The 121,896-nt window shown below is 45.9% G+C and overlaps 3 protein-coding genes across 6 annotated transcripts; all 3 read right to left on the bottom strand.

The window, feature by feature from the left end:
• Positions 1-1,464: 1,464 nt before the first annotated feature.
• On the bottom strand, positions 1,465-19,076 carry CD59 (CD59 molecule (CD59 blood group)). Its single transcript, XM_084894608.1, has 4 exons — positions 18,971-19,076; positions 13,348-13,426; positions 8,805-8,906; positions 1,465-3,111 (listed from the first exon to the last, which is right to left on the bottom strand). The coding sequence occupies exons 2-4, from the start codon at positions 13,412-13,414 to the stop codon at positions 2,915-2,917; spliced, it is 366 nt and encodes a 121-aa protein (XP_084750734.1). The 5' UTR covers positions 13,415-13,426; positions 18,971-19,076; the 3' UTR covers positions 1,465-2,914.
• A 3,274-nt stretch (positions 19,077-22,350) lies between these two features.
• FBXO3 (F-box protein 3) lies at positions 22,351-56,109 on the bottom strand. The gene is made up of 11 exons (XM_084894574.1): positions 55,945-56,109; positions 51,722-51,811; positions 48,662-48,825; positions 40,974-41,088; positions 39,214-39,418; positions 37,706-37,751; positions 34,130-34,214; positions 33,193-33,315; positions 30,839-30,954; positions 29,422-29,612; positions 22,351-23,523 (listed from the first exon to the last, which is right to left on the bottom strand). The coding sequence occupies exons 1-11, from the start codon at positions 56,046-56,048 to the stop codon at positions 23,356-23,358; spliced, it is 1,407 nt and encodes a 468-aa protein (XP_084750700.1). The 5' UTR covers positions 56,049-56,109; the 3' UTR covers positions 22,351-23,355.
• Positions 56,110-72,805: 16,696 nt separating this feature from the next.
• LMO2 (LIM domain only 2) lies at positions 72,806-98,057 on the bottom strand. Of its 4 annotated transcripts, none has more exons than XM_084894595.1 (5): positions 97,841-98,057; positions 96,307-96,402; positions 84,215-84,440; positions 79,213-79,428; positions 72,806-74,455 (listed from the first exon to the last, which is right to left on the bottom strand). In XM_084894595.1, the coding sequence occupies exons 3-5, from the start codon at positions 84,253-84,255 to the stop codon at positions 74,236-74,238; spliced, it is 477 nt and encodes a 158-aa protein (XP_084750721.1). In that variant the 5' UTR covers positions 84,256-84,440; positions 96,307-96,402; positions 97,841-98,057; the 3' UTR covers positions 72,806-74,235. The 4 variants fall into 4 exon arrangements, with proteins under 4 accessions (XP_084750721.1, XP_084750723.1, XP_084750722.1 ...); XM_084894597.1 differs by having other exon boundaries at positions 96,307-96,370; XM_084894596.1 differs by lacking the exon at positions 97,841-98,057 and having other exon boundaries at positions 96,307-96,430.
• Positions 98,058-121,896: the final 23,839 nt, after the last annotated feature.

The raw sequence follows: 121,896 nt of genomic DNA, 5'->3' as shown, positions 1-121,896 counted from the left end.
AAGCCAAGGCCCATTATGGCAGGCGCCATTGTTACAACTGATGATGACACAGAAGGCCAGAGGGGGGGCGGTAGCATGCACAAGGCCTCGGAGCTCCTCAGTGAGAGGCAAGACAAAGGGCCTTAACAACTGAGCTGCGAATGCACTGCCATTAAGTACAGGTCTATTGCAGGGAGATCTTACTGTAAACCAAAATTTTAAAAAAATCTCAAAGCTGCTTTATTCACAATGTATATATGTTATTTCCATTCCAATCATTAGTGTCAACTTCTTCCCATAGCTCAGGGGAAAGCGCGGCTTAGTTAGCATTTCTCAGTTAGCTCTTCTAGTACCGTATTTCCCCGAAAAAAAGACATCCGCTGAAAATAAGACCTAGTGCAACTTTGGGAGAAAAAAATTAATATAAGACACTGTCTTATTTTCGGGGAAACAGGATAGTTACCTTGGTCGGTGATGTTTAGTTAGAACGAACAGAAATTTTATCAAACCTGTCCGAGCAACACACATCTGAGGGAGCTGTGACATGGAGACCTCACTCACTCCATGGGCAGGTGCCCAGGCAGTGTTGCCAGTCAGTAAAATAAGTAGAGAATGACTTGTGAACACTTTGATGGTTTTGGGTAGAGGCAATACCATTCAGTTACAGAGCGACAGGAAGTCATTTACATAGCGCTTCAAACAGTGGCTGGCACATAGTCAGCCCTCAAGCTGTGACCACGGCATTCCCCGTGGAAGAATTTAGTGCCAGGTCCCCTTTTAGCTAGCTACACTAGTCGAGTTAATGAATGTTGATTTTCAGTAATGTTGATTTTCAGTTCTGGCCATAGCACCCTATCACACCAACACGTTCAAGGGCCACCCCATCAGTATTCAAGGTCGGTTGATGTTGACCTATCTGTACAAGACCCCGCCGGACCACGCGGAGCGAGTTGGGCCGGCGTGAGCACTAGCTGAAGTTATAGGCCCAACACACTGGGGTTGGCTAATTTGCATGAGGCCAATAGCGAGGATGGGAATGGCAGCATGCCTAGGAAAGCCTGTCACAGAAAAGCTCCCCACTCCACAATCCCAGAACCTTGACCCCCAGTTCAGTGCACCCACCCTCTGCAGGATGCATGCTGTTTCTCTCCCCCCGTCCCCCCAATCCCAGAGGCTCTGGACCCAGGCTCATCCTGCCCTACAATGGACCCACATAGACAGCCACCTGGAAGTACTGTGGTCATTTATTTTACTCCAAAATAATGTAAGCGTGCACAAACAGGAAGCTTTAGTTTAGACAAAGACAAGTTTTATGGCGGATAATCCTATACGCCAGTGGCTGTGGCAGGGCCAGTCCTTCCTCGGGCAGAAGCGGTCCTGTTAAGGAAAGAGTCACAACGACCACTTTGTCTTGGGTCAGGATGGCAGAGGATGTCAGCAAAAGCACGGCGCCAACAGGGAACAGAGCACAGGGAACGCCAGGTCTGGGTGAGGAAGTCTTTATTTGTCTATGGCATCCACAGGAGACAACTGGCACCGCCCGCACTCTCTGCTGGCATCGGGCACGCTGCCCTCCTTTCGGGCCCAATGACCACACGCATGCATTTGATTACATTTTATTTTCAAAAAGGCATCATTTGTTCCACTTTATCTCGCAGATGACATAATCAAGGCCTTTTTTTTTTTTTTATGTTAATCAAGAAATCTCGCTTTCATTGGCAAGTCAGGCCATGGTGTTAAAAGCAGACAAGGTTATAAGAATATAAACGTTATTAAGTCTATCAGATCTTGAGAATTATTCACCAGAATCCACACGTACAAAAAAAGGCAAGACTTTGCCCTCCTGAAAAGAGGTCTCGCGCGCGCGCGCTCTCTTTAGGAAACTGGTAGAGCTTCTCAAAGTCTTGACATTTGTGAGGAAGCTGACGGCCCTTACAAATGAGCATCGCATGGTCTGTGCCAGGGCAGCTAGGAGTCAACAGGCTTGACGTCAACAGGCAGAACATTCCTGTGGGCCTGTTCGTGATGACACCTTCCCGTTGCATTCTTACAGTCCACGTCCACATGCGGGTATTCCCACTGATAATACTCAAAGTAAGCACACAATACTGTAAATCCCTTGTAGCAAAGCATATCCGAATATTTAGTCTTGAACTACGTGGCAAAGCGAAAATATCCATCATTCCAATGAAAGGGGGGAGGGGAATCGTTTTAAACACACCATTCGTTGAGCTTTTAAGTTGTTTTCAGGAAAAGACAGCAAAGCCCGTACAAAATTTAGGGAAAAAGAATTCAGATTTCAGCCACTGGTACTTCTCCTAAAGGCAGACCTGGGGCCTTAGTGCCCTGCCACCTGGAAAGCCTATCTCCTCCGTCTCAAGACACTTTCCAGTTGAGAATACAAGCAGTCATTCCAGTCGCTCTGCATGTAGACTCTCCTTGCCCCTGACAGCCCACATCTGGAACATGCATCATGCCTACGTGGCCACACACGGGCCATGAAAGGAGGGGGTGAGAGCATTCTGTGAAAGAGATTGGTGAAAAGAACCCCTCTGCTCCAAACCATGCCCCACCCCCACCCCCAACAAAAGCACTGGTCATACCGGTAACTACATCCAAGGAATACGCGGGGAAATAAATGCCAACTACAGAGAGTCTAGTCAAGCTATTACTGCAAAGTGCAAAGGAAGCAGCACGCAACTAACCCAGCTAACGTGGCACGGGCTTCCATCCTAAGCTTCCTCTCTGCAAACAGGACTGATTTTCCAGTTCTGTCTCTCTCTCTCCTCCTCCCCTCTCTCTTATCCAAGTTGCTCAAGCTAGTTTTGGTCTTTCCCAACAGGATCCAGTAAGAAAATAGGAAGCTTTTGCGGCTGCACAGGGAATAAGGAATACACAGAAGCAGGGAGTGAGGAGAATGTCTCCTGGTATTGACTTAGAAAAGTCTCCAGAGTGCCGTGAGCAGCGAAGAAACCAGCAGAGTGATAGTCCCTGTTATGCTCGTCCCACCACTTTTGTTACATAGGTCCTTCTTGCAGCATTCATATTGCAGAGTCTTCTCTCCTAAGTTTTTTGAGAGGTATTCGTAGTTGCAGTTATTGAAACTCCAACACTGGTAGTGTGTCTGCTTCTCTGTGGGAGAAACACACAAGAGGGTGAGCAAATAAGTGGGTCAAGTTCCATACCTGCCTTTGAGCTCTAGGTTCTACTCCTGGGACCTGACCTTGTGGCAGCAGAGACATAGGGGCAGGAATGGGCATCCCAGCTGGATTGCAAAGGGGAACAGTTAAGTAAGGGAGGATACAGCTCTCAATGGAACTTTCCCATAAAACCAAAGTCTCATCAGAGCCAGTAAGATTGTGTGTGGAGGGGAGGCAACAGGCAATCATACCAATGTTCTAAGAGACTTACCCAGATTTTTAAACACATGCCCACAACATGATCCAGCAACTCCACTTCTACATTTTACTCTATGACATTACTTATAAAAAAGGTTAAGATATATGCCGCCCCCCCCCCAATGGTCATTGCAGTACTATCTGTAAGTGCAATCCTCCTATATAATGAAAGCCTAATATGCTAAGTGTGCAGTTGGCCGTTGAACAAATCAAAGTGTAATATGCTAATGATGTGCTAAGGCACTCAACTGCTCGCTATGATGTACACTGACCACCAGGGGGTAGACGCTCCAACCGGTAGGTTAGCTTGCTGCTGGGGTCCGGCTGATCAGTACTGAGCAAGAAGGGCCAGACATGCCCTGGAGCACCCCCATGGCCCCTTCCCGGCTGGCCAACCTCCCGCATCTCTCCCTGGCTTCAATTGTGCACCAGTGGGGTCCCTTGGCCTGGCCTGTGCCCTCTCATAATCTGGGACCCCTCGGGGGATGTTAGAGAGCCAGTTTGGGCCCGATCTCACAGGGAGAGCACTGCTCGGCCAGAAGCCAGGCCGGGCTCATGGCTGGCAAGCACAGTGGTGGTGATGGGAGGCTCTCCCGCCTCTGCAGCAGCGCTAAGGATGTTGCCCTGGGGAGTGGCAACAGTTGGACATCCCCTGAGGGCTCCCACACTGTAAGAGGATGCAGGCCAGGCTGAAGGACCCTCTGCCCCCACCCCCTGTGCATGAATTTTGTACACTGGGCCTCTAGTAAACTATAAAACCAGCCCATTAATAAAAGAAGTGTCTGAAGGAATTACTGAAGAGCTCTATACAATAATATTCATATGGATAGTAAAGACATACGCCTGTAGGTGTTGATGTGGAAGAGCCTGAGTTTTAAAAACATGCAGGGAAATAGATAAATTGGACTTCATCAAAATTAAGAATGTTTATGCTTCAAAGAACACTATCAAGAAATACACAAAAGAGGGTAAAAGGTATGCAAATCATATTTGACATAAAAGGCTAGTCAGAATATATAAAACACAACTCAACAATAAAAATACAAATAACCCAATTAAATAATGGGCAAAGGATGTGGATATTTCTCTAAAGAAGATATACAAATGGCCAATAAATGCATGAAAAGATGCTTAGTATCATTAGTCATCAGGAAAATACAAATCAAAACTACAATGAGAAATTCCAGTCTCGATGGTGGAGCAGATAAATGCTGTGCTTGCTTTTCCCATGAACACAACAAAATTATCCCTATATTAAAGAAAAAACACTCTGGAGAACTATCTGTAGACCAGTGAATGGAGCTCCTGTAACTAAGGATATAAAGAAGCAGCCACGCTGAGACTGATAGGAGGGCAGAGATGAGAAACAGGCTGGTCTCACACCCACATGCCCCAGTGCTCGGAAGGTATCTTGGCTGCAGAGGTACCCCAAGAGGGGTAAGGGGTCCCAGCCCCACACCAGGTCCCCCAGCCTGGAGCCCCAGTGCTCGGAAGAGGAATCTCCACAACATCTGGCTGTAAAGATCAGTGGGGATTCCACCTGGTGAGATGGAGGGCTGCTGGCAACCCAGGCACCCTCTTAAAGGGCCCACACACAGAGTCATTCACTCATAAACATTCGCCCTAAGCTACAGCAAAGAGCCAGCAGCTCAAATGGCATCAGGGCACACAGAGGGAACAACTGAATTGTGTGGGTTCAAGACGGGCAGGAGGGACAGCTGCCAGTGTTCCTGTGTTGGGCACTCTCCCCACAGTCTGCAGAGGGGCAGGCAGGTGCCAAGTCCTGATAAACTCCCCTTGCCCCACCCTGGTGACACAATGAACTACACCCCACCAACTCCCTCCCGGCTGTTCTTCACAGGCGGCTTAACACCTCTGAGAGGCCCACAGTGAAGTGGGAGCAAGTGTAGCAGAGGCTGGCAGAGTGTTCCCACGGCTCTACATGCTTGGGTCATAGGCATTTAAGTGCATGCTTCTAACACTGTGCTACAGGACGCTGTTGACTAGGACAAGTTACTGCTGTATGTAACAGCACTCAGGCATTGGAACTGGGAACCCAATAAAGCTAAGAGCATTTTAATTAGGGAAGCCTAACAGCTTGGGGAGAAGAGAGTAATGTGTTAATCATGGCTACCGAGGAACCACTTACTGAGTGTCCTGCAGTGAGCCAAGCACTTTACTTGAATTATCTAATTTGCATAATAACCTGGGGAGAGTTCGTCTCTCACCAGAGCCACTATCAGAATCATCCAAATAAAAGTGGACTGTATCCAGGTCACTGGGATGGTAGAGGTTTTCTCGTTCTGCTCGGCACTCCTTCCCCACTCTCTGAAGATCTGGCTTGAGCCTACCTTCACCGAGCAACAGCGCACAACCGTCCTAGTGCGGGCCATGCCGGCAATGATCACTTGACACTGTCATCAGACACTTCTGCCAGGCTCCAAGTACACGGTCTACACTCCCAGGACCCGGCCAGGATGCCAGAAATGGTGTTTCAGGGAACACCAAACACCAGCCTCTCTTCTTCTTCTTCTTCTTTTTTATTAATATATTTTATTGATTTTTTTACAGAGAGGAAGGGAGAGAGAGCGAGCTAGAAACGTCGATGAGAGAGAAACATCGACCAGCTGCCTCTTGCACACCCCCTACCGGGGATGTGCCCGCAACCAATGTACGTGCCCCTGACCAGAATCAAACCCAGGATCTTTCAGTCCGCAAACCGACGCTCTACCACTGAGCCAAACTGGTTTCGGCCGGCCTCTCTTCTGGACAGAATTGGCACAGTGCTATGATACCCACTCTCTCCTCTAAGCTTCACTGGCCTCAGGAGACAGGCATTCCCATTTACAGCTGGGGGTGGGGTGGGGTGGGGTGGCTAGAGTAATTGAATGCCTTCTTAATGCAGTGCCTGGCCTCTGGCTCGTGTTTATGACAGTGCACCATGCCTCTCCCAGGCTGATGTCTCCAGAGCAGGAGGGGGATTTGGATGCTCTGTTAGTGTCTGCCTTACGTTAAGGTCAGAACATAACTATTCTAGCTTAAGGAAGGGGACTTACGTTCACGGGAAGGAAAAAAAATTAAGATTCACATCATCCTTCTTAAAAAATAGATTCATCCTTGAGTTTTAGATTCACAGCAAAACGGAGCAGAAAGTACAGAGTTTCCATGGAGCTCCCTGCCACCCCCACCCAAACACCATCCCACCCGATGGACCTCCCACACCAAAGTGGTACGTTTTTTTCCACCTGATGAACCTACAGGGACTCCTCATTATCACCCAGAGGTCATAGTTTACACTTGGGTTCACTCTGGGCTTTGGGCTTTGTACATTCTAAGGCGTTTTGCAAATGTGTGACATGTATCTACCATTATAGTATCAGTTTCATGGCCCTAAAAATTCTGTGCTCTACTTCATCGCCCCTCCCCTTTTTCAGCTGGCCCCTGGCAACCACTGACTTTCTATTGTCCCTTAGTTTTACCTTCTCTAAAATGTCCTATTGGAATGATGTAGGAGGTAGCCTTTTCAGGCTGGCTTCTTTCACTTAGGAAAATACTAGTATATTTCCGTTCCCTTCATGCCTTTTGTGGCCTGATCACTCATTTCTTTTTAGTCTGCTAGTCTGGATGTGCCCGTTTGTTTATTCATTCACCTACTGAAGGCCATCTTGGTTGCTCCAAGTTTAGGCACTTCTAAATAAAACTTGCCAACATCTGTATGCAGGTCAAGGTGGGCATATATGCTTTCAACTCGTTTGGGTAAATGTTGAGGGACACAGTGTTTGACTCATATGGCGACAGTATGTTTAGTTTCTTGAAGAAACTACCGAACGGTCTGCACCATGTTCCATTTTCACCAGCAAAAGATGGGAGACCTATTGTTCCACATCTTTGCCAGCGTTTGGTGAAGTCAGGGTTCTGGACCGTGGCCTTTCTAGGAAGTGTGCCTCACTGTTCACAGCAAGCGTTTTTAAAGCTTACCAAGTCATTCTCAGGTGAGTAAGATCAGAGGGTCCCTGTACAGCCTGGTGACTCTAGTTAATAATACTGTATTGTATACTTGAAGTTTGTTAAGAGAACAGACCTTCAGTGTTCTCCCTCACACACAAAAAGGTAACTGTGGGATCATGGATGTGTTAGTTAGATTGATTGTGGTCACCATTTCATAATTTTATGTACATCAAATCAGCACCTTGTACACCTTAAATATACCCAATTTTTACTTTAATAAAGTTGGGGGGAAATTAAAATATAAGCCTAATAATTGAGGTAAGAAACAATGGGATTTGAGAGCTGGAAAAAAATATTTTGGCTCTAGTTTACTTCCCTCTTCCCGGCTCCTCCCCACCTCTACCATCACACACACACCTTTTATAAATAACAGAGAGGCAGAAAGAACCTATTGGTGGCAGGTTAAGAAAGAACCAGGCCAGGACCGGTTTGGCTCAGTGGATAGAGCGTTGGCCTGCGGACTGAAGGGTCCCGAGTTCGATTCCGGTCAAGGGCATGTACCTTGGTTGCGGGCACATCCCCAGTGGGGAGTGTGCAAGAGGCAGTTGGTCGATGTTTCTCTCTCATCAACGTTTCTAACTCTGTCCCTCTCAATTCCTCTCTATGTAAAATCAATAAAATATATTTTTAAAAAAAGAAAAAAAAGAAAGAACCAGGTCTCTGTGTTCATATACAACTGGTGCACGTTACCTAACTAAGGAGACCCAGACACAGCCATTCCTCGCCAGTATCATTTCCACACATAGATTCAACCCAGAACCACGTCCACCAAGAACGGACGAGGGCGCGCTGTGGCTGGTTTCTTTCCTCTGCCCACCACTTCCTAGATCCTATTCTAATAGGAGTTATGGAGAAAGAGATTCGAGAGCCTGACCACTATGGGAAATGCAGTCTTAGCAGTCCCCACCCCCATTTCCCTCTGAGGCCACAAACCTTGGGTGGCACCTGCCTTTGTCACACTCAGGAACTCTTTTCCCCTTTCCCATTTCTGACACAGCTAATAAACTGGCCTCTGCCGTAATCTTATCACCTTTCTTCATCTCTGCATTCCTACCCTGACACACGGGAGGCTCTTAAAAGACGGGGAGGCAGCCAGCATTGCCGTTAAGAGAATAAGCATTGGAATAGATGGACTCCCACAGTCAAATCCTGAGTTGGTTACCTGTCCTTAGTCTGTTGCTTCATCTGAGCCTCTGTTTCCTCATTTGTCAACTGAGAATAAAAAACATCACCCTGAGTGGTAGGTGAGAAGCATTCAATTAAAAACACAGAAGTGCTTAGTGCTACAGGTAGCTGATGCTATGAAAGGGTACCTGTTACTTGTTGGATGCAAGTCTAATGAAGGTAGAGTGGCCCAGTATTTTCTCCAGGTTTCCATCATCCCATTACCCTGAGGAGGGGGGGTGGGGAGGCTCTTACCGGCTTTGACATAGAGACATGCATCAAGGTTAATGGAGCAGTTGGTGATGGTATCGCACGCACCCCCTGGGTTGAGACAGTTGTAGCACCGCAGGCCATGACCTAGAATCGGGAAGAGAAGCCATCAGCATCTGGTAGGCCAGCACCGACTGCCACAGGAAGCTCACCTTCCTGGCTGCCACAGGAAGCCCACCCTCTTGGCTGCCACAGGAAGCCCACCCTCCTGGCTGCCACAGGAAGCCCACCCTCGCCATGACAACGGGGCAGAGGGCAACATGCTTGCTTTCCCACACACACCTGCAGCAGGCAGATGTCTCTAAGCTCAGACTGTCAGAGTAGGCAGAAAGGAAGATCTGAGCTGGGAGGGGCTGGGAGAGGCAGCTGGCCTCTGAGCGGCCCTCTGAGCTCTAAGCGGGGGCTTAGAGGAAGTGTGAGATGCGACAAACTGAACATAGACAAGGGAGGCAGCAAGCCCCTCTGTGAGCTGGAAAGATTCAGAGCTCCCCTCCCCCCCATGATGGGAGCTGAACCGTGGCTTAGACCTAGATCAGAGGCGGGAGCATCTGGCCTGCGCACCGAGAGGCACGAGAAATCGTGTGGTCTGGCCCTGCCAAGGCCACCACAGGCGAGACTCAAAATTCAATACATCTAGGAGCTTCTTTCATGGCAACATACATGTACATTAAGTGACTTATATGAAGCAAACGATGTTATAAATAGCAAGATGGCCCTTGTCATAAAAAAGGTCCCCACCTCCGACTTAGATGAAGGAGCCTTACAGCTTAATTTTTTATTTATTTAATTTTTTTTTTTTTTTGAGATATGAGGAAGGGTGTGATTAGCTCCTTGCCTAGTGTCATGCCAATCTTGGGGTATAAATCTTCTAAACACCCAAATATCAGGGGCACTCAGTTTGGTCTCAGCCAGCTAACCTGCCTGCTCAGGTCCTGAGTGTATCGCTTTCCTACAAATAAAAATCCTCGTCTGCTTTTGCTGTTGTCTCTTGTTTGAATTTATTCCCATAAGCAAGACAAGAACTGGGGGTGCAGAGTACTGTCTCAAGCCAGGGATCCCCTTGTCCCCTGCTGACAAAACTATTACAATTCCAGCAGCAGTTTTTGGATCCTGATGCAAGCGCAAAGGGAATTTCCCTATTTAAAAATCCATATAACTGTTCTAATTAAGCATTTCAACTGCAAGTTGAATAGGCTAATGAAATTTTATAAATGCATCCGCAGCAACTAATGTGCTCTATGAAATCACATTTCCCGTGATTAATAACCAGTGCTTGGTGGTAGCTACCTGTGTGAAAAGACATTTTTGAAGATGAACCACGGAACATCTCATTACAGATCAGCACTAACAGATGAATACTTGCCACCAACTGGATGAGAGGGAGCACTAATTTCTGAAACCCAAGCCAGCAAAATGTCATTCTCTTAAAAAGAATCCCTTTCTTCCCATTAGCAGATCTGTATTACCAATAACTGTCCTAAATGATAGCATTTCAAATTTTGTCAACTGAAAATCTGTATTAATTTGTTTCCTCTCGTGATTTCTATAAAAGCCGACACAATAGCCATGAATTTGCCTGTTGGCCTGCAAAACCTCACCCTTGGCTCTCTGACCTCTCAGAGATGGTGACCTCTCGGCCAGGAGCCCTCCCTGAAGCTGCTCCCTGCTCAGCAGCTGGCCCGTCGCCAGCAGCACACATGATCACACATGATGGAGGGAGAGATAGCACCTCAGACCCAGGGAGGTGGGCCACCCAGGCGTCAGCAGTGACGCCGAACACGAGGACCGGCTCCATCGGACACAAACTGCCGCTGGTTCTCTGACTGTGACAATCCCTTCTGCGCCTGCTCCTGTTCTGAGGGTTCCTCTTTGCAGCTACACTTCAGGCTTTGCTGGGTTATTTCTCCTTCTCCGCTTTATCTCAACGGTGACAAGAAAAAGACAGTTGCCAAAACTGGTTTGGCTCAATGGATAGAGTGTCGGCTTGGGGACTGAAGGGATCCGGGTTCGATTCCTGTAAAGGGCATGTACCTTGGTTGCGGGCACATCCCCAGTAGGGGTGTGCAAGAGGCAGCTGATCGATGACTCTCTCTCATCGATGTTTCTATCTATCTCTCTCCCTTCCTCTCTGTACAAAATCAATAAAATATATTTAAAAAAAAAAAAAAAAGAAAGAAAGAAAGAAAAAGAAAAAGACAGTTGCTATTTCACATCTGTCACGGGGAGAGGCTGAGAAGAGTTGCAAGAGGACGCTCCGGATTCACCCGGCCACACCCTTTCTAATTAGAGATGATGACCGTCTTCCTCCCACCGGCCCTCTGCCAGGCCTGGGCAGGGCTCCATTAGGCCACCCCACTGCCCCTCCCGGGACGTGTTTGTCTGCCTGCGTGAGGGGGGCCGCCCTGAGAAGGGACGAGAGGCAGTTTTTCTCTTCTCTGCTCCCGATGTGTGCACACGCAGGAGCGGGAAGACTGGAAGCGGAGGGATTGTGCCGGCCTGGCTCTTTGGTTGCCCATGGCCTCGAATTTCCTCCCGGCTGGAGCTGAGTTCATTTGCCTTCTTGACCGTCCTGAGTCAGAGTCTGGAACTTCGGTGGGGCAGACTGTTCAGAGCTCACACGTCGGTTCAGTGTTCACACATCTGGCACCTGCGTGTGAAGCTGTCTCCACAGAACTGTTCTGAGAGGTGGGCTCAGTGATCTCCATCACCTTTTTTTTTTTTTTCAAGAGGAAGCTAAGACTAAGGCGCTAACCGACTTGCCCCAGTTCCCACAGCTACTAAGTGAGAGAGCGGGCCTCAAACCAGGGCTGCCCGCTCTGACACCGCAGCTTGGTCTAACATCGTCCTGAGTGGGGAAGGGAGGAAAACGGCACAGATTATGGGGGAGACCCAGGTCAGGGACCAGCAATAAGTCAGCGGTCGACTGTTTTGATCTTTTCACGGCTAAGCCTGGATAGAAGGATCTGCTCCAGAGGCTGACTCTTGGACGAGAGGCTGTCACAGGACAGCTGATGGCCTCAGACCCAGGCCTGTGCCATCAACAGAGTTTGGAAACGGGCATGACCAGGTGATTCTAACTCTGGAACACACACTGGCTAGAAGCATGCAGACAGGAATGTATTACATCTCCTCTGGCTAGAATCAGCAGAGGGGGGAGGGGAGGAGGGAGATGGGTCATCACTTCTCTTCCCCCCCACCCTCACCCCCCGCTTTGTCACACCCCACCCCACCCCACCCCGAAAGGGAGAGCATATTCAAATGTGTCCTTGGGCTGGTTTCTTCTTTGCTTCAGCTTCAAACTATAAAATGGGTTTAACAACACTAACCTCTCCCGGGATGGCTGGAGGGATGCAATGAGAGCGGGCCTGGCACGGTCCCCACTACCTAACAGGCATCCACTATATGGTGGCCACTTAAGCGACCGATATGTGAGACACGCTCCAGCATGCAGATACCTTTCTTCTTTAGCTCCCTGCACTGCTATTTCCTTCTCTGTCCCCTCCCCCCACAAAACAGGCGGTGCCACTATGACACAGGCAGAAAGTGGAAAACTTGATCCTTATGATGAAGCAGAGCAAGTCACACTGGTGTTTCCAGTGTTACAGGAGCTAAGACTCAGAAACACAGGAATACCTCCAGGAGCCGGGGAGGGGGGCAGGGCGGGGAAGGAATTAAGAGCAGATAGTCTGCCAAAACCGGTTTGGCTCAGTGGATAGAGCGTCAGCCTGCGGACTGAAAGGTCCCAGGTTCGATTCCGGTCAAAGGCATGTTCCTTGGTTGCGGGCACATCCCCAGTGGGGGGTGTGCAGGAGGCAGCTGATCGATGATTCTCTCTCATCAATGTTTCTAACTCTCTACCTCTCTCTCCCTTCATCTCTGTAAAAAATCAATAAAATATATATTTTTTAAAAAGAGCAGATGGTCTTGGTGCCTAGCTGTTTGGGTTCAAATTCGGGCTGTGCCACTTTACAAGCTGTTTCATCTCTCAGGGCCCCCATCTTGTCAACTGTCCTGGTAAAATGGCGATAAAAGCAGTACCTACCCCACAGGGCGGACGTGCGGGTTGAATAAGTGAATGCCTATGAAGTGTTCAGAACAGCGATGGGCACATAGATGCTGGAAGCGTTAGTGGACACTATGAGCACCGTCCTCTTCATGGCGCATAAAGGCCGGGGCAGGAGGACAGAGCACAGCCTGCTAACGATGGGTCCGCTGGTGTCCCAGCAGCTTTGTGGGGAGAGGGTGGAACTTAAGCTGCTGAGTGTGTGTGTCCCCCCCCCCCCCCCCCCCCGCCCCTTCCCCGCCCCACAGCAGCTCTGTAACCCAGAACGGCCGTAACCCGGGAAGGTGCCCGCGGCGGGCAGGCCTGTAACCCAGGACGGAGCTGGCACCCGCGCTGGGCCTGTAACACGGGAAGGCACAGCCACGGAAGCCAGGCGGGGGCCGCTGGCACCCGCTCAGTCTTCTGAGGCCCAAGAAAGAGGAAGTGCCCAGGTGGTCGAGATCCATGTCCCTCGGGACCACTCACCTGAATCACAGAGGACGGAAAGGATGATCAGGAGCCCGAGCAGGGTGAAGCCTCCTTTGCTCCCCATTTTCTACTGAATCTGGAAGGAAGACACACAAAGAACGGTCACGAACCAGCAAATGACCGACTGCTGACTGGTTATCGCAGAAGCCAGGAATTAGAGGGTCCGGGGGGCGGCGGCGGGGGGGAGGAGGTAGGAGGAAGGCGGGAGAGGAGAGGGGCTTCAGGAAACACGGGGAAGGAGCTAGCAGGCCAAGAAAACAGGAAATCTCCCAGGTGGGGTGCCACGAACCAAAGGATGCTCTCAGATGGGGCAGCACTTGGTCCCCCCTCCTGCTTCCTGAAGAAACGCTGTGGATCCCGGTGAGGGGGCAGCCGGGGGGAGTCACAGCACGCAGGGCCCAGAGCCAGGACCTCCCGGGCCCCAGCCCATCTCTAACGTCCAATAGCTTCGCACCTTTTCTCCACGCAGTGGGGCCAGCACTGTTTTCCCCATAAAGCTCGTTCAGTCAACTGAGACTGTGAGGAAAGGACTTAAGGCAGCAGCGGCGATGCCTGCTCTGCTGTCACTGCACCCAGTGCTGTCGGCTGCGCCGGAGCCCAGTGAAGGCCATTCTCCAGGCCGTGCCACTAAGAAGGGCATCCGAGCAAAAGAGGGGCTCTGGAGGGCACCAACCTGTATCCGGGAGCAGAACAGGAGGCAACAGCTGCTCCCGCTCCCCTCTTTCGCAAATATAATGGGAACACCTCCCTGCTCGCTCTGGGGAAGTGCATGGAGTTCAGGACTGAGAAATGCTCACCTGTCCGAACTCAGACAACAGACTCAGAGGCATAAAGTGTGGTGAAAATGAGACCTTCAATGCATCTTGCAAGATTGGGTGTCTCGTTGACCAGGCACCCCCGGAGCCGATCATAGGAATTTATCCCTAGTGTGTGAGTCCCTCCCCCGGTTCCTCATTGGCTGAGGACTATAGGGTTAACAGTTCCCCAGCCCTCCCATACCTCGCCTAGGTCTGTCTCCTGTTGGGTTATTTAAAGAAATGAGTTGTCTTTTCTTGTCATCTCCACCTCCCTTTGTCTACTGGTGACGGGCAGATCTCCCTGGGAAATGTGCTGCTGGTCACATACTTAGCCTTTGTTCATATGCTCTTTCCCATCTTTCCTAATCCTGTTTGCCCTGGGAAAATTCAGTAACCCACTGGCAACATGCTGCTGGTATTCTGCACACAAGGCTGACTCTGCTGAAGACAGAACACAGAGCTTATCTCCTCCTCAGGTAACTCTGATGGCTGGTCCGCACTACACTCATGCCTACATGGGCAGCAGTGGGCACCAGGGGAGAGGAGGAAGGGCTGAATGCCTAAAACCCTCTTTTGTCTGCTAAGGAAGTGAAGACACAGAGGTTTTTAATTGTCTGCAGACAAAAAGGGGGACCACATGCTAAACCCACAAGCTTGGGGGAGGCCAGCAAGGCAGGCCCTACAAAGTCAGAAACGGAAGTAACCACACAGGAGGGTCTGAACATAAAAATTCCTAACTCAAAGCAGGTCATGGCAGATAGCCACATCATAGGCCTACAGCTTTCTTGATAAAGGTTAGTCTTTCTGCCGAAACCGGTTTGGCTCAGTGGTAGAGCATCGGTCTGGGGACTGAAAGGTCCCAGGTTCGATTCCGGTCAAGGGCATGTACGTTGGTTGCGGGCACATCCCCAGTAGGGGGTGTGCAAGAGGCAGCTGGTTGATATTTCTCTTTCATCGACATTTCTAGCTCTCTATCTCTCTCCCTCTCTGTAAAAAATCAATAAAATATATTAAAAAAAAAAAAAAAAAAAAGGTTAGTCTTTCCCTTAAGGGAATCTATCTTGTTTTTTGTTGTTGTTGTGTGTGTGTTTTGGGTTTTTTTTGTGTGTGTGTGTTTTTCTGTTTTTTGTATCAAACATAACACAGCCTTGGAATTTCAGAGTATTCTCCTTTGCCAGACCCTTAGGGCACACCCACCACACCAGAGCATGAAGCCATAGAACCACCTCATTGTTATTTTGTTCCCTGAAAACCATCTCTATGTGCTGTGTTAATTATTAACCATCCTCAACCCACCAATGTAAATCAGCTTTGCTTTCTCTCACCTCCCTAATCTACCATCAACGAATCTCATGGATTCCACCCTATGTCACCTCCTTGGATTCTAATGTATAAAATAAGCTGGGTGACTATATTTAAGAGGAAGAGGAAGGCAGCAATCTCAGAGATATTGGAAAACAGAAGAGGCAAGAGCTTCAGAGTGAGATTGATTTCACCTACTACTGAACTTTAAGAAGAGGAAGGGGGCCACAGCTGAGGCAATAGAAGCCTACAGAAGCTAAGAACTGTCCTCAACTGACACTCAGCCAGGAAATGGGACCTCAGTCCTCCAACCACAAGGACTGTAATTGTGCTAACTAGATTTTCCCACAAAGCCTCCAGAAAGGAACACAGCCCTGCCAACACCTCGACTTGAACCTATTGAGGCTCTTATTTATGAAACTGTTAAGCTGCTAAGTTTGAAATGATTTGTTTCAGCCTCAAAGCTGGTACACGGCAGACCACCATTTAAGACCAGGTGTGAGTGCTTCACCAGTTACTCTCTAGTGGGGAGACTTCTTGTGAATTCAGCTTCCAAAATAAATTTGCTAAACTAAGATCACCAGGGAAGAGATTCACAGATGCCCATGAGCCTGGTCGGCAAACTGCGGCTCAGGAGCCACATGCGGCTCTTTGGCCCCTTGAGTGTGCCTCTTCCACAAAATACCACGGCCTGGGCAAGTCTGAAGAAGTGGTGTTAGAAATTTAAGTTTAAAAATTTTGGCTCTTAAGAGGAATTTCAATAGTTGTCCTGTTATATTTGGCTCTGTTGACTAATGAGTTTGCCGACCACTGCCCAAGATTATAGTCACTGATCCTGGGAGCCTGGGGCCTCAAACGCTGATAAACTTTAAGACTAGAGGAGTCCTCAAAGATAAAACCCAAAGTTCTTGCTTTACAGTTCACTAAGGGAGGCCCTGGGGGATGAAGTTACCTGTCCCAAGGCCACAGATCAGTTGCAAAGCCAGAGTTGGGTGGATCACACACTTCTGTTCACCACAGCCTGGCAACTCACAACTTGCTTGTTAACATTACCTGGTGACTAGCAGTGTCAAGGGCTCGGAGGTTTGCCACCGCCTCGGTAGGGAGAGACAAACAAAAAGCCACATCACAATGAACAGCCCCTCCCACTTTGAGGTCCTGCTGCCAATCAACCACCCCAGACCTCCCTGAACTACACAAGCCTGAAGCTTCTCAGAAATGTGTTCCAGGACTTTCCAGAAGGCCTCTTGTTACAGAGTCTACTCATGGCCCTGCTCTTGGAGGTTCAGGGGTCTTCAAACTACGGCCCGCGGGCCACATGCGGCCCGCAGAGGAGTCTGATCTGGCCCGCCAGGTTTTTTGGGCAGAGAGCGCAACCAAGGTGTTACAGTAGGGATGAGTAGTTCATATAGTCCGGCCCTCCAGCTCTCTGAGGGACCGTGATCTGGTCCCCACTTTAAAAAGTTTGAGGACCCCTGTGTAACTGCAGCACCAGCTACTTAGTGAAGATATTTCTCAGAGTCAACCATTTAATGAAGATATTTCACAAAGCTATTGGGGGCGGGGGGAGGAGGAAGCAGGCAAAAAACTTCTTCGTTAGAAAAACTGAGGTTCAAGAGCTGGCCCAGAATTTTTAATGGGATCCTTTTAAGAGGTTGTACCTGGAGCTGTTACAGATGAATCCCATAGATAACCACGGTCCTCTCCCTGGAGCTGTTACAGATGAATCCCATAGATAACCACGGTCCTCTCCTAAAACCCATTCTCTTTGGGCTTTTATCTTCCAAGTCACTAGGCCTCGTGGGATGTTTTCGTACAAGAAAGTTAAGCCATCTCCTGTTTCTACTTTGAAAATACAGAAGCCACGAATCTCAAGCATGTTTGCTCCACAGTAAGACAACTTCCTATCTGCTTTTGGGGGGGGGGTGTGTGTCATAAATTTCCCCACATTTTGTGAAACACTGCCACCTCCCTGCTAACGTTCGGAGCTCCCGTGTGCCTGCCTTGGAGAACTGGGCGTCCGCTGTCCCCCGCGGGGAACATGAGTACCTGAACTTGTACCAGCCACATTTGGCCATTTCCGTGGATGATCTCATTTAGTCCTTGTAACACAGAATAAAGTAAGCGCTATGGTTTTACTGGTAAGAAAGTGACAGTAAGTAGTCCACTCAGGATTATCCAACCAGTGAACAGCAGGGCCCAGGGGGAGGCTTGCATGTGTACAAGAGTTTTGAAATACATTTTAATATAATAGTAAACACACACACACACACACACACACACACACACGGAAATCTAAGTCTTGGAGTTTCTTTTTTCCCCAATAAAAAAATTGAAGGACACCTTAACTTTCCTAGGTTTTAAAGGTCTTGATCAGTTGGTTAAAGCGTTGGCATAGGCCAAGGTTGAGGGTTGATTCTCATTCAGGGCACATATAAGAATCAAACAAAGAATCTCTAAGTGGAAGAACAAATGGATGTTTCCCAAAGAATGAATTAAATTTTTTTTTTTCTTAAAGGTCTTCATCTAGCCCTAGGCCTGGCCATGGACCTTTTCTGAACCTGGGCCTGGAGCCGGGGCCGTGGACTGGCCAGGGGGCCGGAGCCGCAGCGGAAAGACCAGCAGCCGCCAACCCCTGCGCAGAGCGGGCCGGCGCCCGGGGCGGGGCGGGGCGGGGCCGGCAGGGGAGCCATAGTTTTTCCATCAAAAAGGTTCCTACGTGTCAGAGAAATGGATTAAGTGAGTGGGCACATTTTCCAGGGTCCTTAAAGGGCCTGCTTCTCCTTAAAAACCATTCAAGTTACGATGTGACGTTTCTTTAAAAGTCGGCTGTCAGATCCTATTTAGAGCGCAGCCCAAGCCGGCCCGGGAAAACAAAACCTCCATCGGAACAGTGTCAACAATAAAAATAACGTTAAACACACACACACCAAAAAAACACAACAACAACAAAAAAGAAAACAAAGCAGAACTTCACACCAAACTTGGACCTAAAATGCCTGGTTTCCAGCACTGCCCGGTGCATTCAAGTTCAGCATGTGGACCTGTCCGTTAGGAGCAGGTCTGTGACCCTTCAGGGATGGCGTTAACCTCCTTTCAAGGCGCAATTTCTTTGGCCTAAACGGCAAGGGCTTCCCTTCCCTTCCGTGGTCAGGGTCCAGGAAAATATTCCCGAGGGAATGGAGTGCACGGCCCGCGGAATCTGGGGTATTTGGGAAAGAGTGCCCGCGCTCCCCTCTTTCTTTGTTGTAAACAGGGAAAGCCGGGGTTTTTCCGTTAAAGCGTGCAGCCGGGCGCCTCCGTGAAGGGCAGGACAGGGCCTCGGAGGACACCCGGTCCCGGGGTTTGGGGAAAAGCTGGGGCCGTCTCCACGGCGCGGAGACCCGCGCAAGGGGACAGGGTTCGGGCCGGGGAGGCAGGGCCCGCTTGGGGCAGGAGGCGATCGGGGCCCAGCTGCCCCGGGGCGCACGTGCCTGCCGAGCTCCCCGCGCGGTTCGGTTCGGTCCACCGCCAGGCCTTACCTTGTAGCGCACGCAGGATCCCGCTTCCAGCGCTGCGGAGTCCGTGCAAGTGGGCCGCCTTTATGCTGGGCGCTCGCGGACTCCGCCTCCTCGCGCTGGCCCCGCCCCACCCGGCCCTGGCCCCGCCCCGGCCCGGCTCTGGCCCCGCCCTGCGCGCCCCAGTCCTGGAATCCAGATTACCAACCAGACAAGCCAAGGCCGCAGGCTCCAGGGCAGCCACTGGCCTCAAGACCCAAGGCCCGGGCTAGATTAAGATAAAACTCTGGCCGAAACCGGTTTGGCTCTGTGGATGGAGAGTCAGCCTTCGGGCTGAAAGGTCCCAGATTCAATTCCAGTCAAGGGCATGTACCTTGGTTGTGGGCACATACCCAGTGGGAGATGTGCAGGAGGCAGCTGATCAATGTTTCTAGCTTTCTATCCCTCTCCCTTCCTCTCTATAAAATATATATATATATATATATATATATATATATATATATATATATATATATATATATAATTTTTTTTTTTTTAAAGATAAAACTCTGTTACTGGCTTACATGCTTACATTGGCCCTGGCTGGTGTGGCTTGGTGGTTGAGCCTCGACCTCTGAACCAGGTCAGGGATGGATTCTGGTCAGGGCATGGGCCAGGTTTACGGCTCGATCTCCAACAGGGGACATGCAGGAGGCAGCCCATCAATGATTCTCTCTCCTCAATGATGTTTTTCTCTCTATCTCCCTCTCCCTTCCTCTCTGAAATCAAAATAATAGAGTGTCACGGGTGTGTGTGTTGGGGGAGGGGGAGGTGGATAACAAAAGATCATTGACCTGTCAGGGGACTGAGGATCAGGGTAAGTAAATATTGCATCTCATGGCTGCTTATGCTGAGTCAGGAGGATAAGGCCACGGTAAAATTCAAGCCAGGAAAATCATAATTGATCGGGACGTGTTCCTCCTGCCAGGATCTTCTGATGGCTTCCCGACATCAGGAAATGAGCTTCATTTGGCAGGTCTTAAATCAGCTGAGCATGCATTTCCAGTGAGAGCTTGTTTACAAAGCTCTTCAGATGCATTCTCTCATATGCATTTCATTAGCTGTTACCTCTTTGAAACTCGGGATTCTGAGATGCCAAGCTCTCCTGGTTTTGTTTCCAGTTCCTCGTCTTTTTAGTCTGCGATTCTTTCCCACCACCCACACATAATCTAATCTCAGTGCCCAGGATGGATGGGACTGAGAATCATTGCTGATATGTGCTCCCTGGGAGACTCTAGTGCAGTGTTTCCCAAACTTCTCTCATGATGAGAATCACCTGGTGGAGTTGTTAAAACAGATTCCTGAATCCCAACTAAGAAGTGCTAAACTAGAATTTTTGGGAACATATAGGTAAAATTGTATACTTAACTAGTGCTCTAAGACAGATGTTATATACAGAGCACTAAGTTAGGTATGCAATTTTACCTATATGTTCTCAAAAATTCTAGTTTAGCACTTCTTAGTTGGGATTCAGGAATCTGTGGTTTAACAACTCCACCAGGTGATTCTCATCATGAGAGAAGTTTGGGAAACACTGCTCTAGTGCTTCCACTTTGTTTGCAGATGGTTTGCTATTATTTATTCTCCAGCCCTGACCACTCTCTCAATCTTCATATTCATACCCAGCTGACCACTGGACATCTCCACCTACATGTGGCACAGCCATCTTGAACTCAAACGTGTCCAAATCTGAACTCATTTCCAATGTTCGGCTGTTCTCTGTCCCCCAACCCCCAGTAGATGAAGCCAGAAAGCTGGGAATCAATTTTGATTTCTCCTACTCCCTCGCATCTAATCAACTGGAGTTTCACCATTTAGTTATCTCAGTTTCACAGCCTCTTCACTGCTCCTGCACTGCCCTAAGTCAGACAGACCTTCAGCAGGTTGAACTCGGGCCATTACAATTAGGTCTCCATGCTGCCTGTTCGTTCCTGCATCCCCCGTCCCTTCTCTAGCCATCGTGCTGAAGGCCTGCTGCTTTACCTCTCTAGTCTTATGTTTGATATTAAAAAAAAAAAAATCTTATCATCCTTCCTGGAACACAATACAATCGCAGCTTCTGTTTTGCAACCATGAGGTGACCTTCAAGATTAATTTTGTGCCAAGAATGACAGAACAGAAAAATGGAAGGGATCTGGAATGTTGGCACCATTAGGCCACCATATCAGCCCTGGATTGTTATCTCTGACTTGTCACAAGAGGATAAAAAACTCTAAGCTGTTAATGCTGTTAGGTACCCATTTCACCCTGATGCTTGAAGCGTTACACAAATGAATAGGTGTCCTCAAGCGAACTCAGAGCCAGAGATAAAGATGGCTTACATCAAAAGTGACCAACGATTAGATCCATTTATGTGTGAAGACATCTTTTTGCCAATGAAACAAAAAAGCTGAGCTTGTTATTAGTACCTTAGTATGAACTAGAGGTCACTCATTCAGCTAAGAGAATGTGAATTTGACGAGAGGATAAGCAAGCCTAGAGCATTCTGAGAAGCAAGGATTGGTGGAGTTGCATCGAGAATGCTCTGGGAATTGAGAGAAAGGAGAGATCATGCAGAAAAAGGAAACACATATGGCAAGGGCGGGGTGGGGGGGCAGCTCTAACTCCCAACGTTAACTAGTTTTAAATTCTTGCTTTAGCGGGAAAATTTAAAAATACCATGTGATCTCACTTGTATGTGGAACCTCATGAACAAAATGAACTCACAAACAAAATAGAAAGAGACATGGCTACATGAAGCAGACTGACAGCTGTCCGAGGGGTGGTGGTGAGGGGACTGGATGAAAGAAGGTAAAGGGATTAGCCAGAGAACATTCATGCTTATCCCAGAGACACAATTGTGTGGTGATGGCCAGAGGGAATGGGGGGCTGGGGGTTGGGTGGAAGTGGGCAAGAAGAGGGGGGTGGGAGGATAGACGTCTGTGATAGAGTCAACAATAAAAATAAAATTTAAAAAATCAGTGGGTTGGTTAAAAAGAAGAGATAGACATAATAGAAGGATTTAGCAACCAGATAATACTAAACAAAAAAATAATAATAATAAGCAGGAAAAACTACTCACTCCATTGCAGAACCTTCTGACATGTGCCAATATGAAAGGTAAGTTTGTTTCATGGTCTCTGATGGCAGCTGCTTTACCCTGTCTACACACCTCCCTCTTCCTACAGTTTTCTCCACAAAAGAGATGGTCCTGGGAAAAATAGAAAGTGGGGCACCTGACAGGGTAAAGCCAGGAAGTGACTTTGAATGGACCTCTAGCGACAGGCCATCAGTTTCCATCTCCTCTTCCATCTTACGAACAAAAGCTACTAATATTAGTTTATGGAAAATATGCAATTATACAAAATACAGCAGCAGAACCAACATTTGTTTTCAAAATGTGAGTTTTTGACACTTGGAGAACTTCATTCCAAACTTCCAATTATATAATTACAAAACAAAAAATTCATGTTTCAGAAAAACATACTTAATCTCAACATAAAATTCATGGCATTTATCACAAAGTTAGACAGTCAACTGTATAAAGGAGAAACAAAACAGAAGCAGTATTTACAAATGTAGACTACATGAGACATTGTGAAGAAGTTTCTGTTAATAAACACAATACATAGTTTTACAATCTACCTTTCAAAAATGATGCATCTGTGAACAATACGATCAAAGTAATATTAATGTTGATGACTTTAAATTAAATTCTAGGTTGCGGTGTTGAAGGTTTTAAGTTCAAGGGTGAGAGAGTTGAAGACTAAATTCAAAGTCAAGGTTATAGTGATAAAGACTTTAAATTCAAGGTTATAGCAATAAAAATTTTAGATTCAAGGGCAGATTGTCTAAGAAAGGACAAAACAACCAGCATTCAAGCTATCTAGTCAATTAGTTCCTTGTGAGTACAAAATATATAGGAACCACTAAATGGATTAGCCTAATTACAAATTATGTTCATTTCTAAATAACTCACAACTGCAAGAAATCGTTTCACAGAATTTTTCAGTCACAGTTTCTATCCTTGGGTAGGTATTTCTGCTAGATTTAAATCTTCAAAAACAATTCCTTCCCGCTTCCGCATTTTTAGAAGTATAAAATATGTTTCAACAAAGAGAGAGCCATTCCTTAGCTAGAGAACTATTCCCCCACTGACTTCTAGAAGAGAGAGAGAGAGAAAGATTTCACTTCCTCCTCTACCCCCAAAGTATAAAGTAAACCCAAACAATCCAATTCCTAATGAATCAGCTGCATAGAACCCAGGGCCTGGAACAATATTTCATGCTAGTTTTCTTGCTATACGCTGAGGACAATTTAGTTACGTACATTATTGAGAAATCTGTTTGACAGGCTGGATGCATTCCAGCGCTCCCATTGGCGGAGTTTTGCTAAAAGAGGCGGGAGTAGCGGCGTCTGCGAATGGGGACATCAAACAGCCTCCTGGGCCTGGCCTCCGTGTCATCCTCATCAGATTCCTCCATCTCTGTCAAGACATTTTCGTCTTCCTCCTCTTCTTCTGCATCTTCCATCTCTTCATACTCGTCAGGACTCAATTCCTTGAAAGAGAAAACAGTCTTTTGATAAGAACTTCCATCATTTTTCTATACTTATTTAATGCAAGTATCTCCTTTATCTAGACTGGATAACCAGACATGCCACATATGAATTTTTATCGGCTTGAACAGCACGTTTCCATAATGCACATACGGATTCCAGTGTATATCCTATTACATGTTTTAAAGTGCTCAATGTGGTTTTCATGGTAGATATATTTCATTAATATAGTACTTATTTTTACATGGTCATTGTTATTCAGATACAATGTAGCAAACAGACCACTCCTGGCTACTCAAAATAAAGTTCTACTGGATTTATCATAGTAGTGATTTCAGTAACAGTTTTTAATCTGTATGCTTACAGAAAGGATGTGAAAAAATGAACAAGGTATGACATGACCTCTACTGGTACTTTTTATGTACTGTCAACAAGAGGTGTGTGATTTCTATTGAGTTCCTACCCTAAAGACACATCATTTCCATTCAACCACCCATTGGTAGCTTCTACTTTTATATGAATTTGTCAGAGGCTCTCAGCATAGGGCGATGGTGACGTTAACTAGGCAATATCTGAATATCACCTGCAAACTTCCTCTTAAGCAGTGCCTCCTCAATCAATAATGACTTATTCTGCTGTCAACTTTCTCTCACACGTTTGCAGACCCAATGAGAGGAGCTGCTATATCGAACAGAATTCTCAACAGCAAGGAGAGCCTCGTTGGTAATGTGAGAAAGGCTGGGGAACTTCGGATGTGGGGCCAGTGACAGTCCTTCCACCAAGGCTTTTATGACATTTCATGATGCAGCACCCTCTCTACCCTTCTGATCTCAGCCCCGTCCACTCTGGATTCCCTTCCCTCCACTACACTGGCCTCCTGGCAGTTCTTCAAACACACCAGACACATCCGTGGTTCGGGATTCTGCACTTGCTGTTCTTTAGCTTGGAACCCCCTTCACCCATACATCCAAGAGCTCCTTCTACTGCTTTCCAGCCTCAAGTGTCACAGAAGCCTTTCTTGACACATCTGTATGTTATACAACTCAACGGGACACCCCTGATCCCCTTTATTCTGATTACTCTCCAGTGCACATGTTACTACTTGACCTAAGTACATGTGTTCATTTGCTAACCTTTGTCTATTCTAACTGGAATGTGAATTCCAAGGCAGAGATTTTTTTTAACCAGCACCTGGTAGGTACTCAGTAAATATTGGTTGAGTGAACGAATTCATTAATGTGGGAGAAATGTATTGTCTTTTAGGATTTGTCCAAGGAATAGTCACTGGAATTTATTATAACACAAACAACAACAATCAAAGATATGTAAATATGATATGAGATAATCGATTACTTTAATCTCTGGATTTTTTTTTTAATCTAGGGAATGAAGACTTTGAAATCCAATAGCAGGTACAAAAGAGACTTGAGAAGAGGGGGAAAAAGGGACTAGGGGAGGAGGAAAGAATTAAAAAGTTATGAAACAATAAATTCAGGTAGTATGGTTATTACCTTAATGAAGAAGAAAACAAAAACGGTTGAAGAAATCAATGTGGCTAAAGAAGAAGAATGCTGATGATCACAAATAAAATTGTATATACACAAACAGCAGATGGAGAGAGGAATGGCACAGACAAAAAAGGAAATAAATCAGCATTAGGCACCTCTAAAGTATCTAAAGACAAACAACAAACCACCTAGACCAGGAAAAGACCAACTAAAAGTATATGTTAAAGTGGCATTCAGAGTATAAAGCAAAAGAAAGGAGTAAGTCCCCCAATTAGTCATATTGTTAAAGGACCCAAAGGAGAACAATTCAATTTCCATATCTAGAAAACTAATATTTGCCCTGGCTGGTGTGATCAGTTGGCTAGTGTCATCCTGTACACCAAAAGGTTGGGGTTTGACTTCTGGTCAGGGCACATGCCAGGTTGTGGGCTCAATCTCTAGTAGGGAGTATGTAGGAGGCAGCCATTCAATGTTTTGCTCTCATATCGATATTTCTCTCTCTCTCTAAAAGTCAAAATCATATTTTAAAAAAGAAAATGAATATTTAAACAGGAAAGGTAAACACAAGTAAACCGCCCCCCCACACACATTGCCTCTTCATGTTGATTAGAAAATAAGTCCAGAATTTTCATTCCTTTTTATTGTTTTCTCATCCCTGATAGAAAAAACAAACAAACATTTTCCTTAAGGCAGGTAAAGATTATATACTATTATTTGTCATTGGAAAGACACTAGAACTCTAAATAAGTAAGAACATAGTTAAGAGAGGGTTGAACATGTAATGAGTTTATTATTGTAATTTTAAATTATAAATTTAAAAATTGTAAACTTTAAAAAAGGAGTGAGTAAATATTATAAAACTTCTCAGTTTTCATTTCTAACATAAATATCAATATAACCCACATAAGCAAGAGTTCTTTGGAGTCCTCACAACTTTCTTTTAATTATAGATGACATACAATATTATATTAGCTTCCGGTATACAACAATGTGATTAGACATTATATATATATACACACACATTATGAAGTGACCACCACAGTGAGTCTATTAACCATTTGTCATCATACATAGTTATTACAATATTATTGATTATATTCTCTATGCTGCACTTGTGACATATTTTATAACTGGCAGTTTGTACTTCTTAATCACTTCACCTTTTTGCTCATTCTTCCACCCCTCACCCCTCTGACTTGTGTATCTATGAGTTTGTGTTTAGTTTTATTTGTTCATTTGTTTTGTTTTTAGATTCTACATATAAGTGGAATTATATGGCATTTGTCTTTCTGTGTCTGACTTATTTCACTTAGCATAATACCCTCTAGGTACATCCATGTTGTTGCAAATGGCAAGGTTCCATTCTTTGTTATTGCTGAGTAATCCTATATAATAAATGGCTAATGTGCAAAAAAACCAAATGGCAGAATGAACAGTTGCTATGATGCACACTGACCATCAATGCAGGAGCTATCCCCTGGTGGTCAGTGTGCTCCCATAAGGGGAGCAGCACTCAGCCAGAAGCCGGCTCATGGCTGGTGAGCACAGAGGCACCTCTGTGGCTGCACTAAAGATGTCCAGCTGATGACTTAGGCCCACTCCGAAGTGGACCTAAGTCATCAGTCAGACATCCCTTAAGGATTCCCGGACTACGAGAGGGCGCAGGCTGGGCTGAGGGACACCACCCCTCCCTTAGTGCATAAATTTTGTGCACTGGACCTCTAGAATGTGTGTGTGTGTGTGTGTGTGTGTGTGTGTGTGTGTACACACACATATTCTTTATCTGTTCGTCTATGGTTGGACACCTAGATTGCTTTCATAGCTTAGTTATTATAAATAACATTGTAAAGAACATACAGGTGCATATATATTTTTTTAATTAGTGTCTTTTATTTTTTTGGGAATTGCTAGGTCATATTGTATAGTTCCGTTTTTAATTTTTTGAGGATTCTCCAATAACTTTTCAAAGCTTAAGGGGGTCATGAGACTGAAAAGTTTGAAATGACTGTCCTTAAGTAAAGACTACTTTATACTCACCCTAACAAACATTTTAAAAAGCCTCAACAGGATCAAGTTGACCCAATAATAGCTACCTGTCTCAATAAATCTCAGCACTCTACATTTTATGTAAGGAACAGTAGCAACTTTAGGACAGGAGCATTTTCAGAGATAGATAAAAGATTTTATAACAATAAAATAAGCACTTCATTAAAAAGATGGCACAATCCTAAGTATATTTGCACATAATTGTAGAGCTTCAAAATACATGAAGCAAACCTGATAGAATTAAAGAGAAGTAGACAAAACTTAATTATAATTGGAAATCACAACAATCATCTCTCAGAGAATAAAGACAAAAAAAAAATCAGTAAATATATAAAAGACTTGAAAAACAATCAACCAGTTCAATTGTCATTTATAGAATAATATTCCCCCAAATAACAGAATATACATTCTTTTCAAATACACAAGTATTTACCAAGATAGACCATAATTCTGGGCCATAAAACAATTACACACCATGAGTTCTGTAAACATAACAAAATTAGAAATCAACAACCCAAAGATAACTGGAAAATCTCCAAATGTTTGGAAATTAACACATTTCTAGAAAAATCATTGATCAAAACTAAATTATAAGAAAATCTGAGAATATTTGAACCAAATGTTAATGAAAACATAACGTCAGAATTTATGAAGAGTAGCTAAAACAATGCTTACAGAGAAGGTCTAAAATCAATAATTTAAACTTCTATCTTAAGAAGCTGGGGAGGGGGGGGAAATCAATGAAAATAGAAATGAGTAAACAATAGAGAAAATCAATGAAGTAAAAAATTGTTCCTTTAAGTGATCAATAAAAGTGATAACCCCCTAGCTAACCTGATGAATAAATGATATAAATTACCAATATGAAGAACAAAAGAGGACATATGACTATAGTTTTTGCAGCCATTAAAAGAATTATCAATATTGTAGGTAACTTTATGCTAATTAATTCAGCATTTAGACAAAATGGACAAATTCCTTAAAAGACACAAATTAGCCAAAGTAGACAAGAAACAGAAAATATGAATATTAAAGAAATTCATATTTTAAAACTTTTGCACAAAGCAAATTCCAGCCCCAGATGACTTCACCGATAAATCATATAAAACATTTAAGGATAATAACAACCTCATACAGAACTTGGGCTGGTCCAAATGGAAGACTGCCATCAGCAGCAAACGCCTAGTACTGGAAATAAACAGTAGAAAGCACGCCTCCACTGGATGGGAGGCTCAACTTCACTTCCAAACCCAGCCTCTAGACTGTTTCCACAGACATGACACAGGTATCATGGCCTAAGTCTCATCATCATCCTTCTTTCTATAAATTGGAGCTGTGAATGTGTCAACTCTGGGTCAGCTTCATAGCATGTCCATCTTCTCAGACTTAGGTTAGCGCCTCCCCTCAGGGTCATCCCTGAGGGTTTTGGTGAGCATTTGATGCCTACAACTCAATTATATTCTGGGTATATAATTCACATTTTATCCCTATCATATAACTAGAGCCTCATAATTGTCTGTAATCATTTTGTAGCCTGTAAGCTTGGGGTTACTGCTAAACCTGCTTGAAGGTAACCCTAAAAATGAGATTTAAAAAATATACCTAGCTGACTTAGGAAATGATCCCAAAGAGAGACTACTAAAAGTACAAGTCTACCCATTAAATCCTTTGTAATAATTTCTATAGGATATTTGTATTATTTTACAAAATGGGAGTTTTAGCAAAAACACTGTAAGAAAATTGTTTTCCCTGTCTTAATGAAATAAAAGAAAGCAGATGTTAACTAGTCTAGTGTGTTTCCCATTAGGTAACAGACATTTAAAACGAATAATTACTCTACAGAATACTAATGGTAGACTCATGTCATTATACATCTGTCCAAACCCACAGAACATACAACAGTAAGAGTGAGCCCTAATGTAACTTGTGGACTTCGGGTGATAATGATGTGTCAGTGTACGTTCCATAGTGTGACACTGGCACCGCTCTGGTGGGAAATATGGTGTGGGGAGAGGGGGTATGTGGGAAATTTCTGTATCTTCTGCTCAATGTTTCTGTGAATCTAAAACTGCTCTAAAAAATAAAGCTATTAAAAACAAACTAATAAACAAAACCAGGTAACAGCAGAGTTTCTCTGACTGAAGAGTACAGAGCCTCGCTTCCTTCTGGTCTGCCTCCCCCCACATGTTCACATGTCTCCCCCACCCCAAGGTACTTCCCTCAAAATTCCTAGGGTTCTCTGGAACACAATTTATAAACTATTTGTCTGGCTAATCAACAAAGACCTTCTGTGGAGTCAATTCTAAAAAGTTACGTAAATCAGCACCAGAGGAAAATTTAACCTACCAATCGAGCTATAGACACCCTGAATGTCGGACATGCCATATGGAACCGGGGAATGGCGACATTAAAGATCTTGTCTTTAAAGTAAAGGAAGTGGAAAGTGTAATATCCTTCCATATATCCCGATGTTGTAGAGAACGTGGTACAGCTTGTGTATTCATATACCCGACCGGGGCTGATGATCGGAAATTCACCTGCAGAGAAAGTAGTAACCATTAATTAAAGCATAAAATCCAGTTCTCCGTCACAGCAAATGAGATATGTCCTCCGTGGGAGTGTGTAAAGTATGTTAAAGTAAATGCACAATTCCAAACAAAATCTAAAAGGAAACACAACAAAATGTTAATAGTGATGGTATGACGAGTGTTTTGGCTTTTTATGTAATCCCTCTAATTCTCTATAGCGGCGTGTGGGCGGGGTGGGGGAATTCTAGGAGAATAAAGCAAAATAAGAAAGGAATAGTTTCTTTTTCAAAATTCTTTGAAACGTTTTAGACACCATCTTTAAGATATGGGTAATAAGTGTCACAGACACTAGTTTAAACAGTGATAAGGATAATCTAAATGTTTAAAAGTAGCAACAGGCTAAAACATCAAATTCTGAGCATGCAGCTTAAGCATTTAGCCCAGACAAACTGGCAGTCACAAAGGAGAGTTCTTACTCGAAGGGACCAAATTATTGAAAAAGAAATACAGCTTTAATACAATTGTTTAGCACTAGATCCCCCAAACAATTCAGGAAAAATTCCTTAAACAAACATGCAGAACATGGCTTTATTCATGTCAATAAAATAGAATAACTTTAATCTAAACTGAATTTGGTACATGCTTAGGTCCGATATCAGAAGTGCACAGCTTAAATAATGTTATTTTTCTGAAGCACAATACAAAATCTGAAGAATCTAAAGGTTCAGAAACTTAAGATAATTATAATGTCAATGGAAATCAAGCTAGAGATGATTGAAATCCACAAACAAAAAAAAAGCTGTTATTAATTTTAACATTTCTCCCCTAAATTTCAAAAGATGACAAATATAAAATTTATTTTCTCTTTCTGCTCTCTGCCTACAGAATATTACAATGAATAATTATTCAGAGGGAAAGAAAAGAACTTAAGAAGGAAAAGCAAGGAACCCAGGTGATTCACAGAATGTCAACTCAATCCCTTGCAATAATTTTAGAAAAGTTCTGTTTAAGATTCTAAACTGATAGAATAATAACATTTATACGTTATATTTATGAAGCAAGGTATTGTAGTTAGGAGAAGCCCAGAATCTATGACACCTTTCATGCTGTAAACACAGCTATCAAAAAGATGCAGTCATATCCATATCCACCAACTATATCATGCATTTCTAAGCTGCGCTCTCCAAAAGGTCTTAGATGCTACTAATATATAAACCAAATCCTGAGTTACATACCAACTACTCCAGGTCCCTGAACTTCTTCTACATCACCTTTAGCATTCGTTATTCTCCAATAGCGACTGTCCAACTGACAAGCCTTCTCAGGAAGTGCATCCTTTGACATTTCAATCCTGGAGAAGGAAATGGGGTGGTAGAGACACAAATCAGGCCTTTTTTTTTGTTTGTTTCTTTTGCTTAAGAGCTACATCCTTTGGGTTAAGAACATAAAGGGAATTTCCAAAATTGCAAAATCTTCGTTCACCATCTATTTCCGGAAGTTCTCAAAGCTATCGGCCTGATTAGCTAACTCTCTCATGGGAATGCTCTCATGCAACTCCCGCATCTGATTTCAGTGAGGATCAACAATAGAAAGGGCGACATAAAAATTCACAAACCCCGTGCTTACAACACTCTTGTTCAAATAAAGATCAGTATGGGAAACACTTTCTAGAATACAGGGCCATGAAAAACTTCCGTTCTAAGAAAATGACAGGCTTTTATTCACTACAGGGCTATGCGGCCCATTTCCCTTTCTCCATTAGCTTCTACAAAGCTCAGAGCGAAATGTCACTGCTCAGTTACTAGCATCACCTTGACCCTGCTTCCCAATACTACCCGTGCTTCCCCGAAAATAAGACATCCTCCGAAAATAAGACCTAGGCATGGAAAGAGAAGACATCCCCTGAAAATAAGACCTAGTGCAACTTGGGGAGAAAAAATTAATATGAGACACTGTCTTCTTTTCGGGGACACAGGGTAGTATCTCTCCCTTCCTCCGGGAATCTGCTGCCTCTTGTTTTCATTTTGAGTACCCTATCAGAATATATATCATTAATTAAGCATGTCTCAGTCCTAGGCAAGATCTAAATTAAACAACAAACATCTGTGCATGTGTAACTAGACACGTCAAAGGCTACATACAATACTAAAATTCTACGATGCTCCTGGGAAGTATACATCCCCCTATATAACATCATAAAGTATATAAAATATATCTAAAGACAAAGTATCCGTAGTCCCTTCGATCAATGAGTTGTCTTCATGTCACGGCAGAGAATACTTCTAATTAAAGTGAATTTAATATTTTTTATTTCACCAAATCCAGGGCTTAACACCCTGTTTGATATCCAGGCAGCACTCAATAAGTATATACTAGACTTTTAATTGAATAGACACAGACCAGGTTAAATATAAAAAGCATGGTATTACCTTGGGCAATTTGATAGCTTTCCAAAAACATTACAAAACTCTAATTCTGACCTTTCCATATGATTACAACTTAGTGGCCCACCTTGAAAAGTGCCTGGCACGATATTTGTATTTACGAGGAACAACTTAGGGGTTAATATAAACTCAAGGTATTTTATAAACTATATTGTACTCACTCTTCCCATAAACAGCCTGAAGTGACCTTTGAAAATGGTTAATTATTCACTTGACCCAGAAAACCCCACAAAATCATGCAAATCAAGAGGTTAAAATTTTCGTATTCATTTTAACAATACTCGTGAAACTGCTCATGCCACCAACGGCACGCATATCTTAAAAGCCACCAACTATCTGAAGAATGTCGCTTTACAGAAGCAGTGTGCGCCATTCCGTCATTACAATGGTGGGGTTGGGAGGTGTGCCCAGGCCAAACAGTGGGGCTGGACACAGGGTCCATGGCCGAGAAGTGCTGAATTTTGCTATCCATGCTTAACAATGCATAAGTTATGCTGAACGTAAGGGTGTAATAACTGTAGATTCTCTGGTCACTGAGCACATCCAGGTTCGTGGAGTAGGGTTTACAGCGCTTGTGGGAGGATTCATCACTCATCAGCTCTCCCTGCCACATCGAGATGATCCCACTGAAAAAGGGTAGCTTGTTCCTAAACCAGAAAAATAGCCCAGAGGACACTGGAGAAAAACTTATGGCCCCAGAGTAAATTCAGCATCAATAAATACAAATAGCCAAAACCGGTTTGGCTCAGTGGATAGATCATCGGCCTGCGGACTGAAAGGTCCTGGGTTCGATTCCGATCAAGGGCATGTACCGTGGTTGTAGGCACATTCCCAGTGGGGGGTGTAGGAGGCAGCTGATCGATGTTTCTCTCTCATCGGTGTTTCTAACTCTCTATCCCTCTTTCTTCTTCTCTGTAAAAAATCAATAAAATATATTTTTTAAAAATAAATACAAATAAAAGTAAAGGCAGGGAAGAAACCTGACTATACTGTACAAAACTTTGTTACCCACCTTCCTCTGTATCAGCAAGAAGCTGCCTTTCAAAATATGTTTTACATTTTCTATCAAATGGGGCAGTAATAACAACACTTCCAGAGGCCATAGCCCATGCCTCGCTGGAAGGTGACCCATCTAACCGTCTCACCTGATTCGGTATGTGAAGAAATAGTGGGGTGGATGTACAGAGCTAAGTTCTGGCAGAAACGACGTGGAAACTGAAACTGTAATATCTCCAGTTGTTGCTACACACTCCGGATCATGAACATATCTAGGTAAATAAAAAAAATTAAACCTTTTTTAGTCAACTGACCTCAATTCTAGAAGATAAAAGGTTTAAAGATACAATGCAAAATAGCTTCGAGTTCACTTTAGGGTTGAAAATTTAAATCACATTTGAGATCTTAAAGGTATAGTCCTATTAAGCTTAGAAGAAAACTAGAAGTTATAAGCAAACCAGAAAGCTCTGAAGACTCCGGATCAGCGATGGGCCAGTAAAGTAATTTACTTAGAAACTAAAAAGAGTCTGTCCCCATTTTCAGAGCTGAGGAAATTCAGGGGACCAGCTATACTTGCAAACAGTGGTTCTGATCATAAAAATGTGTTAGTATATTATCATAGGGGTCTCTAATGTATACTTAATCTATCATTTCTGCCAACAGGTTACTATAAACCAATATTATCTCTAATACTATCTATAATATCTGGATGCTCCACTTAGAGATAACAAATATTTGCTAGGAGTTAACAGCTACTAACTTACTATTCATACTAAATCCACTAACTGGTAAACAGCTTTTTTTTTTTTTTTTTTTTTTTTTTTTTTTTCTAAAAAGAAGCTATATAATTACTAAAAAGCCATAACTTTTATACCAAATCAGTTTTTCCTTTTGAGTCTTCAAAGTAAGAAAAATACTGGCTGTTCAAGTGTTTGGATGTTTTGGCCTTAAAATGAGAAGAGAATAGATTTATGATGATGAGAGGTTCGGTTATTAATCTTCCTGGGAAACTTCATCTTATGATCTGTAACTGGTGATTTTCGCTTATTACAATCATTCCATCCCAAAAAGCCCCACGTGAGATACCTGAAGATTTGGTCTCTGATGATAGGGAAGCCACCTGACACAACACTGTTGACATAAGAAGTAAACCAGTCAGTAAAAGTAGCACCTGTGAACCAGAAAGGGGGAAAGGACAAATCGCGTTTGTAAAATCCATGCAGGAAACAAGGAAACAATTGTCATTTCTCTTCGTGTAAGGTGTGATGCCAAACCCAGAAACATTTATAGATATGATTCCACTAGTCCTTTATCAGGACAATGTCTAGTCTCATTTCTATCCCCCTTCTTCCTAACAACCTTGCTAGAAAATCCTCCAAAGTACTAACTTCAAAGTACTTTTCACACTTGTAATCAAATAACAGATTCCTTTACTTTGTTCTGGTACAGGAATGAAAAGCTTTCTGTATGTAATTCCTTGAACAAGGAAGACATGGCTACATCTAGGAAAAAACTACAGGAACAATATCAGCGCCTATCCTCAAACAATCAGGGAATGCCCTGGCTCCAGGTACATACTGACTCAGGCTCAGTCTGGACATCTAACAGGAGTTATGGGCTCAGACCAATCCCAAAGTAGTTCAGGTGTGCTACTGCAGATCGAAACGCACAGCAGGCCTCCATATTCTCAGTGAGCAGCTCGAAGCGGAAAAGAATGACTGGAACAGTCCAGTCTAGACCATATATGATATATCTGATCTAGTGATTGGGTCAGTAACAAACATTTACATAAATTATGCCTGCCCCTTCTAGTTAATACAGCATAACTTTCTCAGATCCCCTTACTGTTAACACATTTCAGTGACTAGTGTACATTAGTCCCTTAACCAGTGATGCCAATGCATTTCTCTGTAATCTTATTTTTATCAACCCAGTTCCTATCTTTCCCCATGCTAAATGTCAGATGCTAAATTTACAGCATTTACTTCACATTCTGCTTTGAGAATGATAAAAGATACGATTTGAGGGTACATAGCTGTAAAGTTTTAAAGGCATCAACTGGGAGAAAGTACACTACAGTAGCTGGTTCTTAATGTCTATAAATGGCCCAGTCTAACTCCCTATTTATTAAATGTTATTATATTCAAAATGACACTGATCATCTGTTTACTTGGAGCAAGATATTAAAAAGCCTATCTTTAATGACATTAAAGAAGGCATTACAATTCAAAGAAGGTACAATTTTATGTCATGAGAACTAGTCATTTTCCTTAGAGTTTTAAAGTCATTTTTCATATTTCATGGTTTACATAAAAAAAAAAAAAGAAATTGGTGTAGTATATTTCAATGTACCTCAATTTATTATAATACATATTAGAACAAAGTGTGTTCTTTAAAATGAGGACAGTTTCCTTTGTATTCCTTACTCCTAAACAAATTTGAACTGAATATAGAATTCAGTTTTCTTAAATACCTATTAATAATGCACTGAAGCCGAAACCGTTTGTCTCAGTGGAGGAAGGGGTCTTCAAACTACGGCCCGCGGGCCACATGCGGCCTGCAGAGGAGTCTGATCCAGCCCGCCAGGTTTTTTGGGCAGTGAGCGCAGCCAAGGTGTTACAATAGGAATTAGTAGTTCATATAGTCCGGCCCTCCAGCTCTCTGAGGGACCGTGATCTGGCCCCCACTTTAAAAAGTTTGAGGACCCCTGGGATAGAGCATCTGCCTGTGAACTGAAAGGTCCCAGGTTTGATTCCGGTCAAGAGCATGTACTTTGGTTGCGGACACATTCCGGGTAGGGGGTGTGCAGGAGGCAGCTGATCGATGTTTTGATGATTCTAACTCTCTATCCCTCTCCCTTCCTCTCTGTAAAAAAATCAATAAAACATATTTTAAAATATAATGCACTGAAGTGCTTGCTTCGCAGCACATGTACTAAAACTGGAATGATACAGAGGAGATTGGCATGGCCCCTGTGCAAGGATGACACACAAATTCGTGAAGCGTTCCATATTTAAAAAAAAAGACAAAAAAACAACGCACTGGACTCCAGGAGATTCCATCTTATGTTTTACTAAAAATCCCAAGACTGTCAAACCTAGATGACCCAGATGTAATTTCTGTGTTCCAAGGTAGTCTACCTTTTAGAGTCAGCCTGCATCTTGAGTTTCTCGGGTAGCTCTGGGGCTTTATCGAGGCAGCCTGAAGGAAACTGCTTTCTCATCTTCCCTCCCAGCACTAACTTCCCATCTCATCTCAAATCTCTCGCTTTGCTCTCCCTTCCAGGGGAAACCCCAGCCACCAGAACAGTGTTCTCAGACTCAGGATTCTGCTGCAGGGGCGGGTCTCCCAGCCCGGGTCAGACCCGCACCACACCGAGAGCAAGAAGCCCCAGGAGCCTGGCAGGCGGCTTCCCTCAGGATCCAGGCAGCCGTTAGTGTGTAAGCTCAGCAGCACCACGCACCAGAGCATGGTGATCACCTCTGAGGGTACGTGCCACGCGAAGATGCCAAAGAGGGCAAGGAGCAGGAGCAAAACCCGGCAAGCACTACACTTAGAAACCACAGACCACATGAGTCAGGGTGAGAGACAGCCAGGGACTGAGTGTCAAAGCTTTTTATAACTTTCTACGTAGGAGTGAGAGCTTGATATTGTGAAGTGAGCCACAAAATCTAGAATATGCCGCAGTATAGACTCTGTTCAAGCTTCCAATTAGGAGAAATAATTAAACACAGACGCCTTAGCTTGCAAGGCCCCTTTACTACTGGTCTATGGGGATGTTTGACATGGGCCAGGAGTACCTTTAAAAAGCTGAGTGGGTAGTCAGCAAGCTTCTCTTAAGTGAGCAAAATTTAAGCAAAACAAGACTAACTGAATAGCAAAGAGGTGAGCAGCACTTGCATACAAATTAAATTTCTCAAATCCTGTGAGAAATACCCGTGTAAGGCCTAGAAAAGCTAGTTGTACCAAAGAGTTCATGAAGCCCATTTTATACTGGTTTTCAAAGACTGCTCTTTGGAGGTATCTACTGTTATTTAACAGTATTTTACTACGGCATCGGCACCGAAAGAGAACAGGTGCTGTCCTGGCCAGTGTAGCTCAGTTGATAGCATCCCATGCACCAAAAGGTTGCCGGTTTGATTCCCAGTCAGGGCACAGGCCTGGGTGGTGGGCTTGGTTCCCAGTAAGGGGCGAGCAGGAGGTAGCCCCTCGATGTTCGTTCTCACATTGATGTTTCTCTCTCTCCCTCTCCCTCTAAAAACCAATTAAAAAAATTTTTTTTTAAATGCAACATTAAAAAAAAGAAAGTACAAAGTAATTTTATATATCTACATCTCTAATTATGTATTAATATGAGTGATGGAAAATACATGTGCATGTAAGGGAACTATATACTTACTCATATTAATTCTATACATTTTAGTGTTCTATAATAGAGTCCTAGAGCACAAGATTATATAGGGCATGGCTTTTTTCCAAATAGAAACCAAATTCAAATAAAGTATAAGGGCTATTCTAACGAGTGCCTAGATATGGTACTTTTTAAACCAGCAAGCCTTAAGAAATACAAGTATAAAATTGTCAGCTGGCTAAGTAACTAAAAAGTTTCTACCAATTTAATATTTTTGACAAAAGGAAAAAATAAAACTTTTTTTCTCCTACCTATGATAAACATGTCAATAGCAGCTGGATTCCGAGCCATTTGGTCCTAGATGAGAAAAATAATATTTTAATTAAGAAAAATACTCTCCACCATGTGTTTTGTTTTGAATAAATTCACAATTTTTTTATTAAAAACTAATAAAAAATGAGATAGGCCTGTACTCCCCAAAGAGTCCAAGGCAAGAGGAATCACCTTATATTAACTAGGTTCTGAGAAAGAAAGAAGGAAAAAAAGAATAAGAAAAATACATTTTCTTAATTTCCCATTGTTCATTATTTGTACTCTTCCCTGAAGAAAAGGCAAAACAGATATAAAATAACTTAAGTGCTCCAACCAAATTCTTGGACATTCCTCACACTTGTCAGCTTCTGCTTCATGATTTCTATATTTAGGTTCTTTCTAAAAAGCCCCATTAAATGCTTATATACTGCTATTACTGTGACAATGAACCAAAAAAACTGTCCTTTAGGAAAAGAGTTAGGAAGTTAAGGTAAAAAGAAATACAGCTACTATCCTAGGAGAAAAGGCTTTGGATTCAATCAAGAAACCTGAAGATTCTAGGTTAGTCGCTTTTCTCTATAAAGAGATCAAGCCATCATCCTATAGCCTTACAGAGGCATCAAGTCAAAAATGAGGTAAAAGATGTGAAAATGCTTAGAAAAATGAAAAGCTTTGAAGGCTCTTGAAATATTTTAAATGTTTTATGGAGTCACATATCTCAGATAACTATAAAAAGTATTTAAGTTTCTCTTTTAAGTTAAAAGTTCACAGCTAAGTAAAAATGAAAGCAGAAGTTGTTACTAAGAAATTAATGAAAACTGCAGAAATAAGACAAACAAAATACTAAAATCATAACAAAAGTCTTCTAAAAAGGAGCTTCATTTTTCAACAACCAAAGACCTACTGAAGAGTTTAAAAAGTTCCTATTGCGCCCTAACCGGTTTGGCTCAGTGGATAGAGCGTCCGTCTGCGGACTGAAGGGTCCCAGGTTCGATTCCAGTCAAGGGCAGGTACCTTGGTTGCAGGCACATCCCTGGTAGGGAGTGTGCAGGAGGCAGCTGATGGATGTTTCTCTGTCATCGATGTTCCTAACTCTCTATCCTCTCTCTTCCTCTCTGTAAAAAATCAATAAAATATATATTATATATAAAAAAAAGTTCCCACTGCCCTTGGATCAAATGATGCTCAAAAGCTAAAATTTTAAAGTTAGAAATGTAGTATATTAAAATGAATTACTTCAACAAAAAGCTCATTCGTTTTCCTTAAGCTTAAAATGCCCTCACACAAGTCACAGCTTCGTGTCTGCATGAACCACAGTTTGCACTGTTTGTCCGCTGGTAACATTTCCTTTTGGCATCTCCAGCCACTGTGTCTGGTTAGCTAGGTCTATAATTAAATTGCATAATGCCCTACACCCACTCCACAACCCCGAAAATTCCCAATGCTCACAGTTGTACGCTCCTCAGAACACACCTTAAAGCCACACTTACGCACACTTCCTACTTACTGGGCATTGGTAGAAAACTTCATTCTTGTTTCGGCCCTCTGCGGCTTCCACTGCTATGTACTGACTCAACCCGGTGTGTATGCAGAAGGTCAGCGGGAGACAGTATTTCAGTCCCTGTCTCTGCTGAAAGCCTCCAGCGGCCGTGTCCACGTCTAACAAGTCTTCCGAACGATAGTGATTGGACAGCGCCATGCTTCCCAACAACCTGAGAAGACACTCAAAAGTTTAATCCATTGCAGTGCCAAACACACACCTGTGCTTCATCTTCATGAATAATAATTTCACACTGACAGCTTTAGAAGAACTAGTTAACATGTTGATTCTAAACCGGAAATGCCCAAAACACTATAACTTATACATTACAGCCAAACTCTTGAGGGGAAAGATTGATTTAAATTAAAATCCTAAATGTCTAAAATGTGTGTCAGCTTTATAAAAAAAAAAAATAGTTTTATTGCATTCTGGAACCTATCTTGCTATGATAAACTGATTTGCTTATGTTTTGCTATATATATACCTGTATGACTAATTTAATGTTTCAAGGGATAAATTCTCTGATGCCTTTATGTTGTTACAACCTTTAGCTTACTCTATCCTACTAGGCAGTATACATGTTAATCAGCCTAAACATTAACCACATTTCATTAGCTTGGAATGCATGGGATCTAAATTCATCTCACTGCATGTGCAGGAGAGTAACTCATGTGGGTCCTTGATGAGATTCCTATCCCACATCCCACCACTGGGCAGGGGATAGATAGAAATTCGTGTTGAAATGCATAGCCTTCTTGTCATGTCATTTCTGGGCAGCTCTTTTAATAAAATTCTCTAATTATAGGCTATGCTCTTGAAGTGTGACAGTTTTTCAATTCTGTCAAATTTCAGTTTGATAAGAAACATAGGGGGGGGAAAGCCAATAACTTAGGGTTATCTAGTCCTAACTGCCCATATTGCAGAAATGTACTCAATAAGAGTACATAATGTAGGAGATGATCATACTGAGATTGCAAGGTAGTATTCAGACCTGAAATGGAAACAGAGCCTCATAAAATTCTTCACACACCGAGACATCGTGTTCCAGTAAGAACAATGCAAAGTTCTCCCTGAATTCTTATTGGCATCGCACAAATGCAATGACACTGAAATAGCTTAGTTTCATAAAAAAAAAAAAAAAAAAGAGTAGACTCGTTCAAAGCATATGGTTTTTAAAACCGTGAGTGAATTTGACAGCTGCTAACTACGTGGTCTGCTTTTCTTGAAAGGTTCCTCGATGAATACTTCATCTTTTGAAGTTTAAAATAGGCCATTTAATCATAGACCATGCTTGAATAGGACAAAACTATATGTTTTTTAGTTTAGTACATGTAGTTCTGAACAAGTTATTGTTTTTACATGTATGGCACACAGAATTTGCGCCAAAACAAATGATCTGGCTGTAAACAGGATAAACGCTTGAAGGGTGCTGAACAGTGTCAGCTAAAATGTACCTCCACATGCATTTCCCTCGTGTCGCATTGCCCCACACCCACCCAGACTTCACTTCGTTCTAAGGAGGTGCTGACAAAGACCAGGTTTTCATGAGACACATTTATTTCGGTCAAGTCAAATTCAAGCTGGGGACTTTGTCTTACGGATCGCTACAAGGAAGAAAAGGGAACTCCTATGCTATTTCATCGACTAAGAAACAACTACAGTTTGTTTCTTTTCTTTCTAGGAAATAAGTTGTATCATTAAAAACAATCAAACAGCAAGCGTCTTACCCAGGAACCACTAACTTCTGCCCGTTGTGGATACGATATGAGCATCGATAATCATCAGGAAGTTTGCAACCGATCTGAGCTTCCACAGCATCGAGGTCTTCCTCTCGGGCGCCCTCTGCAAATGCACAAGAAAGCCAATTATGAAGAAACAATAAGCCTTACATCCAAGATGAAATACAGTCTTCCTGCTAGCCAGTGAAACAACCTTAGGGCAAGAGAGTTCTGCCCGAGATGCATTGCTGAAATAGAGGGAAGTAAACTGAAAATTCAGAGGAACTTATCGCTTCAGATTGGCTGACATTTGAAGCCCTGGGCAAGCACATTCAGTAGGGAACACTGGCACTAAGTGAAATATGGAAAGGTATGCGCCAATGAAATCCACAATAATTTTTCACGTTGCAATGCAAACATGAGGGCATATCTCTTTTTTCTTAATCTAGTATGCCCACACTTCTCATTAAAAACAACCTCCAGAAGTTCTCTAAACTGTTGTTGTCCAAAAGTCTTAAAGGAATCTCTTACTGGACTTTGGTGTATGTTCATGCTGCGAGGTGGCCAAGAACTTAAATTCAATTTTGCACGTTGGTAAGCCTGCCGCATATTTTAATTTGAAAAAGTAGGAAATAATCACAAACACCAAGAAAAGAGGTTTTCTTTCGGCAATGGTCCACCAGGTAGTTGGATCAAACCTCTTGGGAGGAACTAGAAAAACCGAACACCACAAAATTGGTTTTAAGGCTTTTGGAAAACCTCCAGGGCAGGGAGACAGGGTCGGGTGAGGGGTCCAGAAGAGAGAAGCCGAGAGGGTAGCCAGGCCTCCAAAGGGGTCACCTCGCCTTTGAGGCAATTGCCAATTCTGGAAGCAAACACGAGGCTGAGTGGCTGAGAGATTGAGCAATGCTTTCAACACTATCACAGGACTGAGAGAATTTTCCAAAATTGATGAAAACACCAAACCACAGATTCAAGAAGCACTATAAACTCCATGGAGAATAATTACAAAGGAAATCACATCTAGACCCACAACTGGAAAACTGTGGCAAATCAAAGACAGAAATTTTCAAAGCAGCCGGAGAATGGGGAAATGCCACGTAAGGAACCTTCAAAGGGACAATAAGACTGACAGCAACATTCACAACAGAAACAGAAGCCGGAAGAATGGCACCTTCAGAGTGCTCAATCAAACAGCTACTGACAAGAATTCTATATCCAGTGAATATATACATCAAAAGTGAAGATGAAATAAATACTTTTTTTAGGCCAAAAAAGATCTGAAAAAATTTAGCAGTAGTGGTCCCTCATTAAACACACACACACACACACACACACACACACACAAAAGGAATTCTCGAGCAGAAGAAAAATTATCCCAGATGGAAGCATGAAGGTGCAAGAAACAATAAAGAGAAACAGAAAAGATTCGTTGTCCAGAAAATGTTAAACATATTAATTTAAAAGAAACTTTTATTAAATAAAAAGAGGGAGTGCAGAATAAAAGTAAGAAGGATGCAAAATAGAAAGACCTACTCAGATGACACAAATAAAAAAACATACAGAAGCAGTATATTTAAATTCAAATATATTAGTAATCACATTAAATATGGAGTAAATAATCTAATTAAAAGAAAGACTGACATCAGATAAACATGATCAAATACAAGAGGCACATCTTAAAGACATAGATAGAGAAAAGAAAGCTAGGATAGCTCCACTAAAATCACACAAACTAGAATTTAAAGCAAATAACATTATTAGAGATAATGGAGGACTTTTTATAATGGCAAAAAGGTTCAATTCACTACACAAATATAATTCTAATTTTGTGTACCTAATAACACAGCTTCAAAATGTAATTTTTAAAATGAAGAAAAGTGGGAAAAGATACATCTATAATCACAGCAGGTGTATTCTTTTTCTAGTGCCACCATATTAGCAGCTTTAAACACTCCTTCATTATTTCACAGTTTCAGTGGGTCAGAAATCTGGGCGTGACTGAACTGGGTCCTCTGCTCAGGCCCCACAAGGCTGAAACCATGGTGTCAACCGGGCTGCTATCTCACCGTCTGCACCTCACGCTTGGGGTCCCCTTCCCAGCTCACTGGTTCCTGGCAGAATTCAGCTCCTAGGAGCCGCCGGCCCTTCCCTATCACCTGGCCTCTCCACACATGCCAGTTTGGGTATTCAAGGCCAACAGGAGAAATATCCAAGCTTCAAATCTCCTTGCAACAAGGGCCCAGATCCTGTTAGGACTTACCTGATTAGTTCAGGTTCACTAGGGATAATTTCCTCAAATCAACAAATTTGGGACTTTAATTACCTCTGCAAAACCCTTTCACCTTTGTCATATAACGTGACCACCCACAGAGCTGAAATAATTATATCCACAGTCTACTCACACACCAGGGGAGACTTTATACCATGCATGTAACAGACTGTGGGAATCATGAGAACTCTCTCAGAACTCTGCCTACTACAGTGAGAAATTTCAACATATCTCTGTTAGTAACTAACAGAATCAGTAGCCCCCCAAATAAATAAGAGTTCAAGATCAAAAGTTTTGCCTAATTTTACAAAAATATGTAAATTTTATGTATGTGTATATGCGTGTGTGTGTGTGTGTGTGTATTGATATGTGTATATCAATGGTAAAATATACACTCTTTTCAGTGTACACAGAACATTTACCAAGATAGATTATACAGAGAACAAATTTCAAATGACTAGAGTCATAGAATATATTCTATAACAGTGGAATTAAAAATAAATTATATTTTAAAAAACTGCTAAAAAAAAAAAAAAGTCCCACATGTTTGAAAATCAAGCCATATATTTCTATATAACCCATGGGTCAAGGAAAAAATCAGAAGATATTTTGAACTGCATGTTAATGAAAATACAACATATTAAAACTTGTGATATGAAGCTAAAACTGTTCACAGAAAAATTTATAGCCCTAAAAACATTTTTTAAATATATTTTTATTGATTTCAGAGAGGAAGGGAGAGGAAGAGAGAGATAAAAACATCAATGATGAGAGAGAATCATTGATTGGCTGCCTCCTGCACATCCCACACTGGGGATCAAGCCTGCAACCTGGGCATGTGACCTTGACCAGAATCGAACCCAGGACCCTTCAGTGTGCAGGCTGACGTTCTATCCTCTGAGCCAAACCGGCTAAGGCAGCCCTAAAAACATTTGGGAAAAAAATAAGAAAACCTGAAAATTTATTATCTAAATCATCTCAAATCAGGAAAAAGTGACAGTAAACTCAAAGAAATCAGAGAAATCAATGAAATAAGAAATGAATTGGCAAAAGCAGATGCCAGTTCTTTTAAAAGGCTATTAAAATTGATTAGCCCCTACTAGCAAGAATGAACAAGAGGAACAGAGAGGAAGCACAAATGAGTCCAGAAACGGGAAAGTGAAATCTCTACTCCTCCAACAAGCATTACAAAGAGCATCTTATTAAAAATTTATGGCAATTTAAAATATAAATAAAGTGGACAATTGCCTAGAAAAACACAACTTATCAAAACTGACAGGAAAATAAATTTTTAAAAATCTGAGTACTATTTCTAATAAAGAAATTGAATCCTTAGTTTAAACCCTCCCTACTGTAAAAGCTCCAGGATTGAGTGGCTTCATCAGTGCATGCTATTAATCATTTAACAGAAAATAAGATCAAGTTTACATAACTCTTCCAGGAAACAGAAAAAGAGGCAGCACTTCCCCACTTGTTTCTCAAGGCCAGTATCATCTTTTTTTTTTTTTTTTTTTTTTTTAAATATATTTTATTGATTTTTTACAGAGAGAAAGAGAGAGGGATAGAGAGTTAGAAACATCGATGAGAGAGAACATCGATCAGCTGCCTCTTGCACACCCCCCACCGGGAATGTGCCCGCAACCAAGGTACATGCCCTCGACCCGAATCGAACCTGGGACCCTTCAGTCCGCAGGCCGACGCTCTACCACTGAGCCAAACCGGTTTGGGCCCAGTATCATCTTAATGCCAAAACCTGACAAGGACATTTATGAAAGGGAAATTACAGGCCAAACTCTTTCATGAACATATCTGTAAGAACCCAGTCAAACACTAGCCAATCAAATCTAACAATATAGAAAAAGGATAATACAGTACAGCCAAAATAAGTTTATTTGCGTAATGGTTTAACATTCAGAAAATCAAGCAATGTAACTCAGTGCATTAACAGAATGAAGTAGAAAGATCATGATAATCACAAGACTGGAAGACATTTGATAAAAATTCAATGATCAAAAACACAAAAACAAAATAACTCCTCTTAAACTACTATCAGAAGGAACTTGCTTCAATCAGATAAAGAACATGTTCAGCAAACATCCTCGGAGAAATGTCAAAAGCTTTATCTCTGCAAACAGAAAGATAAGGACACTTACATCATCATATCTTTCCAACATTGCACTGAAGGCCCTATATCAGTGGTCAGCAAACTCAGTCAACAGAGTCAAATACCAACAGTACAACGATTGAAATTTCTTGTGAGAGCTGAAAACCAACTTCTGCGCATGGGCCACAAAGTTTCAATCGCACTGTACGTGCACGCCTGCAATCAATATTTTGTGGAAGAGCTACACACACTCAAGGGGCCAAAGAGCTGCATGTGGCTTGCGAGCTGCGGTTTGCTGACCACTGCCCAAGATAGTTTAATAAGGCAAGAAAAAGAAATAAATAACATCTAAGGATTGGAAAGCTAAAAATAAAACTATTGTAAATGTACATACTCAAGGAAATGCAAATTAAAACCATCAATACACGCCCATTAAAAAGGTTAAAATACAAAGAATGACAACATTAAGGTGCTGGCAGGAATGTAAAAGTGGTAGAATCCCTTTGAAAAATTAACAGTATCTTTTGAAGTTTAATATAAGCACACTCTACAACCCAGTAAACTCAATCCCACGTGTTTACCTGGTAGAAATAAGTTCATATGTACATAAAAAATGATTTACATTTGTATTATTTACAATTCTTTTACACTGCATTATTGGTACTAGCCAAAAACTAGAAATAACCCAAATATCCATCAGCAGAATAAACCTATCAAATGTGGTCTGCTCAAACAATGGAGTACTATATCACAACAAGAATGAATAAACTACTGTTAGAGACAACAGTTGAATTTTACAAAAAAAAAAAAAAAAAGGAAATAATTCATACAAAATACATACTTAATCATACAATTTACATAAAGTTCAAAAAGAGAGAAAATTACTCAGTGCTAATAGCAATGAGGAGAGTGGTTACCCCTGAGAAAGAGCGAGGCAAGGGTTCTAGATTATTCTACCCCTTGACCTGTAGGGTGCTACAATGGGTGTGGTCACTCACTGAGTTGTGCACTTTCGATCTGCGCATGTTTCTGGAGGCCAGTTAACATCACCAGTGAGAGCGTGTGGGTATCACAGCCCCACAGTACGTGATGAGGTGCCCGGCGCCTCCTCAGTAACTTCTGAAAACCCATTACTCCAGTCTAGTCATGAGTGATACTTCGAACAAAGTCAGTATGAGGGCCATTCTACAAAATACTTACCAGTACTACCTTCAAACTGTCAAGGTCATGAAAGACAAGGAAAAACTGAGAAACTGCCAGAGACCAGATGACACTAAGAAGACATACGGTAACCACACGCAATATGGTATTCTGGGTTGGATACAGGAATTGAAAAGGACATTATCGGAAAAGCTAGTGGTATCTGAATAAAGTCTGGAGTTTAGTTAATAATAATTTTCCAACGAAGACTTTAGCTTTGACAAATGTCCCACAAGGCAATACATCAGGGGAAACTGAAACTGGGTAAAGAGTATACAAGAATTCTCTGTACTGTTTTTTTGCAACTTTCCTGTAATTTCAAATTACTCCAAAATGGAAACTTTATTTTAAAAAGTTTATTACAAAACAAACTGAGTAACTGCCCGGACCATACAACATTAAGAAACTACGAATTTCTTAAAAAAGAGGCAGCTAGAGAGAAAGGAATTTTTTAAAAGCCAAAAACCAATCAAACAAACAAATATGGCAAAAGGAAAGTATAAAGAAATATATGCTTACAAGACAGTGCAGTCAAGGTTTGGAGAGGCAGCTACTACAAGAGAACCTGGGAGTCAGATCAGGTGAACGCTCAGCTCTGCGCCTACTGCCTGACTCCCGCAAATTAGCGCTTCTCTTAATCCCGTTTCCTGGCCTGTGAAACGGGAGATGCCACCTACCTGAGAGGATTACAGCGGGGATTAAGTAAACTCCAAGTGCTTAGTGACTTGCTTTACTGGCTCTGAATAAATATCCATTTACTTCCCTTGCCCCCGAGCTTGCTTGTATGAGGAGCCCGTGAAAAAGTTACTAGGAGCCAAGAAACCTAGAGGAGAGTCCTGTCACTCACTATTTATGTGACCCTGCCTAAGTCACCTGGACTCTCTGAGCCTGTCCCTTCACCTGTAAATGAGGGGCTGGCATAAATCAGGGAGCAGCAACCTCTAGGCTGCAGGCCGAGCCCTCGCCTGCCGCCTGATTTGTGAACAAAGTTTTCTTGGAAAAGTGCCACCCCCTTTGTTTAGGTATTGCCTATGCTGCCTTCTCCAACGACAGCAGGAGTTAAACAGTTAAAACAAGACACCATCTGTCTGTCCCTCAAAGCCTGAAATATTTACTATCTGGTCATTTAAAAAAAAAACTTTGCTAACCCCTGGTCTAAGTGATCTCTAAATCCCTCCAACTCTAAAAATTTGAGCCAACATGTAAGGTCAATTTAAAATTTGAAGATACATGATACATACCATTAGGCAGGTTAATAAAAGATACACAGGATGTCCCCCCAAAATGCATATATAATTAACAGCTGATAGCTCAATTCTGAAAATGAAATAGCTTTTAATAAATGCTGGGGTTATAATTATTCAAAGTGTGTGTATACATTTTTTGGGACACCAACGTATATATTGTTTGAGCAGACCACATTTTATAGGTTTATTCTGTTGATGGATACTTGGGTTATTTCTAGTTTTTGGCTAGTACCAAAAATTGACATACTATGGTATGTCCCAAATTAATGTATCATAATTTCAAGATACTTATAAAAATTTCCCCAAGCCCAATCCTCATCTGCTTTCCCAGTTTCCTCATCTGCCTTGAAAACGAGTCAGGGACTGTGCCACTGAGGTGAGGAGGAGGTTCCTGACTTAGTCCTAGAAGGACGCACAGGCCTGGCATTCCTAGAATCCCCTGCAGTCCAGATATCAAAGAGCCTTCGTCCTATCCCAACTCAGGGCAAAGCCCCCAGACAACTGACACCTGAGAGTAACACAGGGGCTGCCAAGGAATTCTCTGACAACAACCTGACTTCCAGTCACCAGAAACAGAGCGGTGAGCAGGGAGGCCTCAGAATACCAAACTGAGTGGGGAAAAAGAAGCTACTCTGTATCCTAGTTTCTTGGTAACTCTGAACCTGAAAGGAGAAATGTCTACATCCTCCTATTCCAAATGTTCTAATATTGGAGGAGCTCTCTAAGGTCCTAAGACATTTTAAATAACAGGTCCGTTCTGCCTTCAACTGTTAAGACCATAGCTCTGAAATCAGCCTGACATTGAAATCCCGGTTCTGCCTTTTATTTTGTGACTGCAAACAACTTTCTTAGCATCTTGGGTGGCTCACCGTACCTTTAAGAGACAAAACCATCCGAGGACATCTGGGCTCCAAATATCTCTTGAGGTCATCCCAGGCCTTTTTAATAGCAGCATAATGGTCAATGTATCTTCCTACATCAGAATAAGTATCAATGAACAGAGACTTCCAGCACTGATTCTTCTGTGTTTTCTCTTCCCTAGATGGGTTACAAAAAAGAGATTTACAATCTTTTGAAATAAAATTAGTACATATTCTAGACATTTACCAACAAACTTCATTGAAAATTTTTGGTATCTTTTGCCTTCCTTTTCGTTTATTTTAGCTACAAATGCAGACTCGCAAATCGTGACACCCAAAAAGTTAACAATAGGAGTCACTGCTGGCATGGTGGGTATGAATCATTTATTTCTTATTTCCTACTTACCTGTTTTCTAAATTTTCCAGCTTCAGTAAAATATGTGAAGAAAACATGGAGCTTGAATCTCAATTACTTCTAAAAGCATACCAATTACAAAATTATAAATGTGCGTGTACAGCTGACCTTGAGCAATGCAGGAGTTAGGGGTGCAGACCTCCCTGACCTGCGTCCCAGGCAAAGGCCTGGCTGGTGTGGTTGGGCGCTGTCTCGAGGAAAGGCCTGGCTGGTGGGGTTGGGCGTTGTCTGGGGCACAGAAAGGTTGCTGGTTTGATTCCCGGTCGGGCATATGCCCAGGTTGCGGGCTTGAGGAAACCAATGGATGTTTCTCACATCGATGTTTCTCTCTCCCTCTCCCTTCCTCTCTCTCTAAAACCAAAAAAAAATTTTTTTTTTTTTAATTAGAGTATAACTTAACTAATAACTACTATTGTCCTGGCCAGTTTGGTTCAGTGGATGGAGCGTCAGCCTGCAGGCTGGGGGGTCCCGGGTTCGATTCCGCTCAAGTGCCTTGGTTGTGGACATATCCCCAGTAGGAGGTGTGCAGGAGGCAGTTGATTGATGTTTCTTTCTCATCGATGTTTCTAACACTATATCCCTCTCCCTTCCTTTCTGTAAAAAACCAATAAAATATATTTAAAAAGAAATAACTACTGTTGACTTGAAGCCTTACTGATAACATAAACAATTAACATATATTTTGTATATTATATGTATTATATACTGTATTCTTATAATAGTGTAAGCTAAGAAAAAGAAAATGTTAAGAAAATCATAAGGAAAATAAATTTACAATAGTTATTGAAAACCATCTGTAGATAAATGGACTGTGTAGTTCAAACCCAAGCTGTTCAAGGGTCTACTGTAGTTGTTCAATTTTAGAAAATATTTGGAATCTAATGACACAATAATATTAATCTAATTTACCTACACTGGATCAGCCAGAGAATCAAATAGCATCATAGCAATCACATAATTCAACATTCAGATTTGATACAATTCCACAAATATTTATTGTCTACTTAGCCACTAGAGGACATTGAAGTAAGGCATACCTTTTACCCTAAAAAATGCAGTCTTATCAGAGAGGAAGAATAATATCAGGCAGAAGTGATACAAGATAAGACAGCCACAAAGGGCCTTAAGGTGACATGCTAATATCCTGCAGGAAATGAAGAACCACAGAAGAGGTTTAACAGGGTAGTTCAAAGACAGAATTGTGGCTATGGTGTGGGAGGGGTGTGAACTGGAGGCTCAGAGATGAGTCAGGAGGGTTTTGCAGTAATCCTAGTAAGAGATGATGAACTGAACTGGTAGCTGGATGAAATGAGTAGAAAGATTCAAGAAATATAGAGGCAAAATCAGAAGGGTTTAGTAACTGAATAAATGGAGAGAGAGGGAGGGAGGGAGGGAAGGCAGGAAGCAGAGAGAGGGGGAGGAAGACAGGAAGGGGGAGAGGAGAGGAGAGATGTGGGATGATTCCCGGTTTGGGCTTAGAAGCTCAAGTGGATGGAAGGTGCTGCCCCGAAGACCAGGAATGTAGGATGATCAGGTTCAAAAATGGAGAAAAGGACAGTTCAGGATTTGTTTGGTGTGTTTTGTGTGTGTGTGTGGTTTTTGTTTTTTGTGTGGGTTTTTTTTGGGGGGGTAGTATTTTTTTATTAGTGTAAATAATATATACATACATATTTATCAAAACCAAAAAAAGTACCATAGAAATTATGAAGCCCAACCTCTCAAAGGAAACGTTAGTTATTTCTGAAAGTTACCTCTGTAATTTTAAATGTTTATGTCTCTAATTCTTGATTTATCAATTTCACATCTATCTATTGATACCCTAAAGTAAAAGATCAGGATAGCCTAGATGGTCTGGCTCAGTGGATAGAGCGTCGGCCCTCAGCCTTAGTTGCAGGCTCCATCCCCAGGCCATGAGCAGTATGTGTGCGGGAGGCAACCAATTGATGTGTGTCTCTCACACTGATGTTTCTTTCTGTCTCTCCCCCTCTCTTCCACTCTCTCTCAAAATCAATGAAACAATATTATCAGGTGAGGATTAACAAAAACAAAACAAAACAAACAAAAAAGATCAGGATACAACAACACTTAAAATTCTCTCCTCTCCATTCTCCCTCCTCCCAATGTTTGATAGCTGTTATTAATACTCAGTTCTACTGAGTAGCTTGCAACTTCCAATGACACACTCAAACCTCTACTTCTTGCTTTACAACTTCAGTCACTACCCAATTCCCCTCAATCTAAGAAAAAGATAGTAGCAATCCTACCCTCTTTCACTTTTCCCAATTCCCACCCTCTGTGATCTACACTTTTATTCTGCCAAATCTATTAATATTTACTGAATTCACAAGCCCTTGTGGGTCATCCGGTGGAGAGGCTCAGCGGGAGGTTGTGCAATAAGCCCGGAGCCCAGTGGGGCTGTCAGGGAGGACAGCCAGGGCTGGGAGTGAGCAGCACACAGCAGTCACAGTGCATGCCGGAGAGCTCAGAAGGAAGAGGGCAGGGGCCAAGGACAGAGGCTGGGAGAACACCAGCACTTAGTGGCAGGCACGGAAGAGCCACCAAAGGAGACAGAGAGAGGGGTCAGAGGAGAACCCGGATAGACTAGCGTTCTAGAAGCCCAGGGCCAAGTTTGAAGAACACATGTTTCCTGAATACTCACTCAGATATCAGCCAGTACTTTTTGCAATGTCTTCTCCACAGGGGATCATGACTGGATAGCTGGCTAAGTCTTCGACTGACGTAGCAACAACTGACAGTAACCAGGTTCACGGTTAGTATAAAAAAAGAAAGAAAGAAAGAAAGAAAACAACTTAAAATTCAAGATGAAAATATTCAATGTTAAGATTTATTCTATTCCTTTTGCTTTTCTCCTTTTCCACTTTCTACCCTTGTAATTACAAAACAGTATTTTTCAAAATATGTTTAATGTGTTAGCTAGTATAATTACCTTTTGAGTGCTGAAATCTTATTTGATTTCACAAATAAACCCCCAAATCTCTACAATGGTAATTTTCTTATGGAAGTCTACAAAATATATAAATCACTGGAGTTAATTTCAAATCAAAGAGCCTTCCTTCATTCCTTGTGATGATAATCATTTCTGCACACGGGAAGAGTGTTATTCAGTGTGTGTATTTTTAAGATCTGTGAGACCTTTTATATTAATACACAGACTTTTGTTTGTTTTGTTCTGATTTTTCTTAAAAGAAATAAATATTGCAGCTAAAACTACTTATTAATTATACCAACTATTGGAGAACCCATCTATAAAGTGTCACCATCCTAACAATTCTATTTCAATAGCCATAGCTATTCAAGTTAGTATCAACTGCTCAAAAGCACGGAATGTTAGAAATAAACCCCTTGTTACATATTATATTCTACATTGGCTTTTAAAAAATGTTTTTAAGCCACACCGGCCAGTGCTATACTGTGTCCTAATGCAGCAGTGTTCCTATCTCGTAAATCCAACACTACATATTTAATTTGCAAAAAGGATGTGCCTAAGATTAGGAAAATGGATTTCTATCTTTTCAGAAGAGGAATCACAAGTTATAGAAAATAGTATTCAAAGATCTCACTTGGGCCATGGCTCATCAATGAATGGAATCTTAAATCACATGGGGTTTGTCAAGTCCATGTAAAAACTTTCCCTCAATTTTCAGATTTTACACAAAATCCAACCTCACCCTTTTCTGCCAAGCTCACAAGATCCCCAAACGAATATTTGCAAACACTGAATCTGTCCAGTTTTGTAACTCAGCGTCCTCTTTTCTTGATCCTTCTCCTCCTCTGTCTCAAGAGTTAAACGACATAAAGGAATCTCTGAAACAAGCACCCAAGGTGCTTCTGATGCACAGCAAGGATGGGAACTTCTGCTCTAGAGATTCCGACTCAGTTTGCTTGGGGCAAGATCTTTACCTCAGGCACATGTATGTTTAAAAAGTGCCACATGTAATTCTGATACACACTGAGGGTTAAGAATGATTGGTACATAATAAATCACCCTAGAAGAGAAAAGGAGATTCAAACTATGCAGTTGCTATTACACAATGAATCCAATCCAACCTAATCCCGCACAGCAATATGCACCAAAAACTTCAGAGCTTAGCAAAGAGCAGGACACTTGACAAAGTCGGGCTGTATTTTTCTAAAAAGGAATATAGTGCAGGAAAGAAGCTGCGGTGCATTGAAAACTTTTCTGTGGATAAAATTCAATGGTTTTTGTTCATGTTAGGTGTCCACTTGCTTGGGCTCAGGGATGCCTAGCTAGCTGGTTAAACATTATTTCCGCGCTGTGCCTGTGTGGATGTTTCTGGAAGAGATTAGCGTTTGAATGGATAGACTAAGTGAGCCAGATAACAGTCCCCAATGGAATCCAGTGCAGGCCTGACTAGAACAAAAAGGCAGAGGGAGGTTAGATCCGCTCTCTGACTGACAGCTTGAGCTGAGCCAGGGATCTTCTTTGTCCTTGGCGTGCCTGGCTCTCAGGCTTTCTGACCCAGGCTGGCATCTACACCATGGGCCCTCCAGCTCTCAGCCCCTGGAATTATCCCACCAGCTGTCTTGAGTCTCCAGCTTGCAGGTGGCAGATAGTAGGACTTCTCAGCTTCCATGATTCATGAGCCAATACCTTATGATAAGTCTCACACACACACACACACACACACACACACACACCTTCTTTTTCTCTCAAGAACCCAAATACGGTATTCAACACAGCTCACTTTCATAAACATTTATGGAGGGATCCTGTCACGTCTGTTTACAACTTTGATTACTACCTAAAGCATTTACAATAAAATCTGACCTTCTCACCTTGGCTCCCGAGGAACTGCATAAGCTCACCAGCTCCTTCTCAAGCCACTCTGCCTGAGTCACTCCCTACCCCTTGCAACACCGGCCTTCCAGCTCCTCCCACAGGCCATGCCACTGGCCACTCAGCTGCTGAGCACACTGCTCCCTCTGCCAGGACTGCTCTATGGCGTCCTTCATACCTGGCAGCCCCTTCCGATGGGAACTGTCTCTCCCTCTCATTCCCTAACAGAGTGGTTGATTTATTTCCTTCATACCACTTAGCATCTCTTGTATTTGCACTTGTTTTCCATCTTTCCCACTAGACTGTAAGCTTCCTGAGAGCGGCCTTATCTGCCTTCCTCACTATTGTATCCAAGACATTTAACGGACTGGCGCACACAACAGGCATTAAAAAAATAAAATCTGTGAATAAATGATCATTACAAAGATAAACAAGGCAGTCTGTACATTTAAGAAGTGTACAACCCATCTGGCATGGCAAATAAACAGAGAAAGAAGTTAAGAGAAAGGAACCAAGTGAGGGGGTCTTAAAGAAATTTCATCTTGCCAGGATGGGAAGAGGGGGACAAGGCATTGTGGGTAAGGTCAAGAGCTGAAGCCACAGAACACAAGCAGGTAGTGTGCTGGCAAAAGTCTGGTTTGGCTACAGCACACTGAGCCAAATGCTGAGCGTCTTAAATGCCCCCAGAAATTTAGATTACAGTCTGCAAACAAGGGGCGTCTAAGTTTTTAGAGAATGACAGCAAGATCTGTTTTAGAAAGTTCACCCTGCAGCAATGTAGTCCTTAGACCAGAAGGGTGTATGTCTCTCTTCGATTTCTAAGAGGCTATCACAACAGAACATTTCAGAGGAAGACAGTCTGAGGCTGGATCAGCCTTTCCCAAAGGAAAGAGAAACTTTATCTCGGCATTAGTACCGGCCTGTAGACAAAAAAAAAAAAAATTGTTTTCAGAAAGAAAAAAAAAATAAGTGTTACAGGTACTACGGCCAGACACTTGGAGTCATCCCTCTGTCACGACTCAGATAGGCCAACAAACAGCTACGAGCAGCTCCAAAAAGGCTCTACTTCTGAAAGGACCCCTGATAACACAGGCACCATCATCAAACAGCCAAAATCCAACAGCTAATTAAAAACAAACAAACAAACAAACAACAACAAAAAAAAACCTGAATCTCGCCTACCCAGCCTTAAGAGGGCGACTTCACCTCCTCTTCCACAGCGGTGGCAGCACGCGCACACACACAAAAAGGACAGAGCCATGCCACCAGCTGTCAAGGGTGTAAACAGCGCCATTTCTTCCTCCACCATCCCTCACAGTCTCAGCGCTGAAGGAGCTGGGCACCGAACCACCCCAACCCGCAAGCGGCGTTATTTTTGGAACAAGATGCTAGCAATCCGGGCGACCCAACGCGCAGCGGAGAGAAAGCGGTCACCTGTATCGCACCAACCAAGGGAAGTCAGTACCGAAACCACCAAATGCACCGTGTGGCAGCGAGGAGGACGGCTGGGAGCAGGGCGATCTCTGCAGCAGCAGCAGATTAGTCCTGGGTGCGAGGCGCCCGCCAGGTACAAAGGTGCGCGGGAGCCGCAGCTGGGCACCTGGGGTCGGGGGTCGCCCGGCTCCTTTCGGGCCGGCGCCCCGCCTGCCTGGTCCGGCCCCAAAGGGTCTTCCCAAAGCGGCCAGGGCTGGGGCACAGCGGGTGCAGGCCGGGGCGTGTGGGGTGCGGGGTGTGGGGTGCGGGGGTCGCGGGGGCTGCAGGGGGAAGCAGTACCTCCCTCGCCCCGGAAATGAGCCTCCCCGAGGCCTGGGAGAACGGGCTCCCGGCGCTCCTGGGGTCTGGGTCCCGGATGGAAGACCTCACGGCGGAGGGGACGCCCTGACTGCCCCTGCCTCGCCCTGGCTCCTTGGGTGGCTCTGCAGGAGCGCGGCCCCGCATCACCTCTGGTCCACGCAAGGTCCAGGTCCAGGTCCGGAAGCCGGGCCCCCGTGCCTGCAGCCTCCCCGCCTCCTCCCGCCCCCGTGACCCGCCCCTGCCGCGCCACGCGCGCCGCCCCCCATTACTTGATGAGGTCCCGGTAGTCCAAGAAAGACAGGATCAGGAGCAGCGGGTCGGTGGGCAGCGATTCTAGGGTCAGAGGCGCGGACTCGGGCTCCGCGGCGGCCATCTTGCCTGGCCCGGTGCAGGCCTGGCCCCGCCCAGGCCCGGCTACGCCCCGCCCCCGCCGCCAGCGCGGGCGCCGCTCAGCGACTCGCTCCGGTTTGTTATGTAACTGCCGGGCGGGCCCCGCCCATTGGGCGGGTTTTGGGGGCGTGGTCAGGAAAGGCCCCGCCCACCGTCCCTCCCGCTGGCGCCGGCGCCGCAGGATCCCTCTGAGTCCCGAATGCCGGCTCGTCCCGGAGGCGCGAGCTCTGCAGCCCCTGAGGTCGCTGGTATCTCCTGTCCCATTCGGGTCTCTAAACTGGCCCGTGGTCCTACCCGGTTTGGTCCAGTTGGTAGAGCATCCATCGGCCTGCGGACTGGAGGGTCCCGGGTTCGATTCCGGGCAAGGGCATGTACCTTGGTTGCGGTCACATCCCCAGCAGGAGGTGTGCAGGAGGCAGCGGATGGATGTTTCTAACTCTCTAACCTTCACCCTTCTTCTCTGTAAAAATAAATAAAAATAAATAAATAAAAATTTAAAAATAAATAAAAATATATTTTTAAATAAATAAATAAACAAAAAAACCTGGCCCGCCCGGCCCCCTTCCAGCCTTGGTTCCAACATGTTCAGCCTCCAGTCCCTCATGCGAAATTTTACACCTCGCATCCTCAAAGCTTCGCCCCAAATCTCACGCTAAATCCTCTCCGCCCTGGGCCTCCAAATCCATCGCTTCTCTTCGTTTTCCGACCTGGAAGCCCTTCCTGTTCCCGCTTCAACCTTCTTCTGTCCGCGTGTCCCTGGCGCAGAGCGAGGCGGCTCCCAGCCCCGTCCCACCGAGCGGGGGCAGGAGTCAGCCAGAGGCGCTGCGGGCGGCTCTCCTCCCACTCGGGGGTCAGGGAACATGAGCACGGAGAGCATCATTTGAACCCCGAGTAACAGGTGTGCTCGGACTGACTCTAAGGGTCAGCCGCTGCCACTGGGTCGCCGTGGTTATTTTACGGCAATTGGAGCAATGCAGAGTGTGCAGTCAATGGATTTTTGTTTTGTTTTTGTGGAGGGTTAAGCCCCCAGGTGGTACAGGGTGAGTGGAACATTCCCCCCGCTACCACCACTCCTGGGCATAATTGAATATTAAACATATTAAATATATTGCCAAGGTGGTAGGCATGAAAGCGGGACTGGGAGAGGGAGAAGTGTCTGAATTGGGAGCTGGAGAGTACATCGTTTATCTTACCTGATTTCTTATTTTTCTTTGCTTTTTTCAAAGGCAGGAAGGTGTCGGGGCTTGGGGCCTGCAGTCAGACCTCTACTTCACACAGGTCACGTCCTTTACCAGAAGTGGGGGGGTGGACTGGTTCAGAATGCCTAATTCCAAAGCCCGTTCACTCTAAAAGCCAGGTGGCTTATGGATGGCAATGAAGCTCGAGATGTTCTTTTTCAAGAAACCAATAGATGTTCTTTTTTCAAGCTTTTACATACATACATCCATACATACACACATCACTGAGTGTTCCACATTTTTCCATATGCTGGATAAAGTTTCGTCCCAATTATTTAGAAAAGTGAAATGATCTTCCCAACTTCCAAAATAATCCCACTCAATTTCCTCCGTACACCAACCATATCATGAATGCTTTATAGTTTTGTCTGATATTAATTACCCTTCCCTCCCCCTCCACAGGATATAAACCATGCTTATTTTCAGTATCTTACGATTTTGACATCCTAAAAAATGGAAATAGACTACCCTGCTAGGGCTAGCTAAATCCTAAAGATAGCAAGCAACTCACTTGGGAGTATACCTCTCGTAGGCAAGCAGCCACCCCCTTTTATCTAACACTCACACACCAAGCTAATGCTTCCCCTGCTCTCAATCACCCCAGGTCCAGGCACCAGGCAACTGGAGAGCACTCCTGAGCCCCCAAGCCCACATGTACTTATCCAACCAGCCAATTCCAAACTGTTTACTCTGCCCTGCCTTCCCAGTGCAGACCCCAATGAAGGCTCCGGCCTAAAATGTCCCCTCGCTCCCGCTCTGCCTCCTGACCAAGGCCTGACACTCCGCTGTGGCCCTGCGGGCCTGGCTGTGCCCTTTCTCCAGGGAAATGTAAGAGGACTCTTTCCATGGCAGCGGCGTTGCCATGGGGACACTCCATCATCTCCATACATAAAAAGCCCCTGGGATACAAAGGAGACACTCCCAGCAAAAGCCAAACACAGCCCCCACTGCTTACTTATATCTCTGGACTTCCAAACTATCCATGCCGGCACTTACAGCACGTACAGAATTGGACCGAAGTCCATTGACTCTCTCCCCAGACTCAACTCTCAGTCTTTTTCATCCCTGTAACCCCACGGCCTAGCCTCGCATTCAACAAGTAGAAAGTTTGAACTCAAAACTTTGGGTGAAGACATTGCTGCTTCCAGGGAAAATTGAGACACACACACATATATTTTTATAAAGGCATTTGCTCCTAATTTATGTTTGTATCTACTTCTCCCTCAGATGGGCTACTCCACTTGTCTTATTTTTTTTTTAATTTATCTTATTGACTTTTTACAGAGAAGAAGGAAGAAACATCCATGAGACAAGAAACATTTATCAGCCACCTCCTGCACCCCCCTCTACTGGGCATGTGCCCGCAACCAAGGCACATGTCCTTGACTTGAACCTGGAACCCTTCAGTCCGAAGGCTGACACTCTATCCACTGAGCTAAGCCGGTCAGGGCTACTCTACTTGTTTTAATCAGAAAGCCTTTGCTTCTGCTCTCTTTCTGCCGTTTCCTTCCCTCTGAACTGGGTCCAGTTATGACCTAAGCAGGGGTCTTCAAACTATGGCCCGTGGGCCACATGCGGCCCACAGAGGAGTCTGATCCGGCCCGCCAGGTTTTTTGGGCAGTGAGCACAGCCGAGGTGTTACAGTAGGAATTAGTAGTTCATATAGTCCGGCCCTCCAGCTCTCTGAGGGACCGTGATCTGGCCCCCACTTTAAAAAGTTTGAGGACCCCTGACCTAAAGAGAAAACTGAAGGTGTGAAGCTACCCTGTCATCACGGTCAGGGTTAAGGTGAGGTGAGAGAGACACGTGCCTGCAGCACAGCCTGTAAGGGGGCGGGAGTGCCCAAAACTCTCAATAATAAAAATACATAACAATTTAATGAAAAATATTTTAAAAATAAAAACTAATGCTTTTAAAAATCCATAATGAGCAAAATCCTAATCAAATGAAATAAAATCACCCAGGATCCCACAGCGCTATGCAAGTCGTATTGGAGCCTACGGCCAGAAGAAAAAATGGGTATCTAATTACATGTTTTTATTTTCTTAAATGGCCATCCCTCATCCCCTCCCCCGAAGGCCGGAACGGACACTCGGGCGAGGGATTGCTCCTTCCATGTGGCTGGGCTCCGGGCTCCTGCCATCCTCCCCAGCCCCTCTCGCCCAGGCTGCCAGCCTCTGCCACTCCCCACGTTGGCAAGTGCCATCTGTCACCAGCCCCTTCTGCAACAGCCCCTGCCTCCTGGGGAGGTGGTCCCAACCCAGGCTCTGCTTTCCTCCCCAAGGCAAGATGAGGCAGATAGAGGGGGTGGAGGAGTGATGTAGGAGAGCCCTCTGCTGGGCTGTGGTCTCCCATCACCCCCTCCACCTCCGCATCCCCAATAATGGCTGGTGAGGGGGCAGGAAGAGGGAGCCAGGACTTAGCTCTTTGGGCCTCTGGCTCAGGTTGAGGTTGAGGGCTCCAGAGCCTGTGTGCCTGGTGGGGGAAGCAGTCCCTCCTGGTCTGCTCATTGGAAGCTAATCTCTACAGAGCACAGAAGGGTCTCGCCATGTCTGGTCCCGTGGTAGATCAGAAAGGCACCAGCTTCTGAAAGAAGAGTCCGTACGTGGGAATTTTTTTAAAAAAGGGTTCCCTCTTCTCTCAGGAATAGGGATGGATAATGCCTAAGAAATAAATAATCTTCCATGTTCTCTTCAGAACCCCCAGGTCACCTTGGACTATGGCTAGTAGTTGGTTTTTTTTTTTAATTCTCACCCAAGGACTTTTTTTCCCTATTGATTTTTAGAGAGAGTGGACTAGAGAGGGAAAGACTCAGAAAGAAATATCCATGTGAGAGAAACACATCCACTGGCTGCCTCCTACAGAAGCCCCAGCCAGGGCCCAGGTTGGGGAGGAGCCTGCAACCCGGTACTCTTCTGTCTGCAGGCTCTGTCCACTGAGCCAAACCGGCTAGGGCTGGGTAATAGTGCCCAACCTCTAGATCGTGATAGGGTAGCTTCATCAGCTACAAGGTTGTCATCAGCTAGTGCTCAGACATGGATGCATATCTTATCCCAGGGGTCTGGACTCGGGCTTGTGAGGAATCGGGATGAGAGCAGTGTGGTTTCTGCATTGATGCAGTTGCTCTTTAGAGGTGAGAGATACACTGCTGCCTGGTGGCGGGGGCTGGGGGGGGGGGGGCGGCGGGGGAGAAGGGGGAAGAGACAGACAAGTCCCTATGGCCCCCAGCCTCATTCCCCCTCTTTTCAGGATTTAGCCAGGAGCTGCCCCAGCGGACCTGTTTGCTGGGAGGCAGGACGGGCAGTCACCAGATGCCGAGGTCTGAGGCTCCCGCTAGCTGGTGGCTTGGCTGTGCCCGCCCCATAGGTAAATGCCACCGTGCAGGGTCCCTTTGTCTTGAGCTCTTTCTGGGATGCGTCCAGTCTTCTGCCCAAGGAGGCACGACTCTCAGGGGGAGGCCTGGATGGGGAGTGAGGTGAGGGAGAGGGGGCCATGTGCACTCTCCTCCTTCTCTGCTTGCAGCCCCCATCCCACCCCCCAACATTTTGTATTTAAACCCAATGGCATTGGGGGTGCTAGAAGCTGCACGAAGGTCACACTCCACTTTGCCTCATGCTGTTTTGGGAAATGGCCTTGTCCAACTGGGCCTCCTAGGGGCCAGAGACATTCTCAGGAGATTTTGGGGATGGGGTTAAAGGTGGGGAATGGGTGTCCTCTGGGTCCCAGGGTGGCTCTCAGGTTGAGAGAGCCCAAGGGATGATGGGGTGGGACGGCCAGGACGGAACTGCCAGATACCAACTCGTCCAAACAGTGTGTCACCCAAAAGAAAGACACACACACACACACACACACACACACCCCACCCCACCCCACCCCCCAACCCCCCGCCGCCAGGCCTAAAGGCTGCCCCCTGGAGCCCAGGGAAACCCAGGGGATGCTGCCGCTTTGTGGCTGAAGGCAGGGAGAAGGATAACATTCCTGGGGTGTGTGAAGGTTAGGGGCTGCAGCTGCAGCTCAGAATGGCCGGCAGGCTGCTGGGTGGATGCAAAACTCTGGGATGGACTTCACTGGTCCTGTGGAGCGCGCGCACACAGACAGACCCGTGGCTCACCGGCAGCCTGGGATGGACAGGGGATTTAAAGGTACAGTTCCACTGAAACCGGTTTGTCTCAGTGGATACAGCGTCGGCCTGCGGACTAAAGGGTCCCAGGTTCGGTTCCAGTCAGGGGCATGTGCCTTGGTTGTGGGCACATCCCCAGTGGGGGGTTTGCAGGAGGCAGCTGAAGGATGTTTCTCTCTCGTCAGTGTTTCTGGCTCTCTCTCTCCCTCTCCCTTCCTCTCTGTAAAAAAAAATCAATAAAAATATATTAAAAAGTATTAGGGTGTCTAATCTTCACCAGCTGGGGTTGGCCATGGCTGTGTCCTCCTGCTCCAGTGACACGGTTTCCTCCCCTTGACTTTTTTTTTTTTAATTTTATTTATTTATTTATCATTATTTTTTTTTTTTTTTTAACATTTTACACTCATCTTAGAAGAAAAATCTGAAAAGCATTCTTGGTCATCGGATGAGACTGGAAGAGACCGAGCAGGAACTTCATAACCTAGATCGGAAGTTCATTGCTGAGCTGTGGAAGTTCAGAAATGACTTGTTTTCCTCCCAGGACCTGACAGCATTTGGTCCACAAACACCCCGGTGTTCAGCATAGTGCGGTGAGGTGGCCAGTGTCCTCGAGGCTCAGAAAAAATGATCTTGCCCAATGTTACAATGACTGGTGAACAAAGACTCGTTTTCCAGACCTTTATCTAGATTCTAGGTTATCTCATCCCTGTAGAGAGCGCCTGGGAAGGCACAGGGGCATTTCTTTAATTATTGCCAGCTGAATCCAGTGGCGTCGGCAGAGCCACGTACTGGAAACACACTTTGCCAAAAAGCAGGAGTGTTGTCAGCTTGACCTTCAGCCCAGGTGCCAGGGGGTGGGATTTGTTATTTAAATCCAGCCAAGCACCAGGAATAAAAATGACTGGGGCCCACCCAAGAATGCACAAAATCTCCTTTGTCTTGGCTTTTAGTAAAACTTCCTTTTTTTTTCTTTTTCTTCTGTATAAAATAAACACGCCGTATTGGCTCAGGGTCCCTGTCCCTGTCCCTGTCAGAGGACAGTTGTCCCACTCGGCCCCAGCTTTTTCCTTCCATCTTTGTGTCTGTCTTTTTCTTTCATTTTCTCAATCCCCAGCCGCCCCTACTCAGGACCAGACTGCTCTCTAGCCACACTGTACACGGAAAAGAAAGAAATATTTACACACCCCTTCAAGTCTCACACTTAGCTTACAGGAGAAAAAAAAGGAGCTCCTCTAAGCATTTTTCCTCCTGAATCCCCCTTACAGGGTCTAGCGTGTGGACCCAGAGAGAGAGTTTTCATGCTTAATGCAGATAGATGTGACTGCCCCCCAGGACTCAGTCTCTGGGGATTTCATTTGTCGTGGGGGAAAGTGGGGAGGGAAATGCCCGCGAGTCTGTTCACCCTTGGGTCATGGAGAAGCCAGGTCTTCTTCTTCTCCCCCTTCCTCTTTCCTACCCTTTCTCTTCCTCTTCCCTGCTTGTCCTTAACTAAAGATTCCTGCCCCAGGTTGAAACACTTAGATGTGGAAAACTGCCTGTAGTGCGCAATCGGACCACCAGAGGGCAGCACGAGACCGTAGCTTTGTCTGTCTGTCCAGGACCAGGTCCCTTTAAATCCGCAGCTCCCCTCCCAAACGGGATATTGGGTTCCCAGTCCTGTCCGCACAGTAGAATCATCTGATGACCTTTTGTAAACTCACAGGTGCCTGACGTTATATAACTGGCTTGTGGTCTCCACCTCAAGTCAATTGCATCTTCTACGCCTGGGAATAGGGCACAGGTGTTGCCCGTCTTTGAAGCTTCTCGGGTACACAGAAGTGGAGAACCGCTCACGGAGAACACTAAATCCTGAAAACTGTAAAGGCTTTTAGGAATCACCTAACCCTTTTCCCTAAAGAGGTGCCAGAGGGTAAGCTGTTCTCTCACAGCGGACCAGGGGCAGCAGGAGGAGATGGGGACTCCAGCCCTGCCATGCGTGAGGGAGCTACTCCAGGGAAGGATCAGTTTTGTTTTTTTGTTTGTTTGTTTGTTTTGTTTTTTGTTGTTGTTTTTAAAAATATATTTTATTGATTTTTTTACAGAGAGGAAGAGAGAGGGATAGAGAGTTAGAAACATCAATGAGAGAGAATCATCGATCAGCTGCCTCTTGCACACCACCTACTGGGGATGTGCCTGCAATCAAGGTACATGCCTTTGACCGGAATCAAACCTGGGACCCTTTAGTCCGCAGGCCAACGCTCTATCCACTGAGCCAAACCGGTTTCGGCAGGATCAGTTTTGATCATAGTCAGGCGGGCTTACAGCTTAGCTGACACCACCTCCTGCGTATGCTCTGGGAAGTGGGAAGCGACCAGTGGGAGCACTCATAGACCCCAGCGGGCTTGTTTTTGTTTCAGAAGGTGACAAGCTGATGCTAAAATGTATGTAGGAATTCCAAGGCCATAGAGTAGCCAAACAATTTTTCCAAAAGAACAAAGCTGAGGAATGTAATCTGCCTGGCTTTCAGACTCTATAAACATGCAGTAGTGAAGTAGATTTAAATATCTGTAGATTTATTTTTTTAAAATATATTTTATTGATTTCAGAGAGGAAGGGAGAAGGAGGGAGAGAGAGATAGAAACATCAATGATGAAAGAGAATCATTGATCAGCTGCCTCCTGCATGCCCCACACTGGGGATCGAGCTTGCAACCCAGGCATGTGCCCTTGACTGGAATCGAACCTGGGACCCTTCAGTCCACAGGATGAGCCTCTATCCGCTGAGCCAAACCAGCTAGGGCTAAGTATGTGTAGATTTAATAGAAATCAATAAGAATAATATATGCATAAGAGCTATTGTTTTTTTCACTTAAAGTTCCAGGGCAATTGGGGGAAGGAGGGAAGGATGGTGTTTTTAACAGACAGTGCTGGTAAAATGGCATATCCATTTTGGAAAAACCTCGACCCTTATTCCACATCATACACAAAAGTTGGTTTAAAACGAGTCACAGAACTGAGTGTAAGAATTAAAACTATAAGATTTCTAAAAGAAGACAGGAGAAAATATTTGCCCACACCTATCTGGCATCGGACTCGTATCCAGAATTTATATAAAGTACTCATAAGACTTAATATGAAGGAGACAAACCAACCAACTAAAAATGGGTAGGGTGAGAGGAATTCTGAGATGACCCACACCCTTGTGCCATGATCTCCCCTTGAGTGTGGCTAGAACCTGGGGATATTATGGATGTCACTCTGTGATTGGGTTACATTACATTATATGAAGGGATTGGTAGATGTCATTGAGGTTCCTGATCAGTTGCCTTGGAGTCAATCAAGAGAGAGATTCAGCCGAAACCGGTTTGGCTCAGTGGATAGAGCGTCGGCCTGCGGACTGAAGGGTCCCAGGTTTGATTCCGGTCAAGGGCATGTACCTTGGTTGCAGGCACATCCCCAATAGGGGGTGTGCAAGAAGCAGCTGATCGATGATTCTCTCTCATCGATGTTTCTAACTATCTATCCCTCTCTCTTCCTCTCTGTAAAAAATCAATAACATATATTTTTAGAGAGAGAGAGAGAGAGAGAGAGAGAGAGAGAGAGAGAGATTCATCTGGGTGGGCCTGACATAATCAGGTGAGTCTCTAAAGGAGGCTCTCCTGTTGGCCTTGCAGCAAACCACCAGGAGTTCTACAGCTTCTGCCAACAGCCACGTGAGCGGGAGGACCTGGGCCTCCGGTGAGCCCGCAGCCCCGGCCCACCCCCGGATCGCGCGAAGCCTAGGAGGCCTTCAGCAGGAGACTCACAGAAACGGAGATAATACATGTACTTTGTTACATCGGTGGTGCTATGTAGACAGCGACTACAGCAGGAAAATGATGGCCTGCGTCACAAAATAAAAAATAGATGAGTAGCCAATAAGCACACGGCAGGAGGCTCAAAAAAATCCTCCCCTCACCGGTTTGTCTCAATGGATAGAGACAATGGGGACCAAGGTACATACCAAGGTCCCCGGTTCGATTCCGGTCAAGGGCATAGACCTTGGTTGCGGGCATATCCCCAGTGGAAGGTGTGCAGGAGGCAGCTGATCGACGTTTCCCTCTCATCAGTGTTTCTAACTCTCTCCCTCTCTCTTCTCCTCTGTAAAAAAATCAATAAAATATATTTAATAAATAAATACATACATAAAAATAAAATCCCCCCAAACTCCCTTGCTAATGCTTTTCTCTTTCCTCCCCTCCCCCCCATCCAACAGGAGGTGAGCCATTATCAGCTGCTTCACTAGTAGGACAGATGTGCATTTTAACCAGACTTCAGAGCTATGCAAATTTGGGGGGGGGGGGGCGGGATGTGTGCTGTGCTTCAGGGCTCTCACCCCAAGGCTGGTCTGAAGCCAGAGACCTGGCTCCGCCTCCAGGTCGCCTCTGGCAGCCAGGCTCCATCTGCAGGCACAGAAGCTCACGGGGATTTGCTGCACTTGTGTATGGGAAGGAACTGGGGTACAGGGTTGCAGGATTAGAGAGCTAAGCTGAAGGCCGCACCTGCAGGCCCTCCTGCGCTGAATTTACAGCGGGAGCCCGGGCGGGGGCTGTATAAATGAGTAATGCTTCCCGAAGCCCTTCTCCGAGCAAGCTGAGCAAATTGGCAGGAGCCCTTCGGTGTGCTCTCGATGCGTGTGGAATTCCAATAATCTGACGCTGCCGAGATGCAATGACAATGGGAAGCAGGGGTTACTTTTGCGGGAACCATGGCCGAGCCGGCTGCTGCAACCAGTATTCATGGACAGTGCGGCCTAACCACCCTTCTCCCTGAAACCCCTCTGCGGCCTGACCACCCTTCTCCCTGAAACCCCTCTCATGCCTCGCGGCTGTCGCCCTGACCAAGGGCATTAAATGAAAAAGTAACGGAGCTGCTAATTCTGTGTGTGTGTGTGTGTGTGTGTGTGTGTGTGTGTGTGTGTGTGTGTTTCCACTAGTCCAGGCAGTGAGGAATGGGGAAAGTGAAATAAAAACCTTGACTAAAACGGACATGTCTCTTTATTTTATTTTTTTTAAATATATTTTATTGATTTTTTTACAGAGAGGAATGGAGAGAGATAGAGAGCTAGAAACATCGAGGAGAGAGAAACATCGACCAGCTGCCTCTTGCACACCCCCTTTGGGGATGTACATGCTCGCAACCAATGTACATGCCCTTGACTGGAATCGAACCTGGGACCTTTCAGTCCACAGACCGATAATGCTCTACCACTGAGCCAAACCGGCTTCGGCGGACATGTCTCTTTACAAAAAGGATGCTGGCATTAGACACAGCTCAGGAGAGCACACATTTGAATACGTGTAGCATCACTTGCTGCTTCTCCTTTGAAAGGTGTCTTTGTCGGCTGCACGTGGTACCATTTGCCCAGGTACCATAGCTGGGAGGAGTCTGTCAGCAATAGGAGATCTGGGGAGCAGGGTCCTCTTATCTTTCCCGTCACAAGGCCTTTAGCTTGTGCTGGCTGTCATTTCCATGAAGAGAACAGATGGACAGATTCAGAGTTTCCTTGTCCTAGGTTAGGGCTCACACTGTCTCTGGTTGGTAGAGTGTGTAGTTTTTCTGAAGCACTTTATAAAGAACTAGAGGCCTGGTGCATGAAATTCATTCCTGGGGGTGGGGGAGCGTCCCTCAGCCTAGTCTGCACCCCTCTCTAATCTGGGACCCTTCGAGGGATGTTCAATTGCTTATTTAGGCCCGACCCCACTGGGGCATTCCTCTCCTAATCCAGGACTGCTGGCTCCCAACTGCTCACCTGCCTGCCTGCCTGATTGCCCTTAACTGCTTCTGTCTTCCAACCTGATCACCTCCTAACCACTTCCCTGCCAGCCTAATCGATGCCTAACTGCTCCCCCGCTGGACTGATTGCCCCTACCTGCCCTCCCCTGCTGGCCCGGTCATCTCTAATTGCCCTCACCTGACAGCCTGTCTGCCCTCAACTGCCCTCTCCTGTAGGCCTGGTTCCTCCCAAGTGCCCTCCCCTGCAGACCTGTCCCCCCCAACTGCCCTCTCCTGCAGGCCTGGGTCCCCCACAACTGCCTTTCCTTGCAGGTTTGCTCCCCGCTCCAACTGCCCTCCTCTGCTGGCCATCTTGTGGCAGCCATCTTGTGTCCACATGTGGGTGGCCATCTTTGACCACATAGGGTTGGCCATCTTGTGTGTTGGAGTGATGGTCAATTTGCATATTGCTCTTTTATTAGATAGGATATGCCTTGTTAGCCACAGCATAGCATTCTGGAGAGCCCTGGGCAGGGACTGTGGGCTGCTGGTCATGATTGCAGGTTTGCTGTTGTGGCTTCTTTCTTGGGATCCCTTTGCTGTATCTAGGAAAGGGAAGTGTTAGTCTTTCCCTCGAGGTCCCAATTCCCTGATTCTATGATTTCATGTGGTCATGTATAGGAACAGTAGCATTGACTGAATTCCCAAGCATCTTGATGCCACATTTCCTGTAAAAATCACACACCTTTAAGGGAAGTTTGGCAAATTTAACATTTTAACTTGTTCTTAATCTAGGGATTCCGTTCTCAGAGTGTGAGCATGTAAGTAATAATTGCCACCATTTACATAGCACTTGTTATGTGGCACATGCTATTCTAATGCGTTATTTACTTTCACCATAACCCCAGGAAGCAGGTAGGAAGAAATGATTCCAATTTTGCAACTTTAAGACGTGATTTCAAATGTATTTTGTTTCTGCTACCGAAATACATTGGAAAGATGGTCAAAAAGGGATAGTGAATAAACAAAAATCCATCAATAATACATCCCCAAATCCATGAATTTAGGGTCAAAGACATTAAGCCAATGTCCAAAGAGCAAAGATAAAGTCAGCAGCGGTATTGGTTTATTTTCATGAAAACTATCCAGGAATGTGGTCATGGGTCCATACAGGTCTCTGGCTGCAGAGTTAGTATTACACTAGCCAACATTTAGACCACAATTCCTTCCTCTCTAGCAATTGCTCCCTTTGCAGCTATTGAACCTGAGGCCAAGCCGTCAGTGTGCCGGGGAACCCGGATGTACTTACTGTGGGTCTATATTATCAGTCACAGTTGGGTCTATATTATCAACACCTGCCACCAGCAGCCTCCTCCCGTTGCTGCAGCATCCCATTCTGCATGTACCAAGACAAGGAAATAACAAGAAAGCACTAGAAGAGAATTTATTCTTTCTTTGCTGCTTGCTCTTTCTGGGAATGAGAATTCAACCAAAATGCCTATTTTAGGTCAAGGTCAGGAATTCCCCATAGAGCAAAAAAAAAGAGAATATCATTTATTTACCAGAATAGCCACACAGAATAAGCCAGAGTTATGCCTATTCCAGGAAAATGAAATCATATTTCATTAGTCCCTCCCTCCTTCACACATTTCCTCCCTCCCTGTGCCCCCACCCCCACTCCCAACCTCTGGCCAAACAAGGTAAACTATACTTCTTGTATCCAAAACTATTTTTAAAAAATATATTTTATTTGTTTTTTACAGAGAGGAAGACAGAGGGATAGAGAGCTAGAAACATCAATGAGAGAGAGTCATCTGTCAGCTGCCTCCCTCCCCTCCCCCTCCCCCCACACACCCCACTGGGGATATGCCCACAACCAATGTACATGCCCTTGACTGGAATCGAACTCGGGACCTTTCAGTCCGCAGGCTGACACTCTATCCACTGAGCCAAACCGGTCCTGGCTCCAAAACTATTTTTAAAGACAGGAGTGCGTTTTAAAAAAGTCCTGATTCTTTCCAAAAATCAGAACTTTTTTAAAATGCCGCGGGACACAGGACAAATTGTTAAAAATCAGGACTGTCCCGCCAAAAGCGGGACATCTGGTCACCTTAGCTTAGGCACCCCTAACTAGTCGCCAAATCAGATTTCCATTTCAGTGTTCTTTCTATGGCATTACATTGCCTTCATATCTGTTGTACCACTGCATAAGTAAGGGGGCGTTTGCCTTGAGCTGCTCATTAAGTAATGAGGATGCATGGTGCGGGGTGGGGAGGCTGGGGCCACAGAGGCTGCTGGGTGGGCTTTCTCAGGCTCACCTCAAAGCCATCCTCCAGGTGGCCATCCAATAGGGTAATTCCATGGGCTCAGTTCAAAAGCTTCACAATGCGACAATGGAAATTGACTTGATTTAGCTTCAAAGATTCTATTAACTCAGAGAAATGACGGTTTTCTGGGAGAATTTATACACAGCCACTGGGAGAGAACAGAAATGGCTTTGGTGCTTTGTAACATCTTTTAACTCAACTCTTAGATCTAGGTATAAGACATAAAATATTATAGCTTCGATTCCTGGCCCTTGGATACACACATTTCAGAGCCAGATGATTACATCTCGATCCTAATTACAAAGGAAATGCAGAACTGGCAGTAAGCTCATTTTGTAAGGTTGCGAAATAACCTGCTTCAGACATTGGCATGCAGTGAATCCTAAACACTCTAGTGTGTGTGTATCTGGGGGCGTGGGGAGGGCAGATTACTTGTTTGAGACACATGACCTTCACTTCCAAGGTCAAAGTGCATTGAAATTATGAGAAATGAATAGTAACATATTACTGAATTTGAAAGTATATTTTCTCTCTCTTTACCTCCTTCTTCTTCTCCTAATTGAAATGAAAACCCAAAACAAGAAAAACCCCAGGCCTGGCCAGTATGGCTCAGTTGGTTGAGCATCGTCCCATGAACTGAGAAGTCATGGGTTCAATTTCTGATCGGGGCACCTATCCGGGTTGTGGGCTCCATCCCCTGGAGGGGGAATGCAGGAGGTAGCTGATCCGTGTTTCACTCTGACATTGATATCTCTCTCTTCTTTCCTCTCTCTCTAAAATCAACAAAAAAACATATGAAAAAAGAAAAAAATCATCCAAATTCCTCCATTTTTTACAAACTTTTTATTTGAAAGTAGTTTTAAACTCACAGGAAAACCCCAAGAATAAAACCAGCACATGTATGTGTCCTTTACCTAGAATCTCCTGTTAACATGTTTACCGCATTTGCTTTATTATATGTATCTTTTTAAAATATATTTTATTGATTTTTTACAGAGAGGAAGGGAGAGAGCTAGAGAGCTAGAAACGTCAATGAGAGAGAAACATCGATCAGCTGCCTCCTGCACACCCACCACTAGGGATGTGCCCGCAACCAAGGTACATGCCCTTGACCAGAATCGAACTCGGGACCTTTCAGTCCTACAGACCGACGCTCTACCACTGAGCCAAACCGGTTTTGGCCGCATTTGCTTTAACATTGACTCTCTCTCTCCCCACAAACACACGCAACACACACATGATTTTTTTCTCGTTTGAGAGTAAGTTATACACCTCATGACTTTTTACTCCTAAATATTTCAGTGTGTGTTTCCAGAGAACACAGTGCAAGTATTGGCTCCCCTGGATTGACCAGCTATGCTGTGAACAGATCTACCCATTCCCATTCCAAGTTTATCAAGGAACCCAAGGATGCCCTTCAGAAAAATGTCCCCCGCCCCAGCCCTGGATCCAGCGCAGAGCCAGGTGCTGGGTTTTAGTGCTCAGGCCTCCTCAGCTTTCTTTCATCTGGAACACAGCCCATCTTTGCCTTTTACGATGTTGACATTTTATTTTATTTTATATTTTATTGATTTTTTTACAGAGAGGAAGGGAGAGGGATAGAGAGTTAGAAACATTGATGAGAGAGAGAGAGAATCATCGACCAGCTGCCTCTTGCACACCCCCTACTGGAAATGTGCCGCAACCAAGGTACATGCCCTTGACCGGAATCAAACCTGAGACCTTTCAGTCCGCAGGCTGATGCTCTATCCACTGAGCTAAACCGGGTTCGGCTGGTGTTAGTCTTGTATGAGTGTGCTTCCGTTACATTTCTGGTTAGACTAAGCTCAGATATTTTCCAAGAACCTGGGGACGAAGGTGTTAGTTTTTATTCTGCAGATGGTAAACCTGAGGTTCAGGTGAGTGCGACCGAGAGAGAGGCAGCAAGCACAAGGGGAGGCCCTCCCTCGGTCAAAGCCGACCCCGGTCATTTATCAGCTGTAGGGCCTTCGGCAAGTTACGTAACCTGTCTGAGCTGCAGTTTTCCCAACAGTAAAATCTGGGCGGTAATAAATAGGAGCGGCCCCATAGGGCTGTTAGGCAGATTAAGGGAATCTGTGTTTGTAAAGCACCGAGGGGAGTGCCGGCACACGATAAGGGTTATATAAATGTTCCTCAAGTAAAACAGTCCTGTCGCTGCAATTCAATTCCAAGTCTTCAGATGGGGAATCTCCCATCTCCCCCCCCCCCCCCCTCTCTCTCTCCAGAAGTCTCTTAGTCTCTCTTTATATGTCCTTCCTCTCAAGTCAGTTGTGGGTTAGGCATTTGAGCCCAGACTTTACCACATGAGACACCATACTAACCATGTGGATGGGATGACTTACCACAAGGACGCCCAATCCTGCAAGATGGTGCCATTGACAAAAGCAAAATGTTCATCATTGCTTTATTGAAGATGGCAAAGGTATTGGCTGAGGGTTTTTTCCTAAAGATATTTTTATTGATTTCAGAGAGGAAGGGAGTGGGAGAGAGAGAAATGTCAATGATGAGAGAGAATCATTGATCTGCTGCCTCCTGCACGCCCCCTACTGGGGACCAAGCCTGCAACCCTGGCATGTGCCTTTGACGGAATCGAACCTGGGACCTGTCTGCAGACCGACGCCCTATCCACCGAGCCAGACCAGCTAGGGCTTGGCTGAGTTCTTCAGTCTTCTGTGTGTTATACTGCCACAGGGGTGAAGAACGAAGTTTACATTTCCAATGTGAGAAACATTTTTATTGTCACCTACCACTGCCTATAAAATAGTTGCATAGCTAACATCTATTGCTATTGTCATTACAATTAATGTCGGTGTAATTAAAAATAGTGGATTGAATTCTGATGATTCGAGAACCACATCCCCTTTGTTGATTTATTTTTTAAATACGTTTTTATTCATTTTAAAGAGAGAGAGGGAGGGAGAGGGAGAAACGTTGATTGCTGCCTCCTGCACACCCCCTACTGGGGATTGAGCCCCAAATCCCACCATGTGCCCTGACCGGGGACCTCTCTCAGGTTCACAGGGTGATGCTCAACCAACTGAGCCACACTGGTTAGGGCCCCTTTGGTGATTCACCCTACTGCCACCTGAGTTGAAATGCAATATAATTGTATTTGTTTTAAATTGGCCATCTTAAGCAGCCAGATTTCCCAAGCACTTCTACGGACCCAGAGAGCCATCTCTTAATTATTTCTCCTCTAGAAGAAATCAAATAGCCCTTAGTGATGGAAGTTCTAAAGAAATATCATAGTTAATTAACTTAGAAATAGATGCGTGTTTCTGATGTCTTAATAACTAAACATATTACGACTGCTTGCCAGTTTTTATTGAACAATTGAAAAGAATGTCCATCTAGGTTGGTCTTTCATTGGGACAGTCTTGAGAGGCGATGACCAGCAGGTGGCGCTCAGAGTCAGTTCGCGGAGACCAGAAGAGTGTGAATGAGGGGGGAGGGGGGAGGGGGGAGGAGGGAGGGGGAAGGGAGGAAGGGAGAAGGGGAGAGGAGGAGAAAACGCACCAAGAAGGTTCCTGCTTTAAATCCTCAGAGTGAGGTCCTCTTAACCACTTGTCATAAAACACCCCGAGACACACGTCTGGGAAAATCGAAGTGTCAAGCTCAGCATCTTTGCCACATTTCAAACTAGGTAATTACCTTCTCTCCCGAAGGGAATCTGTTTTATGTATTTGTGTCCTTTCTAGGTTACAGGTTTCCCAAAGGCAAGGATCTTCCGCTTCCTTCACACAATGCTGGAGTGAGATGTGCGTCTCACAATCACAATTTAATTACTCCCCATCCCTCTGAGCCACATGATGACCTGTTATATAATTGCTGGTAATATAGAAATGTGCCTGCCTCGTATAAACCCGAGCAATAAACGGAACTTTTTATTTGACCTAAAAGTAAACTGCTTATTTACTTCTCCTTTACAATATAAAAAAGCCATTTCCCCGCCATCCCAAGTTGTTAAGTCATTATGGAATACACAACACTACATTTTAGTCTGTCGTTTTTATTGTTTGCAGAAGTTTGGTGTTTTGCTGTGCTGTTGTTTTTGTAACGACACACAACACATACTTGGATATAATCTAACATAACAAAATAGTTGAACCACCTTTTTTTTTTTTTTTTTTTTTTAGATTTACATTTGTATAGAAACCATCTGTGGAACTCCTCACCTCGAAACCAAGGGATCTAAACACAGGGGTGCGTCAGTGTGGCTTTAAATAATTGGGTGGCTGAGCGCTGCAGTTCCCATTTTCAACTGAAATGTGTCTCCATGCTGCTTCCTTCTCATGAGAGGAGGACAGTGATTGGAACAGGGTTGACAGGAAAGCCAGGAAGTAAAGAAACCAATTGCACATCTCTAGTTGCCAAGGGTCAAAGCCATAGCACGTCTTCCCACAACTCCCTACCTGAAGATGTAAAGTTCCGTCATGATGGCCCACGTGCTGCCCCCTCCCCGGACGCTCCTTTCCTTCATGAATCATGTCAGTTATCATGGGTTAGGCTGTGGCTACCAGCCATACGTTCTCCCTAACGGCTGGTCGTTGTGTCTCATTTAGGTATCATTTTTTTTTTTTTTGCATTATGTCACTTAGATGCTGTGTCTTGTGCCCAATTAGGGTCTACCGCCCCCTACAAAATGCCTCATCCCGCCCTGGAATCCCCAAAGTGCCTCAGAGTGAGGACCCCCTGGAGACGGTGACGTCAGCGGAACGCCCCCCGGGCACGCCTAGATCATGCCGTTGATCTTAGTCCACTCGTAGATGTCCTGTTCGCACACTATGTCGGAGTTGATGAGCAGGTATCTGTCGCCCACGCAGAAGTGCTTCTGGCAGGCGGCGCATTTGAAACACTCCAGGTGGTACACCTTGTCCTTCACCCGCATCGTCATCTCATAGGCACGGATCCGCTTGTCACAGGAGGCACAGAGACCGTCTTGGCCAAAAAGCCTGTGGGGGAGGGGCAGAGAAAGAAAGAAAATGTGAGGACACTGGCAGAGACACTGGGAGAAAGGGTTGGAGGAGGAGGAGGCTGAATTTCTAAGATGTCAGGAAGCAAGGAGGAGTTGGGCTCACACAGAGGGCCGACTCACATGGCCTTTCCTGCAAGGAGGAAGGTACTCTGGGATGAAACCGTAAATCTTGAGAGAAACGTCTCTTCTGACATTGAAATGAAGACGCTCCTAAGTCTCAATAGAGCAGTCAATGAATATTTCACTAGATCCGTCGCTGAATATTTTAAGCACGACTCAGTGACCATGTGGGAGATGCACACCATGGAGCCAAGTGCAGTGGTTCTCCAAGGGTGGTCCTGGCACCACCAGCATTTGCATCACCTGGGAACTCGTCAGCAGTGCACGTTCTCAGGCTCCCCTGGTTGAGATACTCTTTGCTGGGGGTGAGGCCCAGCATTCTGTGTGTCAATGAGCACTTACAGGTGATTCTGGGTGTTAGGGAAGCAGCCTGCAAGAGTGGAATGAATATCCCAAGCATTGGAATCCGAAGACCCAGAGGTAGGGGGTCCAGGAGTACCCCTGAGCACCTATGACTCTGGGGAGACCTCTGGTTCCTGTGAGCTGTGAAAGGGCAGTGAGCAAGTTCACACGTGCCTGATAACGTGGCATTTTAGCAGGTCCTTTTCACATAGAACCTTTAGGACAGTGTTAGGTAAGTGCTTGTTCTTAGCGGAAATTCTTATTAACTTCAGAATAGCAGGGAGTCAATTGATACAGTCTGAGAGCTTGTAGGGCAGGGAAGGGCAATGGGTAAATTAAGATACATGTGGGCGACATTAACGGTATGTGGCAGACCTGGTCTGAGGGCAGAGAGCTCCCTGCGAGAGCCAGGGCCAGCTCCTTTCCCTCCGGATCCCGCTTCCCGTTGGAAGAGCTCTGAGCCTTTTCACAGCACCACGTGGGAGCAAGCTCATTACTGGGGGAGAACATTGGATCCCGGCGCAGCAGATGGCGGAGCGGCAGGAGACTGCCACCTTGGAGGTCACAGAGTGGAAAGGCAGTTCTGGCTTCCTGGCTGCTCCGTACGTGGAGCTTGGGCCTGAGCGAGGATAAACGACTCACCGAACGGTGTGCGCGAAATGAAGCCAGCTGCCTGGGGCGTGTGACCCGTAAGGAAGGACAGCGTTTATTAAAGGGAAGTCGGGGGTAAATGACCAGACACATCAGGCAGCTGATGAAGGCAAGGCCAGAGGAGGGACATTCGGGAGACAAGCTCAGGGCTAGTTAGCATCGCCTCTAACGAGCCAGGCGCCCTGGAGCAGAGGACTCCTCTCTCCCGGCTTCAGCGTCTTACGCCGGACAGCAAGGGGACTGGAAGCAAAGGCCTCTGCGGCCAGGCCATCTCGGGTTCGGGGAGATTCTGCTCAGAGTTAAAATACTCCAGGACCTGGCATCTAACGGGAGCATTCGTGCTGGCACTGAGAACGGGGGCCTCAGGCTGGAGATCCCAGACGCAGAGCCCGACGGGAGGGGGTCCTGAGGGTGGGTTCTGGGGAAACCGAATAGGGGGCAAGGACACTGGACAGAAGGCAAGCAAGGCGAGCATCATGCATCTCGGGCTGAGTCCCTGGGTGTGGGGGATTTGGGGGAGCCATGGCCGGTCGGCAAGGGGACTCTGAGGTGACAGTTATGTCTCCAGGTCACCCTGGCTCCAGGCAAGGGTGCGGGGTGTTGGTGCTCCTCCAGGGCAGGTCATTGGTTCAGGTGACCTGGGCGTCTGGGGGAAGGGGGCCTGCTCCCAGCTGTAACAGATGCAGGTGCTGGCTGTTGAAACCACTGGGTTGGTGGGCGCCCTGCACCCACAAATTGGTGAAAAGGGAGCAGAAGGGAGTGGGCCAGCACTCACATTAACAGCTACGGTTAGGCTCCCAACAACACAACACAATAACACAACACAACACAACACAACACAACAATGCAGGCTTTAGGCCCTGCATGGAGTCTCATGAGTAATGGAGGCTAAATGTCTGGAAAAGACCGTAACTGGTGAGCCAGCCATTGGAGAACCTCAGAAGTTATCCCAGTGGGAAGAGCTGAACCCCATCATAGGACCCCTTGAGTCACTCCAGCATGTCCTTGTTAAGGCACGGACAGATACCTTACCAACACGTGCGTGGCTAAAGGGCCACCCGGAAGCAAAAATAAGAATAAAAATATTTTTTCTCCCCTGTCAAGAGGTGTCACGCCTTAAGCCTTCTCCTGCCCGTGTTAATAACAATAACAGAAATATTAAAGGGTGGCTGGAGCCGCCTGCACTAACACAGTTAATTAACATGTTGCCTAGGAATGTAGCGGCGAGAAGAATTATTTCATGTCACCGAGACACAAGTTAATTAGCACCGGGTTCTCCCAGACCATTTCTTCCTCTCCTTCTCAGAAATGGAAAAGATTAACAGGGCCAGGCGGCACCGGGTTTATTCTGGAAGGTTCTATAAAACCGTGGAGATGGGAGAAGCCCCGGCTCTTCTGACCTTCCTCTCCCGGCACTCCATTTAATCAGATTCAAATGATTTGACAGGGATGTCGTCCGGGGGCCCGATGGGAATCATTTGCTCGTCTGCCTTCTGCATCGACTTGGCAAACTGGTAGCGAGCAAAATCAGGTCTCTGGTTATCCCGGTTTTATTTCCTTTTTGTCGCTTATAAGAAATTGACCGAAAAGATAATCATGATCATTGAAAACCCTACTTATTTTCTCTGAATCACCAAATTTGCAAGGACTTTATCAGGGGATTTAGGGGGGACGAGGGGAAGCTTATTCGATCAGTCTCTCGGTAAGCAGATAAGCTTTCTTCACTGTGGAATTGCCTGCAATTTTTTTTTTTAATGTAAAATGCTTGGCAGGGTGGGTTGGGGCGGGGGGTGGGGGGGTGGGGAGCTGGCCTGGCAGCCAAGGGCACTGGAGTCTAAACAAGCTTCCAGGGTTGGGTGGCCCTCGTGTATTAGGGCTGCATGCTCCACAGACGCCCTGCCATAGGAAGATGGCAGAAAACTGACAGCTACACAGCCGAGCAGATCTGACAATAGAGGGCTCAGAGTTAACTCCACAGCAGCCAATGTGGAACTGGAAATTCTAGAACATTCCGGGCAAAGGCACTCATCGAGTGCTGGAAGACTCACATGGCCAAAAGTATATATGACCTTGAGCCTTAGAGAGGTCCTCAGTGGTTGTCTGAGTGTTGTGGAGGTCCTATTTGCCCCTCCATTCTCCCATCGCTTTGTTCTTTAGACAGAGGTCTTTTTTCTTTTTTTTTTTAATAATAATGTATATTTTTTTATATATGTATTTTTTTATTGATTTCAGAGAGGAAGGGAGAGGGAGAGAGAGATATAGAAACATCAATGATGAGAGAGAATCATTGATCGGCTACCTCCTGCACGCCCCCTACTGGGGATCAAGACCACAACCCGGGCATGTGCCCTTGACCGGAATCGAACCAGGGCCAACGCTCTATCCACTGAACCAAACCAGCTAGGGCCGCAGGAGTAGTCTTCATGGCAATGTCAGGAGGGTCAGTTACAAGAGCAGCGAACATCTATTTGATATTTGTGCACCAAATCAGGCACCTTACGTGTATTACCCCATCTAACCCTCACCTCCTCCTTGGAAGTAGGTATTATATTGTCCCCATTTTACAGATAAGGAAATCGAGGCTTCGGGAAGTTTAGTAACTTGCCCCAGGTCACAGAGCTAGAAAGCAGTGGTGCCAGGGCTCAAACCTACAACTGACTTCAGGGCCTTCCTATGGAGACAGTTAAATTCTTGGGAGCACCATAGTGGGAACATGCTTTCTGTTTTTAAGTCTCTCCTCCCATCCTATTGGAGTCATACAAAGGAATAGTTATAACAGATAGGTTTGCTTTGAAGCATTCCATGAGCTCCTAAGAGCCCACCCTCACACATACAAAGTAATCTAAATTTGTGTTTATCATTCTCTTACCTTTAAACTATTTTTTTTAAATATATTTTATTGATATTTTACAGAGAGGAGGAAGGGAGAGAGATAGAGAGCTAGAAATGTCGATGAGAGAGAAACATCGACCAGCTGCCTCTTGCACACCCTCTACCGGGGATGTGCCCGCAACCAATGTACATGCCCTTGACTGGAATCGAACCTGGGACCTATCAGTCTGCAGACCAACGCTCTACCACTGAGCCAAACCGGTTTCGGCACCTTTAAACTATTCGTATTTTACCCTCCTCTCCCCCCGAGGAATGGATGAAAACCTGCTTCTCAAACAGGAAGAAATGCCAACTGCTTCTCTGCATGGGGCCGCGGAGACAGCCTCTGCAGCCTGAGCTCATTCTGGCAGGAGCCCCGCAGGTGGACTCAGACTCCATGTCTGTGGACACCCGGCCTCCCTCCTGAGGGCCTGGAGGGTGCGAGGGGGTACCTGAGATAAATAGTCCCTCCCCCCTGAGGGCCCGGAGGATGGTGAGGGGGTACCTGAGACAGTCCCTCCCCCCAGAGGGCCCGGAGGGTGGTGAGGGGGTACCTGAGAGAGTCCTTCCCCCCTGAGGGCCCCGAGGATGGTGAGGCGGTACCTGAGACAGTCCCTCCCCCCTGAGTGCCCGGAGGGTGGTGAGGGGATACCTGAGAGAGTCCCTCCCCTCTGAGGGCCTGGAGGATGGCGAGGGGGTACCTGAGAGAGTCCTTCCCCCCTGAGGGCCCCGAGGATGGCGAGGGGGTACCTGAGATAGTCCCTCCGGCAGAGCTTGCGGCCCAGCTTGTAGTAGAGGCGCCGGCCCACCTCGCCCAGCCGGCAGCCGCAGAGGTCACAGCTGAGGCAGTCCTCATGCCAGTACTGGTCGATGGCCTTCAGGAAGTAGCGGTCCCCGATGTTCTGCTGGCAGCCTCCGCATGTCAGCAGGGACGGGGGGATCTGCAGCACCTCATCCACGGGCTCCCTAGAAAGAAGGCCGAGCGTTAGGGACGAACCCACTGTGGTGGGACAAGCACCCAAGGCCAGGAATCACCCTGGGCCGACAAACAGGAAGCCACACTCAATTGTCTGCCGGTGACATAGAGAAAGGACAGGACAACCTACCCTCAGGCTGGACTGCAGAGGCCAGCCAGCCCTGGGTTAGTTCAGGAGAGAGCTCGACCTTACATCCTAGAGCAGTGGTCGGCAAACTGCAGCTCGGAAGCCACATGCGGCTCTTTGGCCCCTGGAGTGTGGCTCTTCCACAAAATAACATGGCCTGGGCGAGTCTATGTTGAAGAAGTGGCGTTAGAAGAAGTTTAAGTCTAAAAAATTTGGCTCTCAAAAGAAATTTCAATCGTTGTACTGTTGATATTTGGCTCTATTGACTAATGAGTTTGCCGACCACTGTCCTAGACTCTTTAAGAAGTAAATGCAGCCCAGCCGGCATGGCTCAGTGGCTGAACGTCAACCTATGAACCAGGGATCACAGGTCCATTCCTGGTCAGGCACATGTCCAGGTTGTGGGCTCAATCCCCAGTGTGGGGTGTGCTAGAGGTAGCCGATCAGTGATTCTCTCATTAATGTTTCTCTTTCTCTCTCTCTCTCTCTCTCTCTCTCTCTCTCTCTCTCTCTCTCTCTCTCTCTCTCTTCCCCCTCTCCCTTCCTCTCTGAAATCAATTAAAAAAAATAATATATAGAAGTAAATGCAGGGCACCAAGAGGCATCCAAGGCAACTGTAGGTGGTACTAGCCCCCTCTCATCCCAGCACCATTCTCGCACCTCCAGTCTCACTTCTCTTACCTACTCTCCCCTCCTATTCTCCTTCCCTCTCTCTACATTTCTCTTTCTTTTCCCTCCTCTCATACCAGGACCCAAGCGCACTGCTGAACCCCAGAGGAGGCACTTGGACTGAACAGTTGCTTGCTGCCGGGACAGCTGACTAGGCTAAAACCCTGCAAATTTCCTGTGGAATCTACCCGCCAGCCTACCTCAAGTCCTTCCCAACCGCACAAAAGCAGAGGTGAGGAAGAAAGTAACCGAAAATCCTTTTACTTTTTCTTTTCAAGATATAAATTCCCTCAGGGCATACCAGGAAGTCTCATTATTCTATTTTATTTTGTTGCAGAAATTCCTTATCCCAGTCCTTCTTACCTAACGAATCCTTGGAGAACAATCCCAGGTGTTAAGGCCGTTGTTAAACGTACAAAGGCACCAAATAGACCTTCCTGCATGTGAAACTCTTTACAACTGGCAAAACTGATTTGGGTAGAGTTGATTTAGAAAAGAAAATGGGGAGAAGGCAGCAATTATTTTCAAGGGAGTGGAAGGCAATTAGACTCTGAAATCTCCACCGAGGCGGTTGTTAACAGCGAGCTCGAGGTACGTGTTCTTTCATTAAAAAGTCATACAGCAGAAACCGGTTTGGCTCAGTGGATAGAGCATCGGCCTGCAGACTGAAAGGTCCCGGGTTCGATTCTGGTCAGGGGCATGTACCTTGGTTGCTGGCACATCCCCAGTGGGGGTATGTGTAAGAGGCAGCTGATCGATGATTCTCTCTCATGGATGTTTCTAACTCTCTATCCCTCTCTCTTCCTCTCTATAAAAAATCAATAAAGTATATATTTTTTAAAAAGTCATACAGCTTCTGACTTTGCTTAACTTGAATCTGAAGACTTCTGTGTTTACATTTTAAAATAGATGACGTTATTTACCACAGGAAAATAAAGAGAAGAAATGATTCCAGCACCAAATGGGACACAGGAAAGACCCAAATACCTGTTGATTTGTAATAATTAACAAGTGCTCTTTGAACCTGACTCAAACACGAATCTACATTTAAAGTATTATGTTTTGTTTTGTTTTAAATGGACCTGCTTCCAACTGGGAAATGCCTAAAGGAAAAGTACCCCTGGGTACCTTGAGGGTATCAATCTGTATCTCTTAACGGGCACTATCCTACCAGGTGACCTTGGGTCTTGATTGGCCTGTTCCCACAGAGCTCAGCATCTGTGACACTTAGGGACTATGAGGCCCAGGCCCAGTGTTGGTGACACCCCGTGACAGCTTCAGGGAGCTCTGTCCGTCAAGCGCAGCCCTCCCGGTGACTCTTTGGGTGTAAAACCACAACCAAGCCCACACTTTGTAGGCTGAGTGTAAAGATCCTTCATGAGATGATTTCCTTTGAGGACAAGGACATGTGAAACCTGGGCCAGTTTTCTTCTAAAAACTCAAGACCTGACAAGAGTGTTAAGAGTTCACTGAAACCTGACTGGCTTTTCTTTGTTTCCACGGGTGAGACATAAGGCTTTCCATTCTTCCTTCTGAAAAAACAAAATATCCCCAGCCTCGTCATGTGCAACAACTCCAAATTGCCTCTCTTCTCTTTCCACAGTGTTTCTGACTTGGGGCTTTCCGAAACACTAAGGGACCCTCCACACCGCTGGATGCCTTGATGCTGATGCTGCCAGCCAGCTGTGCAAGAGGAGAATGTGCCCTTAGCTGGTGCAAAAACTGTTGGAATTAAAATGAACTGCTCTTGTTACTCACGGGAGGTGCTGGGCCCCCCCGCCCCCGACTGCGGTAGAGAAAACTTGTGTTCATGAATTCCGGCTGTCTTTCTGTCTCAATGTTTCATTTGCATACGCCTAGGCAAGTTTTTATCTGTAATTTGGCGATGCTGGTCACACCGACCCAACTTGGCTTTGAATAAGTACACAGTGGAGCTGGTAGGATAGTTGTCTACAGTAGAGATATTAAGCAAAACAGCTATTGTGAGGGCCCGAGATAGGAAAGGCCAGGATAAAGATATCGGCTCTATCTATATTTCTATAATTAATGACAATACCGTGTTATCTTGGGTGGGTGTTCCAAGCCAATAACTGTGTGGGACTCACCTTCAAATTAATGTTTTATAATCCCCTAGAACCTGTCTGAATATTACACCTGAATGCACCTGATCCAGGATTTCTGGGGTAATTTCCTGACAATTTCTGAGAGAGAGCGGATGTGCTGCAGCAATTCCTTAACAAACTGGTCCATCTTCCATTGGCACCTACCTTCATCGGGCAGAGGGTGAGGCCCAGGAGTGAGCATCCCTCAGGAGGTGCCTGCTGTGTTATGAGGTTAGAATGTTTCAATTTCCTAATCTCAGTGAAAAACCACAAACTTCAAAAAGGGCAAACTTCCTTCAGGGAACTGAAACCGCCAGATTTATCGTCTAATAAAAGGATCAGCGGCCACATTCAGCGGATAGAAAAGCAAGCATTCAGCAGCAGTTCACCCAATGCACTCTGATGGTATTTCTATGTCTTGCCCAGCCTCTGAGAACTCAGAGCGAAGTTGGAATTCTAGGTTTGTACAAAAAAAAAAAAAAAAAAGTGAGCCAACCACCCTTTAAACCTAGTGTCTGCCTATGTATGAAAAGGAATGTTATTTTTCTCCTGAGAATATAAGGAAGCTGAGTTTTTTGTTTGTTTGTTTGTTTGTTTTGTTAGAACAAACCTTACTCCGTATAGAACTGGTGCCCGAACCTTCAGGATTGACTAGTGATGTTTATATTCTCATTGGATGGCGGCATTTCCTGTGTTTTATGAGAACACGCTGAGCTTTTATGCCGGTAACCTAGGGTAAAACCCAGGTATATAAACACCACAGAAGGCTGACATGGGGGAGGAGGGAGAAGGAGAGAAGGGGAGACTTCAATCAGGAAAGCACCATTCTTTTAAAGCAGGAAAAGGGAAAGAAAACAAAACAAAACAAGTGGCTCTTAAAAGCCCAAATGGACAAGTCATTACCCAGCTCCTTTGGTCTGGGTAACAAATCCCTTCAAAGGATTAGATGGGGGACTTCAAAGGAATAAAAATTCTCCAAACCAGACAGCTAATGAATCTTAAAAGGGCACTTGCGCTGACGGGAAAGCGGTGTTCTCAGCAGCCCTCTCTTCCCACCATGACGCTGGGGAACGGGCTGCAGATACCGGGGCTGGGGCCGGGGTAACACCCCCAACCAGCCAGAGGCTCAGAAGGCAGATGGATGCTCACTAGTTCCCGGACCCCAAACCCGGGGGAGGCTGTGATGGAGAGCCGTGAGGCTCCGATCCCCAGAAAATCTCACCCATACCCAAAGTGTACACTAACTTTCGAGGTCCCCAGGCCCCCATCGGAGGCCTCTCCTCCCCTCCGGAGGCCAGGGCGAGCTCCGAGGCGGATGCTCACGCCTCCTCCTCCTCCCCCGCCGGCCGGTCCCCGGCTCCGCGGGCGGCTGCTCTCTCTGCCTGCGGCCCGGGAAGGGGGCCGGGACGTGGGCTGTCAGGCACTGGGGAAGCCCCCACTGGAAAGCCCCCCTCTCCAAATGGACAAAGAGAAAGGGAACCGAGCGGGAGCGAGAGGGGGGCGACGGCGCAGGACCGAGCTCTCCACGCTCCCGGGACTGCACCTGCGCGCCTCCCCGGTGCCCGCTCCGGTGCAAACTTTCCGGCCGGCGGTGGCTTTTGGGGAGCCTCCCGGGGAGAGAGGAGCGACCCCCTGTCCCTCCCAGCCGCCCAGCCTCCTCCCCAGCGCCCCCGGGGTCACCGCGGGCAAGGGGAGCCCCCCGCGAGGCAGAGGGGCCAAGGGCACGACCTCCGCGCCCGCCGCCCGCGCCCCCCGCGCCCCCCGCGCCCCCCGCGCCCCCCGCGCCCCCCGCGCCCCCCGCGCCCCCCGCCTCCCTCCCGGGGCACCAGGTCGCGGACAGGACGCCGCGCTCCCCGGTGCCAGGGGCGCCGCACTTACTCCGACGGGTCCAGGCTCTTCCTCTCGATGGCCGAGGACATCGGGGAGGGAGGCGGCGTGCCGGGCGGCGGGGGCGCCCCCTTGGCTGCTCGGTGCTGGCCGGCGGCGGCCGGGACGCGGACCCCGCCGTCGGGTGCTCGGGCGCCGCCGCTCCTGCGCCGCTTCGGGCCGGGGCGCTCGGGCGGCGGGCTCGCCCCTCCGCGCTCAAGGCCGGTCGCCGCGCTCCCTTCAAAGCCAGAGAGAGAGAGCGAGTCAGCGGGCTGCCGGCGCGCCGCGGCCGGCCCAGCGGGGACCGGGGCGCGCAGCCTGGCCCCCCACCGGCGGCTGCAGCTGCCGCCGCCGCCGCTCAGGACTTAACCTTCCATCGCGGTCCCGCCGCCAACGCCGCCCGGTCCGCCCGGCTCCTCCGCGCCGCCCGCGGGAGGTGCGCGCCGCCCGGAGCCCGGAGCCCCGCGCACCTTCCCTCCCTGCCGGGGCGCGCAGCTCGCCGCCGAGGGCAGGAGGGGAGGGAGAGGAGGGGGCGGCGGCCGGGGGCGGGAGGGGATCGCGGCCCTCTCCCTGGGCTCCCCCCTTTTTCTCTCCCCCTCTCTCTCGGGAAGGTCTATTTTCGCTCAGCTTCCCTCTGTCTCTGGTTTCATTTCCTTTTCCTGATCACGATTCAAATACAATAGAAGGAAATCACATTTAAAGGGACAGCTGCCCGGGTACCCCCCACCCCCCATTTTTTTTTTTTTTAATGGGGCTCCTGGGGATTTGCCATACAAACAGCAGCGGCAGCGGCAGCGGCAGCGGCAGCGCAGACTGGGCTTCTTAAAGGGGCCGGCGTCGGAGGCAGGGAACCTCTCTCCTGGGAGAGGCGGCCGGGTGGCCTCTGATCATCCTCAGGGCGGCTTCCCCGCTTCGCTTCCCTTTTGGTGAACGAAAGCTAAAAGTAACCCAGCCGGCTGCTCAGGAAGGAAGAAAAAAAGGCAAGAGTGTGAAATAAGCACCTACAAGCAATGCAAGCGTCCCGAGTGGCTGCCGCGCGCGTCCGGGGTTCGAGGTCCCAGGTCCCAGGTCCGTGGTTGCGGACGGGTGGCTGCGTCCGCTCTGCAGACGGGCGGCCGGAGCTGTGCGAGCGGGGCTGCGCGGGCCGGGGCTGCCTGCCTGCGCGCTGCCAGGGCTGCTAATCCCGCAGGGAGGGTGGTTGGGAGGGACCACGCGGGTCTAGGCTCCTCTCCTCTCCCCATCTGCTGGCGGCCGAATTCCCTCCCTCAGCATCTTTCAAACAGCAGACTCCTGCGGCTTACCTGGCCCCCTGTGCAATGCCAGCCACACACTGCACGGAGAGCAAGTGCCTTTCTGAGGATGGAGAGCAAGGGAGGATCAAGAGACCACGTTGCCCTGGGTCAGGGGAGGAGGAGAAAAGCCAGACTTGATTTTGGAGTTCTGCTTTCCCCTCCAACCTCAAGGGCAAGTTCTAGGAAGAGGGAGGAGATACAGAAGGGGAGAGGAGGCGGCTGATCGTCTGCCCTTCGGTATAGAAAAACTTGGGGTCCCGTGGGCCACGGCACAGTGCCTTCAAAAGGACCACATTCAGAAATTATTGTTAAAGGCCTGCTGGTGCACTATGCCAGTCACCAGCCTTGTAAAGAGGAAGCTGCCCAGTACTTTCAGAGTGTGGAGGGTGTTTTTTTAGTGGATTATAGGGGTAGTCGTTTTACTCCCATTTCACAGATGGCAGTGGAGGGCCTGGATGAGTTGGCTTTGAAATGTTGTGACCAACGTCAGAAGTGAGTCCCTGGACACTTCGTTTTCCCTCTTCAGGGAAATCCTCATGGACTTTTTACAAGAAAAACCAGAATTCACTATTGTGTGCATGTCGGAAGCATGGGTCCCTAATGGGCACAATTAAAATCCGTCCCTGTATGTGAGTGCGGGAAGGAGGCCGTAAGAACAGCTTTGGGTCCAAGTCAAGCCTTCGTATGTAAAAAGACATTCTCCTGATCAGACTCTTGTGATTATTATTATTATTATTATTATTATTATTATTTAAATCTTTCTTTAGATCCTTGTCTTCATTAAAAAGGAAAATCCCTAGGATTTTTTTTCAGACAAGCCTAAATTCTGTGATAACCATGTAATCTACCACTCTCCGATCAGAAATGAAAATGAACATATAGGTTGTGATTGGTAGTTTACATCCTTACAACCTGTATTGTCAGTGTGATGGTAAAATGCCGGGACTTGGGAATTGGACTGCCTGGGGTTTGATTTAGGCTCTTACTTCACAGCCAGCGTGGCCTAGGAATAAGGTCCGCAGTCTGAGGAGCCAGTATTGGGCCGTGGCTCCGGAGTCAGACGGCCGGAGTCCCTCCTTTGTGTACCTGGGCTCACAGCAGGAATGGAAACTCCCGGGATCCTCATCTATAAAACGGGGGTGCCAGACCTATTGCTTCAGTTGTTGTGAGGACTGAGTGAATGCATGCTAAGTGTGGCGCATAACGCATGCGATTAAATGCATAGAACGCACTTGGCGGATATGAAGGGCTCATAACTGGCAGCTGCTATGTGAGAGCAAAGACATCATCGGGAGAATTTAACAAGAGCTTGAATCCAGCAATTCCACTTCTGGATATTTATCTGAAGAAAACAGAAACAGCAAGTCCAAAAGATATATGCACACCAATGAATATGGTGCCTTATTTACAATAGCCAAGATATGTAAACAATCTAAATGCTCACCACTAGGTGAATGGATAAAGAAAATCCTATATAATAAAAGCCTCATATGCTAAGTGTTCAGTCGTCTGGTTGGCCATTCGACCAATCAAAGTGTAATATGCTAATGATATGCTAAAGCCACTCAACTGCTTTGATTTGACTGATGTGACCACCAGGGGGCAGACACTCTGATCGGTAGGTTAGCTTGCTGCTGGGGGTCTGGCTGATCAGGACTGAACCAGACAGGCCGGACCCGCCCTGGAGCCCTCTCCCGGTCCCTCCCCAGCTGGCCACCCGCCTGCATCCTGGCCTGCCACCTCTCGAAATCCAGGCTGAGGAGTTTCCCTCCACCTTCACCCCCCCAGTGCATGGATTTCATGCACCGGGCCTCTAAAAAAGCAGGAAATCCTGCCATTTGTTACAACATGGATGGAACTTGAGCCTTATGCTAAGTGAAATAAGTCAGATAGAAGAAGACAAATACTGTATGATCCACATACTAGTATGTGGAATCTTAAAACACACACACAAACAAACAAAACAAAGCAAAACAAAAAAACTTAACTCACAGATATAGAGAACATACTTGTGGTTGCCAGAGTGGGTGGTATTGGTGTGTGTGAGCGAAGTGGGTGAAAGAAGTCAAAATGTACCAACTTCCAGCTATAAAATAAGTAAGTCCTGGGTATGTATTGTACAGCATAGTGACTATAGTTAATACTGTGTGTTTGAACATTGCTAAGAGAGTGGATCCTAAAAGTCCTCATCATAAGAAAAAAAATTGTAACTACATATAATGACATTACCTAGACTCATTGTAGTGGCCATTTCACAATATCTACAAACACTGAATCATCGTGTTGTACACCTAAAACTAACATAATGTATGTCAATTATATGTCAAAAATAAATACACAACTAAAGCTTGAAATTAAATTTGAAGACAGGAATTTCCCAACCAAATTAAAAACAGTTTTCTATTTTTAAAAAGCAAACAGATAATGAACAACATAAACTGACGAACAAAAACAGATCCAGAGACAGAGAAGCAGCAATCAGACCGTCAAACCTCAGAGGGAAGGTAGGGGAGGATGGGGGTAAGGGGAAGAAATCAACCAAAGGACTTGTATGCATGCATTTAAGCTGAACCAATGGACACAGACAAAAGGGGGGTGAGCGCATGAGTGGGGGCTGGGGGTTGGGGGGTTAATGGAGAGCTGAGGACACATATGTAATACCTTAATCAATAAAGAAATTAGCTGGGACCAGTTTGGCTCAATGGATAGAGCGTCGGCTTGGGGACTGAAGGGTCCCGGGTTTGATTCCGGTCAAGGGCATGTACCTTGGTTGCGGGCATATCCCCAGTAGGGGGTGTGCAAGAGGCAGCTGATCGATGACTCTCTCTCATCGATGTTTCTAACTCTCTATCTCTCTCCCTTTCTCTGTATAAAAATCAATAAAATATATTAAAAAATAAAGAAATAAAGAAATTAAAGATTAAAAAATTAAAGATTAAAGATCAAGGTCCCTTTAACCTTACCTCTGATTGCTACTAACATTTTCCATGTTAATGTTCACTTCCTTGGTGACTAGGTGAGATGCTTAGAACTGCTTGCTCTTATTAAATCTGATAAGTTGCTGACCTCCTTGCTACTGTTTTGCATGGGGCTCAAGTTAGTTGTTAAAATAAATATATGCTTGGGTTCCAGGAGGTAACCTCCGAACAACCAACTTTGGGGCATAAAATTTCCTTTGAATAATCCTGTTTTGACCCGAGGGCGTAAAGAAAAGAGTGATTACTGCCTGTGACTTTGGGTCAGTGTCTTATCTTTCACAACTCTTTGGGGAGAACTTCCTTAGAGAAAGCGAATATTTGAAATGGTATCTTAAGATTTCAATTTCACACACAGTGGTTGGAAGCAATAACTGCCGACCGGTGGGATTTCATTTCTAGTCAACGGGCAATTGAATTGCTCAAATTTAAGTGTAATATTTAGAATCAAGTCTCCAAATGCGCTTTTATTATGCATAATTTTAAAGCCATCATGACCTTCTTGTATCTTTCCCCAGCAACCTTACACCCCACGCAAAAGAGGGATTCTGGTAACTCTGAGGCGACTGGAACATGTTAACGATGCTTCTAAGTTGGGGAAATCCGAGCTTGATGCCTACCCAGGGGGGTTGCAATGTAATTCTTTCTCCCCCGCCCCTCACTCTTTGCCAATCGTAAACACCCTAAATTTAGAAATTTTCCAAGTTTTCCTTCCTGAGCACGAATGTCAGAAGGAAACCAAATCAGCCTACATGATGAATCTGACCCCAGGTGGCTCCATTCTTTCCTGCTGGCATTTTCTATTCTTCTCACTTATTACATTTACAATTGTTTCCTAGGGAAGCGCAGCTTCAAGTGACTAAGGCTGCATTTTTCTCTGCGAAAATGGACTTCTAATAGAAATAAAAATGCAAATGTCATTGGGGAAATGCCAAGGATGACAATTTACTTCTTTTCTTTTTTCCCTAAACGTTAGAAGCCAAGTGGCCTCACCTACCTGTTAGCTGTGGCATTCTCACATCGGAACAAACATACAGCTTTGTTTTGATATGGCTTCTGTTCCCGTGCACAATTCTCAAACTCCTCAGTTGTCACAGGCATCTGGCTCCCGAATGTATTTGAGGGCCGGTGGATGGGAATGTTATCACAGAATGTTCAACCTCTTCGTAACTTACTGATAAATCAATCAGGTTTCCTATTTCGCAGAAAAGAGACCAGTGCCTCTCCCCCAAATCTAAAGAAAATCCATATCAACTGAGTTTAGGAGAAACGAGCCTAGGTGTCAGACAGACAGGGCTCACCTGTTGACTGGCTGTGTGACTTGGGGGAAGTCACTTCACCTCTCTGATTCTCAGTCTCTCTGTCTGTTCATGAAAGCAATGATAGTGCTCAGCGGGGCTAGAACGAGGGCAAGGCCACTGGGATGCCAGCTCACCTCACAGGAACGCTGAGGGGATTCCAAGTGTGGAAAACTGCTTTGCACAGGGGTGGCATATGCTCAGAAATGATAGCTGTTGCCATGACCCCATCTTTCAGAAGTAATCACTGCTGGATCGGAAAGCAACAATCCCTCAGCTGGTCAGGACACCCGCCAAGGCATGCTGAGACGGAGGCGCTTTAGAAAGAGCAGTGGTGTGCCCAAGACGTCAGCCAGCCCCCAGTGTGGTGAGCCCACGGTTTTCAACCAGAAATGCTGACAGCTTCGTGGCTTCCCCCACACACATTGCCTGCTGCTGACACATCCCTGACTTTGTTCATCTGATTTCCTCTCCCAGGAAGTCCTAAATCACCTTCTACAACGGAGACAGGAGGCAACATTCAGCGCTGAAGTAACTGACACGGATGTCACCATTTCACAGCAAGGGCTTAGCAGAGTTAAGCTCACAGCACATCCTAGTGGAGGGGGACTCAGGAATGGGGTTTCCCAGCATGCTCTAGTGCTCTAGTGGGCTTCCCCTGCCCCTGCTCTAACCCAGCAGCTTCATCCTTGACCTTGGACACGTTACTCAGCCTCTCTGGACTTGAGCTTCTGCTCCTGTAAAGTGGGCATAGTGGAGCACCTGTCTTGTGGAGCTTTTATGACGTTTCTGTGAAGTGGAACAAATCCAGTCCCTGAAAGGAGACTGGCACATAATAAGCTTCTGGAGGATATTTTGCATATTCCAGCTTTAAAATATTTGAACACTCACCCATAATTCAGACACCCTGTGATGGACAAGGCAAGGGAGGCATAGACTCAACAGCTTCTCTTCCAGCTCCTCCACCATCAAACCCTCCCCAATCTCTCTCTTGGGCTCTGCCCCCTGGATTTGTTTGGTGCTCTGAGATCCAGGGGGAGTCAGAGCTGGTGAGCTGACTCACTGAGCTGCCCTCGTGCCTTTTGTTTATGCAAACTATCCCCTTTCTCTAGCCATTCAGAGAGCCCCATCTGAGGGACACACCACAGTTTATCAGAAAGCCACGCTCCGCTCTGTATTGTGGTGTAGAAGGCCTCATACTTTCTCCACCACAGCCCCCTCCTTCTCTCTGTTGGAACCAGAGTGACCCTTTTCCTATTTATTGAAAACAAACCAAGACAGCTCCACCTGGAGACCTTTCTCACTTGCTCTTTCCTCTATTGGAGATGTTCTTCCTCTAGATCCGTGGTTTGCAAACTGTGGCTCTCGAGCCACATGTGGCTCTTTGGCCCCTTGAGTGTGGCTCTTACACAAAATACCACAGCCTGGGCAAGTCTATTTTGAAGAAGTGACATTAGAAGAAGTTTAATTTTAAAAAATTTGGCTCTCAAAAGAAATTTCAATTATTGTACTGTTGCTATTTGGCTCTGTTGACTAATGAGTTTGCCGATCACTGCTCTAGATCATCCAAAGGTTCCCACATACTTCATTCAGTTCTCTGTTCAAATGTTTTATCCTCATAAGAGTTTAAAAAAATCTTTTATCCTGCTTTATTTTTCTTCCTAACATCATCACTACTTCCACTTTACTACATGTATGTTTGTTGTTATTTTGTGTGTGTGTGTGTGTGTGTGTGTGTGTGTGTGTTGGCCTTTCTTCTTGTCCAGAATATAAACTCTGTGAGACTCAAAATTCTTTATGGCTTGTTTTCAGTTGCATCTTTCACACCCAGAATGTGCCTAGCATGCCAGGCCCTGGGGAGAAATTCACTGAAAGAATCAATGAATGAATGAACAAATGGCAGCCCCACTCACCGTGGCCAAAACACTACATTCTCTGGGTAAAAGCTACAAAGGACCTGGAAGATCCCCTGTCTTTCTCAACTATAACTCTTGGGAGAAGATAAGGGCCCGGATAGCATTCAGATTTGGGCCCAGTTTGGTTTTGGGAAAAGATCAGGCTCTTGGCTCTTAGGGACATTCAGGTCAGGGGGAGGAGCAATAAGGCCACTCTTTGAAGCTTGACTCTTTGCTGTAGGGCCCCCATGCCTACGGGAGACATGGCTGCAGTGAGCCAGTGTGCACTCAACCACAGGGGTGAAGGCACAGGCTTTGGAAATAGACAGACTTATGTTTTCAGTCCTGGCTCTCTTAGCTACATGGTTTTCGGCAAATGATCTGACTACTCTGAGCCTCAGTTCTGTCACGTGTAAAATGGGGATAATTATATCTTCATCACGGGGTGGTAGGAATAAAATGAGATCATGCATGTCAAATGCTTAGTACAGTGCTCAACCGATGGTGGCTATTATTAGAATTAATTAAGCAGAGAGCCTCAGAGGAGGACAGTCAACCAGGGCAGGCCCCTCTTGGCTGGACATGGGTAGATAACGGAATTCTGCGGCAATGAGGGCTCAGCCTCCTTTCCAGGGGGACTCTCGCCTGATCTTAGCTGCTCTGTGACTCCCAGGGTAAGGTGGGTGAGGCTTACAGACACCTGGCCCGGCCTCATGCTTAAGAAGGTGAAAAAGAGAGGGCATCAAGATGCTTTCCTGGCCACTGGCTCTCATGGGGAGTCAGGGGGCTCCTCTGGTCTGAGACTCTGCACTGCAGACAGGCCTTCTACTGAAGGAAGGGGCCAGCTGCTTCTGGGGAAGCTGGCTGAGAGGACTGAGCCTGGTGGGGAAGGTGATTCTGACCCTCCTAAGGACACTTACCTTTAAAGCTTCACACCTCAACGGAAAGAAGTCTTTACTATGATGCTCCCTAGAAACACCCTTCAGCAAAAACCAGGGCAAGAGCTGTGTGCTTTTTTCTGCTTCCCTTCGGTTGCAGCTGCCCCTCACGTATCTTATTGCCAAGCTAACCACTCCGGAATATTGTTTTCTTCACGGTCACTACTCTGCTCAAGAACTTGCCATGGCTCCCTATTGCTTGTGGCCACTGGTGAGTTGCTTAACCTATTGGGACCTCAGTGTTCTCATTTTTCATAAAGGGAAGAGATAGCCTGGAAGGTTAGAGCTGCAGCTGGATGTAGGACCCTGTCTTTGCAGCAGATTAAGACCCAATCCCCTACTCCCATTAAAGGCACCCTGTGAGCCTGCCCCTCCCAGCAATTCAGCTTTATACCCCTCAGCCCCATAGCCTCAACCTTCCCGTCTAGCCAGGCAGCTTGCTCCTCCTTGATCTCAGACACCCTGCTCGTGTCCATCTTGATCCATTGTCTTACTCTCTTCTTTCTCTCTGGGATGTCTGCATGGCCCCGTGTTTCAAACCTTTGGTGCCCATGTGGTAGACTGGCTAAGAAGAGAGGCTTTGGAGATAAATAAACCTGGTTTCTGAGTCTCTGCTTCACAACTTACTATCTGGGCAATTAATCTTAGGCAAATCTCTGGGCTTCAGTGCTTGAGACGATAAAACAGAGACAGTGATAAATGTAAGGTTAGGAGGAGTAACTGAGATAATGTATGCAGCAGGCCAAGCTCAGTGTCTGGCACATGAGAAGTTCTCGGTAAATGGCAATCATTGCTGCTGTTAGTTCAAAGTCCTCCCCGGACCCCCTGCTGCTCCCAAATGTGTCCATCACCTTGGACCCTGCCCGAGCCTGAAGGTTTCTCTGTTGCCTGAAGCTGGTGGTGGCTGATCCTTTCCTGAGTCCTCAGAGCTCGTGGCCATAGGGCCTGGTTATTGGCAGGTGCTCACTGCCTCTGTCTTGCAGTGCACTGATTTCATGTCTGAGCAGCATCTTGCTACCTCCAAAGCGCCTTACGTTCCTGGAGAAGAGTGGCCATGATTATCATTTTCCTTAGCTCCCAGGGTACTGATATCAATTTGGAGATCCTCAGTAATTCCTTTTCAATCAAAGGCTTCAAATACCACATCCTTGTTGTCAGTTTCCCAATTCCAAGACTCACATTGACATTCACCAAGACCCGAGGGCCTTCACGCTGGTGAGGAAGGTCTCCCCAGATTCAGCATGGAGGGTGGCCCATGCATTGCCATTCACAGACCTCTTACAAACCTGGGAGCTAAAGTTCTAAAATTCTCAGAAGGAAACACGGGGAAATCCACATGACATGGATTTAGCAATGACGTTGTGACTATGACACCAAAAGCACAGCAACAAAATAAATAAATTGGATTTCCTCAAAGTTAAAAGTATTTCAATATCAAAGGAGATTCTCAACAGAATGAAAAAGCAGCCCATTGAATGGGGGAAAATATTTGCCAACCGTATACCTGAGAAGAGGGTAATATAATAAAGACCTCCTACAGTTCAACAGGAAAACCAAACAACCCTGACTAAATAATGGACAAAGAATTTGAATAGACATTTCTCCAAAGAAGATAATCAAATGGCCAATAAGCACATGGAAAGATGCTTAACATCACTAATCACTAGAGAAATGCAGATCAAAAACACAATGAGATACCACTTCATACCCATTAGAGGATGGCTATTATTAAAAAAAAAAAAAAAAAGAAAAAGAAAGAAAAACAGAAATAAGTTTGTTTGTTTTTTGGAGGATTTGTAGAGAAATTGAAACCCTTGTGTACTGCTGGTGGAAATGGTACAGCTACACGAACACAGTATGTACGTTCCTCAAAAATTAAAAATATGACCCAGCAATCCCATTTTTTAATTAAAAGCAGGGGCTCAAACAGATATTTGTACATACATGTTTATAGCAGCATTATTCACAATGGCTAAACGATGGAAGCAACCCAAGTGTCCATGAACAGATGAATGGATTTTTTTTAAAAGTGGTATATGCATACAATCAAATATTATTTCACCTTTTAAAAGGAAGGACATTCTGATATGTGCTACAACATGGATGGACCTTAAAAACATTACACAAAGTGAAATAAACCAGCCACAAAAGGACAAAGGCTGTATAATCCCACTCATGTGAGGTAACTAGAGAGTCTAAGTCCTAGAGACAGAAAGTAGAAGGGTGGTTGCCAGGGACTGGGGGTGGGGTAGGGGGAAGGCAGAGTTATTGTTCAGTGGGTACAGGGGTACAGTGTTCCAGTTTGGGAGAATAAAAAAAAATTCCTGGAGACATAGAAATGTCTAACCACTATGCTGTACCTGAAACTGACTTAACATTGAATATCAACTGGAATGGAAAAATTAAAAAAATAAATAAATGAGAGATTTTTTTGGAAAAGTTCTGGAAATGAATGGCAGTGATGGTTGTATAGCAATGTCAATGTGCTTAGTGCCCCTAAACTTGGGCCTGGTGAAAATGGTAAATTTTATGTTACGTGTATTTTACCACAATTAAAAAGAACACACACAAAACTGGTTAAAGATAATTCTCTAGGTACACATCGGTGCCAGCGTACAGAAGTTTACCTATCATTTCAGGAAGCTCACAACCTCCTCAGGTTCATCTATCGACCCATTTAACAACCCCAGTGCTACGGGGAAGTTGGTCCCATGAGCTCAAAGATTTCCTTCTGGTCCCCTAATGGCAACCCTTGCCCACTTGGGCCTTGGTGAGCGGGGTTGGTCCTGACTTCCGGACGACCTTCTTTGTGGAGCTCACTTGGCTCCAAGGACAGGAGAAGAGGTGCAGTTTGTTACCATGGAAAGCCACTTAAAGGAACTCCATGCTCTTGTAGATATCCATCTGCCCTCTCTGAGAATTGGGAGTCAGAGTGTAGCCGGCACAGGTTCTGTTTTTGGGGGCGGAGGTGGGAGAAGGGAGGGGTCTCCTGTAAGCAGAGCATCTTTAATGCCCCTTCGGGCCACAGCCCCTTCCCCAAGGCCCAGGGCCAGCTCAGCGCCTCTCACACTCTCAGGCCACACTGCCTCCCACCACGCTGAAGAAGGCTGCCTGGGGCCATAGCTTGCAAAGGAAGAACTATTCAAAAAACACTCCATTTGTATTTCCTGCATGGCCCTTCATCTGGAAATATCTTTTATCTGGCAACTTTTTGCAAAGCGAACTGAATCTGGAAGGAGGTCCTGGCAGGTTTATGCTGGCTCCTCTATCACTCCAATAAGTCATTCCCATCCTAACCTTCAGGAGGGCCGAGGAATCGTGACTTGGTATCAGAAACGGGCCTGGCAGGGAATGGCAGCAAGTCTTTCGAGCCCTGAGTCCTCCTTTTCATCCCGAAAACACCCACTGGGAGGGCAAGAGCGGAATCCAGCCAAGTACGAAACACACTCTCTCGGCTCAAATATCACTTCTTCGGGGAAGTGTCCCTGACGCCCGTGACTAGATCGGGACCCGCCACGAGAAGATCTCACTCCCAGGTTGGATCACAATGTGTATAACGCTACGTTTTGCGATTGTTAAGTGCTATCCCGCTCCCCCAACGACTGCAAGCTCCTACACACTCCATAGCTAGCATGTAGTAAGTGCCAATCAATATTTATCAAAGGAATGAATGAATGGGCACATGAATGAATGAAACTCATCTTACCTGCCTCTCCACCAGTTCCTTCAAGTCCAGGATGAAAAATAGCTTCTTTTCAGAACTGTTGTTCCTGAGAGAAAATGAGAGGGACTCTGGCAGGAGCTAGAAGTAGAATGGAGAGAGAGGGGGGTGGGGGGTGGAAAAAAAACTTCTTTATCTTCAGTTAGAGAAATGGTTCCTCGGGTCCTTGATAAACGAGGGACAAATGCCCCTGGGCTTTCTGATAGCGTGAGGGTCCTTGATAGTGTGGCTGGGTGGGGCAGGTAGAGCGCTGGCATCTAAGCAAAGGGATGGATTCTAACGGTTTCTCCACTGGTTGAAAAGGCTGCTTCCTGCCCAACTTTTTTTTTTCTTCTCTCCGTTGTGTACCAGTTTAGTTTGTGTGAAGGAGCGGCCCCACTTCTCCAAACGTGCGGCTGGTGTGTCCGGAGCTGTCCTAATCGCAGCTGCGAGGGCCGCTCAGTTGGATGCTCCCGCTGGTCTGTCTGTGTCTCTCACTTTGCATATCTCACATGCCTGTGAGTCTCAGAAATCACACCCTCCCCCCCTTATTATTATCCCCCATGTTAGGGCAGGTAGCCAGGCTTCCATTGGATCGGAGAGGAAATTAGGCCAAAGTTATTTCAAACCTTAAACCTGCCTACACGAGAGACCCAGGACACTTACTCACTGGACAGCCTGACCGCTGCACAGACGCAGGCACACAGCCGCCTGTCCTGGGCTGTCACCTCCTTGGGGCCAAGGCCTCTCTGAAGCACTGCATTAGGATCCCTGCCCTCAATTCATAACTGGAATGTGTTTAGAAATGCTAGCAAGGCCCCGCCACTGTGGCTCCGTGGCTGAGCGTTGACCTATGAACCAGGAGGTCACAGTTCCATTCCCTGTCAGGGCACATGCCCGGATTTCGGGCTTGATCCCCAGTGGGGTGTTTGCAAGAGGCAGCTGATCAATGATTTTCTCCCATCCTTGATGTTTCTATCTCTCTTTTCCCTTTCCCTTCCTCTCTGAAGTCAATAAGAATATATATATATTTTTAAATGCTAGAAAGGGCACAGCCCCACCTCTTTATAACACACACACACACACACACACACACACACACACACACACACGTACGCACGCACGCAGAACAGAGTGTTGCTGGTGAGATCATGGTAAACACTAGCCTGTTTGGGGGACCAAAATAACAGAACGATTTCCCTTCGTGGCTGGCGTAGAGGAACAAATTAGACGGATAAATTAGCAGTTCCCAAAGACATAAGCCACCACCCAGCTCACACAGTGAGCGTCTGACTCACGGTGGTGGAGACTGGAGACGAGGGGGGTGGGGGGGGAGTGCTCTCTAAGTCTTAGTCTATGAATAGACGCTCTTCCTCCCTCTCGGGGAGAGAAGCCAGAGTGCCCAGAACACCAAGGGGGAAGCCTCAGAATAGTTTTATTCTAAAAGACAAGCCTAATTACCACTTTTCCTGGCTCCTTGAAGAAGAAAAAGTTCCCCTGCAAGTCTCCATTCATCAGCGAGTTAATCAGGCCTACTCACCGCAGATGACGTAATCTCAGTAGCTTCTCCAATCAGATCGAGGCTGTCACTCCTCTGCCTCCTCAGCTAATTGCCCTTCTTCGTACCTGTTGCTTCTCAGGAGGCCCGGCACCCTAGCTCCTGGCGCCTATCCCAGCTCCTTTCTCTGCCCGGGCACTCACAGGTCCCTGTGGACAGCAAAGCCAAGGGCTGCTGGGGTGTATGCTTCCCACTTCTGCTCAAGGCCAGTTGCTGTTTGTCGAGTGTGTTGCAAACCCGTGGTTGGGGGAGCTGGGCCCCATGCGGCCTGGTTGTCTATCTGATGGGTGGAGTCTTCGCTCCTGCAGCGAGCGCTGATGCCACATGCGCTCTGCATGGGATCTCCAGGTTTTCAGGGGAGGTCCCCTGTGCTGTGCCCGACAGCAAGGCTGGATGGCCCAAGTCCTACTCAGACCCTCAGCCTCTGGCTCAGAACGTGGAGAAGACTGAGAATCCTCAGCTTTGCACCAGCCCCAGTGGGCCCTCTAATGCCAAGGACCATCTCTCCTCTGTTCACGTGTAGCTCCCTCACCCTCCCACGGTGCCACCCTTTTAACATCTCTCCTGCACCATCAGCCAGTTAAGTATCTACTACTTTTTCCCCTGCTGCAGGCTGTACAGCAAGTGTGGAGGCTCACACAGCCCTGAAATGATAGGTAAACTTCTGTGTGCTGGCACCGATGTGTACATAGGGAATGGTCTTTAACCAGTTTTGTTGTTTTTATTTTTTTTTAATTGTGGTAAAATACATGTTACATAAAATTTACCATTTTCACCAGGCCCAAGTTCAGGGGCACTAAGCACATTGACATTGTTGTGCAACCATGCCTACCATTCATTTCCAGAACTTTTTCAAAAAATCTCTCAACTTAGAGAAGGTATGCAACCTCTCAGAACCTCAGCACCCTCATTTCTAAACCAGGGATATTTCAAGGAAAGAGTTTGCACAAGTGCCAGTGTTGTCTTACCCAGCAATGCTTTCACTGTACGGATTTGGTCACCTCCTCGTTAGATGTTAACTTCTAACTGGGTTCTTCTTTGGAACCCCTCAGGGCCCAGGACACTTAGGTGTACAGAAGTCAGTCATACAGAGTTGTTCTATACTGGCTGAATAAAATAGACTTCTGTCTCTCCCTTCCTTGTTTTCACCACAAAACTCATCAGCTGCTCCACTGGCCCTGCCTCTTTGATCCTGGGCTTTGGGGCCACTCCACGCTCCCCTTTCCCTGTGCCCTATGCCCTAGCGAGCCCACTGACTCCTGAAGTCTTGGTGTGCATGCTACTGCTGCCACCCCCTGAAATGGCTGTGCCCCCACATGGTCCTTGTCTGTCAGCTGCCTCCCCGCCCCCGCCCGGTCTCTTCTCCCCCCCTCCTCCATGTTGTTTGTCTGCTGGGCCAGGCTTTATCCAAGGGTGACAGCTCACCAGACCTCATCCCCAAGTCTCTGCCAAGCATTCACAGCCCACCCTGGTCCAAAGATATCTTTTATAGCTGATCTCTGCGGCACCCCCTACCTTCCAATTAAGAGCTTGTCAACACCCCAGCCATCACTCTTCCTACAGCGGCTGACAACGCAGGCTGCTCTGGGAGAGTGAAGCAAAATTATTTCCTGGGTGGTGGAGGTGGTGCTGAGCACAAGAGTTAGAATCTAGGTGAGTCTGAATCTATTGTAGTTCAGCCTTCTTATCCTACAAGTAGGTGTCTTGTCTTTGAATGAGCAGCACCAAGCACAGTGTTTGGCTTATAGTAGGAACTCAATAAATGGCCACATATGAATGGAAAAGGCCAAGGACACATTTATTTTAAAATATACATTTTTAATGATTTTAGAGAGGAAGGTAGAGGGAGAGAAACATCAATGATGACAGGGAATCACTGATCAGCTGCCTCCTGCAAGCCCCCTTCTGGGGATCGAGCCAGCAACCTGGGCATGTGCCCTTGACTGGAATCAAACCTGGGACCCTTCAGTCCACAGGCTGACGCTCTATCCACTGACCCAAACCAGCTAGGTCTAAGGATCCATTCTTTAGCAAGCAGATTCCCCTTCTCAGTGCTGGTTGACATCCAGTTCCTTTCTTTCTCTTGTATATGCAAATAATAAAGCTAGCTCCTAATTAGTCTTTCACCGTCTTTTCTTTCCTTTACTTCTGTGGTTGAAAATAAATTTATACCAGAAAAGAGAGATATCTGATCCCTCTGTCCTCCTCCTTCCACCTTCTCTAAATCTTGGGATCATGGTGAGGCTGTCTGAAATTCAGGGTCATTTTCAGAAACAGGAGCTGATGAAGGAAGTATGACACAATCTCACATTTTTCTTATCTGGCAGTGTAGTCTGGTGGTTTGCATAGGGGCTCTGCCCTGTCGGAAGTCAGGCTTTCTATTTCTGGGGCTTAAGGAAACCATGTAACAACAGTCTTTACAGCGCCCCTCACTCTTGCTTTCTCTTTCTCTTGTTCTCTGTAAGGAGCCCAGAGTGGAATGACTGAGCCACAGCAGCCGGTATTTCAACCAGAAAATGAAATGTACCGCCCTCCTGGCCCATCTTGGCCTCCGTGGAGGCTGTGAGGGTTTGTGGTAACAAGATGAAAGATTCCCAGAGAAATGGAAAGTGAGGGCGCTGAGCAGGAGCATGGTTTGGGGCTGAGAGTCTGAAGAGGCAGTGATGACAGTCTTAACCACATCAAACTCAACCCTTTCTCTGAGGGCAATGTGAGAGCCTGCAGTCAGGGCTCCGAGGAAGGGAGATTTTCATGACTGAGTAGTGCCGGGTGTACCTGGGGAAGGAGGAGGGGAGTTCCCCTTGCTCTGCCCTCCAGGGAGCAAATCCAGAAGTGGGGGTGTGGGGAACACTTTTGATATGAAATAGACAAGTGGGGATGGGGGGAGGGGGGCGGGGGTGGGCAGAGAAAGAACCAAACAACAGATTTTAAAAAATATATATTTTATTGAATTTTTTTTTTTTTTTTTTTTTTTTTACAGAGAGTAAGAGAGAAGGATAGAGAGTTAGAAACATCAATGAGAGAGAAACATCAATCAGCTGCCTCCTGCACACCCCCTACTGGGGATGTGCACGCAACCAAGGTACATCCCTTTGACGGGAATCGAACCCCGGACCTTTCGGTCCACAGGCCAATGCTCTATCCACTGAGCCAAACCTGTTTCAGCACAACAGATTTGATGAAACCAGAAAGGGATAAAATGAAAGGGGGGTATTAGGATTAGAGAGATCTTCTCAAAGGCAGAGAGCTACCCTGACACATCTTTGCTGCCCTCCTAGGACAGTTCTCGCAGTGACTTGGGCAAGGCCTCCAGAGGGGGTGTCTGTGTTAAACCAGCCTAGCAGCGACCGAAGCATCAAATCTAGGAATTCCATTGTACCCCAGACTTCAAAGTACATAGAGATCTGAACACCTTGAAATCGATAGAAAACTTTCAACAGTGGACCAGATCAGTCTTCTCTAAGTATGCAAGTTCAGACTGTATCTAGAAAGAACAGGGCAAGTTGGGAGGGAAATAGTCATTGAACATGCCATTTCCTTCCTCATTTCTACTCCCCTGATCTTCAGGCCTCAATTCCTGCGACTGTAGTTGTTGTTTTAACAACCAGGAAGCCTAGAGACCTTTCGGGTTATCTGTAGGGTGACACCCTGCAGAAGGTTTTTAGGCTGAGCTAGGGCTGGGCGACCAGATGGCCAGACTATTGCTTTGGGGTCCTGAAGGTCTTCTCTCTACCAAGGCGGTCCAAACACTAGGTTTTCCTGGTTAGTTGTATGTGTGCCATTCAGAGGCCCAAACTATGGTGGGAATGTGGTGTTTTATGAGATTCCAGTGATGACTGTGTGATTAAAGTGCTTTAAAGAAGAAAAAACAACAACAAAACAATCTCTCCAAAGGGATAGCATTCAAGACCCTAGCTTTGGAGTTAGAAAAACCTGGGTTTGAATTCCGGCTCAGCCCATTGCCCAGGCAAGCTGCTTTCTCTCTCCACCTCTGCCCTTCACCTCCATGCTGTTGGAACTTAACAAGATACACAGTTGGCATACATTGGGGCACAAAGTGCTGGTAAGTTGTAATTGATTGCTCTTCTGTCCCAAAGAGCATCCTGAGACTAAATTTTTAAATATTAAAAAAAGGGTTTCACGGTGGAGATAATCTCCCCAGCCTATTGATGTTTATGGAGAACACACTTTCAACTGCCAGTTACGGCAGCAGAACAGAACCTTATACCAACAGACATACGGAGGACCTGGCCCCCGCACCTCATGGGCGCCTGGCTGAGTAACAGCCAGCACCCTGCGTCCCTGGGAAACAAGAACGAAGAGGAAACCTGAGGGCATGCGCTGAGGATCTAGCCCGGCAGAACTGCATTGCTTGTTAGGCAGGAGCTAGGATGAGGGGCTCTGTTAAGCAGAGGGTCCTGGGCAGCTGCAGGTGGATGCATTTCCTCCCCCGAATCACACGTCCCCCACCACCCAGGGGGAAGACTTGTCCCTGGGTCCCTTTCTCTGGCTTCATTCCTCTGGTTAGGGCTGGGAGAGGCCAGAGACACCCCATCCCCAACCCCCCCACTTGTCCTCTCCTTTTCCTGCCTCACTGCTGGGTGTTGCTTCCTGCTAACTTGGGCACAGAGAAAGGCTGGGAGGGGGCTCGGACCCCAGACTTTCCTTTCTGCCTCAGCTTCAGGTCGGAGGCTCTTGTCTCCCCTCTGCCTTCAGAGCCATCGTTTGCATAGCAGGCCAAGGTGAGCCAGGCAGCTTTATGATGACATAAAAAATATTTTCTTTCTGCAAGAGGCTGGCGTGTCATAGCCAACTCGGGGCATCTTATTACTGAAGCTCTTCCTGCCCATGGAGAGACATTTTGTACTCAAAACTTGTTTAAAAAAAAAGAGTGGGCAAACAGGGGCTGGGCCGAGGAGAGGGAGCCTCGGTTGTCTGGCACAGCCTGTTCCCCCATGTGCCCCTAATAGGTTTCTGGGGGCACAGCACTGAGGGGCAAGGGCAGAAATTGCCAAACTTGAATTTCTACCTCCCACCACACTCACCTTGGTTTTCTCTTTTTTCTGTCCTTGTCCTCCTTCAAATGCTCATGGTCTTGTTTCCCATTTTCTCCCACTTCTGCACACATGTTAGACCTCCCAGTGAGTGCCCCAGGCATGTGGGGTCCCCTGGGGTGCTCAGCCCAGAACATACTTTGATGTGGTCGCTTAGGTCTGGCTGACCCCGGTCTCTGACTTCTCTCTCTGCTCAATGCTTTGAGGTCCAGATTCTACGAGCACAAAGGGGTTGAACTGTGAGCCAAGAAACACACAGAACGAGGCAGACGCCGCCTGTGAGGAGCCAGGTCGACTGCCTCCTGGCAGGTCTCCTTTCTCTTGGGCCCTGCCCGCCCACCTCAGGCCTCCTGTGCCTGTTCATCTGACGGTAACAACCTGATTCTGAGCACTGGTGCTCCCGGGCGGCTTTCCCCGTTTGTGACACTGTCTGTTCAGGCCTCCCTTCCTGCTCTTAAATCCATAGAAGGCCCTGCCACCTGGACAGTTGATGTGCGTGTGCTTATAATAACCCAATTGAACGTATGCGTAAAAGACACAGTAAGCTGAAACCGGTTTGGCTCAGTGGTAGAGCGTTGGTCTGCGGACTGAAGGGCCCCAGGTTCAATTCCGGTCAAGGACACGTACCTTGGTTCCAGGCTCCTCCCCAGCCAGGGCCCTAGTCAGGGCTCATGCAGGAGGCAACCAATCAATGTCTTTCTCTCACATAGATGTTTATCTCTGTCTTTTCCTCTCTCTTCCACTCTCCCTAAAAATCAATGGAAAAATATCCTTGGGTGAGGCTTAACGAAAACAATAACAACAAAAATTTTAAGTACTTTATTATTCCTCCAGTGTTTACTGAGCACATACTATGTGCTAGATTCTACCCTGGGTGCTGAGGACACAGAGTGACTAAGACACAGTTCCTTCTCTTGTAGAGCTTCTCGTCAAATAGAGGGAACAGATCAGAAAGAAGTAATTATATAGATCTATTCATTGATGTGTTCAACAAATATTTGCTGAGCACCTACTATGTGCCAAAAATGTTCGTAAGCATGAAATGGGAACCAGCAAGGAATATGGCAGGCAAACATCCTTGCCTTCATGGAGCTCATATTCTCATGGATGTCGCTACGGATTTATTTTTCATTAGAATGAATACATGAAGGAAAGGTATAGGGGCCTCCTAGTCTAAAAGGTCAGAAATGACGTCTGAGGAAGTGACACGGTTTAAGAGCCTCAGATAAAACAGGGCTTTGCTTTGCCCTCGGGGCCTGAGGCCGCTTCGGAGGACCGGGCAGGAAGTGCGCTAGGGGACAATTCGGGCGGATGCTCCCTGCTGAGGCCTGTCTCTCAGTTCTGTCTGCCCCAGTGTGTAGCCTGGGCACGAGGTGCCCCCTGGCCGCAGGCTGGCAGTGGGCAGGGGGGTTTGGGACCACGTTTCCATTAGTAGTCACCGTCCGTTTGGGCATCGGTGCGTTCTGTCTGGGAAGTCCCGATACAGAAAAAGCAAGGCCGTCCTCCCTGCCTGGCGCAGACAGTAATTAATGGGCCCTCCTTCCCCAGACAGGAAAGCTGGAGCAGAAAGGACCCAGCCAGCCTGTGCCAGGGGCGCCTCTGCATCACCGGTCAGGAGGGAGCAACCGCTCCATTTCTCTGCCCCTCAGACCTCGGAGCCCCGGGTCACCAGCTAAACCGCTTAATGCACATCACGCCTGGGTCTCCTTGGAAATGGCTGGCGCACTTAAATGCAACGCCCAGCCTTTGTGCTCCGCTCCAAAACCACAGGTAGGTTTTTAGGTCTGTGTTGTATCGATCACGCCTCCCACCGGCGGCAGGAAACCCGCGGCGAAGCAGGCCCGCTTTCCAGCAACAGGAAAGTCATCCCCCTAATCCGCTCTCACTGGACAACCGGGCTGACAAAAACCATTAAGTTTTCTGAGATTAGAAATTCACTGTCGGGGGGAGCCATGTCTGGAGTTTTCCACTCCATTACACCCAGGACAATAACCAGAGGCCAAGGGACAGGAAAAGGCCGGGCTTTTTTAAAGTTTCCTGTGTCCTTGGGTGGAGGGAATGAAACGAACAAGTGCCTCCCTTTCGTAGGACATGGGATAAACACTGAGTGGCCCAGATGATTATGATCTCTGAACGCATAATAATCTGGCCACTCGGTGTATATCCTATATATTAAAAGGCTAATATGCAAATTGTCTCCTTGACCAGGAGTTTGACCAGCAGGCAAGCAGGCCGGCCAACTGCCCATGTCTCCTCCCCTTGGCCAGGCTGGCTGGACCCTACCCATGCACAAATTCATTTGCCAGTCCTCTAAAATATATATATATGTATATATAGTCCAGATTATTATGCGTTCAGAGATCATAATAATCTGGCCACTCAGTGTATATTATCTCATTAATCAATGCAACAGCCTATGAGGAGGGCTCTGTTTATTGCATTCGATGGAAGAATATGCTGGGGCTCAGCAGGATTCAGTCACTATCTGAGGTCACCTAGCTACAATAGTTAGTGTGACATGCAGGTGAGAATCAGAATCACTGGGCCAGTGGGGTCTAGAGGCTAATGACCTACTAGGGAGAGAATCACCCCTATTCATAACTACTATCTATATATAAAAGCCTAAGTGACCGAATGACTGAATGACCTATCAACCGATCACTATGATGCCCACTGACCACCAGGGAGCTGGCCTGTGGTGGTCAGTGCACTCCCACAGCTAACCTCCCATGGCTTATCAACCTCCTGTGGTCCCTCCCCCCGGCTGGCCGGATGGCCAGTCCCAATCAGGACTGGGCAAGATGGCCCTGATGGCCTCAACCACTGGCCAGGCCAAGGGACCTGCACGAATTTGTGCACTGGGCCTCTAGTTATCCTTATGACATATTCCTTTCATTATTTTTCCAATGCATTTATTTTTCCCTTGGATATGATTATATTTTCTTTGCAATATTGTGTGATTTTTTTTCCCCACTTAGCATGTATTAAAATCATTTATCCATCTTGGTACAGTCTTTATTTTATTTATTTACTTTTTAAAATCTTCACTCGAGGATATGTGTGTTTTTTATTGATTTTAGAGAAAGGAAAAAAAAGAAAGAAACATCTTTGTGAGAGAGAAATATCCATCAGTTGCCTCTCATATGCATCCTGACCAGGGATCAAACCTGCAACTTAGGTATGTGCCCTGATGAGGAATCAAAGCCATAGCCTTTTGGTGTACAGGACTATTCTCCAACCAACTGGGCCACCTGGCCCGGGCTAGAACTATGATAATCCATCATAGAGACGTGCCATAATTTGCTTATCTGTCCTCCACTGCCTGACCTTTGTTTTCAGTAATGCTGAGGTAAACATTTTGGTGGGCACAATGTTTGTACAGACTGTACCTCTACCTGAACATTTGCCACACTGGATGGCAATGATCCGCTTACACGGCTGTCTCCCTCAAGAAGACTTGAAGGTTCTGGAAGGCAAGAGTTTCCTCATTATTGTAAAACCTTCAGCTTGTATAATAGATCTGACACTGAGTCTGAGGTTTTGGGTCAAAAACTTTCCCCATTGTGAATTTTCATTTCTTTAGGATGTATTTCTGGGAATGAAATTAGTGAGTTATATGTCTTTATTTTATTTATTTATTTATTTATTTATTTATTTATTTATTTATTTATTTATTTATGGGGAGGAGGGGAGAGAAGGGCTCAATAATCAGAGTTTTACCAAATTGTCTTTTCAAAAAGGTTGTCCTAATAGGCCTGCTACCAGTCAGTAGTGAATTTTTACTGTCCATCAGCTTTATGTTTTTTGTAAACAAATTAAAGGGAGAAAACATCCAGAGCCAAAAACAACTGAAATACTAGTGAAGAGAACAAGGCAGAAAGACCTCCCTTTCCAAGATTTACTATAAAGCTGTGGTAATGAAATGTACATGACATTAGCACAAGGATAGACAAAAAGGCCAGTAAAAGAGAACAGAAACAGACATATTTATATGGATATTTGCTCGATGATAAAAGTAGTCCCAAAGAACAGTGGGGAAAAATGGTGGTGTTCCAATAAGTGGTGTTGGAAAAATGAAGCATCTGTCAAATGGAATAAGGCCCCTCCCTCAGAACAGGCACAAAAAGTCAATTCCAGATAAACTAAGACATAAATGTGAAAAGTAAAATCATAAAGCTTTTAAAAGGTAACACAAGACAATATCTTCATAATCCCAAGGGGAAGGTTTCCTAACATACAAAAAAAATTTTGATGAGTTTGTGCCGGATGTTGGGTATCATTTAATGCCGGTGGTCTTGATTGAGCATCTAGAAGGGTTCAGGAATCTGGAGAAGGGCTGTGCGTAGATTAAATAAGAGTCCAGAGACGAAACCTAATTTTGAAAGTCATTGGGGGGAGAATGGGGGCAGAGGAGCTTGGCTGAAGAAACAAAGTTCTCCTGGTCTCAGGACCCCTTGCTTTTTATAAACACAAATTGTCCTAAGGCAAGGTATATATATATATATATATATATATATATATATATATATATATATATATATATATATTTCAAAGAATAGGGTTGCCTATAGAAGCATTGTCAGATCGGGGAATAGCCTACGGCTGTTCAGGTGTTTGGCCAATAGGAAACAATAACATGTAGATTGAGATGCCCTGAGCTGTCTGGCAGTAAACAAGTAACCTTTTCAGGTTTGGGGAAATGCCTTTAGCCATTCCAGCAGGCGATAACATATGTGACTCAGTCCTTGTTGAGTTCCCACGGTCCATCAACCTTTCAATGAAATTCTTGCAATTATGACATGCTGGAATTGGCTCCCAACAAGTTTGACTATGTTAAAATTAAAAACTTCTGCTCATTTAATAGCACCATCCTATGGTGAGAAGGCAAGCCCCAGAGTAGAGGAAGATACTTACCAGACACATCGATGGCAAAGGAATTGTGTCCGGAATGTGTAGAGAAAAGGGGACAACCCCAATAGGGCAAAACATTTGCACAATGAAATCCAAACAGCCAATAAACACTTGAAAATGTGCTTATTGTCTATTAATAATCAGGAAATTCAGATGGGATCCACAATGTGATACCACTCCACAACCAATAGATTGGTTAAAATTTTAAATCTGACAACATGAAGTGTTGGTGAGAATGTGGAGCAACAGGAACGTCCATCCACTGCTGACAGTAACATAAAGGGGTACAGCCACCGTAGACACTGGCATTTTCTGGTAAAAGAGTTACAGTGCGTACTCTTCAACACAGTAATTCCATCCAGAAGCATGTTTTCTAGCTCAGGTCTGAACAAACTCATGCTGTGACCAAAAGGTAAAATGGTCTCTGTCACAGCTACTCAGTTCTCCTGAGCAATAAAGTGTTGCCAGATGCTACTTAAGGAAATTGACATGGCTGTGTGCCAATAAAACTTTACTCCTGGACACTGACATTTGAACTTCATATACTTTCTATGTAGCATGAAATTTTATTTATTTATTTATTTTTCACTTTTTCCAGCCATTTAAAAATGGCTCCCGGGCCATGGAAAAGCAGATGGTAGGCCAGGTTTGGCCTGTGGGCCACAGTGTGCCTACTGCTGTTCTCCGGTGCTACCAAAGGGGTGTCCCAGCCTCATTATCACCTAATAATTGGTTGCAAATGAAAATATTCCGGCACCACCTTAGGCTTACTGACTCAGAATCTTTAGGGAGAAGGGCCAGGAACCTGCACTTTACCAAGCTCACGACGATTGTCAGACACGCTGAAGTTCAAGAATCACTGCTGTGGAGGAACTCGTAGGCATGCACGCAGGGACCTGTGTGTGAGAATGTCCATAACAGCATTATCTATAATAACCCCTCCCTGAAAACAACCCAAATGCCTAGGAGCCATAAAATGTCCAACAGGAGTAAAGTAGGTAAGCAGGAGAATATTCAGGAACGAAAATACATATTAGATTCCTACTCAATAAGGATAAATGTTAAAGAGGTAACACTGAGCACAACAGAGCAAATCCAGCCACTCTGTAAAGACTCTCTGTATAGACTCTCTGATTCTGTACAACAGTATGAAGTTCAAAAATTGACAGAGTCAATTACACCACTTCGGGGGGGAATGCTTAAGGTGACAAATGGTAAAGTGAGACAGGGAAACCACACTCATTAGAGTCAGGATCACCATCTCTGGGGGGAAGGAGGGCCTGGTGTTGAGAAAGGGTACCTGGGAGGTTTCAGCGTCCAATTTCTTGCCTTGGGTATTGGTTACACATGTATTCGCTTTAAGACAATTTGTTAACGTGCACATTTATGTTTTGTGCGCTTTTCCTGTGTGATATACTTCACCATAAAAATAAAAAAAAATTACAAAGAGAAGGAACTGCCAGGAATGGCGCCTCTCTGAGCCAGCCCCGTGTGTGGAACCTGCCAGATCCACTTCACACCTTGACTTCCCGCTTGGTCGATTCCCTGTAGCCCACCCAACTGCAAGTTGCAAATTTATAGGCCATCTGAGCCCAGATGGTTTCCTGTGATAGCTGCTAGGGGCATAATAATGAGTCTATGTCTCCCTGCACGTTCCCGAGTGCGTTTTGGCAGGATTTTTACTGCAGGCAGTAAAGCTTGTGACAAAGCCCCTCGCTGTCTGAGGGGCTGGGCCGCATCGTGGTTGAGCCACACTGCCTCCTGTTACCAGTAGCTCACCATCCTCATCCCACACAGCATCTCTGAGAGCTGGCTTTCTCTCCCTGGTCCTACACAGCTGTTGGATGGATTGTTACTAATAACCATTGCCTTTCAGAAACCTCCAATTCCCTTCCTCACACCTGGAGCTTCCCTCTTTGCACTAATTGGACAATATCCTCCGGGGAAGGGGGCATCCTCATGGAGTGAATCTTGGGTGATGACTGTATCAACTGGTAAGATGAAGCTGAGGGCAAAGGAGGTGAAGGCTCAGAACCCCACCCCCCACCCCACCAGTGCACTGGTCCCAGGCCTGAATCCAAGAAACCAGACTGGCCTGACAGATAACCACATCCCCATTGGGAAAAACAAAGGGTCACACTAGGAAAGAGCTAGCTGGAAAGGCTGGGGTCTATCCAGGAGCCTAAGCACCATGCCAACCAATGGCCCCCCAGTGTTCTTCCCCTTCTTCCTCATGACCAGCACCCCTGCGTATGAGCTGCATAATGAAGAATCGCGTTTATGATCATGTGACCACGTCCTGAATAATGAGAACCAACCAGAGGTGAGCTAAGGGACTTCCGGGAAGTGTCCTTCAAGAATGAGTGCAAGCCCTCTGCTTCCTCTCCCAGCTTTTGGCTGGAACCTGGCAGGAGCATTAGCCGCCCTTTTGCACAAGCGGGTGACTTTGGAAATGGAGTCCATGGTGCTAGAAAGCGAGATGCCATACCAGCCCTGGAGGAACTCCAAAGGAGACACAAACCTCTCTCTTATGTAAGCCACTGCTTGGGGGCATTTTCTGTCCCTTGTAGTTGAACCCATATCTTAAGTGAGAGCTTCTTTCTTTCTTCCTTCCTTTCTTCCTTTCTTCCTTCCTTCCTTCCTTTCTTTCTTTCTTTCTTTCTTTCTTTCTTTCTTCCTTTCTTTTTAATATATTCTATTGATTTTTTTTTTATAGAGAGGAAGGGAGAGGGATAGAGAGTTAGGAACATCGATGGGAGAGAAACATGGATCAGGTGCCTCCTGCACACCCCGCACTGGAGATGTGCCCGCAACCAAGGTACATGCCCTTGACCAGAATCGAACCTGGGACTCTTCAGTCTGCAGGCCAATGCTCTATCCACTGAGCCAAACCGGTTAGGGCGATAGCCTTTTGCATAATGCTAACAAAGTGGGAGCCACCTCAGTGGCCCATAGAAGGGACGGCTCCCTCATGTGCTTACTCATTCATCACGTTTTTTAAAAAATATATTTTTTATTGATTTTTTACAAAGAGGAAGAGAGAAGGATAGAGAGTTAGAAACATCGATGAGAGAGAATCACTGATCAGCTGCCTCCTGCACACCCCCTACTAGGGATGTGCCCGCAACCAATGCACATACCCTTGACCGGAATCGTACCTGGGACCTTTCAGTCCTCAGGCTGATGCTCTATCCACTGAGCCAAACTGGTCTTGGCTCATTCATTACGTTTTTAATGAGTGTCTCCCACATGCCTGCCTCTGATCTAGGCATGGGGGAATCTAGTGTTTAAAAAAAAAAAAGTCTCTGCCCTGAGAACTTTGTTAGAAGAGGAAGCAGGAGGCATGCATAAATGGACAACTAAAATATGGCTTAATTAGTGGGACCATAGAGGCTGAGGAGTTTAAAAATATATTTAATGAGATGGGAGAAAGGCTCATGACATATTGCTAAAAACAGCAGGTTATTAAGGACCATGCAGAGTATGTCCAATTTATAGAACAGCACATGTGTTTGCGTGGAGAAAAGACAAAACTGGCGTTTGAACACCCTGGACAGCACTGGCATTCAGGAGGGGGACGATAAACGGTTAATGAATGAAGGAATCTATTTTAGGGTGAAGGGGCTATTTTCTCCTCTGCATGTTGTCATACTCTGCCAGTGCTCCCCCAAAAAAATACGTGTGACTTTTGTCATAAGGAAAAAATACCACCCATAGGAAACCAGGTGGATTATGAAGTTGAGGACCAAGTCGAAATGTGCAGAGTGGTGATTTTTTGTTAGGATGCAAACTAAGTTGTGCTGAACAGTCTCAAAAAGAAACTCCAGCCGAAACTGGTCTGGCTCAGTGGATAGAGCATTGGCCTGCGGACTGAAAGGTCTCAGGTTCGATTCCGGTCAGGGGCATGTACCTTGGTTGCTGGCACATCCCCGGTAGGGGGCATGCAGGAGGCAGCTGGTCGCTGTTTCTCTCTCATCGATGTTTCTAGCTCTCTGTCCCTTTCCTTTCCTCTCTGTGAAAAATCAATAAAGTAAAAATAAAAAATAAAAAAAGGAACTCCAGCTGGGGGTCCGAGTGCGGCCTCCCCCTAAGGGGAGGACACTGGAAGGGTCTTTACTCTGCCCTGCACTGTCTGGAGGCACGCGGGGGCGGGGACATTGGCCCAGGGCTTTGTGCTACATTTTTAGTGGGGCAGGGCACACTGCAGCCACGTTATTAAGCACCAGCCCCATCCCTTCTCCTCCCAGGGCTCCTCTCTGCTGGGCCTCCTGCCCCTCCAGGAAAGCAGCTGTTGTTGTTTTGTGGAGGCTAATTAACTCCGCACTGCATGAAGCCAGACGCTAATTGGCCCACTCACTTAATCAACTTTAATGTCTCTCTCCTGATGGACCCGCTGCTGCTTTTTGTTCCCTTGATCACCGACAAATGCAGGTCCAGGGGAGTAGCAGCAACAGCCTCCGGTGGGCACATGCAGTCCTAGCCCCGCCACCCACCCAGGGGGGCTGTGGGGGCTCCTTGGACCCTCAGGTAGTGCAGGGACAGACTCTTTAAGTTCGTGATCACCAGGGCATCTTGGGAGCTGAGCTTATTGCTTCTCTTCTAAACATTGCGTGATGATGTGAGTCATCCAACGGCTGGCTCCTCGAGAGAACTGGCCTCATCTCTGTCTGTTGCTGACACGTGTTTAAGGCTCTAAAAGTGAACCAACTTTTGCAACTACCGCAGCCACCTTTGACTGAGTGTGGCAGTTTTCAGGGCAGACACTGTGTCAATCCCTTTCCCAGGCAACGTGAGCACAGCGTGGCTCAGGGTAAAGAAGCAATGCATGCTTGTAACGGAATGAAAAAGAAACACCACCCTCATCCTCATTTGTCAGGTGAGGAAATGGAGGCATTAGTAATATTTGCTTCTGTGATTGAAATGACATACACATTCGTTTCTCTCACAGCCCTATAAGAATAGATCCAGATAATTACGCTAATCCCCATTTTGGGGAGAGTTGGAGGCTTTCAGAGAAAAAAAAATTTTTCCTAAGGACCCTCACCTCCTCCCAAAAAGGATGTCACATCCTAATTCCCACCATATGTGGGTATGTTAACTTACGTGACAAAACAACTTTGCTGGTGTCATTAAGTTAGGATGTGGAGATGAGAAGATAATCCTGGATAATCTAGGTGGGCCCAACATAATCACAAGGGGTCTTATAAGAGGGAGGTTTGAAGTCTTAGAGAGAAAATGTGAGAATAGCAGCAGGGGTCAGACAGGAGGGAAGCTGGAGGAAGGGCCCACAAGCCAAGGAATGCAAGCAGCCTACAGAAACTGGAAACAGATTCTAGAATGAACACAGCCCTGACAGCACCTTGCGGTTTAGACTGGCAATGTAAGAGAATACATTCACATTGTCGTAAACCACCAAGTTTATAGTAATTTGTTAACAGCAACAATGTGAAACAAATACACACTCCAAGTGGAAGAGGTAGAGGGCTTGAATTTGGGCATCATGACGTGAAGTTTTGTTTGTACCCAATTGACAAGATTTTCTCATACCTAATGGGAGCATGGTGACTTTGAATTCTAGCTTCCCCTAAGAGGAGGAGAACTGTGCATGTGGGGCTGGCTTTTCCTTGCAGCCCAACACGTCCTTTTCCTCCTTCCCCGTCCATTGCACACTAGCTGCCCTCCTTTGACTTCCTCTTCCTCAAGCATCTGGAACCCAACTGCACCATAGAGCTCACCCAGGGGAAACCATGGTTCTGTCTCTATCTGAAGACCAACTTTGACCCGGGACAGAATGAGTCACATTCTTGTGGGAATTTGGTGTTTTCGGGAGACAGTAGAGCAAAGGGGTTAAGCTCTTGCCTTTGCATTCTAACCTACCCCACTTCCTTCATTGCGCCTCCATTTCAGCTTCCATGAAAAGGGCTGATGTGAAGAGGAAATGAAATGTCCCGTGTGTCATGCTTAACACAGCACCTGGCGGTGATAAAGGCTCAGTAGATGTTGGCAATAATAGAATGGGCACAAACCAAGTTCCCTGGCTGGCAGAGGCCTAAGAATGTAGAGCATTGGTGCTCAAACTGTAGCATGCATGGGATTCCACTGGGAGGGACTGCGCCCCACCCCGGCAGCTGACTCAGTGGGTCTAGGGTGGGGCCCCAGAAGCTGCCTGTCTAACACAACACCCGGCAACAGGGATGTTGCTATGGCAGGGCCACACTTTGGGACAGAATCATGCACTTCTGCACTATTTCTCCCTCTTGCCCACAATGCCTGGCTGGCATATAACAGGCATGCAACAAAAAAACTGTGGCCTGAATACATTTTCTCCCACTGCCTCCCTGAGGCTTTAACTGTCCAGGAAGCTTGCCCTTCTCTATAAAAGAATTCCATTCTCTATCTTTTTTTATTTTATCGCCATCATATTTACTACAACTTGGCGCTGACAATCTCCTCTTCATGGACTCCCTGTTTTCCCCTTGAATACCCTCCATTTCCCCAGCGAGTGTCTCTCCCCTGGATCTCAGCTTTTCCATTAGCGCCATGCACTGCACAGCCTGTTCCAGGACATCAAACTTTAATTTAAACAGAAAATAATCAATAAGCTTAGCAAATTGCCCATGGCAACCTCTGCTGAGTGAATCAAAGGGTTTTATAGGTAATTTAAAGAGTGTCCTCCCTCATCCCTCAAGGTAAAGCTTAGCACATTGACAAAGGCTTTTTCCTCCCGGCCCAGGAAGCCCTGGAAGGAAATGGAAGAGAAAGGACGCAGGTTCTGGGGTGGGGGGGGGGGGGGGGGAGCGGGGAGGATTGGGCCAGGGGAAAAAATGAATCTGTCTTTTAGGATTAAACGCTGTTAAGGATAAAGCACTCTCAGTCACTATTGAACCCCGTGTAAGTAAGGGTTTTCTTGGTTACAGGCAACAAAAACAGACTTGAGAAAGTTCAGGAAATAAAAGTATTAGCACACTATGAGGTATAATTGAAGGAAAAGGCTAAATAACGGGCCTCTGAAATATTAGAAGCCGGGGTCGATGTCTTGAAGGTGCTGTTTGGTGATTGCCTGTGCTGGTTACTGTCTTCATGGCTTCTCATTCAGGAATCATATTCCAAGAGAGCATCTGAGCAGCCTCCCTGGGTCACATGGCCCTCCCCTGGCCTGGGAGGATGGGACACCCTGATGGGCAGTCCCACCAAGACAGGAAGTGGGGGGGAGGGCTAGTTTCCAAAGGAATACAAGATGAGTAACTGAAGAAGGAAATGGCAAAGCTGCGCTGGCAAAAACATGTTTCCATTATGGAACTTTTCTGGTGGGTTTAAGTTACCTCCCCCCACACACACACACTCAATATAGTATCATAAACATTTTACCCCATATCATTAAATATTCTTCTAAAATATAATATATAAGCATGTATAGTATTAATGAATCAAGTTATTTGTTGAACCAATCATGTATTTTGATATTTACATTATTTCCAAATTTTTACTATTGAAAAGCATTTCCAGTAAACATATATATGGTTGACTCTAGGTCTCTCCAAATATCCCTTCTCCCCTTATTCTTTCTTTCTTTTATTAAAAAATTGATTCCAGAGAAGAAGAAAGAGGGATGGAAAGAGAGAAACATCAATGATGAGAGAGAATCATTGATCAGCTCTCTCCTGCATGCCCCACTGGGGATCGAGCCCTGACTGAGAATTGAACCGTGACCTCCTGGTTCATAGGTCCGTCCCTCAGCCACTGAGCCACACCAGCTGGGCCTCCCCTTATTTTTTAGGATAGAATGCCATTTTTACTTGGTGTGATAAAATATGAGCCTAAAAAAAAATGTCACTTGCAACCTTTTCTTGCACTTCACTGAGGCCAAGAGAACACATATGTCAGCCAGCGAGATACAACTAGAAATAAAAGTGGGATCTCTGGGAAGACTGTGTGGAGGGCATTGACTCAGCCAGGCAGTGCTCTATTTTGCCCTCCTCCCCTTGCCCTTCTTACTGCCTGGTAGAGTGCCTAGTGGTCCAGCACCATAAAAATGGAAGCCACATGCTAAGGTAGGAGAGCAGGATATGAGGAGCCTGGATCTCTAACGACCCCAGGGTTAGAGGCCTGTTAACGTCCAGACCTGGAGGTTAGAACATGCTGACCTTCACACAGAATAGCAGGAACATCGTGCGGCTGGAGGAGAGTGATGGAGGAAGAGCGGCAGGCATGAGGTTGGAGAGGGGCCTTCATGATGAAGGCTTCTACGTTTAATATGTACCTTTGATGGCACAAATCTCATGAGTTATTATGAAAGGATTGCTTGACCGTGCTCACCACAGCACCTGTCACACGGTATTCATTTAAAACATGGTCATTGTCATTATTGACAGGGTGGCATAGTTGGAAAAGAATAGGGCCAGGAATCAGAAAAATAGGGCTCCACTAAGTAGAGAGCTATTCGTAGTCAAAGGGTTGGTCTCTTTATTTTTTTAAAAATCTATTTTTATTGATTTCAAAGAGGAAAGGAGATAGAGAGAAACATCAATAAGGAGAGAGAATCATTGATTGGCTGACTCTTGACGCCCCTCACTGGGGCCTAAGCCTGCAACCTGGGCATGTGCCCTTGGCTGGAATTGAGCCTGGGACCGTAGGCCGACCCTCTATCCACTGAGCCAAACAAGCTAGGGCGAGTTGGTCTCTTTATTGCCTACAAAGTTCAAAAGAAAAGATCTCCCAGATTCTAAGGGTCTGTGGAAGGAGTGGTAGAGAACTCTAGACTATATTCTTCAACATATTGGTCACTAGCCATACTCCACTCCATCACTCTCCTCACAATGTTCCTGCTATTCTGTGTGAAGGTCAGCAGTTCTAACCTCCAGGCCTGCAATCCTGCCCCCTTTTAGTGATAAACTCTTACATTATATTGTTTTCGTAGATCTTTCAGTGGGTTTTCTCAAAAGCCCCTGTACCGAGCACTTGAAATGTAGCTATCCTCAATTGATATGTGCTAAGGTATAAAATACACACCAGGTTTTGAAGACTTAGCATGAAAAAAAAAAAAGTATAGTGTCTCATTAATCATTTTCATGATTAACATGAAAAGATCATGATTCTTTGCCAAAATAATATTTTAAATATATTGGATCAAATAAATATATTACTAAATATAAGCTAGGCAGTTTCCTTGTACTTTTTCATGTGGCTACCACATAGGAATTTTTTAATTACAGGTGGCTCGCATTCTATTTCTTTCGGACAGCGCTGCTCCGTAGAGCACTGTATTCCTCTTCCAGGACAGAGGGGGCGCTGTCCAGCCTCGAGCACCAGCTGGACATTCAAGTTCCCCAAATGGTTGCTTGGCGGAAATGTGGGCATGTCTTATCCCAGACAGCACAAGAAACAGAGCCATTAAGCAAATTTTGCTTTCTGCCTGGATACAAGCACAGGTACATCCAGAGAGAAACATCAATAAGTCCTTTAAAGCAACTTCTTTTTCTCAAACACACACACACACACAAAACAAAACAAACAAAAAAACACACATAAACGTAGTGTCAGAGGAAGGGAGGCCCCAGCCTTCCCTAACATCCCAACGTGTCTTCCAGAGTCCTGGCGGGTTAATGGAAAGGAATTTTCCAAAATCACTTGAAATCGGCCGGGGGAAATGGTAACATGTTTATTCTGGGACAGAGTAAAAATTGCACATTTTCTATTGTGATAGGAAATAAGAACAAAGATCCAAACAGCCGGCCCCGCGCACCGCCATGTTAGCTGCAGCCTGCCTGTGCTTTTGGCTGTGTGACAAAACAGAATAAATCTCTCTGCAATCCCTCCCATTGGCTCCAAAGATGTATTTCCACAAGCACCGGAGCACACCCTATGGGCATTTTTTTTTTTTTTCCTATGAATGCTCATCTCCACTCAAAACCTCTTTTCTGATTTTCTTTTCTTTTCTTTTTTTCTTTTTTTCAGATCACATCCTTTTACAAAAAGGTAAAATGAAATGATATGATGCTGGTGCTGGTTATGTCAGATGGGGACGGGGAATAGGCGAATGTGGGTGGTGGTTCTAACAGAAACCCCCCACCCAAGTTCAATATCACCCCACCCCCAGCCCCACTCCCTCCCAGACTCTCCATAATCCTCCCCAAATCACTCACCTTGCTTGGCTTCTTCTTCTACACCACATATCCGATTCCCCACGTTCTGCCTGGAAACAAAACACTCTCTCGCATTGTTATTAGTTAGCATGTCACGTAGCTTGCAGGGCCTTTGACCCCCCTACCCTCTATACCTAGCTCAGGATGACTTCACATAACACTCAATAAATATTTGTTGAATGATTGGATTAGGTCGAATCTGTTATTTGCCAGCTCTGATAAAACAGAGGAAATCAATGTCAGCTTTTCCTGCTGGATGGAGACACAGGACAGCTATATAAAATGATCTGAAGGAAAAATTGCATCCAACACTTTCCTTTCAGGTCTCTGAAGGAGGCTGTTGTAACAATGGACTATAAATACAGGAGGAATGCTATATCTGCAAAGAAGCAATTCTAACAGTGGTCTGAGGGAGCCAAGAAAATCCGGCTTCTTTCCCCCCCAGTATATACACAGGTGCGCTGAGTGGAATGAAATCCACTTAACTTGATTTTATGGACAGTGATTCATGCAAACTCAGTTCCAAACTGCTCAGTACAGCTCGGTTAAATAAATTACACCAAGAGTAAGCCAGCCAGCAATAAAGGCAAGAGACAGAAAATAAACTTGAGGCTGAGGATTGAAATTTTAGGAGTGCCTCGCTGTGCCAGAATCGTCTTGCTTCTGGAGGTTCGGAAGGGATCTCAGTGATATTCAAGGGCAAGGCTCTCATAAGGCTGATGGGGAAACTGAGGCTGACCAGGGAGGACTGACTACATGTCCGAAGTCACATAGAGAGTAACTGGCAGAATTAGGGCTCCTGAGGCCCAAATCAGAGTGTTGGTTTTTTTTTGTTTTTGTTTTTCATCTGATCAGGCTCCTCAATGTCTTGTGCCGAGTCACAACTAGGACACTCAAATATTGGTTGAATGAATGAATGATTGAGTCTGCTAAGCTAGGGTTAGCCAGCGACAGCCTGAGGGTTAGAGTGGTGAAGAAAGATCTAAGAAGATCACACCCTAGAATGACTTGTGTGTTTAAGCAGCCCTTCCTAGTCCCTCAGTGTGCCAGCTTGTACCTGGGAGAGATATAACTAGGCCCATACTTAGGCATCCTCTCTGTTATGTGTGACAGGCATCCACAGTGCTGCAGGCTCTCCCTTAGTGGCATTCCATAAGATCTTCAGGGTTAAGACATCACTGCCCAGGTATTCTGTGAGATAGCATTGCATCCTTATAATAAACTAGTAGCCCTGCGCACGAATCCATGTGCCAGTAGCTCGCCAGTAGCTTGCTGCCACCCTCCAGTAGCTCTCCACCTACTGCCCCACCCTCCTGTAGCTGTAGCTCCCTCTTACCCCCTCCCCGAAATCCCCCTCATAGTTTTCTGCCCTCCTGTAGCTCTCTGCCACCCACTTGTAGCTCACTGCCCCACCCTCCTGCTGATCCCTGATCCAATTGGTTGTTACACTTCATGGCATAACGACCATTTGCATATAACATCTTTATTATATAGGATTATTCATGTCTTTTTTTTTTTCTAAGTAAGCATCAATTACCTTTTGTTCCTTGTAACCAAAAAAAATCTTATACAGAGTAAAGCGTATTAGTAAGAGGGACAATGGATAGATAAATTTAAGGTATGGCGGTCTTAAAATATGGCCACAAATTCCTTGACAATTGTCCCATCAGGAAATGAGGTTTTTGTCCCCACTTCTTGAACCTGGGCAGGACTGTGACTCTCTAAATCCATAGAGAATGAAAGGTGAGAGATGTGAAGGTAAACAGGAGCTCCAATGGTAAATCATAAAAGGCCATGCAACTTTCATCCCAATATGAGCCACCACATTAAAAGTCTGATTGCTAGGAGTCCATCCTACTGTGGACAGGCCACATGTTGATGTCGACAGTCAGAGCTGAGCCCAGCCCTGCACAGGCACCAGCCTTAGGTGACCCAAGTAGCTTCCAGATGACTCCAACCCTTGCCACTCAAGTCTTCCCATTTGAAGGCCCAGATATGCGGGAGCCATACCAAGCCATCTCCCCATGCCTTCTGTAAGTTCCTGGCCTGCAGAATACATGAAGAGAAGGAAAAAAAAAAAAACTGGTGGTTATTTCATGTCATTCCATTCGGGATAGTTTGTTACATGGCGATAGATAACACAAACAGAAGTATGTAAAGGAATAAGAAAAAAAAGCCAAGAGTATGGAACATCTTTTAGCTGGTGTGTACAGAGTGGGACCATGGAATGCTGTGGCGGGCTGCACGGCCATGGCATACTCAGCCCCAGGGCGCCTTATGTGCCGCACCAGCTCAGCCAGGTTCAGTGACCCTGAGAGGGGGCAGTGAAGGATTAAGAAAAGATAAATAGAGAATGAAAGCTGGGTCTCTGTGGGACGCTGCTCCCTCATGGAGAGACAGCGCCACAGACTACAAGCCGTGTCTTTATTTTATAGCAGATGCCACGAGGCAAAGGAAGGGCGTGGTCAAGATGTTAACAACCTTCTCATGGGTTTCGATCCTACTCAATGACATGCACCTGATCAAGCTTTGTTTACTTGCAGTCTATGTCACTTAGGCACGTGGAGCCACGTGTTCGGACCATAGGTTCAAGCTTACAACTCCAGCTGTTGGCTATCATTGTGAGGGGAGGGCTCTGCCCTCCGAGCTGGGACTTGCATGTGGCCACGAGAGGACTGTGCCCTCTCGTCAGTCCGAGGCTTGACCCTGTCCAAACACCGTAGCCACGCCCCACAGAATGCTGTATCAATCTGAAGATACTGGAGGTTAGGGTTTCTGGGAAAGGGACAGGTGTTGGCAAAGGAGGGTCATTTCAGAGAAGCATTTTCTCCTTTGGTCGAGGTCTGTGCCAGCTCTGGGAGGAGGCCCTCCTGTAAGATGAGGAGCCTGACATAGGGGGCAGCCATGTGGCCCTTCGAATGTTTCAGAGCTTGTAGTTTACTTTCTCAGCCTGTGTCATTGCAGAAGGACCAGGAAGGCATTGCAGCCTTTCAAATGCTCCAATCTGTGGAACCTGGCCTCTGGGTTGCAAGGGACAAAAATCGAATGTCAGCTAGGGCAGTGGTCGGCAAACTCATTAGTCAGCAGAGCCAAATATCAACAGTTCAACGATTGAAATTTCTTTTAAGAGCCGAAAACCAACTTCTGCGCATGGGCCACAAAGTATCAATCACACTGTACGTATGCGCCCGCACGTGGTATTTTGTGGAAGAGCCACAATCAAGGGGCCAAAGAGCCTCATTGAGCTGGCGAGCCGCAGTTTGCCGACCACTGAGCTAGTGTAACTAGCACATGGACAATCTGACATATAACTTATGATCAGAAATGCAACTCAACTTCTCTCAGTCCCTTTAAACTTTATACAGTAGAGAATTTTGGCATCACACCATCCCGGAGTGGTCCAAGGTGCAAGGCCGCTGGTGGAATGAAATGGCGTGCCAGCCTGACATCCTCTCACCTTCTCTGCAGCACGGTTTTCACAGGCCTCCGTGAACAGACACCTTTCTTCGGCGGCAGCTTGGCATTTTGCTGTGCTCAGGCAGAGTTGTGCCTGAGGATATCCAGCATTTCCTGACTTACTAGCTAGTAATCCATCCCATTAGACACAGCCCCACGGCTTGTACTATCTACCACCACGATCATGTGCAAAACAAACCACAAAATGTCAGTGGCACACAGCAATCAACCTTCTGATGATGAGTCTGTGGGTCAGCGGGGTGATTTCACTGGGCTTCATAAAAATCAGTCATGCATCTACCCTCAGCAGCAGGTCGGCTGCACTTGGCTGGGCTGACCTCTCTCGCTTATCTAGAGCTTTGACCTGGCTTTGCTCCCCATGTCTCAACCTCCATCCAGCTGGCCAGACTTGTTCCCATGATGAAGGTCAGAGGAATAAGAGGAGGGGAACACCAAGGAAGGACTCTTGCGGCCT

This window comes from Pipistrellus hanaki (assembly GCF_964339955.1).
Source record: "Pipistrellus hanaki genome assembly, chromosome: 9".
NCBI classification, from domain to species: Eukaryota; Metazoa; Chordata; class Mammalia; order Chiroptera; family Vespertilionidae; genus Pipistrellus; species Pipistrellus hanaki.
Note: the sequence above shows the minus strand (reverse complement) of the source record. Positions and strands in the feature narration are given on the sequence as shown.

Coding starts and splice junctions, on each gene's coding strand:
- CD59 (XM_084894608.1), bottom strand. CDS start 13,414: ATGGGGAGCAAAGGAGGCTTCACCCTGCTCGGGCTCCTGATCATCCTT. Junction 8,907..13,347: donor TTCCGTCCTCTGTGATTCAG/GTGAGTGGTCCC, acceptor TCCCGATTCTAG/GTCATGGCCTGCGGTGCTAC. Junction 3,112..8,804: donor ATGTCTCTATGTCAAAGCCG/GTAAGAGCCTCC, acceptor TTTCTCCCACAG/AGAAGCAGACACACTACCAG.
- FBXO3 (XM_084894574.1), bottom strand. CDS start 56,048: ATGGCCGCCGCGGAGCCCGAGTCCGCGCCTCTGACCCTAGAATCGCTG. Junction 34,215..37,705: donor TATTGACATGTTTATCATAG/GTAGGAGAAAAA, acceptor TCTGGTTCACAG/GTGCTACTTTTACTGACTGG. Junction 23,524..29,421: donor GGGTGTCTATAGCTCGATTG/GTAGGTTAAATT, acceptor TTCTCTTTCAAG/GAATTGAGTCCTGACGAGTA.
- LMO2 (XM_084894594.1), bottom strand. Junction 79,429..84,214: donor AAGAGCCTGGACCCGTCGGA/GTAAGTGCGGCG, acceptor CCTTCTTTCTAG/GGAGCCCGTGGATGAGGTGC. Junction 74,456..79,212: donor TGCCGGAGGGACTATCTCAG/GTACCCCCTCGC, acceptor CCTCCCCCACAG/GCTTTTTGGCCAAGACGGTC.